The 141,119-nt window shown below is 52.4% G+C and overlaps 3 protein-coding genes across 9 annotated transcripts in view; 2 read left to right on the top strand and 1 right to left on the bottom strand.

The window, feature by feature from the left end:
- Positions 1-55,024: 55,024 nt before the first annotated feature.
- LOC140741260 (histone deacetylase 4-like) lies at positions 55,025-107,997 on the top strand. 5 transcript variants are annotated; one of them, XM_073071250.1, is made up of 23 exons: positions 55,025-55,255; positions 71,064-71,216; positions 71,900-71,984; positions 73,954-74,071; positions 78,182-78,285; positions 78,935-79,063; positions 79,624-79,703; positions 83,677-83,812; positions 84,181-84,383; positions 85,865-86,051; positions 86,876-87,006; positions 87,529-87,649; positions 88,895-88,944; positions 90,674-90,781; positions 90,967-91,022; positions 92,591-92,678; positions 93,273-93,392; positions 93,664-93,761; positions 103,257-103,375; positions 104,410-104,543; positions 106,593-106,677; positions 106,989-107,094; positions 107,461-107,997. In XM_073071250.1, the coding sequence occupies exons 2-23, from the start codon at positions 71,100-71,102 to the stop codon at positions 107,492-107,494; spliced, it is 2,409 nt and encodes an 802-aa protein (XP_072927351.1). In that variant the 5' UTR covers positions 55,025-55,255; positions 71,064-71,099; the 3' UTR covers positions 107,495-107,997. The 5 variants fall into 5 exon arrangements, with proteins under 5 accessions (XP_072927351.1, XP_072927348.1, XP_072927350.1 ...); XM_073071247.1 differs by having other exon boundaries at positions 55,027-55,255; positions 84,178-84,383; XM_073071249.1 differs by having other exon boundaries at positions 55,028-55,255; positions 83,680-83,812; positions 84,178-84,383.
- A 3,489-nt stretch (positions 107,998-111,486) lies between these two features.
- Positions 111,487-118,518, bottom strand: slc48a1b (solute carrier family 48 member 1b). Its single transcript, XM_073071253.1, has 3 exons — positions 118,259-118,518; positions 112,418-112,585; positions 111,487-112,195 (listed from the first exon to the last, which is right to left on the bottom strand). Exons 1-3 carry the CDS (start codon positions 118,386-118,388, stop codon positions 112,059-112,061), a joined length of 435 nt encoding a protein of 144 aa, XP_072927354.1. The 5' UTR covers positions 118,389-118,518; the 3' UTR covers positions 111,487-112,058.
- Positions 118,519-121,246: 2,728 nt separating this feature from the next.
- LOC140741264 (rap guanine nucleotide exchange factor 3-like) overlaps positions 121,247-141,119 on the top strand; it is an 89,060-nt gene continuing 69,187 nt past the window's right edge. The window contains exons 1-4 of one of the 3 annotated variants that reach the window (XM_073071256.1): positions 121,247-121,364; positions 135,221-135,271; positions 135,642-135,748; positions 137,806-137,927. In XM_073071256.1, the coding sequence (XP_072927357.1) occupies positions 121,341-121,364; positions 135,221-135,271; positions 135,642-135,748; positions 137,806-137,927 (304 nt within the window). In that variant the 5' untranslated portion in view covers positions 121,247-121,340. Of the gene's footprint in view, positions 121,365-129,570; positions 129,905-134,932; positions 135,022-135,220; positions 135,272-135,641; positions 135,749-137,805; positions 137,928-141,119 lie in introns of those variants that run through there. The other 2 variants (XM_073071255.1, XM_073071257.1) reach the window with 2 other exon arrangements.

A 141,119-nucleotide genomic window follows, 5' to 3' on the forward strand; every position in this document is an offset into this window, starting at 1 on the left:
GCCTTTCAACATTCTATAGGTTTCAATGAGATCCCGCTCCCCATTCTTCTAACCTCCAGGTACATTAAACACTTCTCATACATTTCATTCCCAGGATCATTCTTGTAAACTTCCTCTGGATCCTGTTCAATACCAGCACGTCCTTTCTCATCAAAACCCAAATCTCCTCAAACTCCAAATAATGTGGAGCTACTGGTGTGCTGTCTTCATGATTGCATCAATATGTTGGGCCCAGGATAGATCCTCCAAGATGTTGATGCCCGGGAACTTGAAGAGATTCTCCAGGCTAATTTCCAAGGATGAGAGGGTTCCGGAACTGAATTTTCCAAGCCACAAAGAGATCTGCATCTCTTTCACTGTGCTCACTCAAGCCAAGTTGATTCTATTGTCACAGTGAGGTACAGATACAATGAAAAACTTGCTTGTGGCAACATCACAGATGGGTAGGTACAGACAATACACAGAATATAAATTATACAGATATACATAAATTGCATATACAAGATACTGAAGAATAAAACAGTGCAAGAGAAAGACATTGGCACAGCCTCAGGAAGGCATCGTCCATCATCAGAGATCCCCACCATCCGGGCCATCCCATCTTCTCACAGCTCCCATCGGGCAGGAGGTACTGAAGCCTGAAGTCCCACATCACCAGGTTCAGGGACAGCTACTTCCCTTCAAACATTCGGTTCCTGAATGTCATGATCCGGTCCATGAAATCTGCATTCCAGTTCACGGTATGGTCCATGTTCCTTATTCCGGGTTTTCCGTTTTTTCCCAGTTTCTGTTCAGGCAGCTGATTCTCGTTTGGGCTGGCCTCATAAATAGCTTCAGGGTTCAGCCTTGGGCTGCTGGATTGTTCCTGTCTGTATCCCTTCCTGCCTGGAGCCGAGCCGCACCTCACCTCAACCACTGTCAAGTTCAACTGCCAGAGCAAGATAAGGAATGGTCTTTCGTTGTTTTGTACTGTCTCTGTGTCCTTGACTTTGCTAGGAAGGTCTGGTTGTTTGCCGCTACCTTGTGTTGACAACTGTCTGTGTCCTCGCCTTCGTTAGGTGGGTCCAGCTGTCTATGGCTACCTTGTGTTGGAAACCATCTCGTTGTATTCTGCATTCTGTGTATGAGTCCCGGCCCTACGTCCTGTACCCAAGGAGGGGTCCCAGCTCTGTTCTGTGTAATGAGTCCCAGCCCTACGTCCTGTACCCAAGAAGTGGTCCCGGCTCTGTGTTCTGTGTATGAGTCCCGGCCCTACGTCCTGTACCCAAAGGGGGTTCCCGGCACTGTGTTCTGTGTATGAGTCCCAGCCCTACGTCCTGTACCCAAGGAGGGGTCCCGGCTCTGTGTTCTGTGTATGAGTCCCGGCCCTACGTCCTGTACCCAAGGAAGGGTCCCGGCACTGTGTTCTGTGTAATGAGTCACAGCCCTACGTCCTGTACCCAAGGAGGGTTCCCGGCTCTGTTCTGTGTAATGAGTCACAGCCCTACGTCCTGTACCCAAGGAGGGGTCCCGGCTCTGTTCTGTGTAATGAGTCCCAGCCCTACGTCCTGTACCCAAGGAGGGGTCCCGGCTCTGTGTTCTGTGTATGAGTCCCAGCCCTACGTCCTGTACCCAAGGAGGGGTCCCGGCTCTGTTCTGTGTAATGAGTCCCAGCCCTACGTCCTGTACCCAAGAAGTGGTCCCGGCTCTGTGTTCTGTGTATGAGTCCCGGCCCTACGTCCTGTACCCAAAGGGGGTTCCCGGCACTGTGTTCTGTGTAATGAGTCACAGCCCTACGTCCTGTACCCAAGGAGGGGTCCCGGCTCTGTTCTGTGTAATGAGTCCCAGCCCTACGTCCTCTACCCAAGGAGGGCTCACGGCTCTGTGTTCTGTGTATGAGACCCAGCCCTAAGTCCTGTACCCAAGGGAGGGGTCCCGGCTCTGTGTTCTGTCTATGATTCCCGGCCCTACGTCCTGTACCCAAGGAGGGGTCCCGGCTCTGCGTTCTGTGTAATGAGTCCCAGCCCTACGTCCTGTACCAAGGAGGGGTCCCGGCTCTGTGTTCTGTGTAATGAGTCCCAGCCCAACGTCCTGTACCCAAGGAGGGGTCCCGGATCTGTGTTCTGTGTATGAGTCCCGGCCCTACGTCCTGTACCCAAGGAGGGTTCCCGGCTCTGTGTTCTGTGTAATGAGTCCCAGCCCTACGTCCTGTACCCAAGAAGGGTTCCCGGCTCTGTGTTCTGTGTAATGAGTCCCAGCCCTACGTCCTGTACCAAGGAGGGGTCCCGGCTCTGTGTTCTGTGTAATGAGTCCCAGCCCTACGTCCTGTACCCAAGGAGGGGTCCCGGATCTGTGTTCTGTGTATGAGTCCCAGCCCTACGTCCTGTACCCAAGGAATGGTCCCGGCTCTGTGTTCTCTGTAATGAGTCCCCGCCCTACGTCCTGTACCCAAGGAGGGATCCCGGCTCTGTGTTCTGTGTATGAGTCCCGGCTCTACGTTCTGTACCCAAGGAGGGGTCCCGGCTCTGTTCTGTGTATGATTCCTGGCCCTACGTCCTGTACCCTAGGAGGGGTCCCGGCTCTGTGTTCTGTGTAATGAGTCCCGGCCCTACGTCCTGTACCCAAGGAGGGTGTCACGGCTCTGTGTTCTGTGTAATGAGTCCCAGCCCTACGTCCTGTACCCAAGGAAGGGTCCCGGCTCTGTGTTCTGTGTAATGAGTCCCAGCCCTACGTCCTGTTCCCAAGGAGGGTCCCAGCCCTACGTCCTGTTCCCAAGGAGGGTCCCGGCCCTACGTCCTGTTCCCAAGGAGGGTCCCGGCCCTACGTCCTGTTCCCAAGGAGGGTCCCGGCCCTACGTCCTGTTCCCAAGGAGGGTCCCGGCCCTACGTCCTGTTCCCAAGGAGGGTCCCGGCCCTACGTCCTGTTCCCAAGGAGGGTCCCGGCCCTACGTCCTGTTCCCAAGGAGGGTCCCGGCCCTACGTCCTGTTCCCAAGGAGGGTCCCGGCCCTACGTCCTGTTCCCAAGGAGGGTCCCGGCCCTACGTCCTGTTCCCAAGGAGGGTCCCGGCCCTACGTCCTGTTCCCAAGGAGGGTCCCGGCCCTACGTCCTGTTCCCAAGGAGGGTCCCGGCCCTACGTCCTGTTCCCAAGGAGGGTCCCGGCCCTACGTCCTGTTCCCAAGGAGGGTCCCGGCCCTACGTCCTGTTCCCAAGGAGGGTCCCGGCCCTACGTCCTGTTCCCAAGGAGGGTCCCGGCCCTACGTCCTGTTCCCAAGGAGGGTCCCGGCCCTACGTCCTGTTCCCAAGGAGGGTCCCGGCCCTACGTCCTGTACCCAAGGAAGGGTCCCGGCTCTGCGTTCTGTGTAATGTGTCCCAGCCCTACGTCCTGTACCCAAGGAAGGGTCCCGGCTCTGCGTTCTGTGTAATGTGTCCCAGCCCTACGTCCTGTACCCAAGGAAGGGTCCCGGCTCTGCGTTCTGTGTAATGTGTCCCAGCCCTACGTCCTGTACCCAAGGACGGGTCCCGGCTCTGCGTTCTGTGTAATGAGTCCCTGCCCTACGTCCTGTACCCAAGGAGGGGTCCCGGCTCTGCGTTCTGTGTAATGAGTCCCAGCCCTACGTCCTGTACCCAAGGCGGGGTCCCGGCTCTGCGTTCTGTGTAATGAGTCCCAGCCCTACGTCCTGTACCCAAGAAGGGGTCCCGGCTCTGCGTTCTGTGTAACGAGTCCCAGCCCTACGTCCTGTACCCAAGGAGGGGTCCCGGCTCTGCGTTCTGTGTAACGAGTCCCAGCCCTACGTCCTGTACCCAAGGAGGGGTCCCGGCTCTGTGTTCTGTGTGAGTCCCAGCCCTACGTCCTGTACCCAAAGGGGGTTCCCAGCACTGTGTTCTGTGTAATGACTCACAGCCCTACGTCCTGTACCCAAGGAGGGGTACCGGCTCTGTGTTCTGTGTAATGAGTCACAGCCCTACGTCCTGTACCCAAGGAGGGGTACCGGCTCTGTGTTCTGTGTAATGAGTCACAGCCCTACGTCCTGTACCCAAGGAGGGGTACCGGCTCTGTGTTCTGTGTAATGAGTCACAGCCCTACGTCCTGTACCCAAGGAGGGGTACCGGCTCTGTGTTCTGTGTAATGAGTCACAGCCCTACGTCCTGTACCCAAGGAGGGGTCCCGGATCTCTGTTCGGTGTAACGAGTCCCAGCCCTACGTCCTGTACCCAAGGAGGGGTCCTGGCTCTGTTCTGTGTAACGAGTCCCAGCCCTACGTCCTGTACCCAAGGAGGGGTCCCGGCTCTGTGTTCTGTGTATGAGTCCCAGCCCTACGTCCTGTACCCAAGGAATGGTCCCGGCTCTGTGTTCTGTGTAATGAGTCCCCGCCCTACGTCCTGTACCCAAGGAGGGGTCCCGGCTCTGTGTTCTGTGTAACGAGTCCCAGCCCTACGTCCTGTACCCAAGGAGGGGTCCCGGCTCTGTTCTGTGTAATGAGTCCCAGCCCTACGTCCTCTACCCAAGGAGGGCTCACGGCTCTGTGTTCTGTGTGTGAGTCCCGGCCCTACGTCCTGTACCCAAGGAGGGGTCCCGGCTCTGCGTTCTGTGTAATGAGTCCCAGCCCTACGTCCTGTACCCATGGAGGGTTCCGGGATCTGTGTTCTGTGTAATGAGTCCCAGCCCTACGTCCTGTACCAAGGAGGGGTCCCGGCTCTGTGTTCTGTGTAATGAGTCCCAGCCCAACGTCCTGTACCCAAGGAGGGGTCCCGGATCTGTGTTCTGTGTATGAGTCCCGCCCCTACGTCCTGTACCCAAGAAGGGTTCCCGGCTCTGTGTTCTGTGTAATGAGTCCCAGCCCTACGTCCTGTACCAAGGAGGGGTCCCGGCTCTGTGTTCTGTGTAATGAGTCCCAGCCCAACGTCCTGTACCAAGGAGGGGTCCCGGCTCTGTGTTCTGTGTAATGAGTCCCAGCCCAACGTCCTGTACCCAAGGAGGGGTCCCGGCTCTGTGTTCTGTGTATGAGTCCCAGCCCTACGTCCTGTACCAAGGAGGGGTCCCGGCTCTGTGTTCTGTGTAATGAGTCCCAGCCCTACGTCCAGTACCCAAGAAGGGGTCCCGGATCTGTGTTCTGTGTATGAGTCCCGGCCCTACGTCCTGTACCCAAGGAGGGGTCCCGGCTCTGTGTTCTGTGTAATGAGTCCCAGCCCTACGTCCTGTACCCAATGAATGGTCCCGGCTCTGTGTTCTGTGTAATGAGTCCCCGCCCTACGTCCTGTACCCAAGGAGGGGTCCCGGCTCTGTGTTCTGTGTAACGAGTCCCAGCCCTACGTCCTGTACCCAAGGAGGGGTCCCGGCTCTGTTCTGTGTAATGAGTCCCAGCCCTACGTCCTGTACCCAAGAAGTGGTCCCGGCTCTGTGTTCTGTGTATGAGTCCCAGCCCTACGTCTTGTCCCCAAGGAGGGGTCCCGGCTCTCTGTTCTGTGTAATGAGTCCCAACCAAATGTGCTGTACCCAAGGAGGGGTCCCGGCTCTGTGTTCTGTGTGAGTCCTGGCCCTACGTCCTGTACCCAAGGAATGGTCCCGGTTCTGTGTTCTGTGTAATGAGTCTCAGCCCTACGTCCTGTACCCTAGGAGGGGTCCCGGCTCTGTGTTCTGTGTAATGAGTCCCGGCCCTACGTCCTGTACCCAAGGAGGGTGTCACGGCTCTGTGTTCTGTGTAATGAGTCCCAGCCCTACGTCCTGTACCCAAGGAAGGGTCCCGGCTCTGTGTTCTGTGTAATGAGTCCCAGCCCTACGTCCTGTACCCAAGGAGGGTCCCGGCCCTACGTCCTGTACCCAAGGAGGGTCCCGGCCCTACGTCCTGTACCCAAGGAGGGTCCCGGCCCTACGTCCTGTACCCAAGGAGGGTCCCGGCCCTACGTCCTGTACCCAAGGAGGGTCCCGGCCCTACATCCTGTACCCAAGGAGGGTCCCGGCCCTACGTCCTGTACCCAAGGAAGGGGCCCGGCTCTGTGTTCTGTCTATGATTCCCGTCCCTACGTCCTGTACCCAAGGGAGGGGTCCCGGCTCTGTGTTCTGTCTATGATTCCCGGCCCTACGTCCTGTACCCAAGGAGGGGTCCCGGCTCTGTGTTCTGTGTATGAGTCCCGGCCCTACGTCCTGTACCCAAGAAGGGTTCCCGGCTCTGTGTTCTGTGTAATGAGTCCCAGCCCTACGTCCTGTACCAAGGAGGGGTCCCGGCTCTGTGTTCTGTGTAATGAGTCCCAGCCCAACGTCCTGTACCCAAGGAGGGGTCCCGGCTCTGTGTTCTGTGTATGAGTCCCGGCCCTACGTCCTGTACCCAAGGAGGGGTCCCGGCTCTGTGTTCTCTGTAATGAGTCCCAGCCCTACGTCCTGTACCAAGGAAGGGTCCCGGCTCTGTGTTCTGTGTATGAGTCCCAGCCCTACGTCCTGTACCCAAGGAATGGTCCCGGCTCTGTGTTCTCTGTAATGAGTCCCCGCCCTACGTCCTGTACCCAAGGAGGGATCCCGGCTCTGTGTTCTGTGTATGAGTCCCGGCTCTACGTTCTGTACCCAAGGAGGGGTCCCGGCTCTGTGTTCTGTGTATGATTCCCGGCCCTACGTCCTGTACCCTAGGAGGGGTCCCGGCTCTGTGTTCTGTGTAATGAGTCCCGGCCCTACGTCCTGTACCCAAGGAGGGTGTCACGGCTCTGTGTTCTGTGTAATGAGTCCCAGCCCTACGTCCTGTACCCAAGGAAGGGTCCCGGCTCTGTGTTCTGTGTAATGAGTCCCAGCCCTACGTCCTGTTCCCAAGGAGGGTCCCGGCCCTACGTCCTGTTCCCAAGGAGGGTCCCGGCCCTACGTCCTGTTCCCAAGGAGGGTCCCGGCCCTACGTCCTGTACCCAATGAAGGGTCCCGGCTCTGCGTTCTGTGTAATGTGTCCCAGCCCTACGTCCTGTACCCAAGGAAGGGTCCCGGCTCTGCGTTCTGTGTAATGTGTCCCAGCCCTACGTCCTGTACCCAAGGAGGGGTTCTGGCTCTGCGTTCTGTGTAACGAGTCCCAGCCCTACGTCCTGTACCCAAGGAGGGGTCCCGGCTCTGTGTTCTGTGTAACGAGTCCCAGCCCTACGTCCTGTACCCAAGGAGGGGTCCCGGCTCTGTGTTCTGTGTGAGTCCCAGCCCTTCGTCCTGTACCCAAAGGGGGTTCCCGGCACTGTGTTCTGTGTAATGAGTCACAGCCCTACGTCCTGTACCCAAAGGGGGTTCCCGGCACTGTGTTCTGTGTAATGAGTCACAGCCCTACGTCCTGTACCCAAGGAGGGGTCCCGGATCTGTGTTCGGTGTAACGAGTCCCAGCCCTACGTCCTGTACCCAAGGAGGGGTCCTGGCTCTGTGTTCTGTGTAACGAGTCCCAGTCCTACGTCCTGTACCCAAGGAGGGGTCCCGGCTCTGTGTTCTGTGTAATGTGTCCCAGCCCTACGTCCTGTACCCAAGGAGGGGTTCTGGCTCTGTGTTCTGTGTAACGAGTCCCAGCCCTACGTCCTGTACCCAAGGAGGGGTCCCGGCTCTGTTCTGTGTAACGAGTCCCAGCCCTACGTCCTGTACCCAAGGAGGGGTCCCGGATCTGTGTTCTGTGTATGATTCCCGGCCCTACGTCCTGTACCCAAGGAGGGGTCCCGGCTCTGCGTTCTGTTTAATGAGTCCCAGCCCTACGTCCTGTACCCAAGGAGGGTTCCCGGCTCTGTGTTCTGTGTAATGAGTCCCAGCCCTACGTCCTGTACACAAGGAGGGGTCCCGGCTCTGTTCTGTGTAACGAGTCCCAGCCCTACGTCCTGTACCCAAGGAGGGGTCCCGGCTCTGTGTTCTGTGTGTGAGTCCCAGCCCTACGTCCTGTACCCAAGGAGGGGTCCCGGCTCTGTTCTGTGTAATGAGTCCCAGCCCTACGTCCTCTACCCAAGGAGGGCTCACGGCTCTGTGTTCTGTGTGTGAGTCCCGGCCCTACGTCCTGTACCCAAGGGAGGGGTCCCGGCTCTGTGTTCTGTCTATGATTCCCAGCCCTACGTCCTGTACCCAAGGAGGGTTCCCGGCTCTGTGTTCTGTGTAATGAGTCCCAGCCCTACGTCCTGTACCAAGGAGCGGTCCCGGCTCTGTGTTCTGTGTAATGAGTCCCAGCCCAACGTCCTGTACCCAAGGAGGGGTCCCGGATCTGTGTTCTGTGTATGAGTCCCGGCCCTACGTCCTGTACCCAAGAAGGGTTCCGGGCTCTGTGTTCTGTGTAATGAGTCCCAGCCCTACGTCCTGTACCAAGGAGGGGTCCCGGCTCTGTGTTCTGTGTAATGAGTCCCAGCCCAACGTCCTGTACCCAAGGAGGGGTCCCGGCTCTGTGTTCTGTGTATGAGTCCCGGCCCTACGTCCTGTACCCAAGGAGGGTTCCCGGCTCTGTGTTCTGTGCAATGAGTCCCAGCCCTACGTCCTGTACCCAAGAAGGGTTCCCGGCTCTGTGTTCTCTGTAATGAGTCCCAGCCCTACGTCCTGTACCAAGGAGGGGTCCCGGCTCTGTGTTCTGTGTAATGAGTCCCAGCCCTACGTCCTGTACCCAAGGAGGGGTCCCGGATCTGTGTTCTGTGTATGAGTCCCAGCCCTACGTCCTGTACCCAAGGAATGGTCCCGGCTCTGTGTTCTGTGTAATGAGTCCCCGCCCTACGTCCTGTACCCAAGGAGGGATCCCGGCTCTGTGTTCTGTGTATGAGTCCCGGCTCTACGTTCTGTACCCAAGGAGGGGTCCCGGCTCTGTGTTCTGTGTATGATTCCCGGCCCTACGTCCTGTACCCTAGGAGGGGTCCCGGCTCTGTGTTCTGTGTAATGAGTCCCGGCCCTACGTCCTGTACCCAAGGAGGGTGTCACGGCTCTGTGTTCTGTGTAATGAGTCCCAGCCCTACGTCCTGTACCCAAGGAAGGGTCCCGGCTCTGTGTTCTGTGTAATGAGTCCCAGCCCTACGTCCTGTACCCAAGGAGGGTCCCGGCCCTACGTCCTGTACCCAAGGAAGGGTCCCGGCTCTGTGTTCTGTGTAATGAGTCCCAGCCCTACGTCCTGTTCCCAAGGAGGGTCCCGGCCCTACGTCCTGTACCCAAGGAAGGGTCCCGGCTCTGCGTTCTGTGTAATGTGTCCCAGCCCTACGTCCTGTACCCAAGGACGGGTCCCGGCTCTGTGATCTGTGTAATGAGTCCCGGCCCTACGTCCTGTTCCCAAGGAGGGGTCCAGGCTCTGTGTTCTGTGTATGAGTCCCAGCCCTACGTCCTGTTCCCAAGGAAGGGTCCCGGCTCTGTGTTCTGTGTAACGAGTCCCGGCCCTACGTCCTGTTCCCAAGGAGGGTCCCAGCTCTGTGTTCTGTGTAATGAGTCCCTGCCCTACGTCCTGTACCCAAGGAGGGGTCCCGGCTCTGTGTTCTGTGTAATGAGTCCCAGCCCTACGTCCTGTACCCAAGAAGTGGTCCCGGCTCTGTGTTCTGTGTATGAGTCCCAGCCCTACGTCCTGTACCCAAGGAGGGGTCCTGGCTCTGTGTTCTGTGTAATGAGTCCCAGCCCTACATCTTGTCCCCAAGGAGGGGTCCCGGCTCTCTGTTCTGTGTAATGAGTCCCAACCAAATGTGCTGTACCCAAGGAGGGGTCCCGGCTCTGTGTTCTGTGTGAGTCCTGGCCCTACGTCCTGTACCCAAGGAATGGTCCCGGTTCTGTGTTCGGTGTAATGAGTCTCAGCCCTACGTCCTGTTCCCAAGGAGGGGTCCCGGCTTTGTGTTCTGTGTGAGTCCTGGCCCTACGTCCTGTACCCAAGGAGGGGTTCTGGCTCTGTGTTCTGTGTAACGAGTCCCAGCCCTTCGTCCTGTTCCCATGGAGGGTCCCGGCTCTGTGTTCTGTGTATGAGTCCCGGCTCTACTTCCTGTACCCTAGGAGGGGTCCCGGCTCTGTGTTCTGTGTATGAGTTCAGGCCCTACGTCCTGTACCCAAGTAGGGTTCCCGGCTCTGTGTTCTCTGTAATGAGTCCCAGCCCTACGTCCTGTACCAAGGAGGGGTCCCGGCTCTGTGTTCTGTGAAATGAGTCCCAGCCCTACGTCCTGTACCCAAGGAGGGGTCCCGGCTCTGTGTTCTGTGTAATGAGTCCCAGCCCTACGTCCTGTACCCAAGGAATGGTCCCGGCTCTGTGTTCTGTGTAATGAGTCCCCGCCCTACGTCCTGTACCCAAGGAGGGGTCCCGGCTCTGTGTTCTGTGTAACGAGTCCCAGCCCTACGTCCTGTACCCAAGGAGGGGTCCCGGCTCTGTTCTGTGTAATGAGTCCCAGCCCTACGTCCTGTACCCAAGAAGTGGTCCCGGCTCTGTGTTCTGTGTATGAGTCCCAGCCCTACGTCCTGTACCCAAGGAGGGGTCCTGGCTCTGTGTTCTGTGTAATGAGTCCCAGCCCTACGTCTTGTCCCCAAGGAGGGGTCCCGGCTCTCTGTTCTGTGTAATGAGTCCCAACCAAATGTGCTGTACCCAAGGAGGGGTCCCGGCTCTGTGTTCTGTGTGAGTCCTGGCCCTACGTCCTGTACCCAAGGAATGGTCCCGGTTCTGTGTTCTGTGTAATGAGACTCAGCCCTACGTCCTGTTCCCAAGGAGGGGTCCCGGCTTTGTGTTCTGTGTGAGTCCTGGCCCTACGTCCTGTACCCAAGGAGGGGTTCTGGCTCTGTGTTCTGTGTAACGAGTCCCAGCCCTTCGTCCTGTTCCCATGGAGGGTCCCGGCTCTGTGTTCTGTGTATGAGTCCCGGCTCTACTTCCTGTACCCTAGGAGGGGTCCCGGCTCTGTGTTCTGTGTATGAGTCCAGGCCCTACGTCCTGTACCCAAGGAGGGGTCCCGGCTCTGCATTCTGTTTAATGAGTCCCAGCCCTACGTCCTGTACCCAAGGAGGGGTCCCGGCTCTGTGTTCTGTGTAATGAGTCCCAGCCCTACGTCCTGTACCCAAGAAGGGTTCCCGGCTCTGTGTTCTCTGTAATGAGTCCCAGCCCTACGTCCTGTACCAAGGAGGGGTCCCGGCTCTGTGTTCTGTGTAATGAGTCCCAGCCCTACGTCCTGTACCCAAGGAGGGGTCCCGGATCTGTGTTCTGTGTATGAGTCCCGGCCCTACGTCCTGTACCCAAGGAGGGGTCCCGGCTCTGTGTTCTGTGTATGAGTCCCAGTCCTACGTCCTGTACCCAAGGAATGGTCCCGGCTCTGTGTTCTGTGTAATGAGTCCCCGCCCTACGTCCTGTACCCAAGGAGGGATCCCGGCTCTGTGTTCTGTGTATGAGTCCCGGCTCTACGTTCTGTACCCAAGGAGGGGTCCCGGCTCTGTGTTCTGTGTATGATTCCCGGCCCTACGTCCTGTACCCTAGGAGGGGTCCCGGCTCTGTGTTCTGTGTAATGAGTCCCAGCCCTACGTCCTGTACCCAAGGAAGGGTCCCGGCTCTGTGTTCTGTGTAATGAGTCCCAGCCCTACGTCCTGTACACAAGGAGGGTCCCGGCCCTACGTCCTGTACCCAAGGAAGGGTCCCGGCTCTGTGTTCTGTGTAATGAGTCCCAGCCCTACGTCCTGTTCCCAAGGAGGGTCCCGGCCCTACGTCCTGTACCCAAGGAAGGGTCCCGGCTCTGCGTTCTGTGTAATGTGTCCCAGCCCTACGTCCTGTACCCAAGGACGGGTCCCGGCTCTGTGATCTGTGTAATGAGTCCCGGCCCTACGTCCTGTTCCCAAGGAGGGGTCCCGGCTCTGTGTTCTGTGTAACGAGTCCCTGCCCTACGTCCTGTACCCAAGGAGGGGTCCCGGCTCTGTGTTCTGTGTAATGAGTCCCAGCCCTACGTCCTGTACCCAAGGAGGGGTTCTGGCTCTGCGTTCTGTGTAACGAGTCCCAGCCCTACGTCCTGTACCCAAGGAGGGGTCCCGGCTCTGTGTTCTGTGTAACGAGTCCCAGTCCTACGTCCTGTACCGAAGGAGGGGTCCCGGCTCTGTGTTCTGTGTAACGAGTCCCAGCCCTACGTCCTGTACCCAAGGAGGGGTCCCGGCTCTGTTCTGTGTAATGAGTCCCAGCCCTACGTCCTGTCCCCAAGAAGTGGTCCCGGCTCTGTGTTCTGTGTATGAGTCCCAGCCCTACGTCCTGTACCCAAGGAGGAGTCCCGGCTCTGTGTTCTGTGTGTGAGTCCCAGCCCTACGTCCTGTACCCAAGGAGGGGTCCCGGCTCTGTTCTGTGTAATGAGTCCCAGCCCTACGTCCTCTACCCAAGGAGGGCTCACGGCTCTGTGTTCTGTGTGTGAGTCCCGGCCCTACGTCCTGTACCCAAGGGAGGGGTCCCGGCTCTGTGTTCTGTCTATGATTCCCAGCCCTACGTCCTGTACCAAGGAGCGGTCCCGGCTCTGTGTTCTGTGTAATGAGTCCCAGCCCAACGTCCTGTACCCAAGGAGGGGTCCCGGCTCTGTGTTCTGTGTATGAGTCCCGGCCCTACGTCCTGTACCCAAGGAATGGTCCCGGCTCTGTGTTCTGTGTAATGAGTCCCCGCCCTACGTCCTGTACCCAAGGAGGGATCCCGGCTCTGTGTTCTGTGTATGAGTCCCGGCTCTACGTTCTGTACCCAAGGAGGGGTCCCGGCTCTGTGTTCTGTGTATGATTCCCGGCCCTACGTCCTGTACCCTAGGAGGGGTCCCGGCTCTGTGTTCTGTGTAATGAGTCCCGGCCCTACGTCCTGTACCCAAGGAGGGTGTCACGGCTCTGTGTTCTGTGTAATGAGTCCCAGCCCTACGTCCTGTACCCAAGGAAGGGTCCCGGCTCTGTGTTCTGTGTAATGAGTCCCAGCCCTACGTCCTGTACCCAAGGAGGGTCCCGGCCCTACGTCCTGTACCCAAGGAAGGGTCCCGGCTCTGTGTTCTGTGTAATGAGTCCCAGCCCTACGTCCTGTTCCCAAGGAGGGTCCCGGCCCTACGTCCTGTACCCAAGGAAGGGTCCCGGCTCTGCGTTCTGTGTAATGTGTCCCAGCCCTACGTCCTGTACCCAAGGACGGGTCCCGGCTCTGTGATCTGTGTAATGAGTCCCGGCCCTACGTCCTGTTCCCAAGGAGGGGTCCAGGCTCTGTGTTCTGTGTATGAGTCCCAGCCCTACGTCCTGTTCCCAAGGAAGGGTCCCGGCTCTGTGTTCTGTGTAACGAGTCCCGGCCCTACGTCCTGTTCCCAAGGAGGGTCCCAGCTCTGTGTTCTGTGTAATGAGTCCCTGCCCTACGTCCTGTACCCAAGGAGGGGTCCCGGCTCTGTGTTTGTGTAATGAGTCCCAGCCCTACGTCCTGTACCCAAGAAGTGGTCCCGGCTCTGTGTTCTGTGTATGAGTCCCAGCCCTACGTCCTGTACCCAAGGAGGGGTCCTGGCTCTGTGTTCTGTGTAATGAGTCCCAGCCCTACGTCTTGTCCCCAAGGAGGGGTCCCGGCTCTCTGTTCTGTGTAATGAGTCCCAACCAAATGTGCTGTACCCAAGGAGGGGTCCAGGCTCTGTGTTCTGTGTGAGTCCTGGCCCTACGTCCTGTACCCAAGGAATGGTCCCGGTTCTGTGTTCGGTGTAATGAGTCTCAGCCCTACGTCCTGTTCCCAAGGAGGGGTCCCGGCTTTGTGTTCTGTGTGAGTCCTGGCCCTACGTCCTGTACCCAAGGAGGGGTTCTGGCTCTGTGTTCTGTGTAACGAGTCCCAGCCCTTCGTCCTGTTCCCATGGAGGGTCCCGGCTCTGTGTTCTGTGTATGAGTCCCGGCTCTACTTCCTGTACCCTAGGAGGGGTCCCGGATCTGTGTTCTGTGTATGAGTTCAGGCCCTACGTCCTGTACCCAAGAAGGGTTCCCGGCTCTGTGTTCTCTGTAATGAGTCCCAGCCCTACGTCCTGTACCAAGGAGGGGTCCCGGCTCTGTGTTCTGTGAAATGAGTCCCAGCCCTACGTCCTGTACCCAAGGAGGGGTCCCGGCTCTGTGTTCTGTGTAATGAGTCCCAGCCCTACGTCCTGTACCCAAGGAATGGTCCCGGCTCTGTGTTCTGTGTAATGAGTCCCCGCCCTACGTCCTGTACCCAAGGAGGGGTCCCGGCTCTGTGTTCTGTGTAACGAGTCCCAGCCCTACGTCCTGTACCCAAGGAGGGGTCCCGGCTCTGTTCTGTGTAATGAGTCCCAGCCCTACGTCCTGTACCCAAGAAGTGGTCCCGGTTCTGTGTATGAGTCCCAGCCCTACGTCCTGTACCCAAGGAGGGGTCCTGGCTCTGTGTTCTGTGTAATGAGTCCCAGCCCTACGTCTTGTCCCCAAGGAGGGGTCCCGGCTCTCTGTTCTGTGTAATGAGTCCCAACCAAATGTGCTGTACCCAAGGAGGGGTCCCGGCTCTGTGTTCTGTGTGAGTCCTGGCCCTACGTCCTGTACCCAAGGAATGGTCCCGGTTCTGTGTTCTGTGTAATGAGTCTCAGCCCTACGTCCTGTTCCCAAGGAGGGGTCCCGGCTTTGTGTTCTGTGTGAGTCCTGGCCCTACGTCCTGTACCCAAGGAGGGGTTCTGGCTCTGTGTTCTGTGTAACGAGTCCCAGCCCTTCGTCCTGTTCCCATGGAGGGTCCCGGCTCTGTGTTCTGTGTATGAGTCCCGGCTCTACTTCCTGTACCCTAGGAGGGGTCCCGGCTCTGTGTTCTGTGTATGAGTCCAGGCCCTACGTCCTGTACCCAAGGAGGGGTCCCGGCTCTGCGTTCTGTTTAATGAGTCCCAGCCCTACGTCCTGTACCCAAGGAGGGGTCCCGGCTCTGTGTTCTGTGTAATGAGTCCCAGCCCTACGTCCTGTACCCAAGAAGGGTTCCCGGCTCTGTGTTCTCTGTAATGAGTCCCAGCCCTACGTCCTGTACCAAGGAGGGGTCCCGGCTCTGTGTTCTGTGTAATGAGTCCCAGCCCTACGTCCTGTACCCAAGGAGTGGTCCCGGATCTGTGTTCTGTGTATGAGTCCCGGCCCTACGTCCTGTACCCAAGGAGGGGTCCCGGCTCTGTGTTCTGTGTATGAGTCCCAGTCCTACATCCTGTACCCAAGGAATGGTCCCGGCTCTGTGTTCTGTGTAATGAGTCCCCGCCCTACGTCCTGTACCCAAGGAGGGATCCCGGCTCTGTGTTCTGTGTATGAGTCCCGGCTCTACGTTCTGTACCCAAGGAGGGGTCCCGGCTCTGTGTTCTGTGTATGATTCCCGGCCCTACGTCCTGTACCCTAGGAGGGGTCCCGGCTCTGTGTTCTGTGTAATGAGTCCCAGCCCTACGTCCTGTACCCAAGGAAGGGTCCCGGCTCTGTGTTCTGTGTAATGAGTCCCAGACCTACGTCCTGTACCCAAGGAGGGTCCCGGCCCTACGTCCTGTACCCAAGGAAGGGTCCCGGCTCTGTGTTCTGTGTAATGAGTCCCAGCCCTACGTCCTGTTCCCAAGGAGGGTCCCGGCCCTACGTCCTGTACCCAAGGAAGGGTCCCGGCTCTGCGTTCTGTGTAATGTGTCCCAGCCCTACGTCCTGTACCCAAGGACGGGTCCCGGCTCTGTGATCTGTGTAATGAGTCCCGGCCCTACGTCCTGTTCCCAAGGAGGGGTCCCGGCTCTGTGTTCTGTGTAACGAGTCCCTGCCCTACGTCCTGTACCCAAGGAGGGGTCCCGGCTCTGTGTTCTGTGTAATGAGTCCCAGCCCTACGTCCTGTACCCAAGGAGGGGTTCTGGCTCTGCGTTCTGTGTAACGAGTCCCAGCCCTACGTCCTGTACCCAAGGAGGGGTCCCGGCTCTGTGTTCTGTGTAACGAGTCCCAGTCCTACGTCCTGTACCGAAGGAGGGGTCCCGGCTCTGTGTTCTGTGTAACGAGTCCCAGCCCTACGTCCTGTACCCAAGGAGGGGTCCCGGCTCTGTTCTGTGTAATGAGTCCCAGCCCTACGTCCTGTACCCAAGGAGGGGTCCTGGCTCTGTGTTCTGTGTAATGAGTCCCAGCCCTACGTCTTGTCCCCAAGGAGGGGTCCCGGCTCTCTGTTCTGTGTAATGAGTCCCAACCAAATGTGCTGTACCCAAGGAGGGGTCCCGGCTCTGTGTTCTGTGTGAGTCCTGGCCCTACGTCCTATACCCAAGGAATTGTCCCGGTTCTGTGTTCGGTGTAATGAGTCTCAGCCCTACGTCCTGTTCCCAAGGAGGGGTCCCGGCTTTGTGTTCTGTGTGAGTCCTGGCCCTACGTCCTGTACCCAAGGAGGGGTCCCGGGTCTGTGTTCTGTGTATGAGTCCAGGCCCTACGTCCTGTACCCAAGGAGGGGTCCCGGCTCTGCGTTCTGTTTAATGAGTCCCAGCCCTACGTCCTGTACCCAAGGAGGGTTCCCGGCTCTGTGTTCTGTGTAACGAGTCCCAGCCCTACGTCCTGTACCCAAGGAGGGGTCCTGGCTCTGTTCTGTGTAACGAGTCCCAGCCCTACGTCCTGTACCCAAGGAGGGGTCCTGGCTCTGTTCTGTGTAACGAGTCCCAGCCCTACGTCCTGTACCCAAGGAGGGGTCCCGGCACTGTGTTCTGTGTATGAGTCCCAGCCCTACGTCCTGTAGCCAAGGAATGGTCCCGGCTCTGTGTTCTGTGTAATGAGTCCCCGCCCTACGTCCTGTACCCAAGGAGGGGTCCCGGCTCTGTGTTCTGTGTAACGAGTCCCAGCCCTACGTCCTGTACCCAAGGAGGGGTCCCGGCTCTGTTCTGTGTAATGAGTCCCAGCCCTACGTCCTCTACCCAAGGAGGGCTCACGGCTCTGTGTTCTGTGTGTGAGTCCCGGCCCTACGTCCTGTACCCAAGGAGGGCTCCCGGCTCTGCGTTCTGTGTAATGAGTCCCAGCCCAACGTCCTGTACCCAAGGAGGGGTCCCGGATCTGTGTTCTGTGTATGAGTCCCGGCCCTACGTCCTGTACCCAAGAAGGGTTCCCGGCTCTGTGTTCTGTGTAATGAGTCCCAGCCCTACGTCCTGTACCAAGGAGGGGTCCCGGCTCTGTGTTCTGTGTATGAGTCCCGGCCCTACGTCCTGTACCCAAGGAGGGTTCCCGGATCTGTGTTCTGTGTAATGAGTCCCAGCCCTACGTCCTGTACCAAGGAGGGGTCCCGGCTCTGTGTTCTGTGTAATGAGTCCCAGCCCTACGTCCTGTACCCAAGGAGGGGTCCCGGATCTGTGTTCTGTGTATGAGTCCCGGCCCTACGTCCTGTACCCAAGGAGGGGTCCCGGCTCTGTGTTCTGTGTATGAGTCCCAGCCCTACGTCCTGTACCCAAGGAATGGTCCCGGCTCTGTGTTCTGTGTAATGAGTCCCCGCCCTACGTCCTGTACCCAAGGAGGGGTCCCGGCTCTGTGTTCTGTGTAACGAGTCCCAGCCCTACGTCCTGTACCCAAGGAGGGGTCCCGGCTCTGTTCTGTGTAATGAGTCCCAGCCCTACGTCCTGTACCCAATAAGTGGTCCCGGCTCTGTGTTCTGTGTATGAGTCCCAGCCCTACGTCCTGTACCCAAGGAGGGGTCCTGGCTCTGTGTTCTGTGTAATGAGTCCCAGCCCTACGTCCTGTACCCAAGGAGGGGTCCTGGCTCTGTGTTCTGTGTAATGAGTCCCAGCCCTACGTCTTGTCCCCAAGGAGGGGTCCCGGCTCTCTGTTCTGTGTAATGAGTCCCAACCAAATGTGCTGTACCCAAGGAGGGGTCCCGGCTCTGTGTTCTGTGTGAGTCCTGGCCCTACGTCCTGTACCCAAGGAATGGTCCCGGTTCTGTGTTCTGTGTAATGAGTCTCAGCCCTACGTCCTGTTCCCAAGGAGGGGTCCCGGCTTTGTGTTCTGTGTGAGTCCTGGCCCTACGTCCTGTACCCAAGGAGGGGTTCTGGCTCTGCGTTCTGTGTAACGAGTCCCAGCCCTACGTCCTGTACCCAAGGAGGGGTCCCGGCTCTGTGTTCTGTGTAACGAGTCCCAGTCCTACGTCCTGTACCGAAGGAGGGGTCCCGGCTCTGTGTTCTGTGTAACGAGTCCCAGCCCTACGTCCTGTACCCAAGGAGGGGTCCCGGCTCTGTTCTGTGTAATGAGTCCCAGCCCTACGTCCTGTACCCAAGAAGTGGTCCCGGCTCTGTGTTCTGTGTATGAGTCCCAGCCCTACGTCCTGTACCCAAGGAGGGGTCCTGGCTCTGTGTTCTGTGTAATGAGTCCCAGCCCTACGTCTTGTCCCCAAGGAGGGGTCCCGGCTCTCTGTTCTGTGTAATGAGTCCCAACCAAATGTGCTGTACCCAAGGAGGGGTCCCGGCTCTGTGTTCTGTGTGAGTCCTGGCCCTACGTCCTATACCCAAGGAATTGTCCCGGTTCTGTGTTCGGTGTAATGAGTCTCAGCCCTACGTCCTGTTCCCAAGGAGGGGTCCCGGCTTTGTGTTCTGTGTGAGTCCTGGCCCTACGTCCTGTACCCAAGGAGGGGTCCCGGGTCTGTGTTCTGTGTATGAGTCCAGGCCCTACGTCCTGTACCCAAGGAGGGGTCCCGGCTCTGCGTTCTGTTTAATGAGTCCCAGCCCTACGTCCTGTACCCAAGGAGGGTTCCCGGCTCTGTGTTCTGTGTAACGAGTCCCAGCCCTACGTCCTGTACCCAAGGAGGGGTCCTGGCTCTGTTCTGTGTAACGAGTCCCAGCCCTACGTCCTGTACCCAAGGAGGGGTCCTGGCTCTGTTCTGTGTAACGAGTCCCAGCCCTACGTCCTGTACCCAAGGAGGGGTCCCGGCACTGTGTTCTGTGTATGAGTCCCAGCCCTACGTCCTGTAGCCAAGGAATGGTCCCGGCTCTGTGTTCTGTGTAATGAGTCCCCGCCCTACGTCCTGTACCCAAGGAGGGGTCCCGGCTCTGTGTTCTGTGTAACGAGTCCCAGCCCTACGTCCTGTACCCAAGGAGGGGTCCCGGCTCTGTTCTGTGTAATGAGTCCCAGCCCTACGTCCTCTACCCAAGGAGGGCTCACGGCTCTGTGTTCTGTGTGTGAGTCCCGGCCCTACGTCCTGTACCCAAGGAGGGGTCCCGGCTCTGCGTTCTGTGTAATGAGTCCCAGCCCAACGTCCTGTACCCAAGGAGGGGTCCCGGATCTGTGTTCTGTGTATGAGTCCCGGCCCTACGTCCTGTACCCAAGAAGGGTTCCCGGCTCTGTGTTCTGTGTAATGAGTCCCAGCCCTACGTCCTGTACCAAGGAGGGGTCCCGGCTCTGTGTTCTGTGTATGAGTCCCGGCCCTACGTCCTGTACCCAAGGAGGGTTCCCGGATCTGTGTTCTGTGTAATGAGTCCCAGCCCTACGTCCTGTACCCAAGAAGGGTTCCCGGCTCTGTGTTCTCTGTAATGAGTCCCAGCCCTACGTCCTGTACCAAGGAGGGGTCCCGGCTCTGTGTTCTGTGTAATGAGTCCCAGCCCTACGTCCTGTACCCAAGGAGGGGTCCCGGATCTGTGTTCTGTGTATGAGTCCCGGCCCTACGTCCTGTACCCAAGGAGGGGTCCCGGCTCTGTGTTCTGTGTATGAGTCCCAGCCCTACGTCCTGTACCCAAGGAATGGTCCCGGCTCTGTGTTCTGTGTAATGAGTCCCCGCCCTACGTCCTGTACCCAAGGAGGGGTCCCGGCTCTGTGTTCTGTGTAACGAGTCCCAGCCCTACGTCCTGTACCCAAGGAGGGGTCCCGGCTCTGTTCTGTGTAATGAGTCCCAGCCCTACGTCCTGTACCCAATAAGTGGTCCCGGCTCTGTGTTCTGTGTATGAGTCCCAGCCCTACGTCCTGTACCCAAGGAGGGGTCCTGGCTCTGTGTTCTGTGTAATGAGTCCCAGCCCTACGTCCTGTACCCAAGGAGGGGTCCTGGCTCTGTGTTCTGTGTAATGAGTCCCAGCCCTACGTCTTGTCCCCAAGGAGGGGTCCCGGCTCTCTGTTCTGTGTAATGAGTCCCAACCAAATGTGCTGTACCCAAGGAGGGGTCCCGGCTCTGTGTTCTGTGTGAGTCCTGGCCCTACGTCCTGTACCCAAGGAATGGTCCCGGTTCTGTGTTCTGTGTAATGAGTCTCAGCCCTACGTCCTGTTCCCAAGGAGGGGTCCCGGCTTTGTGTTCTGTGTGAGTCCTGGCCCTACGTCCTGTACCCAAGGAGGGGTTCTGGCTCTGAGTTCTGTGTAACGAGTCCTAGCCCTTCGTCCTGTTCCCATGGAGGGTCCCGGCTCTGTGTTCTGTGTATGAGTCCCGGCTCTACTTCCTGTACCCTAGGAGGGGTCCCGGCTCTGTGTTCTGTGTATGAGTCCAGGCCCTACGTCCTGTACCCAAGGAGGGGTCCCGGCTCTGCGTTCTGTTTAATGAGTCCCAGCCCTACGTCCTGTACCCAAGGAGGGGTCCCGGCTCTGTGTTCTGTGTAATGAGTCCCAGCCCTACGTCCTGTACCCAAGAAGGGTTCCCGGCTCTGTGTTCTCTGTAATGAGTCCCAGCCCTACGTCCTGTACCCAAGGAGGGGTCCCGGCTCTGTGTTCTGTGTAATGAGTCCCAGCCCTACGTCCTGTACCCAAGGAGGGGTCCCGGATCTGTGTTCTGTGTATGAGTCCCGGCCCTACGTCCTGTACCCAAGGAGGGGTCCCGGCTCTGTGTTCTGTGTATGAGACCCAGCCCTACGTCCTGTACCCAAGGAATGGTCCCGGCTCTGTGTTCTGTGTAATGAGTCCCCGCCCTACGTCCTGTACCCAAGGAGGGATCCCGGCTCTGTGTTCTGTGTATGAGTCCCGGCTCTACGTTCTGTACCCAAGGAGGGGTCCCGGCTCTGTGTTCTGTGTATGATTCCCGGCCCTACGTCCTGTACCCTAGGAGGGGTCCCGGCTCTGTGTTCTGTGTAATGAGTCCCAGCCCTACGTCCTGTACCCAAGGAAGGGTCCCGGCTCTGTGTTCTGTGTAATGTGTCCCAGCCCTACGTCCTGTACCCAAGGACGGGTCCCGGCTCTGTGATCTGTGTAATGAGTCCCGGCCCTACGTCCTGTTCCCAAGGAGGGGTCCCGGCTCTGTGTTCTGTGTAATGAGTCCCAGCCCTACGTCCTGTACCCAAGGAGGGGTTCTGGCTCTGCGTTCTGTGTAACGAGTCCCAGCCCTACGTCCTGTACCCAAGGAGGGGTCCCGGCTCTGTGTTCTGTGTAACGAGTCCCAGTCCTACGTCCTGTACCGAAGGAGGGGTCCCGGCTCTGTGTTCTGTGTAACGAGTCCCAGCCCTACGTCCTGTACCCAAGGAGGGGTCCCGGCTCTGTTCTGTGTAATGAGTCCCAGCCCTACGTCCTGTACCCAAGAAGTGGTCCCGGCTCTGTGTTCTGTGTATGAGTCCCAGCCCTACGTCCTGTACCCAAGGAGGGGTCCTGGCTCTGTGTTCTGTGTAATGAGTCCCAGCCCTACGTCTTGTCCCCAAGGAGGGGTCCCGGCTCTCTGTTCTGTGTAATGAGTCCCAACCAAATGTGCTGTACCCAAGGAGGGGTCCCGGCTCTGTGTTCTGTGTGAGTCCTGGCCCTACGTCCTATACCCAAGGAATTGTCCCGGTTCTGTGTTCGGTGTAATGAGTCTCAGCCCTACGTCCTGTTCCCAAGGAGGGGTCCCGGCTTTGTGTTCTGTGTGAGTCCTGGCCCTACGTCCTGTACCCAAGGAGGGGTCCCGGGTCTGTGTTCTGTGTATGAGTCCAGGCCCTACGTCCTGTACCCAAGGAGGGGTCCCGGCTCTGCGTTCTGTTTAATGAGTCCCAGCCCTACGTCCTGTACCCAAGGAGGGTTCCCGGCTCTGTGTTCTGTGTAACGAGTCCCAGCCCTACGTCCTGTACCCAAGGAGGGGTCCTGGCTCTGTTCTGTGTAACGAGTCCCAGCCCTACGTCCTGTACCCAAGGAGGGGTCCTGGCTCTGTTCTGTGTAACGAGTCCCAGCCCTACGTCCTGTACCCAAGGAGGGGTCCCGGCACTGTGTTCTGTGTATGAGTCCCAGCCCTACGTCCTGTAGCCAAGGAATGGTCCCGGCTCTGTGTTCTGTGTAATGAGTCCCCGCCCTACGTCCTGTACCCAAGGAGGGGTCCCGGCTCTGTGTTCTGTGTAACGAGTCCCAGCCCTACGTCCTGTACCCAAGGAGGGGTCCCGGCTCTGTTCTGTGTAATGAGTCCCAGCCCTACGTCCTCTACCCAAGGAGGGCTCACGGCTCTGTGTTCTGTGTGTGAGTCCCGGCCCTACGTCCTGTACCCAAGGAGGGGTCCCGGCTCTGCGTTCTGTGTAATGAGTCCCAGCCCAACGTCCTGTACCCAAGGAGGGGTCCCGGATCTGTGTTCTGTGTATGAGTCCCGGCCCTACGTCCTGTACCCAAGAAGGGTTCCCGGCTCTGTGTTCTGTGTAATGAGTCCCAGCCCTACGTCCTGTACCAAGGAGGGGTCCCGGCTCTGTGTTCTGTGTATGAGTCCCGGCCCTACGTCCTGTACCCAAGGAGGGTTCCCGGATCTGTGTTCTGTGTAATGAGTCCCAGCCCTACGTCCTGTACCCAAGAAGGGTTCCCGGCTCTGTGTTCTCTGTAATGAGTCCCAGCCCTACGTCCTGTACCAAGGAGGGGTCCCGGCTCTGTGTTCTGTGTAATGAGTCCCAGCCCTACGTCCTGTACCCAAGGAGGGGTCCCGGATCTGTGTTCTGTGTATGAGTCCCGGCCCTACGTCCTGTACCCAAGGAGGGGTCCCGGCTCTGTGTTCTGTGTATGAGTCCCAGCCCTACGTCCTGTACCCAAGGAATGGTCCCGGCTCTGTGTTCTGTGTAATGAGTCCCCGCCCTACGTCCTGTACCCAAGGAGGGGTCCCGGCTCTGTGTTCTGTGTAACGAGTCCCAGCCCTACGTCCTGTACCCAAGGAGGGGTCCCGGCTCTGTTCTGTGTAATGAGTCCCAGCCCTACGTCCTGTACCCAATAAGTGGTCCCGGCTCTGTGTTCTGTGTATGAGTCCCAGCCCTACGTCCTGTACCCAAGGAGGGGTCCTGGCTCTGTGTTCTGTGTAATGAGTCCCAGCCCTACGTCCTGTACCCAAGGAGGGGTCCTGGCTCTGTGTTCTGTGTAATGAGTCCCAGCCCTACGTCTTGTCCCCAAGGAGGGGTCCCGGCTCTCTGTTCTGTGTAATGAGTCCCAACCAAATGTGCTGTACCCAAGGAGGGGTCCCGGCTCTGTGTTCTGTGTGAGTCCTGGCCCTACGTCCTGTACCCAAGGAATGGTCCCGGTTCTGTGTTCTGTGTAATGAGTCTCAGCCCTACGTCCTGTTCCCAAGGAGGGGTCCCGGCTTTGTGTTCTGTGTGAGTCCTGGCCCTACGTCCTGTACCCAAGGAGGGGTTCTGGCTCTGAGTTCTGTGTAACGAGTCCTAGCCCTTCGTCCTGTTCCCATGGAGGGTCCCGGCTCTGTGTTCTGTGTATGAGTCCCGGCTCTACTTCCTGTACCCTAGGAGGGGTCCCGGCTCTGTGTTCTGTGTATGAGTCCAGGCCCTACGTCCTGTACCCAAGGAGGGGTCCCGGCTCTGCGTTCTGTTTAATGAGTCCCAGCCCTACGTCCTGTACCCAAGGAGGGGTCCCGGCTCTGTGTTCTGTGTAATGAGTCCCAGCCCTACGTCCTGTACCCAAGAAGGGTTCCCGGCTCTGTGTTCTCTGTAATGAGTCCCAGCCCTACGTCCTGTACCCAAGGAGGGGTCCCGGCTCTGTGTTCTGTGTAATGAGTCCCAGCCCTACGTCCTGTACCCAAGGAGGGGTCCCGGATCTGTGTTCTGTGTATGAGTCCCGGCCCTACGTCCTGTACCCAAGGAGGGGTCCCGGCTCTGTGTTCTGTGTATGAGACCCAGCCCTACGTCCTGTACCCAAGGAATGGTCCCGGCTCTGTGTTCTGTGTAATGAGTCCCCGCCCTACGTCCTGTACCCAAGGAGGGATCCCGGCTCTGTGTTCTGTGTATGAGTCCCGGCTCTACGTTCTGTACCCAAGGAGGGGTCCCGGCTCTGTGTTCTGTGTATGATTCCCGGCCCTACGTCCTGTACCCTAGGAGGGGTCCCGGCTCTGTGTTCTGTGTAATGAGTCCCAGCCCTACGTCCTGTACCCAAGGAAGGGTCCCGGCTCTGTGTTCTGTGTAATGTGTCCCAGCCCTACGTCCTGTACCCAAGGACGGGTCCCGGCTCTGTGATCTGTGTAATGAGTCCCGGCCCTACGTCCTGTTCCCAAGGAGGGGTCCCGGCTCTGTGTTCTGTGTAATGAGTCCCAGCCCTACGTCCTGTACCCAAGGAGGGGTTCTGGCTCTGCGTTCTGTGTAACGAGTCCCAGCCCTACGTCCTGTACCCAAGGAGGGGTCCCGGCTCTGTGTTCTGTGTAACGAGTCCCAGTCCTACGTCCTGTACCGAAGGAGGGGTCCCGGCTCTGTGTTCTGTGTAACGAGTCCCAGCCCTACGTCCTGTACCCAAGGAGGGGTCCCGGCTCTGTTCTGTGTAATGAGTCCCAGCCCTACGTCCTGTACCCAAGAAGTGGTCCCGGCTCTGTGTTCTGTGTATGAGTCCCAGCCCTACGTCCTGTACCCAAGGAGGGGTCCTGGCTCTGTGTTCTGTGTAATGAGTCCCAGCCCTACGTCTTGTCCCCAAGGAGGGGTCCCGGCTCTCTGTTCTGTGTAATGAGTCCCAACCAAATGTGCTGTACCCAAGGAGGGGTCCCGGCTCTGTGTTCTGTGTGAGTCCTGGCCCTACGTCCTGTACCCAAGGAATGGTCCCGGTTCTGTGTTCTGTGTAATGAGTCTCAGCCCTACGTCCTGTTCCCAAGGAGGCGTCCCGGCTTTGTGTTCTGTGTGAGTCCTGGCCCTACGTCCTGTACCCAAGGAGGGGTTCTGGCTCTGTGTTCTGTGTAACGAGTCCCAGCCCTTCGTCCTGTTCCCATGGAGGGTCCCGGCTCTGTGTTCTGTGTATGAGTCCCGGCTCTCCTTCCTGTACCCTAGGAGGTGTCCTGGCTCTGTGTTCTGTGTATGAGTCCCAGCCCTACGTCCTGTACCCAAGGAGGGCTCCCGGCTCTGCGTTCTGTGTGTGAGTCCCGGCCGTACGTCCTGTACCCAAGGAGGGCTCCCGGCTCTGCGTTCTGTGTGTGAGTCCCGGCCCTACGTCCTGTACCCAAGGAGGGCTCCCGGCTCTGTGTTCTGTGTAACGAGTCCCAGCCCTACGTCCTGTACCCAAGGAGGGGTCCCGGCTCTGTGTTCTGTGTAATGAGTCCCAGCCCTACGTCCTGTACCCAAGGCGAGGTCCCGGCTCTGTGTTCTGTGTAATGAGTCCCAGCCCTACGTCCTGTACCCAAGGCGGGGTCCCGGCTCTGTGTTCTGTGTAATGAGTCCCAGCCCTAGGTCCTGTACCCAAGGCGGGGTCCCGGCTCTGTGTTCTGTGTAATGAGTCCCAGCCCTACGTCCTGTACCCAAGGAGGGGTTCTGGCTCTGCGTTCTGTGTAACGAGTCCCAGCCCTACGTCCTGTACCCAAGGAGGGGTCCCGGCTCTGTGTTCTGTGTAACGAGTCCCAGTCCTACGTCCTGTACCCAAGGAGGGGTCCCGGCTCTGTGTTCTGTGTAACGAGTCCCAGCCCTACGTCATGTACCCAAGGAGGGGTCCCGGCTCTGTTCTGTGTAATGAGTCCCAGCCCTACGTCCTGTACCCAAGAAGTGGTCCCGGCTCTGTGTTCTGTGTATGAGTCCCAGCCCTACGTCTTGTCCCCAAGGAGGGGTCCTGGCTCTCTGTTCAGTGTAATGAGTCCCAACCAAATGTGCTGTACCCAAGGAGGGGTCCCGGCTCTGTGATCTGTGTAATGAGTCCCAGCCCTACGTCCTGTACCCAAGGAATGGTCCCGGCTCTGTGTTCTGTGTAATGAGTCTCAGCCCTGCGTCCTGTTCCCAAGGAGGGGTCCCGGCTCTGTGTTCTGTGTATGAGTCCCGGCTCTACTTCCTGTACCCAAGGAGGGGTCCCGGCTCTGTGTTCTGTGTATGAGTCCCAGCCCTACGTCCTGTACCCAAGGAGGGGTCCTGGCTTTGTGTTCTGTGTATGAGTCCCGGCCCTACGTCCTGTACCCAAGGAGGGGTCCCGGCTCTGCGTTCTGTGTAATGTGTCCCAGCCCTACGTCCTGTACCCAAGGAGGGGTCCTGGCTCTTTGTTCCGTGTATGAGTCCCAGCACTATGTCCTGTACCCAAGGAGGGGTCCTGGCTCTGTGATCCGTGTATGAGTCCCAGCCCTACTTCCTGTACCCAAGGAGTGGTCCCGGCTCTGTTCTGCGTAACGAGTCCCAGCCCTACGTCCTGTACCCAAGGAGGGGTCCCGGCTCTGTGTTCTGTGTAACGAGTCCCAGCCCTACGTCCTGTACCCAAGGAGTGGTCCCGGCTCTGTGTTCTGTGTAATGAGTCCCAGCCCTACGTCCTGTACCCAAGGAGGGGTTCTGGCTCTGCGTTCTGTGTAACGAGTCCCAGCCCTACGTCCTGTACCCAAGAAGTGGTCCCGGCTCTGTGTTCTGTGTTTGAGTCCCAGCCCTACGTCCTGTACCCAAGGAGGGGTCCCGGCTCTGTGTTCTGTGTAATGAGTCCCAGCCCTACGTCCTGTACCCAAGGAGGGGTCCCGGCTCTGTGTTCTGTGTAACGAGTCCCAGTCCTACGTCCTGTTCCCAAGGAGGGGTCCCGGCTCTGTGTTCTGTGTAACGAGTCTCAGCCCTACGTCCTGTACCCAAGGAGGGGTCCCGGCTCTGTTCTGTGTAATGAGTCCCAGCCCTACGTCCTGTACCCAAGAAGTGGTCCCGGCTCTGTGTTCTGTGTATGAGTCCCAGCCCTACGTTCTGTACCCAAGGAGGGGTCCCGGCTCTGTGTTCTGTGTGAGTCCTGGCCCTACGTCCTGTACCCAAGGAATGGTCCCGGTTCTGTGTTCTGTGTAATGAGTCTCAGCCCTACGTCCTGTTCCCAAGGAGGGGTCCCGGCTCTGTGTTCTGTGTGAGTCCTGGCCCTACGTCCTGTACCCAAGGAGGGGTTCTGGCTCTGTGTTCTGTGTAACGAGTCCCAGCCCTTCGTCCTGTTCCCATGGAGGGTCCCGGCTCTGTGTTCTGTGTATGAGTCCCAGCCCTACGTCCTGTACCCAAGGAGGGCTCCCGGCTCTGCGTTCTGTGTGTGAGTCCCGGCCCTACGTCTTGTACCCAAGGAGGGCTCCCGGCTCTGCGTTCTGTGTGTGAGTCCCAGCCCTACGTCCTGTACCCAAGGAGGGGTCCCGGCTCTGTGTTCTGTGTGTGAGTCCCGGCCCTACGTCCTGTACCCAAGGAGGGGTCCCGGCTCTGTGTTCTGTGTAATGAGTCCCAGCCCTACGTCCTGTACCCAAGGCGGGGTCCCGGCTCTGTGTTCTGTGTAATGAGTCCCAGCCCTACGTCCTGTACCCAAGGCGGGGTCCCGGCTCTGTGTTCTGTGTAATGAGTCCCAGCCCTACGTCCTGTACCCAAGGAGGGGTTCTGGCTCTGCGTTCTGTGTATGAGTCCCAGCCCTACGTCCTGTACCCAAGGAGGGGTCCCGGCTCTGTGTTCTGTGTAATGAGTCCCAGCCCTACGTCCTGTACCCAAGGCGGGGTCCCGGCTCTGTGTTCTGTGTAATGAGTCCCAGCCCTACGTCCTGTACCCAAGGAGGGGTTCTGGCTCTGTTCTGTGTAACGAGTCCCAGCCCTACGTCCTGTACCCAAGGAGTGGTCCCGGCTCTGTGTTCTGTGTAATGAGTCCCAGCCCTGCGTCCTGTACCCAAGGAGGGGTTCTGGCTCTGCGTTCTGTGTAACGAGTCCCAGCCCTACGTCCTGTACCCAAGAAGTGGTCCCGGCTCTGTGTTCTGTGTATGAGTCCCAGCCCTACGTCCTGTACCCAAGGCGGGGTCCCGGCTCTGTGTTCTGTGTAATGAGTCCCAGCCCTACGTCCTGTACCCAAGGAGGGGTTCTGGCTCTGCGTTCTGTGTAACAAGTCCCAGCCCTACGTCCTGTACCCAAGGAGGGGTCCCGGCTCTGTGTTCTGTGTAACGAGTCCCAGTCCTACGTCCTGTACCCAAGGAGGGGTCCCGGCTCTGTGTTCTGTGTAACGAGTCCCAGCCCTACGTCCTGTACCCAAGGAGGGGTCCCGGCTCTGTTCTGTGTAATGAGTCCCAGCCCTACGTCCTGTACCCAAGAAGTGGTCCCGGCTCTGTGTTCTGTGTATGAGTCCCAGCCCTACGTCTTGTCCCCAAGGAGGGGTCCTGGCTCTCTGTTCAGTGTAATGAGTCCCAACCAAATGTGCTGTACCCAAGGAGGGGTCCCGGCTCTGTGTTCTGTGTATGAGTCCCAGCCCTACGTCCTGTACCCAAGGAGGGGTCCTGGCTTTGTGTTCTGTGTATGAGTCCCGGCCCTACGTCCTGTACCCAAGGAGGGGTCCCGGCTCTGCGTTCTGTGTAATGTGTCCCAGCCCTACGTCCTGTACCCAAGGAGGGGTCCTAGCTCTTTGTTCCGTGTATGCGTCCCAGCACTACGTCCTGTTCCCAAGGAAGGGTCCCGGCTCTGTGTTCTGTGTAATGAGTCCCAGCCCTACTTCCTGTACCCAAGGAGGGGTCCCGGCTCTGTGTTCTGTGTATGATTCCCGGCCCTACGTCCTGTTCCCAAGGATGGGTCCCGGCTCTGTGTTCTGTGTAATGAGTCCCGGCCCTACGTCCTGTACCCAAGGAGGGGTCCCGGCTCTGTGTTCTGTGTATGAGTCCCGGCCCTACGTCCTGTACCCAAGGAGGGGTCCCGGCTCTGTGTTCTGTGTATGAGTCCCAGTCCTACATCCTGTACCCAAGGAATGGTCCCGGCTCTGTGTTCTGTGTAATGAGTCCCCGCCCTACGTCCTGTACCCAAGGAGGGATCCCGGCTCTGTGTTCTGTGTATGAGTCCCGGCTCTACGTTCTGTACCCAAGGAGGGGTCCCGGCTCTGTGTTCTGTGTATGATTCCCGGCCCTACGTCCTGTACCCTAGGAGGGGTCCCGGCTCTGTGTTCTGTGTAATGAGTCCCAGCCCTACGTCCTGTACCCAAGGAAGGGTCCCGGCTCTGTGTTCTGTGTAATGAGTCCCAGACTTACGTCCTGTACCCAAGGAGGGTCCCGGCCCTACGTCCTGTACCCAAGGAAGGGTCCCGGCTCTGTGTTCTGTGTAATGAGTCCCAGCCCTACGTCCTGTTCCCAAGGAGGGTCCCGGCCCTACGTCCTGTACCCAAGGAAGGGTCCCGGCTCTGCGTTCTGTGTAATGTGTCCCAGCCCTACGTCCTGTACCCAAGGACGGGTCCCGGCTCTGTGATCTGTGTAATGAGTCCCGGCCCTACGTCCTGTTCCCAAGGAGGGGTCCCGGCTCTGTGTTCTGTGTAACGAGTCCCTGCCCTACGTCCTGTACCCAAGGAGGGGTCCCGGCTCTGTGTTCTGTGTAATGAGTCCCAGCCCTACGTCCTGTACCCAAGGAGGGGTTCTGGCTCTGCGTTCTGTGTAACGAGTCCCAGCCCTACGTCCTGTACCCAAGGAGGGGTCCCGGCTCTGTGTTCTGTGTAACGAGTCCCAGTCCTACGTCCTGTACCGAAGGAGGGGTCCCGGCTCTGTGTTCTGTGTAACGAGTCCCAGCCCTACGTCCTGTACCCAAGGAGGGGTCCCGGCTCTGTTCTGTGTAATGAGTCCCAGCCCTACGTCCTGTACCCAAGAAGTGGTCCCGGCTCTGTGTTCTGTGTATGAGTCCCAGCCCTACGTCCTGTACCCAAGGAGGGGTCCTGGCTCTGTGTTCTGTGTAATGAGTCCCAGCCCTACGTCTTGTCCCCAAGGAGGGGTCCCGGCTCTCTGTTCTGTGTAATGAGTCCCAACCAAATGTGCTGTACCCAAGGAGGGGTCCCGGCTCTGTGTTCTGTGTGAGTCCTGGCCCTACGTCCTATACCCAAGGAATTGTCCCGGTTCTGTGTTCGGTGTAATGAGTCTCAGCCCTACGTCCTGTTCCCAAGGAGGGGTCCCGGCTTTGTGTTCTGTGTGAGTCCTGGCCCTACGTCCTGTACCCAAGGAGGGGTCCCGGGTCTGTGTTCTGTGTATGAGTCCAGGCCCTACGTCCTGTACCCAAGGAGGGGTCCCGGCTCTGCGTTCTGTTTAATGAGTCCCAGCCCTACGTCCTGTACCCAAGGAGGGTTCCCGGCTCTGTGTTCTGTGTAACGAGTCCCAGCCCTACGTCCTGTACCCAAGGAGGGGTCCTGGCTCTGTTCTGTGTAACGAGTCCCAGCCCTACGTCCTGTACCCAAGGAGGGGTCCTGGCTCTGTTCTGTGTAACGAGTCCCAGCCCTACGTCCTGTACCCAAGGAGGGGTCCCGGCACTGTGTTCTGTGTATGAGTCCCAGCCCTACGTCCTGTAGCCAAGGAATGGTCCCGGCTCTGTGTTCTGTGTAATGAGTCCCCGCCCTACGTCCTGTACCCAAGGAGGGGTCCCGGCTCTGTGTTCTGTGTAACGAGTCCCAGCCCTACGTCCTGTACCCAAGGAGGGGTCCCGGCTCTGTTCTGTGTAATGAGTCCCAGCCCTACGTCCTCTACCCAAGGAGGGCTCACGGCTCTGTGTTCTGTGTGTGAGTCCCGGCCCTACGTCCTGTACCCAAGGAGGGGTCCCGGCTCTGCGTTCTGTGTAATGAGTCCCAGCCCAACGTCCTGTACCCAAGGAGGGGTCCCGGATCTGTGTTCTGTGTATGAGTCCCGGCCCTACGTCCTGTACCCAAGAAGGGTTCCCGGCTCTGTGTTCTGTGTAATGAGTCCCAGCCCTACGTCCTGTACCAAGGAGGGGTCCCGGCTCTGTGTTCTGTGTAATGAGTCCCAGCCCAACGTCCTGTACCCAAGGAGGGGTCCCGGCTCTGTGTTCTGTGTATGAGTCCCGGCCCTACGTCCTGTACCCAAGGAGGGTTCCCGGATCTGTGTTCTGTGTAATGAGTCCCAGCCCTACGTCCTGTACCCAAGAAGGGTTCCCGGCTCTGTGTTCTCTGTAATGAGTCCCAGCCCTACGTCCTGTACCAAGGAGGGGTCCCGGCTCTGTGTTCTGTGTAATGAGTCCCAGCCCTACGTCCTGTACCCAAGGAGGGGTCCCGGATCTGTGTTCTGTGTATGAGACCCGGCCCTACGTCCTGTACCCAAGGAGGGGTCCCGGCTCTGTGTTCTGTGTATGAGTCCCAGCCCTACGTCCTGTACCCAAGGAATGGTCCCGGCTCTGTGTTCTGTGTAATGAGTCCCCGCCCTACGTCCTGTACCCAAGGAGGGGTCCCGGCTCTGTGTTCTGTGTAACGAGTCCCAGCCCTACGTCCTGTACCCAAGGAGGGGTCCCGGCTCTGTTCTGTGTAATGAGTCCCAGCCCTACGTCCTGTACCCAATAAGTGGTCCCGGCTCTGTGTTCTGTGTATGAGTCCCAGCCCTACGTCCTGTACCCAAGGAGGGGTCCTGGCTCTGTGTTCTGTGTAATGAGTCCCAGCCCTACGTCCTGTACCCAAGGAGGGGTCCTGGCTCTGTGTTCTGTGTACTGAGTCCCAGCCCTACGTCTTGTCCCCAAGGAGGGGTCCCGGCTCTCTGTTCTGTGTAATGAGTCCCAACCAAATGTGCTGTACCCAAGGAGGGGTCCCGGCTCTGTGTTCTGTGTGAGTCCTGGCCCTACGTCCTGTACCCAAGGAATGGTCCCGGTTCTGTGTTCTGTGTAATGAGTCTCAGCCCTACGTCCTGTTCCCAAGGAGGGGTCCCGGCTTTGTGTTCTGTGTGAGTCCTGGCCCTACGTCCTGTACCCAAGGAGGGGTTCTGGCTCTGAGTTCTGTGTAACGAGTCCTAGCCCTTCGTCCTGTTCCCATGGAGGGTCCGGCTCTGTGTTCTGTGTATGAGTCCCGGCTCTACTTCCTGTACCCTAGGAGGGGTCCCGGCTCTGTGTTCTGTGTATGAGTCCAGGCCCTACGTCCTGTACCCAAGGAGGGGTCCCGGCTCTGCGTTCTGTGTAATGAGTCCCAGCCCTACGTCCTGTACCCAAGAAGGGTTCCCGGCTCTGTGTTCTCTGTAATGAGTCCCAGCCCTACGTCCTGTACCCAAGGAGGGGTCCCGGCTCTGTGTTCTGTGTAATGAGTCCCAGCCCTACGTCCTGTACCCAAGGAGGGGTCCCGGATCTGTGTTCTGTGTATGAGTCCCGGCCCTACGTCCTGTACCCAAGGAGGGGTCCCGGCTCTGTGTTCTGTGTATGAGACCCAGCCCTACGTCCTGTACCCAAGGAATGGTCCCGGCTCTGTGTTCTGTGTAATGAGTCCCCGCCCTACGTCCTGTACCCAAGGAGGGATCCCGGCTCTGTGTTCTGTGTATGAGTCCCGGCTCTACGTTCTGTACCCAAGGAGGGGTCCCGGCTCTGTGTTCTGTGTAATGATTCCCGGCCCTACGTCCTGTTCCCAAGGAGGGGTCCCGGCTCTGTGTTCTGTGTAATGAGTCCCAGCCCTACGTCCTGTACCCAAGGAGGGGTTCTGGCTCTGCGTTCTGTGTAACGAGTCCCAGCCCTACGTCCTGTACCCAAGGAGGGGTCCCGGCTCTGTGTTCTGTGTAACGAGTCCCAGTCCTACGTCCTGTACCGAAGGAGGGGTCCCGGCTCTGTGTTCTGTGTAACGAGTCCCAGCCCTACGTCCTGTACCCAAGGAGGGGTCCCGGCTCTGTTCTGTGTAATGAGTCCCAGCCCTACGTCCTGTACCCAAGAAGTGGTCCCGGCTCTGTGTTCTGTGTATGAGTCCCAGCCCTACGTCCTGTACCCAAGGAGGGGTCCTGGCTCTGTGTTCTGTGTAATGAGTCCCAGCCCTACGTCTTGTCCCCAAGGAGGGGTCCCGGCTCTCTGTTCTGTGTAATGAGTCCCAACCAAATGTGCTGTACCCAAGGAGGGGTCCCGGCTCTGTGTTCTGTGTGAGTCCTGGCCCTACGTCCTGTACCCAAGGAATGGTCCCGGTTCTGTGTTCTGTGTAATGAGTCTCAGCCCTACGTCCTGTTCCCAAGGAGGGGTCCCGGCTTTGTGTTCTGTGTGAGTCCTGGCCCTACGTCCTGTACCCAAGGAGGGGTTCTGGCTCTGTGTTCTGTGTAACGAGTCCCAGCCCTTCGTCCTGTTCCCATGGAGGGTCCCGGCTCTGTGTTCTGTGTATGAGTCCCGGCTCTCCTTCCTGTACCCTAGGAGGTGTCCTGGCTCTGTGTTCTGTGTATGAGTCCCAGCCCTACGTCCTGTACCCAAGGAGGGCTCCCGGCTCTGCGTTCTGTGTGTGAGTCCCGGCCGTACGTCCTGTACCCAAGGAGGGCTCCCGGCTCTGCGTTCTGTGTGTGAGTCCCGGCCCTACGTCCTGTACCCAAGGAGGGCTCCCGGCTCTGTGTTCTGTGTAACGAGTCCCAGCCCTACGTCCTGTACCCAAGGAGGGGTCCCGGCTCTGTGTTCTGTGTAATGAGTCCCAGCCCTACGTCCTGTACCCAAGGCGAGGTCCCGGCTCTGTGTTCTGTGTAATGAGTCCCAGCCCTACGTCCTGTACCCAAGGCGGGGTCCCGGCTCTGTGTTCTGTGTAATGAGTCCCAGCCCTAGGTCCTGTACCCAAGGCGGGGTCCCGGCTCTGTGTTCTGTGTAATGAGTCCCAGCCCTACGTCCTGTACCCAAGGAGGGGTTCTGGCTCTGCGTTCTGTGTAACGAGTCCCAGCCCTACGTCCTGTACCCAAGGAGGGGTCCCGGCTCTGTGTTCTGTGTAACGAGTCCCAGTCCTACGTCCTGTACCCAAGGAGGGGTCCCGGCTCTGTGTTCTGTGTAACGAGTCCCAGCCCTACGTCATGTACCCAAGGAGGGGTCCCGGCTCTGTTCTGTGTAATGAGTCCCAGCCCTACGTCCTGTACCCAAGAAGTGGTCCCGGCTCTGTGTTCTGTGTATGAGTCCCAGCCCTACGTCTTGTCCCCAAGGAGGGGTCCTGGCTCTCTGTTCAGTGTAATGAGTCCCAACCAAATGTGCTGTACCCAAGGAGGGGTCCCGGCTCCGTGATCTGTGTAATGAGTCCCAGCCCTACGTCCTGTACCCAAGGAATGGTCCCGGCTCTGTGTTCTGTGTAATGAGTCTCAGCCCTGCGTCCTGTTCCCAAGGAGGGGTCCCGGCTCTGTGTTCTGTGTATGAGTCCCGGCTCTACTTCCTGTACCCAAGGAGGGGTCCCGGCTCTGTGTTCTGTGTATGAGTCCCAGCCCTACGTCCTGTACCCAAGGAGGGGTCCTGGCTTTGTGTTCTGTGTATGAGTCCCGGCCCTACGTCCTGTACCCAAGGAGGGGTCCCGGCTCTGCGTTCTGTGTAATGTGTCCCAGCCCTACGTCCTGTACCCAAGGAGGGGTCCTGGCTCTTTGTTCCGTGTATGAGTCCCAGCACTATGTCCTGTACCCAAGGAGGGGTCCTGGCTCTGTGATCCGTGTATGAGTCCCAGCCCTACTTCCTGTACCCAAGGAGTGGTCCCGGCTCTGTTCTGTGTAACGAGTCCCAGCCCTACGTCCTGTACCCAAGGAGGGGTCCCGGCTCTGTGTTCTGTGTAACGAGTCCCAGCCCTACGTCCTGTACCCAAGGAGTGGTCCCGGCTCTGTGTTCTGTGTAATGAGTCCCAGCCCTACGTCCTGTACCCAAGGAGGGGTTCTGGCTCTGCGTTCTGTGTAACGAGTCCCAGCCCTACGTCCTGTACCCAAGGAGGGGTCCCGGCTCTGTGTTCTGTGTAACGAGTCCCAGTCCTACGTCCTGTTCCCAAGGAGGGGTCCCGGCTCTGTGTTCTGTGTAATGAGTCCCAGCCCTACGTCCTGTACCCAAGAAGTGGTCCCGGCTCTGTGTTCTGTGTATGAGTCCCAGCCCTACGTTCTGTACCCAAGGAGGGGTCCCGGCTCTGTGTTCTGTGTGAGTCCTGGCCCTACGTCCTGTACCCAAGGAATGGTCCCGGTTCTGTGTTCTGTGTAATGAGTCTCAGCCCTACGTCCTGTTCCCAAGGAGGGGTCCCGGCTCTGTGTTCTGTGTGAGTCCTGGCCCTACGTCCTGTACCCAAGGAGGGGTTCTGGCTCTGTGTTCTGTGTAACGAGTCCCAGCCCTTCGTCCTGTTCCCATGGAGGGTCCCGGCTCTGTGTTCTGTGTATGAGTCCCAGCCCTACGTCCTGTACCCAAGGAGGGCTCCCGGCTCTGCGTTCTGTGTGTGAGTCCCGGCCCTACGTCTTGTACCCAAGGAGGGCTCCCGGCTCTGCGTTCTGTGTGTGAGTCCCAGCCCTACGTCCTGTACCCAAGGAGGGGTCCCGGCTCTGTGTTCTGTGTGTGAGTCCCGGCCCTACGTCCTGTACCCAAGGAGGGGTCCCGGCTCTGTGTTCTGTGTAATGAGTCCCAGCCCTACGTCCTGTACCCAAGGCGGGGTCCCGGCTCTGTGTTCTGTGTAATGAGTCCCAGCCCTACGTCCTGTACCCAAGGCGGGGTCCCGGCTCTGTGTTCTGTGTAATGAGTCCCAGCCCTACGTCCTGTACCCAAGGAGGGGTTCTGGCTCTGCGTTCTGTGTATGAGTCCCAGCCCTACGTCCTGTACCCAAGGAGGGGTCCCGGCTCTGTGTTCTGTGTAATGAGTCCCAGCCCTACGTCCTGTACCCAAGGCGGGGTCCCGGCTCTGTGTTCTGTGTAATGAGTCCCAGCCCTACGTCCTGTACCCAAGGAGGGGTTCTGGCTCTGTTCTGTGTAACGAGTCCCAGCCCTGCGTCCTGTACCCAAGGAGGGGTTCTGGCTCTGCGTTCTGTGTAACGAGTCCCAGCCCTACGTCCTGTACCCAAGAAGTGGTCCCGGCTCTGTGTTCTGTGTATGAGTCCCAGCCCTACGTCCTGTACCCAAGGCGGGGTCCCGGCTCTGTGTTCTGTGTAATGAGTCCCAGCCCTACGTCCTGTACCCAAGGAGGGGTTCTGGCTCTGCGTTCTGTGTAACGAGTCCCAGCCCTACGTCCTGTACCCAAGGAGGGGTCCCGGCTCTGTGTTCTGTGTAACGAGTCCCAGTCCTACGTCCTGTACCCAAGGAGGGGTCCCGGCTCTGTGTTCTGTGTAACGAGTCCCAGCCCTACGTCCTGTACCCAAGGAGGGGTCCCGGCTCTGTTCTGTGTAATGAGTCCCAGCCCTACGTCCTGTACCCAAGAAGTGGTCCCGGCTCTGTGTTCTGTGTATGAGTCCCAGCCCTACGTCTTGTCCCCAAGGAGGGGTCCTGGCTCTCTGTTCAGTGTAATGAGTCCCAACCAAATGTGCTGTACCCAAGGAGGGGTCCCGGCTCTGTGTTCTGTGTATGAGTCCCAGCCCTACGTCCTGTACCCAAGGAGGGGTCCTGGCTTTGTGTTCTGTGTATGAGTCCCGGCCCTACGTCCTGTACCCAAGGAGGGGTCCCGGCTCTGCGTTCTGTGTAATGTGTCCCAGCCCTACGTCCTGTACCCAAGGAGGGGTCCTAGCTCTTTGTTCCGTGTATGCGTCCCAGCACTACGTCCTGTTCCCAAGGAAGGGTCCCGGCTCTGTGTTCTGTGTAATGAGTCCCAGCCCTACTTCCTGTACCCAAGGAGGGGTCCCGGCTCTGTGTTCTGTGTATGATTCCCGGCCCTACGTCCTGTTCCCAAGGATGGGTCCCGGCTCTGTGTTCTGTGTAATGAGTCCCGGCCCTACGTCCTGTACCCAAGGAGGGGTCCTGGCTCTGTGATCCGTGTATGAGTCCCAGCCCTACTTCCTGTACCCAAAGAGTGGTCCCGGCTCTGTTCTGTGTAACGAGTCCCAGCCCTACGTCCTGTACCCAAGGAGGGGTCCTGGCTCTGTGTTCTGTGTAACGAGTCCCAGCCCTACGTCCTGTACCCAAGGAGTGGTCCAGGCTCTGTGTTCTGTGTAATGAGTCCCAGCCCTACGTCCTGTACCCAAGGAGGGGTTCTGGCTCTGCGTTCTGTGTAACGAGTCCCAGCCCTACGTCCTGTACCCAAGAAGTGGTCCCGGCTCTGTGTTCTGTGTTTGAGTCCCAGCCCTACGTCCTGTACCCAAGGAGGGGTCCTGGCTCTGTGCTCTGTGTAATGAGTACCAGCCCTACGTCCTGTACCCAAGAAGTGCTCCCGGCTCTGTGTTCTGTGTATGAGTCCCAGCCCTACGTCCTGTACCCAAGGAGGGGTCCCGGCTCTGTGTTCTGTGTAATGAGTCCCAGCCCTACGTCTTGTCCCCAAGGAGGGGTCCTGGCTCTCTGTTCTGTGTAATGAGTCCCAACCAAATGTGCTGTACCCAAGGAGGGGTCCCGGCTCTGTGTTCTGTGTGAGTCCTGGCCCTACGTCGTGTACCCAAGGAATGGTCCCGGTTCTGTGTTCTGTGTAATGAGTCTCAGCCCTACGTCCTGTTCCCAAGGAGGGGTCCCGGCTTTGTGTTCTGTGTGAGTCCTGGCCCTACGTCCTGTACCCAAGGAGGGGTTCTGGCTCTGTGTTCTGTGTAACGAGTCCCAGCCCTTCGTCCTGTTCCCATGGAGGGTCCCGGCTCTGTGTTCTGTGTATGAGTCCCGGCTCTACTTCCTGTACCCAAGGAGGGGTCCCGGCTCTGTGTTCTGTGTATGAGTCCCGGCCCTACATCCTGTGCCCAAGAAGGGGTCCTGGCTCTGTGTTCTGTGTGTGAGTCCCAGCCCTACGTCCTGTACCCAAGGAGGGCTCCCGGCTCTGCGTTCTGTGTGTGAGTCCCGGCCCTACGTCCTGTACCCAAGGAGGGCTCCCGGCTCTGTGTTCTGTGTATGATTCCCGGCCCTACGTCCTGTTCCCAAGGAGGGGTCCCGGCTCTGTGTTCTGTGTATGATTCCCGGCCCTATGTCCTGTTCCCAAGGAGGGGTCCCGGCTCTGTGTTCTGTGTATGATTCCCGGCCCTACGTCCTGTTCCCAAGGAGGGGTCCCGGCTCTGTGTTCTGTGTAATGAGTCCCAGCCCTACGTCCTGTACCCAAGGAGGGTTCCCGGCTCTGTGTTCTGTGTAAGGAGTCCCAGCCCTTCGTCCTGTACCCAAGGAGGGGTCCTGGCTCTGTTCTGTGTAACGAGTCCCAGCCCTATGTCCTGTACCTAAGGAGGGGTCCCGGCTCTGTGTTCTGTGTAACGAGTCCCAGTCCTACGTCCTGTACCCAAGGAGGGGTCCCGGCTCTGTGTTCTGTGTATGAGTCCCGGCTCTAGTTCCTGTACCCAAGGAGGGGTCCCGGCTCTGTGTTCTGTGTATGAGTCCCAGCCCTACGTCCTGTACCCAAGGAGGGGTCCTGGCTCTGTGTTCTGTGTATGAGTCCCGGCCCTACGTCCTGTACCCAAGGAGGGGTCCCGGCTCTGCGTTCTGTGTAATGTGTCCCAGCCCTACGTCCTGTACCCAAGGAGGGGTACCGGCTCTGCGTTCTGTGTAATGTGTCCCAGCCCTACTTCCTGTACCCAAGGAGGGGTCCCGGCTCTGTGTTCTGTGTATGATTCCCGGCCCTACGTCCTGTTCCCAAGGAGGGGTCCCGGCTCTGTGTTCTGTGTAATGAGTCCCAGTCCTACGTCCTGTACCCAAGGAGGGGTCCCGGCTCTGTGTTCTGTGTAATGAGTCCCAGCCCTACGTCCTGTACCCAAGGAATGGTCCCGGTTCTGTGTTCTGTGTAATGAGTCTCAGCCCTACGTCCTGTTCCCAAGGAGGGGTCCCGGCTCTGTGTTCTGTGTGAGTCCTGGCCCTACGTCCTGTACCCAAGGAGGGGTTCTGGCTCTGTGTTCTGTGTAACGAGTCCCAGCCCTACGTCCTGTTCCCATGGAGGGTCCCGGCTCTGTGTTCTGTGTATGAGTCCCGGCTCTACTTCCTGTACCCTAGGAGGGGTCCCGGCTCTGTGTTCTGTGTAATGAGTCCCAGCCCTACGTCCTGTACCCAAGGGGGGTGTCCCGGCTCTGTGTTCCATTTTCCTGTTCTCTTTCGACCAAGGTTCTGTGTTCTCGTCTTGTTGATATGCCTCCCCCAGCCCAGTGCTGGGATTCCCTCATCTTGTGCTGGGGTTCCCTTGTCCTGTCCAGGAGTCTCACGTCCTGACCTGTGCCGCTCCTCGTCCTGTAGCCACGTCTTGTCCTCGCCTGGTTCTGGAGTCCGAGCCCGAGTCAAGACCCAGGTTTTGGGTCCTTGTCCAGTCTCTGGCTTGGAGTCCAAGCCCATGCTCCCAGTCCAAGTCCTTGTTCCCTATCCTAGTCAAGTCTGAGCCCAGGCCCAGAATCCTTGTCTCGTCCAGGGCCTGTGTCATGTCCAGCGTCCCTTCTTCCCCACTTCCCTTGCTTCCTTCTCACACCTAGTCCTGTTCCTGGTATTTCAGTGTCTGTGTCTTCCTTTTGAGTCCTCTCCCAACGCCCCCCTATGATACTGAACCAACCAGCACAATCCCGATCACTGCCTCAGTACAACACTTGATACCACAACGTACTTTTTGTTCTAATTGTGACCACTTGGTACTACAGTGGACTTTTTTTTATTGTTATAAGCATGTTCTTTCTTGTAAAAGTTGTGTTAAATTTGTTTCCTTGAAAATGTTGTGTCTGATGCTCTGCAAGTACTGTAAGTCTTTCATTGCACATGTGCACACAGGGACTTGTGCAGGTGACAATACATTCAACCTTGACTTTGAAAATAAAACTTCAAGTCATGGTAGCTGTTACTAAGGGAGGCAAATGCAATGTTAGCGTTCATTTTGAGAAGTCTAGAATATAAGAGTAAGGATGTAATGCTGAGGCTTAGTAAGGGATTGGTCAGACTGTACTTGGGATATTGTGAGCAATGTGGGGCTCTGTGTCTGAGGAAGGATGTTCTGTCCCTGAGAGGGTCCAGAGGAGTTTCACCAGAATGAAAGGCTTGACGTACAAGGAGCGCTTGATGTCTCTGGGCCTGTACTCAATGGAGTTAAGAAGGACGAAAGAAGGAATCTCATTGAAACCCTCCTGGATGCTGAAAGGCCTGGAGAGAGCGGATGTGGAGAAGACGTCTCCATCAGCGAGAGGGTCCATGATCCAAGAGCACAACTTCAGAACGGACAGATGTCTCTTTGGAACTGGGACGAGGAGAAATACCTTCAGACAGAGAGTGGTGATCTGTAGGGATGGTGAGATCAGAGCTTGGGACAGAATGAGAAGGGAAGTGTGTGTGTTTTGAACATTTCCCCTTTGAAATAGAATTCCACAGCTCACTCCTGAAACTATTTTGGAAACTGGCACAACTGTTCCTGATCAACATGGGCCAAACTTCCTGTGAGAGATTCCAGGCTGGATTTCAGATGGAGGTGCGACAGAGAAAGAGGGAGGGAAAGGCATGAAGAGGAAGTGCGGGAGAGGAGATCGGCAGGGGAGTGGGTTGTGCGGCGCTGTGCTAACTCCCCAGCCCCCACCCACAGCACGGCGCTCCCTCCTCACTGTCTTCCTACAGCACGGCGCTCCCTCCTCACTGTCTTCCTACAGCACGGCGCTCCCTCCTCTGTCTTCCTACAGCACGGCGCTCCCTCCTCACTTCACACATCTGGCACTGGGTCCCTACACGAGGTGTTGTTTTGGGAGAGGTGGAGGGTGAGAGTCTGTTCTCGGCCGCAGAGGCAGGTGTGTGATGGCGAAGCGGAGAGAATGGCCACATATCAACAGCTCAATCTCTCAGTGCACAACCGCAGAGCCCGCTCACAGCCTGCAGCTCGACAGCTGCACGGGACTTCCTGACAGAGAGAGGGGGCACAGAAAAAGAGGGGGGAGGGAAAAGGAGAATAGAGAGGGCACGGAGAGAGAGGGGAGGGGACAGGGAGGAATTGCAAGAATGAGATAAAGGAATGAGGAGACATGTGGGGGAGGGGGGTTACAGATACGGGGTGGGGGGGGGGATCACAGAGCCGGGGAGGGGTGTAGTGGAGGGAGGGGGCTCAAGGAGGCAGGGAGGGGTGTAGGGGAGGGAGTGGTGTTGGGGATAGAGGGATGTAGTGGAATGGGGAGGGAATGGTGTTGGGGAGGGAGAGGGGTTCGAAGTCCCATCGACAGTTCCTGCTGGCGTGCAGATTGTTGTTTTGACTCTCCACTTCTGAGACTGAGTGTGGGAGGTGACTGTGCGGCGGGGGAAACTACAGACCCACTTCCAGAGACAAACAAAGAGAGAGTGAGAAAGGAAGGTAGAGTGCACACAACACAAAACCAGTGGTTTCATGCTTTGAATGAGACACTCTCTGGCTCCCAGCCACTGTTCTGGTGCATTTGTGGGGAATTTCCCTTTGCGGATCCAGCTCGAACACAGTCTCCCTGCTCACATTATCTTGCGGCGCTCCCTTCTGCCCTGTAGGAGAGTGGACCGTGGGAAAGGGGGAAGGAAGAGGGATACCCAAGGAAGGTGGTGGCAGGGGAGGTGAAGAGAAGAGGTGAGAGGGCCACCAGAATGGGAAATGGAAAAAGAGAGAATGGGCTGCTCTAATTGTGGTCTCGCCGATGCCTTACCGACCCTCTCTCTGCTCCACACCGAGACTCCTTCACTGCAGGGAATCTGACCCAGTTCCCTCACAGGAACAGCCATCCCCTCTATCAAGGAGTATCCCCAGGAGGTGATATCTCATCCATCCCCTCTGCCAAACCCCCATTCTCAATGTTGCTGTCAGGCAGGAGGTTCGAGACCCCTCAAGATTCAACAACTACTTCCCCACTCACATCATTGATGGTAGGCAATTTGGTGTATCATTGTGACATGTACAGTGAGAAACTTTGTTCTGCTTGCCATCCGCACAGATCAGATCATCACATCAGTACTTTGAGGTAGAACAAGGTAAAACGATAACAGAATGCAGAATAAAGTGTCACAGTTACAGAGAAAGTGCAGAGCAGGCAGACAGTATGGTGCGAGAGCCACAATGAGGTAGCTTATGAGATCAAAAGCCCACCTTATTGTACTAGGGGACCGTTCAATAGTCTGATCATAGTGGGGTAGAAGCTGTCCTCAAGCCTGGTGGTACATGCTTTCAGGTTTTTGTATCTTCTACCCATTGGGAGGGGTGAGAAAAGAGAATGTCCAGAGTCTTTCCCCTACTCCACTTTTTTATTCTGCATTCTTCCCCTCTACTTCAGTCCTGAAGAAGGGTCTCAGCCCGAAATGTCGACTGTTTATTCAGTTCCCTAGATGCTGCCTGGCCTGCTGAGTTCCTCCAGCATTTTGTCTGTGTCTGTGTCTGTGTCTGTGTCTGTGTCTGTGTCTGTGTCTGTGTCTGTGTCTGTGTCTGTGTGTGTGTGTGTGTGTGTGTGTGTGTGTGTGTGTGTGTGTGTGTGTGTGTGTGTGTGTGTGTGGCTCTGGTTTTCCGGCATCTGTGGAATCCCTTAAGTTTATGGGTTTTTGTACCTTCCGCTCGATGGGAGGGGGGAGAAGAGAGAATGTCTAGGGTGGGAGGGGTTGTTTGATAATGCTGTCTGATTTACTGAGGCAGTGAGAAGTGTAGACAGAGGCTACGGACGGGAGGCTGGTTTTCAACATGTGAAAAGCTGTGTCCACAGCTCTCTGCACTCCTGATAATTGTGGGGTGGTGCACTTTGGTAGAAGGAATAAAGGCATAGGCTGTTTGGACTTGGTGATTCCCTAAAGGTGAGTCTGTGGTGAGAAAGGCAAATGTGCATTCATCTCGAGAGGAGTAGAATATAAAAGCAAGGACCAAAAGTTCAAAATAAATTTATTGTCAAAGTACATATATGTCACCATATACAACCCTGAGATTTGCTTACTTGCAGGCGTACTCAATAAATCCAAAGATGTAATGCTAATGCTTTATAAGGCATTGGTCGAACCGCATTTGGGATTTGATGAACAGTTTTGGACCCTGTTCCTGAGGATATTTTGTGCGCCAGTTTCGAGGAGACATCGGATTGTGTACAGGAAGAGAGAGTTTAAGAGAAGAGAGTGGGGGCACATTTTGGGTGATACAGTTCCCAAGGAGACATCGGATTGCGCATGATTAGGCACTTGGCAAGAACAGATATAAAGCGGTTAGATTGAAGCATTGTTGGAGTGGGCCAGTGTTAGAGTGGGGAGTTGAGGTTTTGGCTCATTAATGCTTTGGTGAGGAGAGGTGTAGGCCGTAGGCAGATTTTCCTCATTATTTAATCTTTCTTTCTCATTATACTTTTTAAAATTGTGGATGACGACCGAGCCAGTAAATATTGAAAAGTTGGCTTGATTCATGTGCGGCCTGAGCAGTGCAGACGCGAGACTGTCTGTTCGGGAGCTGGCGTTGGATCAATCTTCGTCTGGCATCTCATCCACAGTTGTTCCAACGTGGGGGCCCTGAGTTGACATTGCCTGATGGAGACCTTGAAACACGCAAGCCTCCACACGTCAACGTGTGACAAAGACACTGAACAGCACCAATACTGGCACCCCAACACGCACCCTCCTCCCCCCCCCGCTGCCTCCATGGAGACCTGATCAACGACCCCACCTCACTCCCAGGCAGCATTGTACTTTTAAAACAGTGGGGATGCCAGATAGTGGAATTTAGAGGGATATGGGAAGGCAGGGAGACCTCTGACAAGAAGTGCATCCGGCTGCAGCTTCTAACAGACTGTGTTAAGGAGTTGGAGCTGGAACTGGATGAACTGTGGATCATTCAGGAGGCTGAGGGGTTGATCAACAGGACATAACAGGGGGATGGTTACACTCAACGTTCAGGACACAGGCAACTGGGTAACCGTCAGGAGTGGGAAAGGGGATAGTATAATGGGATATCCTATAGTATAATCCCACAGTATCCTGTGAAAGCCACAGCATGGAGTCTGGCTGTAAAAGATTCATGCATGGTTTATTGCCTCCCGGTTGCCAGGGTCACAGGGACATCTCAGGATGCTATCAGAAAGGACCTGGCAAATGTGGATTGGTTTCTGGCAAATGGGCACTTGGCAAATGGGGGGCCTTCAGAAATGAAATGTTGAGTGTACAAAGCTTGTATGTTCCTGTCAGAATAAAAGGCAAGGATGACTGATTTAGGGAACCTTGGTTTTCAAGAGATATTGAGACCCTGGTTAAGAAAGAAAAGGAGGTAAGTGGCAGGTAGGGCAGGCAGGAACAAATGAGGTACTTGAGGAGATAAGAAATGCAAGAGAACACTTAAGAAGGAAATCAGGAGGGTTAATAGAAGGCATGAGGTTGCTCCAGCAGACAAGGTGAAGGAGAATCCTAAGGAATTCTACAGATATATTAAGAGCAAAAAGATAGCAAGGGGCAAAATTGGTCCTCCATATCTCCAAAGCTGAGAGAGACAGAGGAGTTTGCTGTCCTGAGGGAAATTAGTGTGGATAAATCCACAGGGCCTGACAAGGTGTTCCCTCTGATCCTGTGGGAGACAAGTGCAGAAATTTCTGGGGCCCTAGCATAGATATTTAAAACATCCTTAGCCATGGGAGAGGTGCCGGAGGATTGGAGGATAGCCAATGTTGTTCCACTGTTGGTCTAAGAACAAGCCAGGAAATGATGTGCTGGTGAGCGTGACATCAGTAGTGTGAAAGTTATTGGAAGGTATTCTAAGGGACCAGATATGAGTATTTGGATTGACATGGACTGATTAAGGATAGTAAACATAGATTTGTGCATGGTAGGTCATGTCTAACCAATCTTGTAGAGTGTTTTCAGGGAAGTTACCAGGAAAGTGGATGAAGGCAAGGAGTGGATGTTGTCTGCATGGACTTTAACAAGGCATTTGACAAGGTCCCGTATAGCAGGCTGGTCAAGAAGGTTCAGTCACTCGGCATTCAAGGTGAGGTAGTAAACTGGATTAGACATTGGCTTCATGAGAGAAGCCAGAGAGTGGTAGTAGATGGTTTCCTCTCTGACTGGAGGCCTGTGACTAGTGGAGTGCTGCAGGGATCAGTGCCGGGTCCATTGTTGTTTGTCATCTATATCAACAATCTGGATGACAATGTGGTTAACTGGATCAGCAAATTTGCAGATGACACCAAGATTGGGGGCATAGTGGACAGCGAGGAAGGCTATCGTGGCTTGCAATGGGATCTGGACCAGCTGGAAAAATGGGCTAAAAAATGACAGACGAAATTTAATGCAGACAACTGTGAGGTGTTGCACTTTGGGGGGACCAACCAGGGTAGGACTTGCATGGTGAATGGTAGGGCACTGAGGAGTGTAGAAGAACAGAGGGATCTGGGAATACACAGACCCTTCATTCCTTGAAAGTCACAGGTAGATAGGGTCATAAAGAAAGTTTTTAGCAAATTGGCCTTCATAAGTCTAAGTACAGAGTAGAGGACATGGAATGTAATGTTGAAGTTGTATCAGAGGATTGCGTGTAGTCTTGGTCATCATTTATAGGAAAGATATAAATAAGATTGAAATACTGTAATGCAGAGATGTTGCTAAGACTTGAGGATGTGAGTTATAGGGAAAAGTTGAATAGGTTAGGACTTTATTCCCTAGATTGAGAGGAGATTTGATAGAGGTATACAAAATTGAGGGGTATAAATAGGGTAAATGCAAGTAGGCTTTTTCCACTGAGTTTGGGTGAGACTACAACTAGAGGTCATCGGTTAAGGGTGAAAGGTGAAATGTTTAAGGGGACCATGAGGGGGAGCCTCTTCACTCAGAGGATGGTGAGAGTGTGGAATGAGCTGCCAGCACAAGTGGTGTGTGTGGGTTTGATTTCAACATTTAAGGGAAGTTGAGGGGGATGGAGAGCTATGTGCCGGGTGCTGGTCGACAGGACTAGGCAGATTAATGGTTTGGCACTGACTAGATGGGCTAAAGGGCCCATTTCTGTGCTCTGTGACTCTAAGGATGACCCTTTAGAACTGGGACAAGGGTGAATCTGTGGGACTTGTTGCCGTGGAGGGCAAGTCATTGGGTGTGGTGATGGGGGAGATGGATGTGTTGTTGATCAGTGAGGAGGTTAGGGATACTGGAAAATAAATCAGCCACGAATGAACGGGGAACAGATTCAAAGTGCTGAATGGCTTATTTCTGTTCCTATGTATATCTCATGGTCTTGTGTACTTGTACATGTGACAATCAACTCAACTTTAAAACCTCTTGGGAGGTTTGGCTCATCACCGAATGCTCTAACAAACTGCTACAGATGTACTGTTGGAAGTGTCCTGACTGTTTGCATCACGGTCTGGTACGACAATTCGAACGTGCAGGAATGTAAGAAGCTGCAGAGAGTCGTGGACTCTGCCCAATACATCACGGACACATCCCTCCCCACCGTGGGTAGTATCTACAGGAGGTGCTGCCTCAAGAAGGCAACGTCCATCATCAGAGATCCCCACCATCCGGGCCATCCCATCTTCTCACAGCTCCCATCGGGCAGGAGGTACAGAAGCCTGAAGTCCCACACCACCAGGTTCAGGAACAGCTACTTCCCTTCAAACATTCGGTTCCTGAACCAACCGGCACAACCCTGATCACCACCTCAGTACAGCAACACCGTGACCAGTTTTTGTTTGGACAATAGACTTTGTTTTTGTTCTTACCATGTTCTCTCTTGTTAAAAATGTGTATAATTTCTGTTTCTTTGTGGATGTTGTGTCTCTGCCTGTGATGCTGCTGCAAGTTTTCCACTGCACCTGTACACACTGCGACTTGTACACAATGACAATAAACGCAACTCTGAATTTGACTCTCCTCAAATTTGTAATGTACTATGCTGCTGCAGAAAGAAATAGGCTAATCGTCATGGCATTTATATCATGGGCTTGCTTGTATGCCTACAACAATAAACTCAAACTTGCCTTGAGTGGCTCTACTTCGTTAGGAGTTTGAGGAGATTTGGTATGTCACCAAAGACTAGCAAACTTCTACAGATGTACGGTGGAGACCATTCTGACTGGGTGCATCACCACCTGGTGTGGAGGCTCCGATGCAGAGGGTCACAAGAGACTGCACAGGCACAAACCTCCCCAACATCGAGGGCATCTTCAAGAGACGGTGCCTCAAGAAGGCGTCATCCATCACTATAAGCTCCTTCAACATCCAGAACATACCCTCTTCTCATTACTATCATCAGGAAACCTGACGACTCAGGAACAACTTTTTCCCATGAACACTGCCTCATTTTTTCTCTTGTGCCTCTGATGATCTTGTGTACATTGAATGAGCTGGACATAGACGTCAGCCTACGCCAAGGACATCCTCCTCCCGACGACGGACACATCACCCTGTGGAGATGTTGCAGTTTGGGACGATAAACCGGGATAGGACTTACACAGTGAATGGCGGGGCTCTGAGGTGTGTGGTAGAACAAAGACTTGCTAGGGTAGTGGATAGCGTCATGCTTTACAGCACCAAAGATCAAAAGATCACAGGTTCAATTCTCGCTGCTGCCTGTAAGGAGTTTGTACATTCTCCACGTGACAGCGTGGGTTTCCTCTGGGTGCTCTGGTTTCCTCCCACAATCCAAAGGTGCGGGCTGGCCTCAGCACGTTTGCCAGTTGTTGACGCAAACGATACATTTCATTGCATGTTTCGAGGTTTCGACATACATCTGACAAGTAGAGATAATCCTTAACTTGTCGTCTTTAAAAAATCAGAATCGGGTTCATTATCACCGACATGGGTTGTGAAACTTGTGTTTTTGTGCCAGCAGTACATTACAAGACATAAAAATTCCTATAGATTACAGTAGGAAATAAAAAATAGTGCAAAAAGAGAGCAAAATGTCAGTGATAATAAAGCTTCTGATTTACATGCACTAGGTGACCTCTACTGCAGAGGGAAGGGGAAGGGGGAGGGACGGAGGCAAAAGGGGAGGAGGGGAGGAAGTTGTCACGTGCGAGTCAGAGACAGTGAGTGTCTTCTCCTCGCTGCCAGTGTTGAGTCTGTTCCTGTCACCCCTCCCCGGACTCACAGCCCCCTTCAGCTTTGCCTCAGCCGGTGAGTCTCTCCCTTCCCTCCTTCGCGCATCCCGTGACCCCCTCCACCTCATTCCCTCTTCAGCTTCGAGGACCAGGGAGTCCAAATGTCACTCTGCAGGAGGAAGAGGTGAAGAAAGAGCGGTGTGGGAGAGAGGGGAAGGAGGGAGAAGGAGGTAGGAGAGAAAAGGCAGGGAGCAGTGTGGGAGGGACTGAGGATGGAGGGAGGAAGGGGGTGAAAAGGTTGTGGGAAAGGAGGGAGAATGGAAGGGGTAAGGTGGATGGATGGAGGGTGAGGAGGGGTGGAGAGGGGTTTTGATGGAGTGAATGGGCAAACATACACACACACACAATTACACACAGAAGCACACATGTGCACAAAACACACTCTCGCATAGCCTGCACACTCAATTCTTGGAGAGGACCTGTGCACTGAAACACACACACACGCGAAGCTGCAGATGTCCACCATTCCTACTGGCCAACTGCACATGCTAAGGTGGGGGATCAGAATCAGTCTCTTACCCCCCCCCCACCACCAAGTGAGATGGAGCCCGGGGGTGGGGGGAAATGCGTTGAGAAGGGGTGGTTGTTGGGGAACAGCAGCTGGTGGTTGAGAAACTCCAGCAAGGAAAAGTTCGAGTGCAATAAGAAGTTTCAGAAGTTGGCAGGAAAGTTCCCCAGTGATTGCTGGGTGGGAGGGGAGGGGGGAACGGGGAATTTTAACCGTTTGTGAGGGGGCAGGACTCGGCCCACAGAGGAAGCACGGAAAGGCTGTGTCACAGAGCACAGGCTCCTGAACACACACATACTTTGTCCAACCCAGCACTCACATCTCCCCCTCCTCTCTCTCTTAGCCTCCCTTTCTCTCTATTTGTTCCCCTCTATTTCCATTGCCCTCTTTCTCTCCCTGTCCAGTCTTTGTCCCCTTTCTATTTCCCTCACTCGCTCTTTCTCTCTCTAACCCTCTTCCTTTCACCTTTTCCCTTCTTCTCCTTGTTCCACTCCCTCTCTCTCTGTCCCAATTTTTCTCACTCTATCTGAGCCTCAGCCTCTCTCATGCTTTACACCTCTGTATCTTCCTCTGTCTCTCTCCCCACTCTCTCTGTCACCCCTCACTCTGCCTCTCCCTCTCCCCAACCCTGTACTCTATCTCTTACACTCTCTCCCTCTCTCTGTCACTTTCTCTACTTCTCTCTCTCTCTCTGTCTGTCTCTTTCTCTGTCCCTCTCTCTCTCTCTCTCTCCCTCTCTCTCTCCCTATAAAATTCTCATGATCTCTCCCAGTTTTGCTCTATGACATCAAGTCAAAGTCGAACTGGAGTTTACTGTCACCTGTACAAGTCGCTATGTGCACAGGTGCAATGAAAAACTTACTTTCAGCAGCATTACTGGCACACTCACGAGGAAATGTAAATTATATGCAAGTTTACAGAGTAAGATAAGGATGAAGAAACAAAGTCTATTGCACTGTAAACTGGTCCCTGTGTTTCTGTACTAAGCAAGTGATGAGGGTTAGTTCCAGAAATGAATGGTTAAAGAGAAGTAGCTGTTCCTGGACCTGCTGGTGAGAGTAATCAGGGGAATATTAACTATGGGGGAGATATTGATGGGAATATTATCTGTGGGGGAAATATCGGTGGGAATATTATCTGTGGGGGAGATATCGGTTGGAATATTATCTGTGGGGGAAGTATTGGTGGGGAAGATATCGGTTGGAATATTATCTGTGGGGGAGATATTGATGGTAATATCTGTGGGGAAGATATCAGTTGGAATATTATCTGTTGGGGAAATATCAGTGGGAATATTACCTGTGGGGGAAGATATCGGTGGGGATATTATCAATGTGGGAGATATCGGTGAGGGTATTATCTGTGGGGGAGATATCGGTGGGAATATAATCTGTTGGGGAAATATCAGTGGGAATATTACCTGTGGGGGAAGATATTGGTGGGAATATTACCTGTGGGGGAGATATCGGTGGGGATATTATCAATGTGGGAGATATCGGTGAGGGTATTATCTGTGGGGGAGATATCGGTGGGAATATAATCTGTTGGGGAGGTATCGTTGGGAATATTACCAATGGGGAGATATCAGTGGGAATATTATCTGTGGTGGAAGATATTAGTGGGAATATTATCTGTGGGGAAGATATTGGTGGGAATATTACCTGTTGGGGAGATATCGATGAGAATATTATCTGTGTGAATATTATCCGTGGGGGAGATATCAGTGGGAATATTATCCATGGGGGAAATATCAGTTGGAATATTATCTGTTGGGGAAATATCAGTGGGAATATTACCTGTGGGGGAAGATATCGGTGGGGATATTATCAATGTGGGCGATATCGGTGAGGGTATTATCTGTGGGGGAGATATCGGTGGGAATATAATCTGTTGGGGAAATATCAGTGGGAATATTACCTGTGGGGGAAGATATTGGTGGGAATATTACCTGTGGGGGAGATATCGGTGGGGATATTATCAATGTGGGAGATATCGGTGAGGGTATTATCTGTGGGGGAGATATCGGTGGGAATATAATCTGTTGGGGAGGTATCGTTGGGAATATTACCAATGGGGAGATATCAGTGGGAATATTATCTGTGGCGGAAGATATTGGTGGGAATATTATCTGTGGGGAAGATATTGGTGGGAATATTACCTGTTGGGGAGATATCGATGAGAATATTATCTGTGGGGGAAAATATTGGTTGGAATATTATCTGTGGGGGAGATATCGGTTGGAATATTATCTGTGGGGAAGTTATTGGTGGGAATATTATCTGTGGGGGAGATATCATTGGGAATATTACCAGTGGGGGGAGATATCGGTGGGAATATTATCTCTGGGGGAGATATCGGTTAGAATATTATCTGTGGGGGAGATATCGTTAGGAATATTATCTGTGTGAATAATATCCATGGGGGAGATATCAGTGGGAATATTATCTGTGGGGGAGATATCGATAGCGATATTATCTGTGGGGGAGATATGGTTGGAATATTAACTGTTGGGGAAATATCAATGAGAATATTATCTGTGGGGGAAGATATCGGTGAGAATATTATCTGTGGGGGAGATATCAGTGGGAATATTATCTGTGGGGTAGATATCGGTGGGAATATTATCTGTGGGGGAAGATATTGGTGGGAATATTACCTGTGGGGAGATATCGGTGGGAATATTATCTGTGGGGGGAGATATCGGTGGGAATATTATCTGTGGGGAAGTTATTGGTGGGAATATTATTTGTGGGGGAAGATATTGGTGGGAATATTAATTGTTGGGGAAATATCAATGAGAATATTATCTGTGGGGGAAGATATCGGTGAGAATATTATCTGTGGGGGAGATATCAGTGGGAATATTATCTGTGGGGTAGATATCGGTGGGAATATTATCTGTGGGGGAGATATCGGTGGGAATATTATCTGTGGGGGAGATATCGGTGGGAATATTATCTGTGGGGGAGATATCGGTGGGAATATTATCTGTGGGGGGAGATATCGGTGGGAATATTATCTCTGGGGGAGATATCGGTTGGAATATTATCTGTGGGGAAGTTATTGGTGGGAATATTATCTGTGGGGGAGATATCATTGGGAATATTATCTGTGTGAATATTATCCGTGGGGGAGATATCAGTGGGAATATTATCCATGGGGGAGATATCGGTAGGGATATTATCTGTGGGGGAGATACGGTTGGAATATTACCTGTTGGGGAAATATCAATGAGAATATTATCTGTGGGGGAGATATCGGTGGGAATATTATCTGTGGGGGAGATATCAGTGGGAATATTATCTGTGGGGAAGTTATTTGTGGGGGAAGATATTGGTTGGAATATTACCAGTGGGGGGAGATATCGGTGGGAATATTATCTCTGGGGGAGATATCGGTGGGAATATTATCTCTGGGGGAGATATCGGTTGGAATATTATCTGTGGGGAAGTTATTGGTGGGAATATTATCTGTGGGGGAGATATCATTGGGAATATTATCTGTGTGAATATTATCCGTGGGGGAGATATCAGTGGGAATATTATCCATGGGGGAGATATCGGTAGGGATATTATCTGTGGGGGAGATACGGTTGGAATATTACCTGTTGGGGAAATATCAATGAGAATATTATCTGTGGGGGAGATATCAGTGGGAATATTATCTGTGGGGAAGTTATTGGTGGGAATATTATTTGTGGGGGAAGATATTGGTTGGAATATTACCAGTGTGGGGAGATATCGGTGGGAATATTATCTGTGGGGTAGATATCGGTGGGAATATTACCTGTGGGGGAGATATCAGTGGGAATATTATCTGTGGGGAAGTTATTGGTGGGAATATTATTTGTGGGGGAAGATATTGGTTGGAATATTACCAGTGGGGGGAGATATCAGTGGGAATATTACCTGTGGGTGAGATATCGGTGGGGATATTATCTGTGCGGGGAGATATCGGTGGGAATATTACCTGTGGGGGGAGATATTGGTGGGAATATTATCTGTGGGGGAGATATCAGTTGGAATATTACCAGTGGGGGGAGATATCAGTGGGAATATTACCTGTGGGTGAGATATCGGTGGGAATATTATCTGTGCGGGGAGATATCGGTGGGAATATTACCTGTGGGGGGAGATATTGGTGGGAATATTATCTGTGGGGGAGATATGGTTGGAATATTACCTGTGGGGGGAGATATTGGTGGGAATATTATCTGTGCGGGGAGATATTGGTTGGAATATTATCTGTGCGGGGAGATATCGGTGGGAATATTACCTGTGGGGGGAGATATTGGTGGGAATATTATCTGTGGGGGAGATATCAGTTGGAATATTACCAGTGGGGGGAGATATCAGTGGGAATATTACCTGTGGGTGAGATATCGGTGGGAATATTATCTGTGCGGGGAGATATCGGTGGGAATATTACCTGTGGGGGGAGATATTGGTGGGAATATTATCTGTGGGGGAGATATGGTTGGAATATTACCTGTGGGGGGAGATATTGGTGGGAATATTATCTGTGCGGGGAGATATCGGTGGGAATATTACCTGTGGGGGGAGATATTGGTGGGAATATTATCTGTGGGGGAAGATATTGGTTGGAATATTACCTGTTGGGGAAATATCAATGAGAATATTATCTGCGGGGGAAGATTTCGGTGAGAATATTATCTGTGGGGGATATATCAGTGGGAACATTATCTGTGGGGAAGTTATTGGTGGGAATATTATTTGTGGGAGAGACATTTTTGGAATATTACCTGTGGGGGAGATATCGGTGGAAATATTATCTGTGGGGGAGATATCAGTGGGAATATTATCTGTTGAGGAGATATCGGTGATAATATTGGAAGATATCAGTGGGGAGATATCGGTCGGAATATTATCTGTGGGGAAGATATCGGTGGGAATATTACCTGTTGGGGAGATATTGATGAGAATATTATCTGTGGGGGAAGATATCGGTGGGAATATTATCTGTGGGGGAGATATCAGTGGGAATATTATCTGTAGGGAAGTTATTGGTGGGAATATTATTTGTGGGAGAGACATGTTTGGAATATTATCTGTGGGGATGATATTGGTGGGAATATTATCTGTGGGGATGATATCGGTGGGAGTGATTTTCAGATATGTAGTCAATTGTAACTATTTTGATTGCTGGTGTTGTTCAGCTTTGGACCGAGTTGGGTATGCATCTGTTATGGTGAAGCGTTGGGTATTAATCTCGAAGGTATTTATTCTCCCTCGTTGACATCTCTCCTAATTCTTAATTGTGCTGCCTCATGTTTAGGAACCCCAAGTATTCATCAATTGGCTTGACAACTGCGCTGCTTGCTTTTTTGTCTTGTGTTATCCCCCAACCCCGCCTCTTCAGACAGTAATCGAACGGTTAATGATCCATGTTTTCCTTCCTGTTCTCTGAAAATAATATGCTCTGTGTTAACCCCGTGTTAAATCTCACCGCCGGCTGCACGCTTACATCCGGCCACAGCGCCGTTCTATTTTGGGGACAGGGTTCGATCAGTTTCAAGGTTTGAACGGACCTCACTCTCTCACTTTCCCTTTCTGACCTTCTCTCCTGGCTCTCTGTTCCACCTTTTCCCTGCCGCCTTGCCCCTGTCCTTTTCTTCCCCTTTCTTTGAACCCTCTCTCTCTCCCTCAGCCTTACTACCTCCATTTATACTGCTCCTTCCCCCTCTCCCGTCCTCCTTCTGCATTTTCCCATCTCTTGTCTCCTCTTTCTCTCCCCTGCCCCCCTCTCACTCTCTCCTCTTCCCACCAGCCTCCCTCCCTCCTTCTCTCACCGACTCTCTGCCTGATCTCTTCCTTTCTGTTTCCTCACTCCCTCTCCTTTCTCCCTTCAGCTCTCCTTCCTTCTACCCCTTTTACTGCCATCCTTTCTCCTCTCTCCTTCCTTCCCCTTCCATCTGCCTCCCTCTCTCCCTTTCTCATCCATAGAATCCCTTCTAGCCCCTCCACCCTCATCTCGCTCCTTCCTCTCCCTTCCCTCACTGTCTCCTCTCCCTCACCCACTCCATCCCCTGCTCCCTCTCTTCCCCACCCCCCTTTCCTCCCCTCTTCCCCACCCCCTTTCCTCCCCTCTTCCCCACCCCCTTTCCTCCCCTCTTCCCCACCCCCTTTCCTCCCCTCTTCCCCACCCCCTTTCCTCCCCTCTTCCCCACCCCCTTTCCTCCCCTCTTCCCCACCCCCTTTCCTCCCCTCTTCCCCACCCCCTTTCCTCCCCTCTTCCCCACCCCCTTCCCTCCCCTCCATCCCCTCCCTTCCACCCCTCCCCTCCACCCCTCCCCTCCAACCCACACTTTCCCATTCACTCTTACCTCCCTAACCCTATCCCTCCTGCTCTTCCTTTCCTCTCCATCCTGTTCCTCCCCACCCTCCCCTTTATTGCTAACTCCCTCCCACACCCTCAAGCCTTCCCCCCTCCTTTCCCTCCACCTCCCTCAAACTTCCTTCACCCTCCATCCTCCCCATCAACCTTCATAATCCATACTATATCCTCCTCCATTTCGCCCTCCCTCCTCTCCTATTTCCCCCACCTCCCTCTCCATTCCCCGTCCCTGATCCCCCCTCTCTTCCCTTACTCCTTCCTACCCCTCTCCCTCCCCATATCTTCCCTCTCTCCACACTCCTTCTGCACCCATTCCCTTCTTCGTCTCCCCTTTCCTCCGTACCACAGACACAGACCGCTGAGGCCTCCGCCTCTCGGTTCGCTCTTCCTGCTGCTGAGCTGTTGTCTGACCCGCCCACCTCCCTCACCTCCGGCCCCTCTAGCGAGCCCGTCGCCCCGCCGGCAGCCGCTGCAAGGGCGGTGGGAGCGGCGCCGGCAGCCCGGGCTCCGATATCCGTGGTAGGGGCGTGGGGTAAGTCCCAGCGGAGAGGGGTGTCCGTTCCGGCTCCCATTGTCCCCCGATCATACCTTGTGCTCTAAACACCGTCCCAGGGACAGAGAGTGGTGAGGGGGAGAGGAGAGGGTAGAAGGTAACGGGAGCGGGGGAAGGAGGGTGGGGGAGGGGGGTGGGAACGGGAGGGGAGGGTGGGGGCGAGGAGATGGGTGGTGGTTGACAGAGGGGAGGAAGGCTGGGGGAATGGGAGGGGGAGGGGAGAGATGAGAGAGAAGGTGGAAGGGGAGGGAGAGTGAGAGTGGAAAGGGTGAGAGAAGGGGAGAGGTGATGGAGGGACAGAAGTGGGGAAGAGAGAGGAGGGGATGGGAGACAGGAGGAAGCGAGAGATTGGATGGTGTAGGGCAAGGGAGAAGGAGAGAGTCTCTCTTTTGTCACTTCAAATGTGGCAAGATCAAAGTTTTAAACAGCAGTAGGGCACTCCCTCAGAGGGAGAGTATTGGGGAAGAGACAGAAGGACAGGAAGAGAGTGGGATTGAGGGAGGGAATGTCCTCAAAGAAACTCCCCTCTCCCTCCCGCTCTCTTTCAATCTATCCAATCCTCCCTCTACCTTTTCCTCTGTCCCTTCCTCCCTCCCTTCCCTCTTACCTCCCCTTCCTTCTCTCCTCCCATTCACCTAGCCTTCCTCCCCTCTCTCACCCACCCTCCCTCTCCTTGACCCCACCTTTCCCTCCCATTCCTATCCCCATCCCCCACCCTCTCTCCCCTTCCCCCACTCTCCTTCCTCTGCTCTCCACTCCCCTTACCATCTACCCTCTCCTCTCCCAGCTATATAAAACTTTGATCTGGCCACATTTGAAGTATTGTGTGCAGTTTTGGTCTCCCCCTCTCCCATTACAGGAAGGGTGTGGAGACTTTGGAGACGGTGCAAAGGAAGTCTACAGGATGCTGCCTGGATTAAAGTTGTAAACAGAGGCTGGACAAACTTGGGTTGTTTCTCTGGAATGGCGGAGACCAGATAGAGCTTCTATTTTGAGGCTATGCCATCTAGCCCTAGACTCTTCCACTATTGGAAACATCCTCTCAATGTCTACTCCATCTAGTCCTTTCAGTATTTGGTTTGTTTCAGTGAGATTCCCCATCAAACATTCTTCATACATTAACCATTTTGTTCACAGGATCGTTCTCGTAAAGCTTTGTTAGGCCCTCTCTAATGGCATCACATTCTTCCTCAGATAGGGGACCCAAAACTGCTAATAATATTCCAAGTGAGGCCTCACCAGTGCTTTATAAAGTCTCAACATTACATTATATTCTAGTCCTCTTGTACAAAAATGCTAACATTGCATTTGCCTTCCTTATCACCAACTCAACCTGCAAATTAATCTTTAGGGAATCTTACACAAGGACTCCCAAGTCCCTTTCCACCTTGGATTTCTGAATTTTCTCCTTGTTTAGAAAATAGTCTACATCTTTATTCCTACTAACAAACTGCACGACCACACACTTCCCGACACTGTATTCCATCTGCCACTTCTTTGCCCTTTCTCCCAATCTAACTCCTTCTGCAGACTCACTGCTTCCTCAACACTACCTACCCCTTCATCTATCTTTGTATCGTCCACAAACTTGGCCACAAATCCATCAATTCGATCATCTAGATCATTGGCATACAATGTGAAAAGAAGAGGTCCCAACAACAACCCCTGGGGAACACCTCTAGTCTCTGGCAGCCAATCAGAAAAGGCTCCCTTTATTCCCACTCTTTGCCTTCTGCCAATCAGCCAATGTTCTATCGATGCTAGAATCTTTCCTGTAATACCATGGGCTCTTAACTTATTAAGCAGCCTTACGGGCATCACCTTGTCAAAGGTCTTCTGAAAATTCAGGTAAATTGGATGCCAAAATGGGCAGGAAGTGGAGATTGTTCAGGACTGGCCTGTACAAGAACTTCAGAAGATTGGGATCCATGGTTACTTGGCCGTTTGGATTCAGAATCAGTTTCTCCCTCGAAAACAGAAGGTGGTGTTACTTTGGCTGGAGGTCTGTGACTAGTGGGGCCTCTGCTGTTTGAAATATATGGAAATGACTTGGATGGAAATTTAGATACTCAAGAGATTCTGCAGATGTTGAAAATCTTGAGTAACACACACAAAATGCTGGAGGGACTCGGCAGGTCAGTGGTGCCACAGAATTCCTCCAGCATTTTGTGTGTGTGTTGTTCCAGATGAAAACTTAAATAGGTAGGTTAGTAAGTTTGGAGTTGGTGCAAAGATTTGTGATGTGGATATTGTAGAAGGTTGCCAAAGGATACAGCTGGATATAGACCAGTTACAGGTGGGGCAGCGGAATGGCAGATGGAGTTTAATTGGGGTAAGTGTGAGGTATTGCACTTTGGGAGGTCAAATGTAAAGAGACAGGACACAGTTGATGTACAAGGGATCTAGAGGTTCATGTCCCTAGATTTAAACTTATTTATTATTAATCACGTGTACATTGAAACATACAGTGAAATGTGTCCTTGGCATTGACACAATCTGAGGACGTGCTGGGGGCAGCCCACAAGTGTCACCACACATAACCCCTGGAAGTGGCTGCACAACTTGACAGGGTGGTAAGGAAAGAAAATGGCATTCTTTTCTTTATTAGTTGAGGCACTGAGTTCTAGAACCCAAGAGATTCTGCAGATGCAGGAAATCCAAAGCAACACACACAAAATTCTGGAGGAACTCAGCAGGTCAGGCAGCATCTATGGGGAGAAAAGTACAGTTGACGTTTCGGGCTGAGGCCCTTCTTCAGGACTGGAAAGGAATAGACAAGATGCCAGAATAAAAAGGTGGGGAGGAGAAGGAGGTAGCTAGAAGGTGATAGGTGAAGCCAAGTGGGCGGGGAAAGTAAAGGGCTGGAGAGGAAGGAATCCGTTTGGAGAGGAGAGTGGACTATGGAAGAAAGGAAAGGAGGGGCACCAGGGGGAGGTGATGGGCAGATGAGAAGAGATGAGAGGCCAGAGTGGGGAATAGAGGGGAGGGGGGAGGGAATTTTTTTTACCAGAAGTTCAAGAAATCAGAGTTCATGCCATCAGGTTGGAGGCTACCCAGACGGAATATGAGGTGTTGTTCCTCCGACCTGAGTGTGGCCTCCTTTTGCCATGGACCAACATGTTAGAATGGGAATGAGAATCAAGAGTCGGGAGACTTTTGCCCAGATTAAACTCCCATCTGCCATTTCTCTGCCCATAACTGTAACTGGATTATATCCCGCTGAATCCTTTGCAGCTTTATAAAACTTTGTTCAGGCTGTATTTGGAGTATCGCATTCAGTTGTATTTGCCCCCATTACAGGAAGGATGTGAGGGTGCAGGAGAGGTTCACCAGGATTCAAGATTCTAGATTGTTTAATGTCATTTCTAGTACACTAGTGAAAAGGAGAATGAAATAATTGTTATTCCGAATCCGATGCAGCACAAACAAAACACACACACACACACAAAAGATAAAGAACACAATAATTTAAAAAAACACAATTAATATAAATACATAAGATAGTTTTTATACACAGATCGATTGTGTGTCCATAAAGTGACGCTGGGCACAGGAGTGTCTGTGCGTAAGGTGACTCTGACAGGAAACGATAAGGTAGTGGTGGTTGGGGGTTGTGGAGGGGTGGGTTAGTGGTTGGAGGTGTTGATCAGTTTTTGAGTCTGGTGGTCCTGGTGTGGACAGACAGTTTGTAAGCAGAGTGGGTAGGATCCTTTATGGTCCTGGTGTGGATGCTATGTAGCCGCCTCCCTGACGGGAGTGGGACAGACAGTCCGTGAGCAGAGTGGGTGAGATCCCTAGTGATGTTACTGGCCCTTTCCCGGCACCTTTCTGTATACACGTCCTTGACGGTGGGTCGGCTGGTGCCGGTGACACTTGGGCAGTTTTGTCTACCCGCTGTAGAGCCGCCTTGCCCACTGCAGTGCCGTTTCCGTACCGTGCAGTGATACAGCTTGTCAGGATGCTCTGAAATGAGCATCTGTAGAGCGATGTGAATATGGATGTACAGACTCTTCAGAAAGCAGATGAACTTTCCTGACTGTGTTCTGGGACATTGAGAGGTTGTGTCAGATGTGCACTCCCAGGAGTTTGAACCTGCTCACAATTTCCCCGGCTGTGCCGCTGATGTAAAGAGGTGTGACTTCTCCCGGAATCGATAGACATCTCCTTTGTCTTGTTGACATTGAGAAAGAGGTTGTTCACCTGGCACCAGGACTTGAGTTCTTCAACCTCCTCTCTGTAGGCCATCTCATCGTTGTTGGTGATGAGCCCCACCATTGTCACGTCATTGGCAAAGCTTGACAATGTGATCACTCGGGTGTTTGGCCGAGCGGTCGTGTATGATCAGCACGCGGCCCTGGGAGGCAGCTGTGTTGAGGATGATGGGGAGGGAGGAGCGATTGTATATCCTGACAACCTGAGGTCTGTTGGTTAGGAAGTCCAACACCCAGTTGCCCAGTGGTGTATTTAGACCGGGGAGTAGGAGTTTGTTCACTAAGGTCTGTGGGACAGTAGTGTTGAACACTGAACTGAAATCCAGAAACAGCATTCTGACATAAAAATGCTTTGTTTTCTAGGTGTGTCAGGGCCAGGTGCATGATAGATGCATCTGTCGTAGAGTGGTTCTGTCAGTGAGCATATTGTGAGCGTCCAATGTGGCAGGACTGGAGGGTTTGATGTGTGCCATTACCCAGCCGTTCAAAGCACTTCATGGTGATTGGGGTCACTGCCACCGGGCAGTAGTTGTTTAGTTCTGAAGGTGTAGAGTTCTCTGGTACAGGACTGCAGCCTGGATAAGTGAAGTGTTGAGGATGCCCGTGCAGATGTCAGTGAGCTGGTGTGCACGGTCCCTGGGATGTTGTCCGACCCAGCCACCTTATGGGGGTTGACTCTCATGTCCTTCTCACATCTGCTGCTGTTACAGACAGTCGCTGCTCACCTGGGAGGGGGGGTAGCTTTCATGGCCTCCGTTGTGTTGCATGCCTCGAAACGTGCATCAAAGTTGTAGAGAGTGTCTGGGAGGGAGGTGTCGCTGGTACAATTGACGCTGTTTTGCCTTGCCTAGCCTGTAATGCCCTTGATATGCCGCTACATAAGCTGTCAGCAGGTGTTCTTGAATTATTTTTGTCTTTGCCTTCTTGATGCCTAAGATATGTGTCTACTCAGTCTGTGCCTCTCATAATCTAAAGTTTGAAATGTCTAGCACCAGAGGCGAGAGGGGTTCAGCTCAAATTAGATATGTGGGGCAAGTTTTTTTTACACAGAGTGCTGGATTCCTGCCGGGGTGGTGGTGGAGGCAGACACAATAGAGGATGTTTGAGAGGCTCTTAGACAGACAACGGATACACAGGGAATGGAGGGATACAGACATTGTTCAGGCAGAAGGGATCAGTTTAATTGTGTTCAGCACAGACATTTTAGGAAAAGGGCTTGTTACGATTCTGTGTTCCTTTGTGACAAGGGGACAAAGACAGAGCCAGACTCGGGTTTATTCTCACTGATGACGGGACGGTGTGGAGGGAGTGTGTGGGCTGATGGGATTCTTCCCATGCTGTACTGTTCTGTGTTCAATTGGAAATGGAATTGGTTTATTACTGTCACACGTACTAAGATACAGTGAAAGTCCTGTCTTCCATACTATTCACACAGATCAGATCATCACACAGTGCATTGAGGTAGAACAAGGTAAAGCAATAACAGAATGCAGAATAGAGTGTCACAGTCACAGAGAGAGTGCAGTGCAGGCGGACAATAAGGTGCGAGGGTCACAACAAGGTAGATTGTGAGGTCAGGAAACCATCTAATCGTACTAGGAAACCATCCAATAGTCTGATCATAGTGGGGTAGAAGCTGTCCTTGAGCCTGGTGGATCGTGCTTTCAGGCTTTTGTATCTTCTGCCCGACGGGAGAGGGGAGAATGTCTGGGGTGGGTGGGGTCTTTGATTATTCTGTCTGTTTTACTGAGACAGTGGGAAGTGTAGACAGTCCATGGAGGGGAGGCTGGTTTCCTAATGTGCTGAGCCGTGTCCGCACCTCTCCCCAGTTCCTTGTGGTCACAGGCAGAGCATTAGCCATACCAAGCCATGTTCTATCCAGATAGGATGATATCTGTGGTGCATTGGTTAAATATCTAATTAAACTAATCCTGTTGACATACACAGTATCTAAGAGCCTCTTAAATGCCTCCACCACCACTCCTGGCAGCATATTCCGGCACCCATAACTCTCTATGTATAAACTTGCCCTGCACATCGTCTTTGAACTTTACCTCTCTCACCTTAAATCTATTCTCTCTGGGATAAGACAATTCGACCTTGGGAGTGGAAGATTCCATCTGTCTAACTATAGATTTTAAGAACCTCGCTCAGGCCTCCCCTCAGCCTCTGCCGCTCCGGAGAAAACAATCCAGGCAGCATCCGGCTGAACCCTCCAAAGCCTTGACATCCTTCGATAATGGGGAGACCAGAATTGAATGCAATACTCCAGACATGGCCTTTATAAAACAAGCATTGCAGTCCAGATGATTGGCCAATGCACAGGCAAATACCTTATAAGCTGTGCTCAGGAGAGAGACAGGATGCCAGGTTGTCATGAGATGGAGATCTCCCCAAAATGGAACTGCGTTAAGGGAAGGGGCCGAGGGAGATTCACTCTGTGTCTGACCCTGTGAGTGTGTGATGGGACGGTGTGGAGGGAAATTCACTCTGTGTCTGACCCTGGGAGTGTGTGATGGGACAGTGTGGAGGGAGATTCACTCTGTGTCTGATCCCGGGAGTGTGTGATGGGACAGTGTGGAGGGAGATTTTTTCTGTGTCTGACCCTGGGATTGTGTGATGAGACAGTGTGGAGGGAGATTCACTCTATAACTGACCCTGGGAGTGTGTGATGGGACAGTGTGGAGGGAGATTCACTCTATAACTGACCCTGGGAGTGTGTGATGGGACAGTGTGGAGGGAGATTCACTCTGTGTCTGACCCTGGAAGTGTGTGATGGGACAGTGTGGAGGGAGCTTCACTCTGTGTCTGACCCCGGGAGTGTGTGATGGGACGGTGTGGAGGGAGATTCACTCTGTGTCTGACCCTGGGACTGTGTGATGGGAGAGTGTGGAGGGAGATTCACTCTGTGTCTGACCCTGGGATTGTGTGATGAGACAGTGTGGAGGGAGATTCACTCTATAACTGACCCTGCGAGTATGATGGGATGGTGTGGAGGGAGATTCACTCTGTGTCTGACCTCATGAGTGTGTGATGGGACAGTGTGGAGGGAGATTCACTCTATAACTGACCCTGGGAGTGTGTGATGGGACAGTGTGGAGGGAGATTCACTCTATAACTGACCCTGGGAGTGTGTGATGGGATGGTGTGGAGGGAGATTCACTCTTTGTCTGACCTCATGAGTGTGTGATGGGACAGTGTGGAGGGAGCTTCACTCTGTGTCTGATCCTGGGATTGTGTGATGAGACAGTGTGGAGGGAGATTCACTGTATAACTGACCCTGGGAGTGTGTGATGGGATGGTGTGGAGGGAGATTCACTCTGTGTCTGACCTCATGAGTGTGTGATGGGACAGTGTGGAGGGAGCTTCACTCTGTGTCTGATCCTGGGAGTGTGTGATGGGATGGTGTGGAGGGAGCTTCACTCTGTGTCTGACCCTGGGAGTGTGTGATGGGACAGTGTGGAGGGAGCTTCACTCTGTGTCTGACCCTGGGAGTGTGTGATGGGACAGTGTGGAGGGAGATTCACTCCATAACTGACCCTGGGAGTGTGTGATGGGACACTGTGGAGGGAGATTCACTGTATAACTGACCCTGGGAGTATGATGGGATGGTGTGGAGGGAGATTCACTCTGTGTCTGACCTCATGAGTGTGTGATGGGACAGTGTGGAGGGAGATTCACTCTATAACTGACCCTGGGAGTGTGTGATGGGACAGTTTGGAGGGAGATTCACTCTATAACTGACACTGGGAGTGTGTGATGGGATGGTGTGGAGGGAGATTCACTCTTTGTCTGACCTCATGAGTGTGTGATGGGACAGTGTGGAGGGAGCTTCACTCTGTGTCTGATCCTGGGATTGTGTGATGAGACAGTGTGGAGGGAGATTCACTGTATAACTGACCCTGGGAGTGTGTGATGGGATGGTGTGGAGGGAGATTCACTCTGTGTCTGACCTCATGAGTGTGTGATGGGACAGTGTGGAGGGAGCTTCACTCTGTGTCTGATCCTGGGAGTGTGTGATGGGATGGTGTGGAGGGAGCTTCACTCTGTGTCTGACCCTGGGAGTGTGTGATGGGACAGCGTGGAGGGAGCTTCACTCTGTGTCTGACCCTGGGAGTGTGTGATGGGACAGTGTGGAGGGAGATTCACTCCATAACTGACCCTGGGAGTGTGTGATGGGACAGTGTGGAGGGAGATTCACTCTGTGTCTGACCCCTGGGAGTGTGTGATGGGATAGTGTGGAGGGAGATTCACTCTGTGTCTGACCCCTGGGAGTGTGTGATGGGACAGTGTGGAGGGAGATTCACTCTGTGTCTGATCCCGGGAGTGTGTGATGGGACAGTGTGGAGGGAGATTCACTCTCTGTCTGACCCTGGGATTGTGTGATGGGACGGTGTTGAGGGAGATTCACTCTCTGTCTGACCCAAGGAGTGTGTGATGGGACAGTGTGGAGGGAGATTCACTCTGTGTCTGACCATGGGAGTGTGTGATGGGACAGCGTGGAGGGAGATTCACTCTGTGTCTGACACTGGGAGTGTCTGATGGGACGGTGTGGAGGGAGATTCACTCTGTGTCTGACCCCGGGAGTGTGTGATGGGACAGTGTGGAAGGAGATTCACTCTGTGTCTGACCCTAGGAGTGTATGATGGGACAGTATGGAGGGAGATTCACTCTGTGTCTGACCCCGGGATTGTGTGATGGGACGGTGTGGAGGGAGATTCACTCTGTGTCTCACCCTGGGATTGTGTGATGGGACAGTGTGGAGGGAGATTCACTCTGTGTCTGACCATGGGAGTGTGTGATGGGACAGCGTGGAGGGAGATTCACTCTGTGTCTGACCCCTGGGAGTGTGTGATGGGACGGTGTGGAGGGAGATTCACTCTGTGTCTCACCCTGGGAGTGTGTGATGGGACAGTGTGGAGGGAGATTCACTCTGTGTCTCACCCTTGGAGTGTGTGATGGGACAGTGTGGAGGGAGATTCACTCTGTGTCTGACCATGGGAGTGTGTGATGGGACAGCGTGGAGGGAGATTCACTCTGTGTCTGATCCCGGGAGTGTGTGATGGGACAGTGTGGAGGGAGATTCACTCTGTGTCTGACCCCTGGGAGTGTGTGATGGGACGGTGTGGAGGGAGATTCACTCTGTGTCTCACCCTGGGAGTGTGTGATGGGATAGTGTGGAGGGAGATTCACTCTGTGTCTGACCCTGGGAGTGTGTGATGGGACAGTGTGGAGGGAGATTCACTCTGTGTCTGATCCTGGGAGTGTGTGATGGGATAGTGTGGAGGGAGATTCACTCTGTGTCTGACCCTGGGAGTGTGTGATGGGACAGCGTGGAGGGAGATTCACTCTGTGTCTCACCCTAGGAGTGTGTGATGGGACAGTGTGGAGGGAGATTCACTCTGTGTCTGACCATGGGAGTGTGTGATGGGACAGCGTGGAGGGAGATTCACTCTGTGTCTGACCCCTGGGAGTGTGTGATGGGACGGTGTGGAGGGAGATTCACTCTGTGTCTGACCCCTGGGAGTGTGTGATGGGATAGTGTGGAGGGAGATTCACTCTGTGTCTGACCCCTGGGAGTGTGTGATGGGACAGTGTGGAGGGAGATTCACTCTGTGTCTGATCCCGGGAGTGTGTGATGGGACAGTGTGGAGGGAGATTCACTCTCTGTCTGACCCTGGGATTGTGTGATGGGACGGTGTTGAGGGAGATTCACTCTCTGTCTGACCCAAGGAGTGTGTGATGGGACAGTGTGGAGGGAGATTCACTCTGTGTCTGACCATGGGAGTGTGTGATGGGACAGCGTGGAGGGAGATTCACTCTGTGTCTGACACTGGGAGTGTCTGATGGGACGGTGTGGAGGGAGATTCACTCTGTGTCTCACCCTGGGATTGTGTGATGGGACAGTGTGGAGGGAGATTCACTCTGTGTCTGACCATGGGAGTGTGTGATGGGACAGCGTGGAGGGAGATTCACTCTGTGTCTGACCCCTGGGAGTGTGTGATGGGACGGTGTGGAGGGAGATTCACTCTGTGTCTCACCCTGGGAGTGTGTGATGGGACAGTGTGGAGGGAGATTCACTCTGTGTCTCACCCTTGGAGTGTGTGATGGGACAGTGTGGAGGGAGATTCACTCTGTGTCTGACCATGGGAGTGTGTGATGGGACAGCGTGGAGGGAGATACACTCTGTGTCTGATCCCGGGAGTGTGTGATGGGACAGTGTGGAGGGAGATTCACTCTGTGTCTGACCCCTGGGAGTGTGTGATGGGACGGTGTGGAGGGAGATTCACTCTGTGTCTCACCCTGGGAGTGTGTGATGGGATAGTGTGGAGGGAGATTCACTCTGTGTCTGACCCTGGGAGTGTGTGATGGGACAGTGTGGAGGGAGATTCACTCTGTGTCTGATCCCTGGGAGTGTGTGATGGGACAGCGTGGAGGGAGATTCACTCTGTGTCTGACCATGGGAGTGTGTGATGGGATAGTGTGGAGGGAGATTCACTCTGTGTCTGATCCTGGGAGTGTGTGATGGGATAGTGTGGAGGGAGATTCACTCTGTGTCTGACCCTGGGAGTGTGTGATGGGACAGCGTGGAGGGAGATTCACTCTGTGTCTCACCCTAGGAGTGTGTGATGGGACAGTGTGGAGGGAGATTCACTCTGTGTCTGACCATGGGAGTGTGTGATGGGACAGCGTGGAGGGAGATTCACTCTGTGTCTGACCCCTGGGAGTGTGTGATGGGACGGTGTGGAGGGAGATTCACTCTGTGTCTGACCCCTGGGAGTGTGTGATGGGATAGTGTGGAGGGAGATTCACTCTGTGTCTGACCCCTGGGAGTGTGTGATGGGACAGTGTGGAGGGAGATTCACTCTGTGTCTGATCCCGGGAGTGTGTGATGGGACAGTGTGGAGGGAGATTCACTCTGTGTCTGACCCTGGGAGTGTGTGATGGGACAGTGTGGAGGGAGATTCACTCTGTGTCTGACCCTGGGAGTGTGTGATGGGACAGTGTGGAGGGAGATTCACTCTGTGTCTGATCCCGGGAGTGTGTGATGGGACAGTGTGGAGGGAGATTCTTTCTGTATCTGACTCTGGGATTGTGTGATGAGACAGTGTGGAGGGAGATTCACTCTATAACTGACCCTGGGTGTGTGTGATGGGACAGTGTGGAGGGAGATTCACTCTCTGTCTGACTCTGGGAGTGTGTGATGGGACGGTGTGGAGGGAGATTCACTCTGTGTCTGACCCTGGGAATGTGTGATGGGACAGTGTGGAGGGAGCTTCACTCTGTGTCTGACCCTGGGAGTGTGTGATGGGAGAGTGTGGAGGGAGATTCACTCTGTGTCTGACACTGGGATTGTGTGATGAGACAGTGTGGAGGGAGATTCACTCTATAACTGACCCTGGGAGTGTGTGATGGGACAGTGTGGAGGGAGATTCACTCTATAACTGACCCTGGGAGTGTGTGATGGGACAGAGTGGAGGGAGCTTCACTCTATAACTGACCCTGGGAGTGTGTGATGGGACAGTGTGGAGGGAGATTCACTCTGTGTCTGATCCTGGGAGTGTGCGATGGGACAGTGTGGAGGGAGATTCACTGTGTCTGACCCTGGGATTGTGTGATGGGACGGTGTGGAGGGAGATTCACTCTGTGTCTGACCCTGGGAGTGTGTGATGGGATGGTGTGGAGGGAGATTCACTCTGTGTCTGACCTCATGAGTGTGTGATGGGACAGTGTGGAGGGAGCTTCACTCTGTGTCTGACCCTGGGGTTGTGTGATGGGACGGTGTTGAGGGAGATTCACTCTCTGTCTGACCCAAGGAGTGTGTGATGGGACGGTGGAGGGAGTTTCACTCTGTGTCTGACCCCGGGAGTGTGTGATGGGATGGTGTGGAGGGAGATTCACTCTATAACTGACCCTGGGAGTGTGTGATGGGACAATGTGGAGGGAGATTCACTCTATAACTGACCCTGGGAGTGTGTGATGGGACAATGTGGAGGGAGATTCACTCTATAACTGACCCTGGGAGTGTGTGATGGGATGGTGTGGAGGGAGCTTCACTCTGTGTCTGACCCTGGGAGTGTGTGATGGGACAGTGTGGAGGGAGCTTCACTCTGTGTCTGACCCTGGGAGTGTGTGATGGGACCGTGTGGAGGGAGATTCACTCTATAACTGACCCTGGGAGTGTGTGATGGGATGGTGTGGAGGGAGATTCACTCTGTGTCTGACCTCATGAGTGTGTGATGGGACAGTGTGGAGGGAGCTTCACTCTGTGTCTGACGCTGGGAGTGTGTGATGGGATGGGGTGGAGGGAGATTTACTCTTTGTCTGACCCTGGGATTGTGTGATGGGACGGTGTTGAGGGAGATTCACTCTCTGTCTGACCCAAGGAGTGTGTGATGGGACGGTGTGGAGGGAGCTTTACTCTGTGTCTGACCCTGGGAGTGTGTGATGGGACAGTGTGGAGGGAGATTCACTCTGTGTCTGACCCTGGGATTGTGTGATGAGACAGTGTGGAGGGAGCTTCACTCTGTATCTGATCCTGGGAGTGTGTGATGGGACAGTGTGGAGGGAGCTTCACTCTGTGTCTGACCCTGGGAGTGTGTGATGGGATGGGGTGGAGGGAGATTCACTCTGTGTCTGACACCGGGAGTGTGTGATGGGATGTTGTGGAGGGAGATTCCCTCTGTGTCTGACCCTGGGAGTGTGCGATGGGACAGTGTGGAGGGAGATTCACTCTGTGTCTGACCCTGGGATTGTGTGATCGGACGGTGTGGAGGGAGATTCACTCTGTGTCTGACCCTGGGAGTGTGTGATGGGAAGTTGTGGAGGGAGATTCACTCTGTGTCTGACCCTGGGAGTGTGTGATGGGATGGTGTGGAGGGAGCTTCACTCTGTGTCTGATCCTGGGAGTGTGTGATGGGATGGTGTGGAGGGAGATTCACTCTGTGTTTGACACTGGGAGTGTATGATGGGACAGTGTGGAGGGAGCTTCACTCTGTGTCTGACCCTGGGAGTGTGTGATGGGACGGTGTGGAGGGAGATTCACTCTGTGTCTGACCCTGGGAGTGTGCGATGGGACAGTGTGGAGGGAGCTTCACTCTGTGTCTGATCCTGGAAGTATGTGATGAGACAGTGTGGAGGGAGATTCACTCTGTGTCTGACCCTGGGAGTGTGTGATGGGATGGGGTGAAGGGAGATTCACTTTGTGTCTGACCCTGGGAGTGTGTGATGGGACAGTGTGGAGGGAGATTCACTCTGTGTCTGACCCCGGGAGTGTGTGATGGGACGGTGTGGAGGGAGATTCACTCTCTGTCTGACCCAAGGAGTGTGTGATGGGACGGTGTGGAGGGAGCTTTACTCTGTGTCTGACCCTGGGAGTGTGTGATGGGACAGTGTGGAGGGAGATTCACTCTGTGTCTGACCCTGGGATTGTGTGATGAGACAGTGTGGAGGGAGCTTCACTCTGTGTCTGATCCTGGGAGTGTGTGATGGGACGGTGTGGAGGGAGATTCACTCTGTGTCTGACCCTGGGAGTGTGCGATGGGACAGTGTGGAGGGAGCTTCACTCTGTGTCTGATCCTGGAAGTATGTGATGAGACAGTGTGGAGGGAGATTCACTCTGTGTCTGACCCTGGGAGTGTGTGATGGGATGGGGTGAAGGGAGATTCACTTTGTGTCTGACCCTGGGAGTGTGTGATGGGACGGTGTGGAGGGAGATTTACTCTGTGTCTGACCCCGGGAGTGTGTGATGGGACGGTGTGGAGGGAGTTTCACTCTGTGTCTGACCCCGGGAGTGTGTGATGGGATGGTGTGGAGGGAGCTTCACTCTGTGTCTGATCCTGGAAGTATGTGATGAGACAGTGTGGAGGGAGATTCACTCTGTGTCTGACCCTGGGAGTGTGTGATGGGATGTTGTGGAGGGAGATTCACTCTGTGTCTGACCCCGGGAGTGTGTGATGGGATGGTGTGGAGGGAGATTCACTCTGTTTCTGACCCTGGGTGTGTGTAATGGGACAGTGTGGAGGGAGCTTCACTCTGTGTCTGACCCTGGGAGTATGTGATGGGACAGTGCAGAGGGAGATTCACTCTGTGTTTGTACGCTGCCTGTTTGCTGTGCCCTATGTGTGTATGTACTCTGATTGTGTGTGTGTTCTGACTTCCTTGAACAGGAAGTCTATGTTCCTGCTGCAATTTTAAGTCCGTTTTCAGAAACTGGCTAATCCGGTTATTTGGTTGACATGTTCAGCTTAGTTTAGTTGTTGATTGTGAAATCTCAAACCCTTGTGCCAAAATCTATATTTAGCTCAGCGGAAATGAAATATGAAATCTGCTTTATTACCTCATGACGGAGCAAAGGGCTGTAGTTACTCTCACTCTCACATAGTGACATTCACACATACAAAGAACAGGGAACATTACAGAACAGGTCTAGGCTCTTCGACCCACGCTATCTGTTTCAAATACAGTTCCGAATTAAAATAAATCTTTTCTGCCTCCACAATGTCCTTACCTCTTCGTTCCCTGCACATCCACATTTCTGGCTAAGAGCCTCTTAAACACCTCAGTCATATCTCCCTCTCCCACCACCCCAGGCGGCATATTCCAGGCACCCACCACCCTCAGTGAAGGGAACAAAACATCTCCTTTGGACTTACTCTCCCCCATGTTTAACACATGCCCTCTGGTATTGGACAGTTCGACCCTGGAGGGAACCTCTCATGACCTTATAAATCTCTATCAGGTACATCTATAAACCGCAGCGTCCATCACTCCAGAGAAAACAGCCCAAGTTTGTCCAGCCTCTCCTTGTAGCCAATGCATCAATTGCTCTGTACGTGAGCACAAGAACCTGCAAAGTTGTGGACACAGCTCAGCACATCACAGAAGCCAGCCTCCCCTCCACGGACTCTATCTACACTTCTCACTGCCTCAGTAAAGAAGCCAGCATCATCAAATACCCACCCACCCCGGACGTTCTCTCTCCTCCCCCCATCAGACTTGAGGGCAGCTTCTACCCTGCTGTTATCAGACTATTGAATGGTCCTTTAGTAAGCTGAGATGGACTCTTGACCTCACAATCTACCGTGTTATGACCTTGCACCTTATTGTCTGCCTGCTCTGTACTTTCTCTGAGACTGTGACACTTTATTCTGCATTCTGTTATTGCTTTACCTTGTTCTATCTCAATGCACTGTGTGATGATCTGATCTGTGTGAAGAGTGTGCAAGACAAATTTTTCACTTCGCCTCAGTAAGTGTGACAGTAGTAAACCAATTGTAATTCCTCTAATCCAGGAAGCATACTGGTGAATCTTTTCCGAAGCTCCCACCTTGCGCTCTTAATCTGTCTTTGCAGCCTTGCACACTCGCTCTCAAATATTTTGCTCTCCAAAAGAGAGTTTGAAAGAAAGAGTGAGGGGGCAGGAATGGGGGGAGGGGAAGAGGATGAGAATGGAGTGGGGGTGGATTGAGGGAGGGAAGGAGGGAAAGGACGTTTGCTGTTCCTGGGAGGGAACAGATGAGCTGAAGAGCCTTGGTAATAGGCTTCCCTCCTTGACCCACTGCTCTCATCATCAGGATCACTAACCACACTCGAGCGTCTGGTGCACAAGGATGGACCTGCGGATTGATCAGTTGTATGGGAATGGGGGTGAGCAGTCCCCCCACCGTCCGGAGACAGTTATCACCCCCCACCCCCTCTACATGCCGCTCCCAAAACAACAGATACAGGTCAGTGGAATCCCATGATATGCTTGCCTGTACCTCCCCTCCCTGTGTATGTATGTGTCTCTGCATCTCCCTCTGTTTGGATTTTCCTTCCCTCTATAACCCCACCCTCCTACCCCTGTACCTCTGCATCCACACTTGCATGTACCTACCGACCCTCCTCCACCCACCTCTATCTTCCCTCCGTCCTCTGCCTGTACTTCAGCACCCTACCGAAATCTTCCCACCCTCCCTCATCTACCTGCACCTCTCTCTGTACCTGTGCATTTTGTCTCTGCCTCTACCTTTGTACCCTCCCCCGTCTGTGCCTCCCCTCCCTCCTTCACCTGCACCTCCTCACCCTGTCACTGGCAGTGTCTCCATACCATCCTTCGCCTGTGCCTCCCCCTCCTCCCTCCACCTGAGCCTACACTCCCTCCTCTGCCTGTACCTCCGCTTGTTCCTCTGCACCCTCGCTCCGTCTGCACCTGCCCTCACTCAGCCTGTGAATGCCTCTGCCTGTTCCCCACTGCAACCTACCACTTCTTTGCCTGTACCTCACCTTTACCTGTACCTTCCCTCTGTCTGTCAATCCACCTGTAATGAACTCCTCCTGCACTCCCACCGCCTTCTCGTCACTCTCTCCCTCTCCCCCACCTCCCTCATTCCCCTCCTCGCTGACGGGTCTCTCACTCTCTCTGTTCCAGGGCCCGGACATGAGATGTGACCAACAGGGGGGCTCATCCCATGGGAAACCCCGACAGTTACGGAACAAGGACCAAGGGAAGCAAAGTAAGAGGGAGTGGTAGTGGGGCAGGGCAGGGAGGGAGGGGAGGGGAGGGTGGAGGAAGTGGGAGGGAGAAGAGAAAGGGAGAGTAAGAGTGTGGGGGGAGAGAGGATGAGAGAGGGCGAAAGGTAGGGGGGAACAGGGAGGGAGAGAGGAGTAAGAGAAGGTAGAGGCAAGACTGGGAGGGAAAGAATGTCAGGGCAGCGAGGAAAGAGGGAGGGGAGAAGTGGGATGGAGTGAGAGAGGTGTAGGGAAGGGAGTGGCTTACAGAGACAGGAAGGGGTGTAGGTGACAGAGATGTGGTGTAGGAAAGGGTTACAGAAGATATGCATCTCTCTGGTTCCGTCGGCTGAGAGGGGAAATTTCACTATTGACTTGAAACATTCCCTTCTCTGCAAAATTTTTAAATCAGTCCCACTTCCCTGGTCCAAAAATAAATTAAACCATCAAGGCACAGGCATTGCCCCTTCTCCTTGCTGCCCCTGGGAAGAAAGATACCAACTGTCCACTGTATAGATGCCTCTCATAATCTTATAAACCTCTCTCAGTTCTCCCCTCAGCCTTCGCTGCTCCAGAGAAAACAGCCCAAGTTTGTCCAACCTTTCCATATAGCTCATGCCCTCTAATCCTGGCAGCATCCTGGTGAACCTCTTCAGTAAAGCCTCTTCAAAGCCCCCACACCCTTCCTGTAATGGGGCGACCAGAACTGTACTCAATACTCCAGATATGGCCTGAGCAGAGTTTTATAGACCTGCAACATAACTTCCTGACTCTACAGCCCGATAGCGTGTTCTACGCACCTGTTACTCTCTATAAAAAAAAAACAAATTCTGACTTTCCCCCTATACTTTCCTTCAATCACCTTAAAGTTATGTCCTTTTGTATCAGCCATTTCTACTCAATCTATGTCTCTTATCATCTTACACACCTTTATCAAGTCACCTCTCATCCTCCTTCGATCCAGAGAGAAAATCCTTAGCTCACTCAGCCTATTCTCATAAGACATGCTGTCTAGTCTAGGCAGCATCCTCGTGAATCTCATGTGCATCCTCTCTGACATTCTTCCTATAATGAAGTGACCAGAACTGAACACAATACTTTGAGTGTGGTCTAATCAGGGTTTTATTGAGCTACAACATTACCTTGTGGCTCTTGAACTCAGTCCCCCGACTAATGAAGCACACTACACGCCTCCTTAACAACCCTATCAACTTGCATGGTAATTTTGAGGGATCTAGGGATGTGAACTCCCAAGATCCCTCTGTCCCTCCACACTGCGAAAAGTCCTGCCATTAATGCTGAACTTCACTCTTCACATTTTTCCAGGTTGAACTCCATCTGCCACTTCTCAGCCCAGCTCTGCATCCTGTCAATGCCCCATTGTAACCTAAGATAATCTTCTACAACTCCATCAACCTTCATGTCATCTGCACTTCCCTATCCAAGTCATTTATACAAGTCTCAAAGAGCAGAGGTCTTGGAACAGATTCCAGTGGAGCACCAACCTCCAGGCCAAAAATGCTTAAGCTACAACCACCCTCTGCCTTCTGTGGGCAAACCAATTGTGAATTCACACAGCCAGGTTTCCCTGGATCCCATGCCTCCTGACATTCTGAATGAGCTTGTAGTGTACAGTGCCAGTGATCGGGGTTCAATTCATGCCGCTGTCTGTAAGGAGTTTGTATGCTCTGTGAGTTTGTGACCTTGTAGGTTTCCTCTGGGTCTCTGTATTCCTTGTGCATTCCAAAGTCATATGGGTTAGGATTAAGTTGTGGGCATGCTGTTGGGGCCGAAAAAATGTGGGGACGCCTGCGAGCTGCCCCCAGCGCATCCTCAGGACTCTGGTCGTTGACGCAAATCAGACATTTCACTGTGATTCGATGTTAAATTAGTTTTATCTGAGAACTGGGCGGAAGGGGTGGGGGATAAAAACCCCGGCTGAGTGAAGGACGCTCCTCTTGTTGTTGCCCACAGGTACGGGGGCAAGCACTGCGGTGAAACAGAGGCTCCAGGAGTTCGTGTTGAAGAAGCAGGAGGCAGCACTGAAGAACACAGTCCTGCTGACGGCGACACAGAGCAGCGTCACATACAGGTGAGGTCAATCGCCCAGTGTACGCAAGAGGACTGGGGCAGTACATTTCTTTGGGGCCCTCTCTGGGCAGGCAGACATCTCAAAAGTACGGGGGTCTGAAGATGCACACACAACATTTAAGGACCAGTTCTATTTTGCTTTCTTTTTGCACTATCTATCTATTGATTTATTATAATATACTCTTCTTGGAATTTATAGTAATTTTTAATATATTGCATTGTAGTGCTGCCGCAAACCAAGAAATTTCATGACGTATGTCAATGATAAACCTGATTTTGAATTAGATTTCTTATCACTGACTCTTACGATGTGATATTTTTGTTTTGTGGCAGCAGTTCAGTGCAAATATATTAAAAGTACTATAAATTATTGTAACACTTACCCAACAGGCTGGTATATGTCTAGGGGAAAAAGAGATCCAGCCACACACCAACCCCACCTCCCGTACACGCAGGTGCTGTGAGAATCGAGTTTATGCCTCGCGCCCGCCAACAGTATCAAACCCACAACAAATACCGATATGAAATACACTTTAAAGAGTTTACTAAAATTAAAAGAGTATTAGGCAATACAATATATATGTATACAAGGAAAGAAAAAAACAAAAGGCGCCAACTTATCAAAGTTCAGTCAGTGTAGTGCACATCGTAGGAGCTCAATCAACGAATCATCCGACAGCCACGTCGTCACCCCTGGGACCACACGGTGGTCTTACGAGCCGTCTAGCGCCAGTCGCGGTGGTCCTACGAGCCGTCCAGCGCCCGTCCACCTTCCTCGTCCGTCCCTCCTGCCGACTCCCTTCACCCCCAAGCCCGCACAACCCCTCCCCAAGTTCCCAGCCTCACAAAACACAATAACATTCCCCATTGATTAACAAATGAATACAATTACCATATCAGCCATTCTAAAGCGAAACAACAGCAAGAGAAACTTTTAACAGACAAAGAAGCATTCCTACTCGTAACAAACCAAAGAAGCCCTTTTTAGTAACATGCACAGGACATTGTACATTCTCTCCCCACCAGCAAATGTTATGCCCTCATGGCATTACTAGAGTTCCCCAAAGCTTCTTGCAACACACAAAACCCCACCCAGGTGCAGAAAGCAGTGACATAACTACCTAGAGCAGTAGACATCACACTGGCACGGGGTCCTACCAGCCCATCTGGAATAGAGGCGTGGGCACCCGGTGGTCCCCTGGCTGATCTCTGGGAACGTGTTCCTCCAGAGGCTCCAGTCCGTTCCCTCACTGAGCCTCTCCTAAGTTTCCCGACACCTCCCCCTTCTTAGTCGCAGGGGGGCTTGTCCTCCGCGGAACTCCTGGTCTCTCACAATCCCACCTAAAGTGTCCCTCCTCTCCACAGCTATAGCACACCCTCGGCCGCCCACAGTCCCGCCTGAAATGCCCCTCTTTCCCACAGTTAAAGCACACGCTGCCTGCCGCCCCTCCTCTCCCAGGACGACTCCCACTCCCAACCCACGGCACTGGTCGCCCCTGAGAGTGGGTACCTCCCCTGTCCCTCCCCTCCAGAGGGGATTCTGTACCCCTCGGTGGGTTGTCATTCCTCCACCCAGCCACCACTTCCTGTATCGCTGAGGATCGCTCCCGTAGGCCCGCGCCCCTTTTCCGCCCCAACGCTCTCTCTTCCTCCCGCACCTCTCTAATCAGTTGCCCGAACGATGGAGGAGGGCCTTTCCTATAAGCCTGCCGAATAGTCCACGCCACCTTGTCCTCCTCCAGAGAGCCACTGAATAACTGACTCATCCTCACGCTAGCCACGTCAGGCGCCTTCACTACCCCCCGGCGCCGCAGCCCCGAGAGCATCCCCTCCATCCTAAATATGTACTCGGAGAGCTTTTCCCCTCTCCATTGTTCCAGGCGTTGGAACTCTGCTAAAAGCAGCCAGGGTTCCCCTGACAACCCAAACGCTCCCTCCAAAACTTCTATACATTCCTCCACTGAGGCCCCAGACTTTTCAGCTTTCCACTCCCAAACTGTTTTGGCTGCTAAACCCCTCAAACTTCCCACCAATCGCTGCCTCTTCTCCTCCTCCGAGCCTGGCCACTCCCCTAACATCAAGGATGTATGCTCGATCCAGGTCTCATAGTCCACCTCCCCGTCTAGAGTAGGCTTGGCTCCGGAGGGCACCCCCAGCTTCAGCCGTGGCCTCTTGGCCATTCCCACCAGGGAGTTAAGTGCGGCTGCCAGCTCCGAGGCTTCCCCTCTACCTGGGGGGGCGGGGCCTAGTCACGACTCCCTCCTCCCTTTGCTAGTGCCTGCCACCTCTCCGAGGTTTTCCTCTAGCTCTAGCTCCTCCTCCGGTGTCTCCTCATCCTCATCCTCAGAGACGGTGTGGAGCCCCCACAGCCCCTCCTCCCCCGGTACACTGACCGTCGCCGGCAGTTCCAACGTCCTGACGTCAGCACTCGTACTAACCAACACCCAGCTAGACTCCATCTCTTTACCACACCGTCTAGCTACCAATTCTACCTGCCCCATACCCTTCACCAAACTTAACCCCTGCACTAACGCGTCTCCTGAAACTCGAAAATCCACTCCGCTCACTACGCATGCGTACTGTACCGGTACACGTTCAAATCCGCACCAGTGAACAATTTTATCTCACTCCATCCTCGCTCACTACCTGCGCGATTCCACAGCCCCCTGACAATCCAATCCCGGATGAGCCCCCACAAATGTAACACTTACCCAACAGGCTGGTATATGTCTAGGGGAAAAAGAGATCCAGCCACACACCAACCCACCTCCCATACACGCAGGTGCTGTGAGAATCGCGTTTATGCCTCGCGCCCGCCAACAGTATCAAACCCACAACAAATACCGATATGAAATACACTTTAAAGAGTTTACTAAAATTAAAAGAGTATTAGGCAACACAATATATATATATATACAAGAAAAAAAAAGGCGCCAACTTATCAAAGTTCAGTCAGTTTAGTGCACTCGGTGGAGCTCAATCAATGAATCATCCGACAGCCACGTCGTCACCCCGGGACCACCGGGCAAATCTCTCCCCACCACTGAGCACATTTACATGGAGCGCTGGCACAAGAAAGCAGCATCCATCATCAAGGGCCCCCACCATCCAGGCCATGTTCTGTTCTCACTGCTGCCATCGGGGCAGGAGATACAGGAGCCTTAGGTCCCACACCACCAGGTTCAGGAACAGTTATAACCCTACAACCGTCAAGCTCCTGAATTGGTGTGGATAACTTCACTCACCACAACTCTGAACTGATTCCACAACAAACAGCTCACTGATTCAAAGACTCTTCGACTCATGTTCTCAGTATTATTGATTTACTATTTTTCCTTTTTTATTTGAACAATTTGTCTTCTTTCGCACTTTGGTTATTTGTCAGTATTTGTTTATGTAAAGTTTTTCATAAATTCTATTGTATTTCTTTATTTTTCTGTAAATGCCTGCAGGTAAATGGATCTCAAGCTAGTATTGGTAACATATATATATTTTGATAATAAATTTACTTTGAAACTTTGATGAGATGGACTCTTGACCTCACAATCTACCTTGTGGCCTTGCACCTTATTGTCTGCCTGCACTGCACTTTCTCTGTGACGCTTCATTCTGCATTCAACATACTGATGTGGTTAAATGATCTGTATGGGTGGCATGCAAACGAAGTTTTTCTCTGTAGCTCGGTATGTGTGACAATAATAAACCAATTTACCCTCTCTCTCTTCCCCTTCACCTCTCTCTCCTTCCCCCACACTCTCCCCCTCCCCTCTCACCCTTCCCCTCTCCCTCTATTCCCACTCTGCTCCTCTCTCCCCATTCTCTTCTCCACTCCCCTTTAATCCCCTCTCTCTGTGGTCCCTCTTTCCTCCAATTTCCTTCAACTCCCTCTCTCTCCACCATTCTCCTCCCCCTCCTCCCCCCCCACTGCCTCTCTCCATACTCCCTTCCTCTCCACTATCTCCCCTCCCTTCCACTCCCTTTCTTCCCCCCTCCTTCTCATCTCCTCCTCACTATCCCCTCCTCCCAAGCCCACCCTGGGGGATGGGTCCGCATTGACACGTCTAACCTTCACCCACCATCCCCGTGTCTTGCATCTCCCCCACCCTCACAGCCGTGAGATTCGGCCACCAGCCCAGGGATTGCATCAGGCACCCCCGCTCGGTCAGGGAACGTGGAGTGGAGACCCAGAGCAAGAGTTCCCACTGCGAAAGACAGGTCAGTGATCCCAACCCTACCCATTTTTCCACACTCCGCTTCCCCTCCCCAATCCCCATCTCCTCAGCCTTCATCCCTCACACAGCCTCCCCGTTCCACCTCCCTTGTCCCCCCTCCACACCTCCCCACTCAACCCCCTGAACCCAAACCCCTGCAGTCTCCCCACCCCAACCTTTACGAGGAACATCCAAGGGAGAGGAAGGGAGTGGCTAATCTGAGGGACGAGGGTGGGGAGAGAGACATCAGTCTCAGATCTTTGTGTGATGGTTTCCTTACAGGAACTGTTCTGTTGCTCCCTCTGTCCATCTCTATCACCTTCTGTCTGTCTCTGTCTTTCCCTCGGATGTCTCTCCCTCCTCACTCACCCCATCTCTCACTCCCCACTTTCTTTCTGTCTTCTCTGACCTCTCGCTCCCTGCATCCTCTCTCTGCTGTCTCTTTCTCATCTCTCTCTCACATTATCTCTCCGCTCTGTCTCTTTCTCTGTATTTCTCCAGCTCTCTCTCCCTCTTTCTAATAATCTCTCTTCTCTTTTCCTCTCCCTTCCTCCCCTCTCTCAGCCACACTCTCTCTCCTCCCTTGGTCTCTTACCTCCTTCTTACCAACCCCTCCCCCAATCACTGACAGCTTCCGGAACATTCTCTTTCAGCCTCGGAGCCCAACCTGAAGGTGCGGCTGAAGCTGAGGTCTCGGGGGTCCGAGCGAAGGAACAGCCCCCTCCTCTGTCGCAAGGACAGCGCTCCTGCAGGGCTCGGGGGCAGGAGCAGAGACGCCCTGGGTGAGGGGGAGGAGAGATGGGGGGGAGAGGAGAGAGCGGGAGGGGGATTGGGTGTTGAGAGGGGGAAGGTGGAGAAGGGAGGCAGGGAGAGAGGTGAGTAGAAAGGGGGTGAAGGTGGGAGAGATAGGGAGGGGTGAAGAGGGGAGGGGCATGAGTGAGGGGTAGGGGCAGTGAGATGGGCAGAGTGGGGAATGAGGGGAGGAGAGGTAAGGGAGAGAGAAGGAAGATGGGGGAGAGGGAAAGGGGACAGTGGGAGGGAGGATGAGCAGAAGAGGGGAGGAAGGAGAGGTGCAGAGGGTGGAGAGGGGGAGAGTGGAGTGGGGGTGAGGGTGGGAAGGGAGTGAGAGTGTGTGTCTGTGCTTGTGGTGTGTGTGTGAGTATGAGTGAATGTGTGTCTGAGTATGTACGAGGTGTCTGCCCGTGTGTGTGAGTGTGTACATGTGTGCATGAGTGTGTGTGCTTGTGCGTGAGAGAGTGTGTGTATCTGTGTGTTTGTGTATACCCCACCTCCTCTCATTATTTCTCACTTAGACTCTCGCTCGCTCCCTCCCTCCCTGGAGCAGATACATCTTACAGCGCCAGTAGACCAACCCTGAAATCAAACTCTCCACAGGACACTGGTCACACCCCAGCACCAGAGGTAGGTCCCTCAGCACCATGTACCATGAACAACTACTCTACTTGTGTTGCCACCCGCAGGGAGCGAAGGACTTGGACACCAAAATCCCTTTGTATTTCCAATGCCGTTAAGGGTCCTGTCCCTTTAATTTCGAATACAGAACATAAAGCAGCCAGCATAATTAAAGACCCTTACCTACCCTGAACATTCTCTCTTCTCACAACCCTCCCTTTGGGTAGAAGATACAAAAACCTGAAAGCATGATCCACCAGGCTTGAGGACAGCTTCTACCCCAGTATGATCAGACTATTGAACAGTCCCCTAGTACAATAAGATGGACTGTTGATCTCACAATCTACTTCATCATGGCCCTCACACCTTATTGTCTGCCTGCTCTGCTCTGTACTTTCTCTGTAACTGTGACATTTTATTCTGCATTCTGTTATTGTTTTACCTTGTTCTACCTCCGTGATGATCTGATCTGTGTGAACAGTATGTAAGACAAGCTTTTCACTGTATCTCAGTACATGTGACAATAATAAACCAATTCCAACTCCAATGGAACACAGAACAGTACAGCATGGGAACAGGCCCTTCAGGCCACAGTGTTGTGCTGAACTAGTTAAACTAGTAACTAAATGCCTAACTAAACTAACGCCTTCCACCTATATTTTTCCACCCATATCTGTACCTGATCTATTTCCCGCTGTATTCTTTGGCAATCTACCCTGTCTACAGTACCACTGTGTGTCATCTGCAAACTCACTAACCCACCCACCTACATTTTCATCCAGGTCATTTATATACATCACAAACAGCAGAGGTCCCAGTACAGATCCCTACGGAACACCACTAATCACAGACCTCCAGCTAGAATAAGTCCTTCAACCATTAGCCTCCGTCTTCTATTGGCAAGCCAGTTCTGAATCCAGGGTGCGATGCAATTCCTTGCTTGTGTGAAGATCACAGTGTAAACAGCATTCATGGTAATGATAACTGCAACACTAAATGACCGCATAGGTTGAGAGTGCAGTGAAGAAGGTAAATGGCATGCTTGCCCTTATTAGTCAAGACAGTGAGTCCAAGGGTCGGGAAATTACTTTGTGGCTGGATAAATCTCTGATCAGGCCGCATCTGAAGTATTGCATTCAGTTCTGATCATCATAGGAAGGGTGTGGGGGCTTTGGAGAGAGTACGGAAGAGGTTTACCAGGATGCTGCCTGGATTAGAGGGCATGAGCTATGAAGAGAGTTTGGACAAACTTCAGTTGTTTTCTCTGGAGCGGCGGAGGCTGAGGGGAGACCTGATCGATGCTTATAAAATTATGAGGGCATAGATAGAGAGCTGGTGTCTTTCTTCCACTGGGTCAAAATGTGTAATACTATAGGGCATACATTTAAGGTGAAAGGGGGTAAATTTAAAGGAGATATGCAGGGCAAGTTATTTTTAAACAGTGCTGGAATATCGTGTGTGGTTTTGGTTGCCTTTGGTTGAAGCTGGAAAGAGTGCAGACGAGATTCACAAGGACGTTGTCAGGAGTCAAGGGACTGAGTCACGGTGAGAGGTTGAACTGGTTGTGTCTTTATTCCTTGGAGCATAGGAGACTGAGGGGTGAACTTATGGAGGTGCATAAAACCATGAGGGGCACTGATAGAGTGAGTGTGCTCAGTCTTTTCCCCCAGGGTTGGGGAATCAAGAACCAGGGGGCACAGGTTCAAGATGAGAGGGGCATGACTTAATAAGGGCCTGAAGGGCAACTTTGTCATCCAGAAGCAGGTACATTAATGACATTTAAAAGATTCTTGGACAGGTACTTGGATAGGAAAGAGTTAGTGGGATATGCGGGTAAATGGGACTTGGTTTGGCATGGATGGGTTGAAGAGCCTGTTTCTGTGCTGTGTGACTCTGTCACCCCTTTTACCTGCCAGCTCTTGGCCAACCCTTCTTCCCCTTACCTCTTTACGCTGGCTATCCACTACTCCTTTAGACTTGATGAAAGGTCTCAACTGTCCGTCTCAGTCCACAGACCCAATGACAGGACATCAGAGACACAACATACACAAGGAAAACATAAATTACTCACAATTTTTATAATAAAGAATTAGAACAAAAACCAAGTCCATTGTAGTGCAGAGTGGTCACGGTGTTGCTGTACTGAGGTGGTGATCAGGGTTGTGCCGGTTGGTTCAGGAACCGAATGTTTGAAGGGAAGTAGCTGTTCCTGAACCTGGTGATGTGGGACTTCAGGCTTCTGTACCTCCTGCCCGATGGGAGCTGTGAGAAGATGGGATGGCCCGGATGGTGGGGATCTCTGATGATGGACGTTGCCTTCTTGAGGCAGCACCTCCTGTAGACACTGCCGATGGTGGGGAGGGATGTGTCCGTAATATATTAGACAGAGTCCACGACTCTCTGCAGCTTCTTACATTCCTGCACGTTCGAATTGCAGTATCAGACCGTTATGAAATCAGTCAGGACAACTCCAACAGTATATCTGTAGCAGTTTGTTAGTGTGTTTGGTGACAAGTCAAACCTCTTTACCCCCTAAGAAAGTAATGACACTTTTGCCTTTCAGTGAAGTCTCCTGTTTCTCCACTGTGATGTCCCCCCCACCACCAGCATCTCACCTTTCTCCACTCCACAGATCAACCATATGCTGTTGCAGGAGGATTCTCTCATCTCCCTGTCCCTCCTGTCTACTCTGCCCTGCCCAACATTTCCCAGGGGGGCTGCCTACAGAGCCTAGGTCCAAAGTGAGTGCTGGCAGCAGAGGTTGGGGAACACCCAATCTCCCTGAGAGGGTGGGGCTGGGTAAGCGGTTCACAATATCGGGGGGCTATGAAGGGTCTAAGTTGAGGGTTGTCCCATGCTCTGTGGGCTTAGGGTTTTGAGGTTAAAAGGGTTGCTGGAGCACAATTAGGCCATTTAGCCCATTAAGTCAGCCCTGCCATTTCATCATGGCTGATTTATTAAACCCCATTCTCCTGCCTTCTCCTTGTAACCTTTGATGCCCTTATTAATCAAGAACCTATCAACCTCCACTTTAAATATACCCAGTCACTTGGCATCCATGATCATCTGTAGCAATTAACTCCACAGAAATTCCTCTTCATCTCTGTTCTTAAGGGATGTCCCTCTATTCTGTGGCTGTGTCCTCCCGTCCAGGACTCACCCACTATAGGAAACACCTTCTCCACGTCCAGCTCTATCTAGACTTTCAATATTCAATAGGTAATGAAATCCTCCCTCATTCTTCTAAATTCCAGTGAGTACAGGCCCAGAGCCATCAAATACTCCTCATATGTTAACCATTTCATTCCCAGGATCAATTTCACAAACCTCCTCTGGACCCTCTCAATACCAACACATTCTTTCTTAGATACGGGGCCCAAACTGCTCACAATACTCCAAGTGTGGTCTGCTTTATAAAGCCTCAGCATTACATCCTTACTCATATTTTAACCCTCTTGAAATGAACGCTAACATTATATTTGCCTTCCTCACCACCGACTCAATCTGCAAGTTAACCTTTAGGGAATCTGGCGTGAGGACTCCCAAGTCCCTGAGTTCACTCCATTTATTTCTTCTACCAAAGTGCACGACCACACACTTCCCGACATTATATTCCATCTGCCACTTCTTTACCCATTCTCCTTCTGCAGACTCCCTGCTTCCTCAACACCATCTGCCCCTTCACCTATCCTTGATTTTTGGAGTTGAGGGGATCCTGGATTGAATCCTCAGCTTCAGGGGATCAGATCCCAGAGTTTCTGGGATGAATCCCCTCAGTTTTGGGGAAACACCCTCCCAGTGGGATGGGGGTGGGGGGGTTGAATATGGGAGTGTATCTGTTGTGCTGTTTGGAAACGAGCATTCACCTCCCATCTTTTGTCTCCCTATTCCCCTACCCTTCTCTCTCCCTCCTCTCTCTCCCAACTCTCCTCTTCCCTCTCCCCTCATTCTCTCACACCTCTCTTCCCCCCCAACCCCCAAGAAGCCGGTTGGTCAGACTGAGGGGGCAAAGTTGCTGGGGTTCCCGAGTCCAGTCACCCCTGTCCCCTTCCACCCGTTCCACCTGCACCGTCTCCCCTTCCTGGAGTCGGCTCTCACCCACCGTGTTTTGCTGCCTGGTGAGTGGGGAGGGGTGGCAGAGGGGTTGGTGGGTGCGGTGATGGGAGGGGAGGAGGGTGTGTGGAGGAAAGTGGAGATATTGGGGTAGGGAAGGAGAGCAGAGGGGTGGGGGAAGGGGTTACAGAGATGGGGGTTAAGGTGGGGTTGGGGGAGAAGGTGTTCACATGTGGGGAGAGGGAGGGGGAAGAAGGGAGGGCTTGGGGGACAGTGGAGGGCAAAGCGAAGGGAGTGAACTGGTGGGGTAGTGGAGGGGCTGAGGGATCAGAAAGGGAGGAGCAGGAATTCCCAGGGCCGGGGTGTGTACGTCTGATGAAGTCCCCAGCATGAACACTGCGCTAACCCTCTTCCCCTCCTGGCCCCGCAGCAGTAGCGGGGCTGCCTCCCCCCTACGGGGTGGTGCCAAGCATGGCGCCGTTGGTCCACGGCCAACCCCGGACTCACCGGCCGCTGGGACGGACACAGTCTGCCCCCCTGCCCCGGGACCCCAGGGCTGCTCAGCAGCAGCTGCACCAACAGAGGCAGCACCGGCAGTTCCTGCAGCAGCTGAGGGAGCACACTCAACTGAGCCAGGTGAGTGAGCGCAACAGGCGACCGCGAACTCCTGTGTCCACCGGTGATGCTCGGGGGGTGGAGAGCTTCGAGTTCCTAGGAGTGAACATCACCAACTGCCCATCCTGGTCCAACCACGTAGGCATCACAGCCAAGAAGCTCGCCAATGTCTCTAATTCCTCAGGAGGGCAAAGAAATTCAACACATCCCCATCGGCCCTCACCATTTTTTATTGATGCACCTTAGAAAGCATCCTGTCTGGATGCACAACGGTTTGGTGTGACAACCACTCTGCCTGTGACCGGTAGAAACCAGGGAGAGCTGTGGGCACAGCTCAGCACATCACAGAAACCAGCCTCCCCTCCATGGACTCTGTCTACACTTCTCACTGTCTCAGTGAAGCAGCCCGAATAATCAAAGACTCCGCCCACCCCAGACGTTCTCTCTTCTCAGGCACCTCTCCACTGTACCCCACTGTAATCAGACCATTGAACAGTCCCCTAGTATGATGCCTTATTATGATCTTGCACCAAATTGTCTACCTGCACTGGACTTTCTGTGTAGCTATTACACTTTATTCTGCATTCTGTTATTGTTTTACCTTGTTCTACCTCGATACACTGTGTAATGATCTGATCTGAATGAACAGTGTGCAAGGCATGTTTTCATTGTATCTCGGAACATGTGACAATAATAAACCAATTCCAATACCCCACTCACACCGCCACCTCCACCCCCCCTGAACTCCTGCCCTTAGCTGATGAGAAAACACAGCTGCAGCCTGGGGACAGACAGCATGGAGTGGGAGATGAGACGGAAGCCAAGAGTCAAACCCCAGGTCAGACACAGAGTGAATCTCACTCCACACTGTCCCATCACACACTCCCAGGGTCAGACACAGAGTGAATCTCCCTCCATACTGTCCCATCATACACTCCTAGGGTCAGACACAGAGTGAAGCTCCCTCCACACTGTCCCATCACACACTCCCGGGGTCAGACACAGAGTGAATCTCCCTCCACACTGTCCCATCACACACTCCCAGGGTCAGACACAGAGTGAATCTCCCTCCACACTGTCCCATCACACACTCCCAGGGTCAGACACAGTGAATTTACCTCCACACTGTCCCATCACACTCTCCCAGGGTCAGACAGAGAGTGAATCTCCCTCCACACTGTCCCATCACACACTCCCAGGGTCAGACACAGAGTGAATCTCCCTCCACAATGTACCATCACACACTCCCAGGGTCAGACACAGAGTGAATCTCCCTCCACACTGTCCCATCACACACTCCCGGTGTCAGACACAGAGTGAATCTCCCTCCACACCATCCCATCACACACTCCCTGGGTCAGACACAGAGGGAATCTCCCTCCACACTGTCCCCATCAGACATTCCTAGGGTCAGACATAGAGCTAAGCTCCCTCCTCTTTGTTATATGAACTCGTTTCACCTTGTTTATCAGAATGAGAATGTGTTGTCTCCTGTTCTGTAGCGCCTTCTTCTCCGTGATCAGTCTCGGACTTTGGATTCTATTGGGATGCAGGCGGAAAGCCTGGGCTTCAGATGCCCAGGTGTGGGGCACCGACCACTTTCCAGAGCTCAATCTTCACCCGCCTCAACCTCAATACCTACCCCTACTCCTACCCCTGAAGCCGTGGCACAGTCTACTTGTAGCACAGGTGAGGGAATTGAAGGAGGAATGTAAGGGAAAAGGGTGGGGGAAGAAGGCTTGGAGGGTGATAGCTGGGGAGGAAATGGAGGAGGGGAAGGAAGGTGTGAAGGAGGAGGGAGGGGTAAGGGTCAAGGTAAGACCAGGAGAGGAAGTAGTGAGGGAAGGAAGTGGAGGGGCAGAGATGGGGAGGAAGTGTTGGTGGGAGGCTCAGGGGATGAAGAAGGTAAGAGTGAGGGAGAGGAGAGGAGGGAGATATCAAGGTAGGTGGAAGTGAGGAAGGGAGGGAGGAAGAGGGGAAGTGCTGTAGGAATGCAGAGTAAGAGAAGGGTAAGGGATGAAGAAGGAGCAGGAGAAGTGGTAATAAGGGAGGGGTAAGAGTGAGGCAGAGGAGATGGAGGAAAATTTGGAAGGAGACCAATGAGATGGAGGAAGATTGGGTGTGGGAAGGGAGGAGGAGGAAGAGGGAAAGGATGGCAAGGAAGGGGAGAGGAGGGAGCAAATGAGTGAGGGGTTCAGTTGTGGGAGGGAAGAGAAGAAGTGAGTTGGAGGTGAAAATGGAAAGTGAGTGAAGAGATGGAGGGAGATTATGCTGTGGAAGGGGATGAGGGAGGAGAGAGGTGGGAAATGAGGAGGGTGAGAGGAGGGTGGGGAAGGGAGGAGGAGGGAGAGTGGGAGAAAAGGAGGGGAGTCACGGAACCAGTTGAAAGGAGAGAAGGGAGGACAGTCTGGGACAGAGGGATGAAGAGACGGAAGGAAGGAGGGACAGGTGGAGCAAGAGGTGTACAGGGTGACACTAACCTTATAATCCCCCCAACTTCTCCCAACTCCCAGGCCTGGTGTATGAGCCCCTGATGCTGAAACACCAGTGTCCATGCGGTGGGGGGCAGCATCCAGAACATCCCGGCCGGATCCAGAGCATCTGGTCCCGACTCCAGGAGACTGGCCTGAGAAGCCAGTGTCAGGTAGGGAAGGAGGGAAGGGTGAGGAGAGGGGAGGAAGTTGAGGGGAAGGAGACAGGTAAAGCAGAGGAGAGGGGAATAGGGGAGGGGGGGGAATGGGAGGAAGGGTAATGAGGGAGAGAGAGGAGGAAGGAGGGAGGTGAGGGGGAGGGAGAGAGGGAACAAGGAGAGAGCAAAGGAAGAGATGACAAAGGGGAACGAGGGGGTGTAGGGCGGGGAGGAAGTTGGGTGTGAGTTGAGGGAACGAGCGAGTGAGGGAGGAACAGGATGAGGCGCTGGTGGGAAGGGGGAGTGGGGGTGGGACAGGGAGGGTGAAGGAGGGAGTAAGGATGGGAGAGGATGGGGCTGGGGAGAGTCAGTGTGCATTTGGAATGGAAAAGGAAGGTTTGAGATATTCCTAACCACTGCTGTCATTCCCTCCCACCTGTCGACCCTCGCACTCTCCTTCCCTTCACTCCATCTCTCCACATGACCCACTCAAACCCCTCCACCCTTCCCACCCATGCTCTGCCCTTCCTGGGACAGGTGGTCCGAGGAAGGAAGGCCACCCTGGAGGAGCTGCAGACAGTCCACACAGAGACCCATGTATTCGCATTTGGAACCAGCCCCCTCAGTCGGCTGAAGGAGGACCACAGGAAATTCATGGGTAACCACTGTCTCTGGCAGATGCCGCCTCATACTCAGTTGGGCAGCAAAGTAGAGAGGGTGGATGTGCTGGTTTGGCGTTGGTAGAGGGGGTATAGGAGGGCAGATACAAAAATTGGGAGGGGAGTGTGAATGACCTCTCCTACCACATTACCTCTCCACCGTCTACAGGTCAGGAGTGTGATGGAACACTCCCCACTTGCCTGGGTGGAGTTAGTCCATGCACTCCACATCCACCACATTACCTCTCCACCGTCTACAGGTCAGGAGTGTGATGGAACACTCCCCACTTGCCCAGGTGGAGTTAGTCCATGTACTCCACATCCACCACATTACCTCTCCACTGTCTACAGGTCAGGAGTGTGATGGAACCCTCTCCACTTGCCCGGGTGGAGTTAGTCCATGCACTCCACATCCACCACATTACCTCTCCACCGTCTACAGGTCAGGAGTGTGATGGAACACTCCCCACTTGCCCGGGGGAGTTCAAGATTATGTTCATCATTGTGGTCGCATAAACAGCACAGTACATTACAAACATAAATTACATAAACTTAAATTGTCAAAAACTAAAGAAAAGACTAAAGATAACACTTTCGGGCGGTACAGTAGCGCAGCAGTTAGCATAACTGTTATAGCATTATCAGCCCAGTTTCAACTCCTATCGCTGCCTTTAAGAAGTTTTTATTTTTTCCTCGGGACTCTGTGGGCTTCCTCCTGGTGCTCCGGTTTCCTCCCATATTTTCAAGACATGCAGGTTAGTCAGTTATTTGGTGACATGGGTGTAATTGGTTGGCGTGGGTTTGTTGTATCTCTAAATATAACAACAGCAATACAAGTTCAAGGAAATCAATTTCACAGTAGTGTTTGGGATTTTCACGTGGGCTCAAGAACTTGGTGGCAGTGGGGAAGAAGCTTGTTGAACCTTGAGGCTCCTGTACCTCCAGCGTCCAGAAGGGGGCGTAGCCCAAATGGTGAAGGTCTATGAGGATGGGCACCTGCTTCTTGAGACCCTGCCTCCTGAGGATGTCTGTGATGTTGGGGAGGTTTGTGCCTGTGATGGAGCTGACTGGGTCTACAACCCTCTGCAGCCTCTTGTGATCCTCTGCATTGGAGACTCCACACCAGACGGTGATGCACCCAGTCAGAATGCTCTCCACTGTACAGCTGTAGGAGTTGGTCAGAGTCTGTAATGACATGCCAAATATTTCTCTCCACTCTCTTCATCTTTCTCTCTGTCCTCCAGGAATACGCTCACAGCCAACTCTAATGATGTTACCATGTGGCGGTTTTGGAGTAAGTATATCACTCAGAGTTTTGGGATACTGAGACCCATCTGCCCATCTATTCCTGCCTGCCTCGATGTTGGCCCGACACCTCTCTCCATCTGTGACCTCCTTCCCTCTCCTACATCACTCCCCATCTCTGTGACCTACTCCCTCCCCTACACCCGTCCCCATCTGTGACCCCCTTCCCCTCCCCATCTCTGTGACCCCCTTCCCTCTCCTACACCCCTCCCCATCTCTGTGACCCCTCCCTCCCCTACACCACTCCCCATCTCTGTGACCCCCTCCCTCCCCTACACCCATCCCCATCTCTGTGACCCCCTCCCTCCCCTACACCCATCCCCATCTGTGTGACCCCCTCCCTCCCCTACACCCATCCCCATCTCTGTGACCCCCTTCCCTCTCCTACACCCCTCCCCATCTCTGTGACCCCCTTCCCTCTCCTACACCCCTCCCCATCTCTGTGACCCCTCCCTCCCCTACACCACTCCCCATCTCTGTGACCCCCTCCCTCCCCTACACCCATCCCCATCTGTGTGACTCGCTCCCTCAACCTACACACCTCCCTGTTTATGTTGTATTTACCTCCTCTTTGTCCTGGGGTTCACAAGTAAAAGACGTGGAGATGTCGGCCTTGTCAGCAGTGGTTAGCATCAGAGGGACTGAGGGATTTGGGTCCAAGCTGACCCAAGTAGAGACGGTGTTAAAGAAGGCATATGGTATGTTTGCCTTCAGCGCTGAGTTCAAGAATTGGGAAGTCATGTTGCAACTGTATAAGACATTAGTATTGTGTGCAGTTCTGGTCACCCTATTACAGGAAGGGTGTGGAGGCTTTGGAGAGGGAGCAGAGGAGATTTGCCAGGATGCTGCCTGGATTAGAGGGCATGAGCTACAAGGAGAGGCTGGACAAACTTGAGCTGTTTTCTCTGGAGCAGCAGAGGCTTGAGGGGAGGCCTGATCGAGGTTTATAAAATTATGAGAAGCATCGATTGAGTAGACAGTTGGTATCCTTATACGTCCAGAGCCGAAATGTCTAATAACAGGAGAATGCATTAAGGTGAGAGGGGGCAAGTTTAAAGGAGATGTGAGGGGGATTTTTTTTTAACACAGAGAATCTGGTGTCTGGAATGTGCCATCTGGGGTGGTGGTGGAGGTAGATATAATAAGAGGCATTTAAAAGGCTCTTAGACAGACACATTGATATGCAGGGAATGGAGGGATGTAGACATAAGGGATTGGTTGAGTTTGGTGTTCAATACTTCATTTAATTATTCCAGCATATCATGATGTTCTCAAACCCGTGAACACTACCTCACTATTCCTTATTTTGTTTTACTAATTTTTTATTTCAGAATCAGGTTTATCATCAGACATATGATAGGATGTTTGCTGTTTTGTGGGAGCAGTACAGTGCAAGGACATAAAATCACTATAAATTGCAAACATAAATCGTGCAAGAAGAGGAATATTGAATTAGTGTTCATGGGTTCATTCTGTTCAGAAATCTGATGGTGGAGGGGAAGAAGCTGTTCCTAAAATGTAGAATCTGTGTCTTCAGGCTCTGTACCTTCTCCCTGATGGGATATGGACATTGTGTAGACAGAAGGGATTGGCTTAATTTGGCATAATGGTCAGTACAGGTATTGTGGGACGAAGTACCTTTTCCTTTGCTGTAGTTTTCTGTGTTCTACAAGGAGCTGAGTCCATGTTGTAAACTCTGTCATGTTGACCACTCCCAGGTAGACAGGGACAGCGTGTGGAATGAGGCACACTCATCAAATGCTGCCAGAATGGCGGTGGGATGTGTCATCGAGCTGGCTCTCAGAGTGGCGAGGGGCGATCTCCAGGTAACACATGTCGATGTTCCAGTTCCATGGGAGTGCAGACGGTGGGAGTAAGTGGGGAAGGGTGGATCATTTTGGGAGTGCGGAGGGTGGAAACAGGAAGGGATGGGACTGTTGCGACCCGGGTTGTGTTGGGTTTCAGTATTTTGTGCTCCGGTGCTCCCCTAACCTCACCTTTCCCCTTCCAGAACGGGTTTGCTGTTGTCCGACCTCCGGGACATCACGCTGAACAGTCAGCCGCCATGTGAGTTTACCTTGACTTGGAGATAGGTGTTAATTCATTCTCTTTCTCACCCTGTCTCTCCCTATCCCTATCTCTTTCTCCCACTGTCTGTCACCCTTACAAACACCAAGGTGCAATGAAATTCCCTGCGCATCTGAAGCTCATGGTGTACCTGGTAGTGAGAAATATGAGTGCAGTACCACAGAAAGGTGCCAAGCATCACAGTTGGTTGGTCCACGCTTATCCTGCCTTGGTATTGCTGCCAACATGATCAAAGACCCAACATTCTATCTTCTTCCCGCTGCCATTGGGCAGAAGATACAAAACCTCCAAGCACGTACCTCCAGGCTCAAGGACACCTTCTATCCCACTGTTATCAGACCATTAAATAGCTCCCTCACATGATAACATGGAACTCTTGAACTCCTAATCTCCTCATTCTGGCCCTTCAACTCTATTGTCTGCCTGCTCTGCACTTTCTCTGTGACTGTGACACTTTATTCTGCATTCTGTTATTGTTTTACCTTGTTCTACCACAATACACTGTGTAATGATCTGATCTGTATGAACAATGTGCAAGACAAGTTTTTCACTGTATCTCAGTACATGTGACAGGAATAAATCAATTCCAATTTCAGTAAAGTCCTATCCTGACCACATCCTTCTAAATCTCTGTTCTCTTTGCAGTTTTATGGCATCTTGCCTTTAGCAGGACAACCAAAACTGAACACAATACCCCAGGTGTAACCTCACCATCATCTTATACCACTGTAACATTGCGTCCCAACTCCTGTACTCAGTACCATGACTAATAAAGGCCAACATGCCAAATGCCTTCTTCACCACCCTGTCTACCTGTCACACCACCTTCAATAAACCATTTAGCTGTAGCCAAGGCACCAATGGACACGATCAGAAAAGGCTGCAGTAGGTTATAGACTCAGCCAGCTCCATTATCAGCACTAATCTCCCCACTATTAAGGGCATATTCAAAAGGCAATGTCTGAAGCATTGTCTATCGTTAAGGACCCTGACCATCCAGTCCATGTGGCCTTCTCATGAGCCTGAACACTCAGCTTCGATGTTTTAGGAAGAACATATTCACCTCTGCCACCAGATTTCTGACTGGTCCATGAACCTGTGAACACTACCGTCACTATCTTGCTCTCTTTTGCAATATTCATTTTTCCATATTTCTTATTGTAATGTATAGCAGTTTATGTATTGCACTGTACTGCTGCTGCAAAAACAATCAATTTCATGCTGCATATCAGTGATAATGAGCTTGATTACGATTCTCTGTTCCACAACACTCCCCTCTCATTTACCGGTCTCTCTGTGTACCTGTACCCAGAGCTCCCTCTGTTCTACAACACTCCCCTGTTATTTACCAGTCTCTCTGTCTACCTGTACCTCCAGCACCCTCTGTTATCTAGCTTCCCCTGGGCCCCACTGTACACTGTGAAAGTTTACATGTCCTCCCTGTGAAATTCGCTTTCTGCAGTTTCCTGAAGTTGTCTACAGGGAGGTGGAGGTGGGACATGTGAATTTTGAGGATGTCTCACTGACCTCACTTCTATGTCCCACAGGGGTTTCTGTTTCTTTAATTCAGTAGCCATCGCTGCCAAACAGCTCCAGCTGAAGATGAACATGCGCAAGATTCTCATCGTAGACTGGGTAAGTGATTTAGGTCGCATCAGCTTCGCTGTGGTTGGACCTCACCCCTTCCTTTTCGCCCCCACCGTCTCCACCATGCACCACAGAAAGCATCCTTTTGGGTGCATCACTGCTTGGTCCAGCAACTGCTCTGCCCGTGACCGCGGAGAGTTGTGGACACGGCTCAGCATATGACAGAAACCAGCCTCCCCTCCGTGCACTCTGTCTACACTTCTCACTGCCTCAGTAAAACAGGCAACATAATCGAAGACCCCACCCACTCCAGACCTTCTCCCTCCTGCCCCCTCCCATCGGGCAGAAGATACAAAAACTTGAAAGCACGTTACCAGGCTCAAGGACAACTTCTATCTGCTGTTATCAGACTCGAACTGTCCCCTAGTACAAAAAGATGGACTCTTGACCCCACAACCTACCTTGTCATGGCCCTTATTGTCTATCTGCGCCACCTACAGTCATTGCGCTTGAATCCTATATCTCTTTTGGTATCTTTCTGTGCACAATCAGCGTACTGGGAGATGCACATGGGGGTGGCCAGCAGGGTTAACTTAGCCAATTAGGATGTGATAGGTGATGGGATCTTTCTTTGCTTCCCAGGATGTCCATCATGGAAATGGAACTCAACAGGTCTTCTACACAGATCCCAGTGTCCTCTACATCTCCCTCCATCGCCATGATGATGGTAACTTCTTCCCAGGAAGTGGGGCATCGGATGAGGTGAGGTCAGCCAGGTTGATGCACCGTGTAGGTACAGGGAGATCCCAAGCAGTGCTCCCATTGGGTAACGTGGTCAAAGTTGGGACTCTTGGTATCTCCAAGGTCTCTTCAAGTGTGTGATAGGATGGTGTGGGAGGAGCTTCACTCTGTGCCTGACCCCAGGAGGGTGTTTGGGATCATGTGGAGGTGGTTTCACTTCTGTTGTCCACTATGGGTTTTAACCCCTTTTACACCTGCCCCTTGGTAAAGAACTGCCCTCATTCCCGCACAGGTTGGCAGTGGGCCCGGTGCGGGCTTTAATGTGAACATTGCATGGACCAAGAGTCTGGACCCTCCCATTGGTGATGCCGAGTATCTCGCTGCCTTCAGGTGAGTGATCCCCATTTCACGCGCCCGGCATGCAGGGCAGAACTGGCAATGGGGTCCATGGAAAACTCATGGAGAGAATACATGATGTGGTGTGTGACTGGAAGGTTGAAAAGGAGCCGTCCCTATAACGGGTGGGTTCTGTTGGGTAACCTGGAGGAAGTTTGGTTTTCAGGGAAAGCTGGAATTGGAATTGGTTTATTACTGTCACCCGTACTGAGATACAGTGAAAAGCTTGTCTTGCATACTGTTCCTACAGATCAGATCATTACACAGTGTATCGAGATAGAACAAGATAAAACAATAACAGGATACAGAATAAAGCACAGACAGACAAAGAGATGCAAGATCACAAAGTAATAAGATTGTGAGGTCAAGAGCGTAATTTAAGGTACTAAGGAACCATTTAATAGTCTGATAACAGCGGGGTTAGAAGCTGTCTTGAGCCTGATAATACGTGCTTTCAGGCTTTTGTACCTTTTGCCCGATGGGAGGTAGGAGAAGAGGGTAAGTCCAGGGCGGGTGGGGTCTTTGATTCTGCTGGCTGCTTTACTGTGGCAGTGAGAAGTGTTAGACAGAGGCTGGTTTCTGTGATGTGCTGAGCTGTGTCCACAACGGGCAGAGCAGTTGCCTTACCAAGCCATGATGCATCTGGATAGGATACTTTCTGTGGTGTATCAGTTAAAATCGGTCAAGGTCCATGAATTTCTTTAGGCTCCTGAGGAAGCAGAGGTACTCAGAATCAGGATCAGGTTTAGAGTAACTGGCATACGTTATGAATTTTGTTGTTTTGCGGTAGCAGTACAGTGCTATACATAATTTAAATTAAAAATATAAATTACAATAAGTAGTATATATAACAAAATTAAATAAGTAGTGCAAAGAGGGAAATAGTGAATTGATGTTCATTGTCCATTCAGAAATCTGATAGCAGGGGGGAGGAAGCTGTTCCTGAAAAGTTGACTGCTGTACCTCCTTGACAGTAGCAATGAGAAGAGGGCATGTCCTGGGTGATGGGGTCCTTAATGATGGATGCCACCTTTTTTGGGGCATCACCTTTTGAAGGTGTCCTCGATACTGGGGAGGCTAGTGCCTATGTTGGAGCTGGCTGAGTTTACAACTTTCTGCAGCTTTTTCTGATCCTATGCAGTGATCTCTCCATACCAGACGGTGATGCAACCGGTTAGAATGCTTTCCATGGTACATCTGTAGAGATTTGCAAAATTCTTTGGTAACATACCAAGTTTCCTCAAATTCATGATGAAATATAGCCACTGTCATGTCTTTTTTGTAATTGCATCAATATGTTGGGCCCAGGATAGATCCTCAGAGATGTTGACATCGAGGAGCTTGAAACTGCTCACTCTTTCCACTGCTGATCCCTGGATGAGGATTGGTGTATGTTCCCTCGACTTACCCTTCCTGAAGTCCAAGGTTGTTATGACACCAACTCAACCAGCTGATCTGTCTCTCCCCTGTATGCCTCCTTATTACCATCTGAGATTCTGCCATCAATCGTGGTGTCATCGGCAAACTTATAGATGGTGTTTGAGCTGTGCCAAGCCACACAGTCGTGGGTGTATGGAGAGTAGAGCAGTGAGCTAAGCACATATCCTTGAGGTGACCAGTGTTGATTGTCAGACGTTATTCCTGATCCGCACTGACTGTGATCTCCCAATGAGGAAATCAAGGATCTGGTTGCAGAGGGAGGTACAGACACCCATGTTTTGGAGCTTGTTGATCAGATGGGGTTATGATTGTGTTGCATACTGAGTTGTAATCAGTAAACAGCAGCATGACATAGCTGTTGCTAATGTCCAGGTGATCCAAGTTTGAGTGAAGAGCCAGAGAGGTTGCTTCTGCTGTAGATCTATTGTAGCGATAGGCAAATTGCAGTGGGTCCAGGTCCTTGCTTAGGCAGGAGTTGACTCCCGCCATGACCAGCCTTTTAGAGCACTTCATCACAATAGATGTGAGTGCCACTGGGTGATATTTGATGAGGAAGCTCACCCTGCTCTTCTTGGATTGTTGTCCTTTTGAAGTAGGTGCAAAACTCCGCAGCAAGAGATTGAAGATGTCCTTGAACACTCCCACCAGTTGGTTGACACAAGTTTTCAGTGCCCTACCAGGTACACCAACATGGTCTGATGCTTTGCAAGGGTTCACCCTCTTGAAAGATGGTCTGACATCCACTTCTGAGACAGAGATCACAGAGTCACCAGAGACTGCAGGGATTCTCGCAGGTGTAGTTTTATTCTTCCTGTCAAAGTGGGTGCATAAAAGGAATTGAGCTCATCTGGGAGTGAAGTTTCACTTTGTAGGATGTAATGGCCTGTAAACCCTGCCAGAGCTGATGTGCATCCAATTCCGTCTGTAACTCAATTGGAATTTTTTTCATTCTTAAAATAGTCTTCAATTGGTTGTACCTGGACTTCTTGTATAGTTCTGGATCACCAGTCTTGAATAACACAGATCTAGCCCTCAGCGGACTATGAATCTCCTAGTTCATTCATGGCTTTTGGTTTGGGTGTGTTCGGTATGTTCTCAAAGGCACACACTCATCCACACAGGTCTTGATTAAGCTAGTGATAACTGTGGCAAATTAATTCACACTCGGAAGATGAATCCCTGAATATTGTCTAGTCCACCGATTCAAAGTTGTCCTGTGAGTGCTCCTCTGCCTCCCTCAACCATACCCTCTTGCTCACCACTGGTGTTGTGGTATTTAGTCAGTGGTCCCCAACCACCAGGCCGTGAGGAAACTATATGATTTGTTGATATGAAACGATATGAGTCAGCTGCACCTTTCCTCATTCCGTCACGCCCACTGTTGAACTTGAACGCACGCGAGGTCATCAGTCGCCTAAATGCAGTGATACCCTTGCGCCGGGGATCACTGGTTGGCCTCTGGTAACCGGCCACCTCACACGCCCGGCGAGAAGTGCCGTTGCTACTGGCCTGGAGCGCAGACAGATGGGCGTCACCTCTAAACCTGTTTACCACACCGAATGCTCGTGGGGAACCCGGTGCTAAGATATTCACAGATGACCTAATTTGGGCTCAGGGTTTCATAAGTAGCAGAGCAGCTACCTTGCTGCGATCTACTGAAAGTCATCCCTCGAGTCAAACTTTTGTCGGCTGATAGATCCTACCTACCTACAAGGGGGGTGGGCACGCCCTGTCACACTCCTTGCTCGGTCGGTTGCTCTCTCTGGACTGCGACCTCCGGCCCTTACCTTGTCCTCTCACTGGTGTGTTGCAATAATTTTATATGTTCATACGAGGAAAATACGTGCTGTGTGTTTAATATTAAATTCGTTAGATAAACCCTTTTAGAAACGAAATTGAGTGTATTAGCCACTTATAAGTGACTTATAGTTGACTTATCACCTATATTCCAGTCGTGATTAACACCCCTCTCCCCCACCCAGTCGGCCGGTCCACAAGAATATTGTCAATATTAAACCGGTCCACGGTGCAAAAAAGGTTGGTGACCCCTGGCCTATAAACCAGGAGAAGTACAGCCAGGTGATTGGACTTTGCAAAGTGTGAGTTTGGGATGGCACGGTCAGCATTCTTGATGGTGGTATAACAGTGGTCAAGTGTTTTGGCTCCGCTGGTTCCACAGATGATATGTTAGTGGTAGTTGTGTCATCGCTGATAATAACTAAAATAACTGGGCCCAGAACAAATGTACTCTTGCAAGTCAAACATATTTTATTTTACCTATGCACAAAAAGAACAACGTGGCTCCAGTCACTCAAACTATTCTGAAGCCAGGATTGGTTTATCAGTTAAAGATATTGACCATTTGGCAAATTGTGCATGTTTGAATTCCTTATATTCCTTTGAATTATAAGATCAATTGCCATTCGCAAAAGAGCTGCTAAAAGCCCATCAAAACTTTATGCTGACAACTGCTGACACTTTGAAGTTAGTAAAGACATTATATGCTCGAATCATGCAGTGCTAATTTGGTATCATTAGCCAATTTCTCTGGCAGTGCTGAAGCCAGGTTAACGCTTTCACGAGCCAGTCTGGCAGGTTCCCAGAAGAGGAACGCTAACAATCCAGGAACACTCAGCCTCCATCGTACTTCGTTGTGAGCCCCACACAGTGTCATGTAGAGAGACAGTAGGCAGATGGTAGTCCATGGTACTGCAGTGGCAAGGCACTGGCTGGTATTCAAGAGGTGTCACTTGGTGTAGGCTTCGTTGAAACAGTGCTTGGGGAAGGCAGGGGTACAGTGTCTAGTTCATTTTCAGACTCTGGTGCTAATTGTTTCATTTCAAACACTGAGGTGCTTTTATACTTTGTTCTTTCAGTGTCTTTTCCTTCTTTAACTTTTGCTCACATTTTCAGCTTTTTTACAGGATTCATCTAACGGTTTTTGCATTTCACATCTACATTGAAAAATCACAGGCCACCCTAGTCTTCTCATATTTTCCATTCTCTGACAACACATCTGCAGGCACTCATTCATTCCATTTCCAGACATACAACATACTTCTTAAATAGACTTGATGTTTCTGGTACATACAAGCATGCTAGCGGAGTGCTTTAGAGGTCATGGACAGTGGACTTTCACGCCACCATTTTCTCTCTCTCTCTCTCTCTCTCTCTCTCCCTCTCCCTCTCCCTCTCCCTCTCCCTCTCCCTCTCCCTCTCCCTCTCCCTCTCCCTCTCCCTCTCCCTCTCCCTCTCCCTCTCCCTCTCCCTCTCCCTCTCCCTCTCCCTCTCCCTCTCCCTCCCTCTCCCTCTCCTTTTTTTAACCACAGACTTACCAAATTTTCCTGTGTCTCATGTGGGACACGACCCAGACCACAGTAACTCGGTGCAGGTCCCAACCTGGACCATGGCAACCATTTTTTTTTGAACACTGCAGCTTTCCTGTCGGTGACTAACTTGTTGGCGTACCTTGACTACTCTGCACAGGAGGAAATTTATGTTCCATTAGCAGACACAGTCGCTTGCTCAGATAGGTGCAGCCTAGAATTTAGGACTGATCAGCAACCACAGCTGAATTTAACAAAGTCAAGGGCTAGTCTCAGTGAACCTCCAACTAACTGCTGTCAGCGATAATAACTGGGCCCACAACACACACCTTCTTATGACTCAAACATGTTTTTATTTTACTTGTGCACAAGGACAACAGCATGGTCCCTGTCAGCCAAGCTGTTCTGAAACCGACAGAAAACTGCTATTTTTATACAGAATTGTTTTTATGAGTTACAGATATTGACCATCTAGTAAATTGTATATGTTTGAATTCCTTATTTACAAGATCAAGCACTATTCACAATAGAGATGTTCTCGATATTTGTTTATTTATTATTATAACTTTTTCTTTTTGTATTTGTACAGTTTGTTGTCTTCTGTTGAATGCCCAAGTTGGTGTGGTCTTTCATTGACTCTGTTGTGGTTATTATTTTATGGATTTATTGAGTATGCCCACAAGAAAATGAATCTCAGGATTGTATATGGTGACATATATGTACTTTGATAATAAATTTACTTTGAACTTTGAGATGTTAAAAGTCAATCAAAACTTCAAGCTGACACTTTGAAGTTAGTAAAGGCAATTGTTCCTTCATTTGTTGGGTGTATTTCACATCCTTCCGTTATTCCTGTCTTGTGTCTCTCCGTCACCCCCTACTGTGTAACTGAAAGTTATGTTCTTCTAGGCTGATTACACACTGTGACAGCTATTCACACTTGTCTGTTTGCAATGGTCAAGGTTGGCACTGGTGGTCTCACTTCAAAGGTCTCCCTTGTCTGGGTTTGACTACCCACCTGGATGTTGTCCTTAACCCTCGTCTTACCACAACTTCTATAGTTGTTGAGAGACTTAGAAACATTGAAAACCTACAGCACAATACAGGCCCTTCGGCCCACAATGCTGTGCCGAATATGTACTTACCTTAGAAATTACCTAGGGTTACCCATAGCCCTCTATTTTTCTAAGCTCCATATACCTATCCAGGAGACTCTTAAAAGATCCTATTGTATCTGCCTCCACCACTGTCATCGGCAGCCTATTCCACACACTCACCACTCTCTGCGTTTTTAAAAAAAAAACTTACCCCGACATCTCCTCTGTACCTACTTCCAAACACCTTAAAACTGTGCCCTCTCGTACTAGCCATTTCAGCCCTGGGAAAAAGCTTCTGACTATCCACATGATCAATGCCTCTCATCATTTTATACACCTCTAGCAGGTCACCTCTCATCCTCCATCGCTCCAAGGAGAAAAGGCCGAGTTCGCTCAGCCTATTCTCATAAGGCATGCTCCCCAATCCAGGCAACATTCTTGTAAATCTCCTCTGCACTCTTTCTATAGTTTCCACATCCTTCCTGTAGTGAGGCGACCAGAACTGAGCACAGTACTCCAAGTGGGGTCTGACCAGGGTCCTATATAGCAGCAACATTACCTCTCGGCTCCTAAACTCAACCCCATGATTGATGAAGGCCAATACACCGTATGCCTTCTTAACCACAGAGTCAACCTGCGCGGCTGCTTTGAGCATCCTATGGACTGGGACCCCAAGATCCCTCTGATCCTCCACACTGCCAAGAGTCTTACCATTAATACTATATTCTGCCATCATATTTGACCTACCAAAATTAACCACCTCACACTTATCTGGGTTGAACTCCATCTGCCACTTCTCAGCCCAGTTTTGCATCCTATCAATGTCCCGCTGTAACCACTGACAGCCCTCCACACTATCCACAACACCCCCAACCTTTGTGTCATCAGCAAATTTACTAACCCATCCCTCCACTTCCTCATCCAGGTCATTTATAAAAATCACAGAGTAGGGGTTCCAGAACAGATCCCTGAGGCACACCACTGGTCACCGACCTCCATGCAGAATATGACCCGTTTACAACCACTCTTTGCCTTCTGTGGGCAAGCCAATTCTGGATCCACAAAGCAAAGTCCCCTTGGATCCCATGCCTTCTTACTTTCTCAATAAGCCTTGCACAGGGTACCTTATCAAATGCCTTGCTGAAATCCATATACACTACATCTACTGCTCTTCCTTCATCAATATGTTTAGTCACATCCTCAAAAAATTCAGTCAGGCTCATAAGGCACGAATTGCCTTTGACAAAGCCATGCTGACTATGCCTCTCCAAATGTTCATAAATCCTGCCTCTCAGGATTTTCTCCATCAACTTACCAACCAGTGAAGTAAGACTCACTGGTCTATAATTTCCTGGGCTATCTCTACTCCTTTTCTTGAATAAGGGAACAACATCTGCAACCCTCCAATCCTCCGGCACCTCTCCCATCCCCATTGATGATGCAAAGATCATCGCCAGAGGCTCAGCAATCTCCTCCCTCACTTCCCGCAGTAGCCTGGGGTATATCTCGTCCAGTCCCAGTGACTTATCCAACTTGATGCTTTCCAAAAGCTCCAGTGTTCAGTTTTATTTTCCAGAAACTGTACATTCATCAGCAGGATAGTCACGAGTGGGGGTCTAAAGTCTCTGCATTTCAATTGTACCTGTAGACCAGCTTATTTTCCGTGCCTGCATTCACAACCTGCATCTGCTGTCCGGGGTCTGCCGATTTTGAGTATCAAGTTGTTTAAATGTCTTAAATCGATGCTGCTTACTGAAGTCCCAGTGGCTGTAACTGTGAATTTCAGCTGTAGCTGTCCTAAGTGGGAATATTTGATGATTCCCATTGGAGATGGCAGCACACTCAATGTGGTGGCCACTCTGGGTCCAATCAAGGATGTATTTATTTGTCTTTTTTACAATTGCAAGTCACTGCTGGATACTAAGGACATCAATTACTGCAGGACTATCCCATCAGCGTGTTGCTCGATAGCAACGGAGCTGGTCTTACTGTGTACTACTGTTGTGTAGTCTCCTGGACCCATTATGTACTGTTGGACGGTGTTTGGGCCTAAAAAGGTGTGAGTGACTGTCCTGGACATCTTTTTTGTTATCACAAGACTTTGTTAGACATTGGTAATATAGAGCACTACAAGTCCAATTCACTGGTTCATTGGCGAGACCGACTGCAGGGGAGTTACATTGACTTGGTTCTGGCAATGACATGGCCTAGGCCACAAGGTTGTCGATGACAGCTGCCCAAGGGAGGAGACACTGAGGTAGTGTGGGAGAGAGCAGAGGCCTCTGTGGGTGCACAGCTATCTGTTCTGGGTTGTGGCTGGCCCCTCATGTCGGTGCTGCCCTCTGGTGTTCACTCAGTGGAAGAACAAGCTGGACACTCAAGGCACTTGGGGTATATATTTTTTTCTTTGTGGCTGTATGTTTTTCTCAAATCATGACTGTATGTGCTATGTGCAGTGTGCTGTTGGTAATGTATTTTACACCTTGGACCTGGAGGAACGTTGTTTCATTTGGCTGCATTCATGTATGGGTGAATGACAATTAAACTTGAACTTGAACTGTCAAGTTGTTTCTCGATCAGAGGTCGGTATTGCAAACTATGATGTTTGTAACCTACGCCAATGTCTTGGATGAGAATGTACAAGTCATGATTAGAAAGTTTGTAGACGTCACTAAAAGAGTGTTGTAAGCAGTGAATATGGTCATTGGGGGGGTCTCAATCACCTGAGTAAATAGGCAGAGGAATGGCAAATGGAGTTTGATTCAGAAAGTGTGAGGTGTTGAATTTTGGGAAGACAAATGACTTCCCCAGTGAATGCAGGGCCCTGGGGAGTAATGTAGAACAGAGGAACCTTGGGGTACAAATGCACAGCTGACTGAGTGGCATCGCAGATAGACAGGGTGGTAAAGAAGGCTTTTGGCGTGCTGGCTTTCATCAGTCAGGGCACAGAGTACTGAGTTGGGGTGTTATGTTGCAGTTGGTGGGGCCACACTGGGAGAATTGTGGTCAGATTTGGTCGCCCTGCGACAGGAAAGATATCATTAAGCTGTAAAGAGTGCAGAGGAGATTTACAAAGATGTTGCCTGGAGTCCAGGGACTGAAAGGGGTTGGGCAAGTTGGGGCTTTATTCTTTGGAGTGTAGGAGACTGAAGGGCAACTTTGTATAAAATCTTGAGGGGCATAGATAGGGTGAATGCACACTGTCTTTTTCCCAGGGTTGGTGAATCAAGAACCAGAAGTCACAGGTTTAAAGTGAGAGGGGAAAGATGTAATAGGGACCTGAGGGGCAATGTCTTCACCCAGCGGGTGGTCTGTACATGGAACGAGCTGCCAGAGGCAGGGACATTAACAACATTTAACAGGCACTTGGACAGGTACATGGATAGAAAGGGTTTAGAGGGATATGGGTCAAACGTGGGGAAATGGGACTGGCTTGGATGGAACAAATTAGGCTGAAAACATGCAGCGTGACTCTAATACTCAAGATGGGCACCCCTTTATTCTGAAACTTTGTCCCCTAGATCTGGATTCTTTTGAGACAGAAAGGGGTCTGTCCTGTTGGGTGTGTGGACACAGGGAGGAAACGGGAGCTGCTTTGCTTATTTCTGTCCCCTATTACTCTACAGGACAGTGGTGATGCCAATTGCCAAGGAATTTGATCCAGATATGGTCCTGGTCTCCTCAGGATTCGATGCTGTTGAGGGACATCCCCCTCAACTTGGAGGATACAATGTGTCAGCCAAATGTAAGGTTTATGTTCCCCCATATCCCAAACCCAATCCCAGGACAGACAGCTGCCCTCATTGACAGATGTTGGGACAGTGCTCCCGGTGTGGGTCTGACCCAGGGATAGGGAGATAGGAACTGTGCACGATGCTCCCGGTGTGGGTCTGACCCAGGGATAGGGAGACGGGAACTGTGCACGGTGCTCCCGGTGTGGGTCTGACCCAGGGATAGTGAGATGGGAACTGTGCACCATGTTCCCGGTGTGGGTCTGACCCAGGGATAGTGAGATGGGAACTGTGCACCATGTTCCCGGTGTGGGTCTGACCCAGGGATAGGGAGACGGGAACTGTGCACGGTGCTCCCGGTGTGGGTCTGACCCAGGGATAGGGAGACGGGAACTGTGCACGGTGCTCCTGGTGTGGGTCTGACCCAGGGATAGGGAGATGGGAACTGTGCTCGGTGCTCCCGGTGTGGGTCTGACCCAGGGATAGGGAGACGGGAACTGTACACGGCGCTCCCAGTGCAGGACTGACCCAGGGATATGGAGACGGGAACTGTGCATGGTGCTCCCGGTGTGAGTCTGACCCAGGGATAGGGAGACGGGAACTGTACACGGCGCTCCCAGTGCGGGACTGACCCAGGGATATGGAGACGGGAACTGTGCACGGTGATCCCGTTGTGGGACTGACCCAGGGATAGGGAGACGGGAACTGTGCATGGTGCTCCTGGTGTGAGTCTGATCCAGGGATAGGGAGACGGGAACTGTGCACGGTTCTCCCGATGTGGGCCTGACCCAGGGATAGGGAGACGGGAACTGTACACGGCGCTCCCAGTGCGGGACTGACCCAGGGATATGGAGACAGGAACTGTGCATGGTGCTCCCGGTGTGAGTCTGACCCAGGGATAGGGAGACGGGAACTGTGCTCGGTGCTCCCGGTGTGGGTCTGACCCAGGGATAGAGAGACATGAACTGTGCTTGGTGCTCCCAGTGTGGGTCTGACCCATGGAAATGGAGATGGGAACTGATGCTCTTTCCTCCCTCCCTCCTTCCAGGTTTTGGTTACCTCACAAGGCAGCTGATGTCCCTTGCTGGTGGAAAAATCGTCATGGCTTTGGAGGGTGGTCACAGTCTCACCGCCATCTGTGATGCAGCCGAGGCCTGTGTATCTGCTTTGCTGGGCAAGGAGGTAACAGGGGTGGATTGTGGTTGAGGGGAACCTTGACCTGTTCAGAAAGTGGGGCAAGGAGAGGGTAATGGCTTTCAACACAGACAAACATGGGGGGGGGGGGTGGGGGGGAATGCATTTTGGAAAGTGTGGGACTTGTACTTTGAACAGTGGGCTAGGTTGATTCCAGAGATGAGGGGGTTAACCTATGAAGAGATATTGAGTCGCCTCAGATGGAGGAGAATGAGAACAGGTTTTATAGAAACAGATAAATATTGAAAAGGATGTAGGCAAAAGACAGGTTACTGTAGACCAGTTAGCTTAACATCTGTAGCTAGGAAAATGCTTGAAGCTATCATTAGGGAGGAACTATTAAGACACCTGGACAGAAGTAGTTGTATACTTTGATTTCCAAAAGGTGTGTGATAAGGTGTCACATAAAAGACCGTAAGACATGAGCAAATTAAGTCCATTTGTCCCATTTAGTCTGTTCTGCCATTTGATTGTGGCTAATTTATTTTCCTTCTCAACCCCATTCTTGTGCCTTATCCACTAACCTTTGATGCCCTCGCTAATTAAGAACCTATCAACCTCCACCATAAATATATCCAATGACGTGGTCTCTACAACCACCTGTGGCAATGAATTCTACAGATTGACCACTTTCTGGCTGAAGAAATTCCTCCTCATCTCCGTTCTGAAGGGACATCCTTGTATTCTGAAGTCGTGCCCCTCTGATCTGAGATTCCCTCACTATAGGAAACATCCTCTCAACATCCACTCTATCTAGTCATTTCAATATTCAATAGGTTTTAAAGAGACCCCCTCCCATTCACCTAACCTCCAACTAAGATAGGACGAGAGCTATCAAATGCTGTTTTCCTGTTATAGGAAAGACACGGTTAAGCTGGAAAGCGTGCAGAGGAGATCTATGGGGGATATTGGCAGGTCTAGAGGGCCTGATTTATAGGGAGAGGTCGTCCAGTCTAGGTCTTTGTTCCTAGAGGTAAATGAAGGACAACCTTATAGATGTGTTGATAATTATGAGAGGCATGGACAAGGTGGATGATAATAGTTTATGGGAGTCCAGAAACTAGGGGCCATAGGTTTAGCATGAGAGGGGATAGATATAAAAGTAATATATACTGAGGGGCAACTTCTTCACACAGTGGGTGGTGAGCATATGGAACGTGCTGCCAGATGAAGTGGTTGAGGCAGGTACAACAGTGTCATTTAAGAAGCACTTGGACAGGTACAAGGGGAGGGGATTGGAGGGATATGGGCTGAACACAGGAAATTGGGATTAGCTGGAAGGGCACAGTGATTACCATTGGCTGGTTAGGCCGAAGGACCTGTATCCATGTTGTACTGTTCTGTGGTATACTGAAAGCAGTTTTCAGGTAGCTGGAGGGTGGGATGCTGCCAGCAGTATTGGTTTACTAGTGTCAGCTGTACCATGATGGGGTGTCATCCAGAAATATGGTCCCACTAAGACTATAGGATGTGTTGTGCCTGGAGAGTGTCCGAAGGAGGTTTACAATAATTATCCCAGGAATAAAAGGGTTTATGTATGAAAAACGTTTGCTGTCTCTGGGTCTGTACTCAATGGAGCTAGGAAGGATGAGGGAAGGGTGAATCTCATCTAAACCTCCCGGATACTGAAAGACCTAGAGAGAGTAGATGTGGAGAGGACATCTCCATCAGTGGGAGAGTCCAGGTTCTGCAGACATTCCAAAGGGGTGTCCCTTGGAATTAAGGCACACCGCTTTGGAACTGGGATAAGGAGGAATTTCTTCAGCCAGAAGGTGGTGAAATTGTGGGATTCGTTGCCACAGGGGTGTGTTGAAGGCAGAGATGGATGGGTTTCTGATCAGTGAAACTGTTTAAGGGTTACGGGGAATGGTTTAAAGAAAAAAAATCAGCCATGGGGGAGCATACTCAGTGGTAATTCAGCTCCTGTATCGTAAAGTCAGGGAAAGTTGTGGTGGAGAGAGTTGGGAGGCAGGAAGCCTGGGACGGAGGGACAACTGTCTTGGCCATTCCCCTGAAGACCTGTCCGTCCTTCCCTAGATGGACCCCCTCCCCGAACATCTCCTCCACCAGAAGCCCAACTGGAACGGTGTGGCCTCCCTGGAGAGAGTGCTACATGCTCAGGGTGAGTGTCTGTGGGTGCGAGGTGGGTGGGAGAGGGAGGGTAAGTACAGGGGACAGGGGGAGATTGAAGAAGGGAGGGGGAGAGATGTGGTGAGAAGAGGTGTGAAAGCAGAAAAGGTGGAGGGGTGGAGAAAGGGGAGAGCTGGAGATGGGGAGGGGGGAGTGTGGGAAGGGGCAGGGGAATATGATGGTGTCGGGGATGAGGGTGAGACTCAAAGGGGTGGGTTTGAGGGAAGGGCCACATGCAAAGGGGTAGTATGTCCTTGTCCCCATCCTACACCCTCCCCTCTGACCCTCTGTTCTGGCCCACAGGTCCATACTGGAAGTGCACCCAGCGCCTGGGTCATGTCCTGGGCGGGGAAACGGAGGAGAGCAAGACGGTGCTGGCCCTGGCCTCACTCTCAGTCGGCCTGAAGGGGTGAGTCCGGGGGGGTAGTGATGAAAGGGGATGGGGAGTCCGTGGAGGGAGTGGGGTGGGAGAGGAGTGGAGGAGGGAAGGGTTGTGGAGGGAAAGGAATAGCAGAGGGGTGTGCAGAAGGGTAAAGAGAGAAAGAAAGCTGTGAGAGGAATAGAGGAAAAGAAGGGAGGGATCAGCAAGAGAAGATTACAGAATGGAGGGGGTGAGAGATGGAGAGGGGAGAGACAGGACCTGTGGGAGGGCATTGAGTTTGGGTAAGGTGTTGATCTTTGCCCTGCTGTCTTGATCACCAATTCTGCTGGACATTAATGCCTCTCTCCTCCCTACCTCTCTCTCCCTTTTCCCTCCAATCCTCCCAATCTCCAGACATGAACCCATGGAGCACCAGACTCTGGCCTGACTTCGGGCTTCGCAAAGTGTGGTGGAGTGGGGCTGGCATTTCAGGAGACAGAAAAGGGATCTTACAGAGAATATGTGGGAGGGGGGAGACATTTCTGAGGGATCCAGTGGCCTTCTCCATATGTCCATCTGAAATCGTGTTCCTTCTCTCCTGTCCTGTCCAGTTCACACCATTCTGCATTCTCCCCATCCCCTCCACCAGGGGAAATCTTATCACCAACTTCCTCAGAACCTGATGTATCTACCAAGATCACTTCTCACTCCTGCAAGCCCCATTGAGCTGGATCTGAGAAAGTGGGAATTCCCAATGCTCCGGGGAATTCCTACAACACGGTCTTCAGGGGAAACTGAGAAATCTGCAGGATGGAGCACAGATCTTCACTTGTGGAAAAGTCCATGTGACCATCAGTGGACCACAGAACAGCTACCTTTGTTAGTCAGAACTGATATTTATAGCTCTCTTTTTTACCTGCTCTTTGACAGTATTAAAATATTTGGACAATATCCTGGATGATGTGTTCATTGGCTTTCAACATCCAAAAGAGATTGTGGCTCCACTATCAATGAGCTGGTGAATCTCCCTCCACACCCTCCCATGACACATTTCCAGGGTCAGACACAGAGTGAATCTCCCTCCACACTGTCCCATCACACACTCCCGGGATCAGACACAGAGTGAATCTTCCTCCACACTGTCCCATCACACACTCCCGGGGTCAGAGACAGAGTGAATCTCCCTCCACACCATCCCATCACACACTCCCAGGGTCAGACACAGAGTGAATCTCACTCCACACTGTCCCATCACACAATCCCAGGGTCAGACACAGAGTGAATCTCCCTCCACACTGTCCCATCACACACTCCCAGGGTCAGACACAGAGTGAATCTCCCTCCACACTGTCCCATCACACACTCCCAGGGTCAGACACAGAGTGAAGCTCCCTCCACACTATCCCATCACACACTCCCAGGGTCAGACACAGAGTGAATCTCCCTCCACACTGTCCCATCACACACTCCTGGCATCAGAAGGAGAACTGTGCATGGTTCCCATTTCCCTGTTCTTGGGTCAGACCCACACCGGGAATACTGTTCACATTTCTGTCATCTCCCCCAGATACAAATGTCAAAGCAATACTGGACAGGACTTTAAAACATTTTGTGCACTGACTAACCAAGAACCTATCAACCTCCGGCTTAACCCAATGACATGTGGGAATGAATTCCACAGGTTCACCACCCTCTGGTTAAAGAAACTGCTCCTCAGCTCCGTTCTTCCAGTATCTGATTAATGGTCTGCTGCCATTCACATATTTGGCTCATTAGGCAATTGCTGACTAACTTCTGCAAACATCCCTGCGCAACATCGTTAAATGGTTGTTCAGTCTGTTCATATGTTCACATGTATTTAAATTTGCTCACGTGACCATTCTGCTAATTGTTGCTCGTGACTGTTTGCACTATTGTCTTGTAAATTGTTGGTTGTTCTTGTGTTGTTTGTTATGGTATTGTCCTGTGTTTTATGCTTGGCATCAAACCACAATCAATTTTGATATGTTTCACATACTGGCAACAAAAGTGATTTTGATCCTGATAAACCTTAAAAAATGCCAGACTAATAATCCAGATTCAAGATTCAAATTTATTTATCACATGTACATTGAAACATACAGTGAAATGTGTCATTTGTGTTAACAACCAACTGCAGCTGCCCGCAAGTGTCACCGCGCAATGCCTGAGAGAACAAACCAAGCCCCATTCCTTCCACGCACGTACAGTCCTCCAGGATGCACAGAATCAGGCTCGACATCCAAAGTTCTGATTCGGCCCTCATGCCTCAATCCTCGGTGTCAATTGCAAGACCCACTGATCAAAGGCCTCAATCTCCAGACTCACCTATGATGTGACCCCAAACATTTGGCCTCAAACTCTGGTCTCAGCGATTCACGAACAGAGGGGATTATCAGACCTCATTCCTCCTACCCACATGTAACTCTGACTCTAACCCACTGACAAATTGCTGAACCTGGGGGGACCACCAGCAATGCCCCCCCCCCCGCCCACACTAGACTGCCAGTCTAATATCCAATGACAGATGTCCCACATCGGTGGCGCTAGACTTTGAATGCAGAGTGGAGGTTTAAATTTCAGCCTGATCTCTAATTCCCAACTCCACAAAATTCTTCCATGTGTATTCTTATAAATTGACACAATCAAGTCATTGGAACTCACACCACCAAATGGGATCAGAAATTTGAGAACATTTTCAAGTTACTAATTGCATAATAAAACTCAAAGCACCACACATTAACGTACCAAACCCAATGAATAACATATGAAATTTTACTTAAATAATGCACTGGGTACAGGTAAACCCTATTTACATTTTATAATAATTCTGCAGAAACATTGTTGCATTCTGAACAGAACAGGTATTATGGTATGGTAATATATATAGCCAATTATATAGAACGATATGCCTTCAGTTAGTTGTATTTGTGGAAAATCATGTTGGTTAGATGTAAACAAGAAATTCTGCATATGCTGGAAATCTAGAGTAACACACATTGTAGTAACCAAGGAATTTCTTCTCTCTCTCTCACCCTCTACTGACCCTTTCCAGCTGTCATTTTCTCCCTTTTCTCCATCTCTCCTCTCCTTTTCTCCTCTCTCCATTTCTCTTCCTTCTCCTTCCTCACTCCATCCTGCCCTCGCTCACCCTGTCCCTCTTTCCATCACTGCCTCTCCCTCTCTTTCACAGTAGATACCTTTTGGAAACATGAGAGAGGCAAACAGAGAAAGACAGACAGACAGATAATGAGGATATGTATAGATACAAACACACATATATGAAAGAGAGAGAGGGAGACAGGTATTAGGGAGGTTAAGGGGGAGACTGAATGGGGACATTGGAAATCACCGGGTGTTGGGGAGGTTAAGGGGGACACTGAATGGGGACGTTGGAAATCACCAGGTGTTGGGGAGGTTAAGGGGGAAGACTGAATGGGGACGTTGGAAATCACCGGGTGTTGGGGGAGGTTAAGGGGGAGACTGAATGGGGACGTTGGAAATCACCGGGTGTTGGGGAGGTTAAGGGGGACACTGAATGGGGACGTTGGAAATCACCGGGTGTTGGGGAGGTTAAGGGGGAAGACTGAATGGGGACGTTGGAAATCACCGGGTGTTGGGGGAGGTTAAGGGGGACACTGAATGGGGACGTTGGAAATCACCGGGTGTTGGGGAGGTTAAGGGGGACACTGAATGGGGACGTTGGAAATCACCGGGTGTTGGGGAGGTTAAGGGGGAGACTGAATGGGGACGTTGGAAATCACCGGGTGTTGGGGAGGTTAAGGGGGAGACTGAATGGGGACGTTGGAAATCACCGGGTGTTGGGGGAGGTTAAGGGGGACACTGAATGGGGACGTTGGAAATCACCGGGTGTTGGGGAGGTTAAGGGGGAGACTGAATGGGGACGTTGGAAATCACCGGGTGTTGGGGAGGTTAAGGGGGACACTGAATGGGGACGTTGGAAATCACCGGGTGTTGGGGAGGTTAAGGGGGACACTGAATGGGGACGTTGGAAATCACCGGGTGTTGGGGAGGTTAAGGGGGACACTGAATGGGGACGTTGGAAATCACCGGGTATTGGGGAGGTTAAGGGGGACACTGAATGGGGACGTTGGAGATCACCGGGTGTTGGGGAGGTTAAGGGGGACACTGAATGGGGACGTTGGAAATCACCGGGTGTTGGGGAGGTTAAGGGGGACACTGAATGGGGACGTTGGAAATCACCGGGTGTTGGGGAGGTTAAGGGGGAGACTGAATGGGGACGTTGGAAATCACCGGGTGCTGGGGAGGTTAAGGGGGAGACTGAATGGGGACGTTGGAAATCACCGGGTGTTGGGGAGGTTAAGGGGGAGACCGAATGGGGACGTTGGAAATCACCGGGTGTTGGGGAGGTTAAGGGGGACACTGAATGGGGACGTTGGAAATCACCGGGTATTGGGGAGGTTAAGGGGGACACTGAATGGGGACATTGGAAATCACCGGGTGTTGGGGAGGTTAAGGGGGAGACTGAATGGGGACATTGGAAATCACCGGGTGTTGGGGGAGGTGATGGAGATGGGGTAAAGAGAAAAAGGGATGGGGAGGAGAGGGGCTGGAGAGAGTGGGCGAGATAGAGGGAGAAAAGAGAGAAGGAGGGAATGGGGAGAGAGAGATGGGTGAATAGGAAGATAGAAACATGAAGAAAGAGACACACTGAATTGAGGAAGAGTGGTCTGATCAAGAAGGAAATAATGAAAGAGGGAGAGAGGGGGATTGAGAAAGGGGGTGAGAGATACAAAAGTAGAGGGAGAAAATCATGGAAGAAGGAAAGGACGGAGAGTGAGATGGAATGAGAAGGAGCGGTGGGTGTGAGAAGGAAAAGAAAGGAGTGTAGCGTACCCCTCCTCCTCACAGTGGACAACAACCCTCATCGTCCCAACACAGACAGAGGCTAAACATGACCCCCACCCCTCCAAATGATCCAGACAACAGAAAGATCCCACAGGGGAGGGGGCTCAGAAGTCACTGAGGATGCGAATGTCGGCGAACTCTCGGCTGTATCGGTGGGCGTAGAAGGAGAGGATTGACGCCCACTTCAGGGTCATCACACACCACACACAGGTCAGGTAGTGACTGCAGGGATCCAGGATACCTGGGGATGATGGGTAAGGAGGGAAGGAGGGGGAGAGAGGGGGAATGTCTCAATACACAGTCATCAATCCATCAACCCACCCCTCCCCCCACCCAGAATCACCTACACACCTTCTCACCCCTCCCTTGCTCTCATGCGTGCTCCCTCCCTCACGCTTCCTCGCCCTCACACATTCTCACCTTCGTACATAGCCCCCCCCCCCTCCCTCCTCCAACTACTCACTCTCCTTCCGAGAGATCGCCAGAGACAGGAAGGCGATGAATCCTGCCACGGCCAGCAGTCCGAAGAACACGCCCACGGCCAGGAAGCCTGTCAGGCCTTTCAACCAGGTCCTCCACATGTCCTGGGCGTACATCACGTGCGTGACCAAGCTCCAGATAGCCAGGACTCCTGAGAGGGTTTTGGGGGATGGTGGAGGGCAGAGAAAGACCCAAGATGTGATGAGGCAAACAGTGGATAAGATACAGTTGCAGAATACACCCATCCGACTCCCTGCTCGATTGCTGCTGACTTCCCTTGACCCATTCCTCCCACTTCACTGAGCACAAACCCCTCTGTCTCTGCCTTCAACTCACCCAATGCCTTACCATCTACCCAATCTCTTGCAGTCACCCTATAACTCTGAGCTCCTCACCAATCAAGAAAATAATCTACACCTTTATTCTTTCTACCAAAGTGCATCATTCCCCAAATAGTGACCCTCACCAATTTTTATCGATGTACCACAGAAACCATCCTGTCTGGATCACAGCTTGGTACGGCAACTGTTCTGCCCGTGACCGCAAGAAACTGCAGAGTTGTGCGCACAGCGCTGCACATCACAGAAACCAGCCTCCCCTCCATGGACTCTGTCTACACGTCTCACTGTCTCAATGAAGCAGCCAGAATAATCAAAGACCCCACCCACCCCAGATATTCTCTCTTCTCCCCTCCCATTGGACAGAAGATACAAAAGTCTGAAAGCACGTTCCACCAGGGTCAAGGACTATTGAAGGGTTCCCTGGTACAAAAAGCTGGCTGGATTCTTGACCTCACCATCTGCCTCGTTGTGGCCCTTACATGTTATGGTCTGCCAGCACTTCACTATCTGTAACTGTGACACTCGGAGTACTGTAGACAGTTTTGGCCACCATGCTGTTGGAAAGATGTTATTAAACTAGAAAGAGTTTAAGATTTACCAGGATGTCGTCTAGACTTAGGATCCTGACGTACAGGAGAGGTTGCACAGAATAGGATATTTGTGGGATTGCTCTAATGAAAGAAAGTTACAGAAAACATGAAAGGGGGATACTGATTGGCTGGAAATAGGGGCTGAGGATTGGTAAATGGATTTCAATCCTGATAAATGGGAGATCAAACCAGGGTAAAGGATTATAGAGTGGATGGCAGGACCCTGGCAGTGTCATGGTACAGAGGGATCTAGGAGTACAAGTGCATCATTCACTGAAAGCAACATCACAGGCAGGCAGGCAGACAGAGTGCTGCAGAAGGTGTGTGACATGCTGGACTTCATCAGTCAGGGCACTGAGTACAGGAGTTGGGAAGTTGTGTTGCAGTTATAAGTGAGGCCACACGTGGAGAATTGTGTACAGTTTGAGTCACCCTGTCATAGGAAAGATGTCACGCAACTAAAAGGATTGCACAAAAGATTTACCAGGATGTTGCCTCGACCTGGGGGTCTGAGTTACAAGGAGTCATTAAAGGGGACCGGGGGATGAGTTTGCCCATACAGAGCAAGGTGATATGTGGAATGGATTGGTGGAATCACAGAGCACATCCAGTCTCTCCCCACAACACCCTGGTGAGTCGACTCAGGGCCACTCCAATGCAGTCACATACACTGTAGTGTGGTGACTTTAAGGTTGAGTCTGACCCAGAGATAGGGAGATGGGAACTGTGCACGGTGCTCCCGGTGTGGGTCTGACCCAGGGATAGGGAGACGGGAACTGTGCACGGAGCTCCTGGTGTGGGTCTGACCCAGAGATAGGGAGACGGGAACTGTGCTCGGTGCTCCTGTTGTGGGTCTGACTCAGGGATAGAGAGATGTGTACTGTGCTAAATGGGCTGGAATTAAATGCCAGAACAGAGCTGACCGGTTTTATCTACTCCCACTCCGTGCCCTTTGCTGACACAGCCAATCGTTGAGTGATCCTCTCTGTCTCGCTTCAGCATTCGATTGCATATGTTCTTTATGCATTGGAGTGTATTGTTGCTCACAGGAGTGGAGTGTCCAGGACTGCATTGGTGCCTCTCAAGGAGAACTTGCAGCAGATTCATAGAGGGATTTGTTTACTGAGTCAGTGTGGGCGTAAGTCAGGAACAGGATGGGAACAATCATGCTGTTGGGAGTATTCCACAGACTCCCCAAAAGCAACAAGAGACACTGAGGAACAGATCCAGAAGTAGACTTTGGAAAGGTGCAAAAATAAGAGTGTTGGTCCTCAATATTTATTGGGCACCTCCTTAGTGCAAAAGGTTTAGATGAGGCAGAATTCGTTAGGTGTGTCCAGGAAGGATTCCTGACTCAAAATGTATAAAGGCCAACTATAAGAGAGGCCATTCTGGATCTCATACTAGGCTATTAGGATGCTATTGAGCAGGAACTTGGGAGCGTAAATTGGGAACAGATGTAAACGAAATGCATAAGGAAATGTAGAGGTTGTTTAGGGAACATTTGCATGGGTTTCTGGGTGGGTTTGTCCCTTTGAGGTAGGGAAAGGATGTTAGGGTGAAGGAACCATGTGGAACATCTAGTCAAGAGAAAGAGAGATGCTTACTTAAGGTTTAGGAAGCAAGGATCAGACAAGGCTCTAGAGAGTTACAAGGTAGCCAGGCAGGAGCTGAAAAACTGGACTCAGGAGATTTAGAAGGAAGCACGAGAAGGCCTTGGTGAGTAGGATTAAGGAAAACCCTAAGGCATTCTACACGTATGTGAAGAACAGGAGGATGACCAGAGTGAGGGTAGGACTGATCTGGGATAGCAGAGGAACTGTGTGCCTGGAATCGGAGAAGGTCAGGGAAGTCTTTACTAAATATTTTGCTTCAGTATTTATTCACCAGTGAGAGGGACCTTGACTTTTGTGAAGACAGTGTAAAGCAGGCTGATATGTTGGAACATGTTGATACCAAAAAAAAGGATGCGTTTGAAAAATATTAGGATAGATAAGTCCCCAGGGCCAGACGGGATATATCCCAGGTTACTACAGAAAGGGATTGCTGCACCTTTGGTGATGATCTTTGTATCTTCACTTGCCACAGTAGTACCAGTTGATTGGAGGGTGGCAAATATTCTGCTTTTGAATCTGGTTTAGAGAGTATGGATTATGATCAGAGAATAAGGGAGCTAGGGCTTTACTCTCTGGAGAGAAGGAGGATGAGAGGAGACATGATAGAGGTATACAAGATATTAAGAGGAATAGATAGAGTGGACAGCCAGCACCTCTTCCCCAGGGCACCACTGCTCAATACAAGAGGACATGGCTTTAAGGTAAGGGGTGGAAAGTTCAAGGGGGATATTAGAGGAAGGTTTTTCACTCAGAGAGTGGTTGGTGCGTGGAATGCACTGCCTGAGTCAGTGGTGGAGGCAGACACACTAGTGAAGTTTAAGAGACTACTAGACAGGTATATGGAGCAATTTAAGGTGGGGGGGGGGGGTTATATGGGAGGCAGGGTTTAAGGGTCAACACAACATTGTGGGCCGAAGGGCCTGTACTGTGCTGTACTATTCTATGTCTATGTCTAATCTAGTAATTATAGACCGGTGAGTCTTACTTCAATAGTGGGTAAATTATTGGAGAAGATCCTTGGAGACAGGATTTACAAGCATTAAGCATGTGTGAGCAGAGTCTGATTAGGGATAGTCAGCATGGCTTTATGAGGTGCAGCTTGTACCTCACAGGCCTGATCGAATTCGAAGCTCTGACAAAGCACATTGATGAAGGAGGAACAGTGGATGTGGTGAAGAATGGTTTTTAGAAAGGCGTTTGATAAGGTTTCCCATGGTAGTCTTATTCAGAAAGTCAGGAGGCATGGGATCCAGAGAAACTTGACTGTGGATTGGATTCACAATTGGTTTGCCCACAGAACACAGAGGGTAGTTATAGATGGAGTGTATTACACCTGGAGGCCGGAGGCCGAAGACCAGTGGTGTTCCACAGGGACCTGTTCTGGGATCCCTGATCTTTGTGATTTTTACAAATGACTTGGATGAGGAAGTGGAAGTGTGGGTTAGTAAGTTTGCAGATGACAGGAAGTTTGTTGGTTTTGCGGATAGTGTGGAGGGTTGTCAAGGATTACAATAGGACATTCATTGATAGGATGCAGGGCTGGGCTGAGAAGTGGCAGATGAAGTTCACCCAGAAAAGTGTGAAGTGATTCACTTTGGAAGGGCAACCTGAAAGGCAGAATACAGGGTTACTGGCGGGATTCTGAGCCGTGTGTAGGAACAGACGGATCTTGGGGTCCATGTCCAGAGATCACTCAAAGGTACTGCACGCGTTCATAAGGTGATGGTGTGTTGGCCTTCGTTAGGAGATAGAGTTCAAGCCGTGAAGTAATGTTGCAGCTCCATAAAACTCGGGTTAGACCACATTTGTGTTCATCTCATTGTAGGAAGGATGTGGAAGCTTTAGAGAGAGTGAAGAGGAGATTTAACAGGGTGCTGTCTGGATGAGAGAGCATGACTTATGAGAATAGGTTAAGTGAGCTAGGGCCTTTCTCTTTGGAGTGAGGGAGGATGAGAGATGATAGAGATGTACAAGATTATAAGAGGCAGAGATCAACTGAACAACCAGAGTCTTTTTTTTTCCTCAGGGCAGGAAAGGCTAATTCAAGGAAACAAGGAGCATAATTTTAAGGTGATTGGAGTTAAGTGTAGGGGGGATGTCGGAGGTAGGTTTTTAACAGAGAGAGTGGTGAGTGTGAGGAATGCCTGTTGGGGTGGTGGTAGAGGCAGATATATTAGAGGTTGATGGTGTTGAAGGTTATCGTAGGTTAGTACAGGACATTGACAGGATGCATAGCTGGGGTGAAGGAATTCAACCTGAAAAATTGTGACTGAGTTCAAGAGCCACTACATAATGTTACAGCTCTATAATACTCTGGTGAGTCAACACAGAGTATTTTGTTCATTTCTGGTCCCCTCATTACAGTAAGGATGTGGAAGCTTTAGAATCAATTTAGAGATTAATTTACCAGGATGCTGCTTGAACTAGCGAGCATATCTTATGAGGATAGACTGAGTGAACTAGGGTTTTTCTCTTGGGAGTGAGGGAGCATGAGAGCTGACTTGATAGAGGTGTACAAGATGATAAGAGGCAGAGATGGAGCGGATAGCCAGAGACTTTTTCTCAGGATGGAAGTAACTAATACAAGAGGGCATAACTTTATAGTGATTGGATGAAAGTATAAGGGAATATCAGAGACAAGTTTTTTTGTACACAAAGTACCGTTCTATGTCCTAGCACATCTACGTACACCACTGCGACCGTTTCCCATGTGTGCTGCTCCACTTCACTATAGAGACAACCTGCACTGCATTGGTGCCATTCATGCATCACTAGGCATCTGGTGACAATGTCGCATGTGTCAGTATTGCATTTGATCACACCCTGCAGCCCTGTGCCTAGACCCACGATGGTGTGTGTAGGTCCCTGGATGTATTATACTGCCTGGTGCATCACCAATGTTGCACTGGTGCTCATGAGTATATAACATTGTACACCACCACACTGCATTCACTAACCCCAGGAATCGCAGTACTCTGCCCCACAAGGTGTGCATGGGTCCCCTGACAGACACGATTACATTAGTGCCACCGTAACATCACTGGCATTGCACGTCAGAGTGTTGCTTTCGATCACTCCATGCATCGCTGTACTCCGCTCCACCGCGGCGTGCATGGATCCTCCGGAGAGCCCCGGCTGCACTGCTGCCTCTCGCGCATCACTGACGCTGCATCCGGCGAAATGACACCGGCTGATGGTCCGCTGCGCCGTGCCCTATACCCGCGCTCTCTAACCGGCTGCAGTGGAGCAACGGGCGCAGGCGGCAGCATTCCCTCACCTGACAGGCCCCCGAAGGCGGCGGTAGCCGGCTGCCTGAAGGCGATGCTCCAGCAGAAGAAAGCGGACAGGCCAAACACCGAACCCACGGCGGCATAGGCCACCTTTCGCCACAACCTGCCGGGCGCCATACAAGCGGTGGAAGGGGATAGTGTGGTGGTAAATAAAACAACCTCCCGCACCCACCCCTGAGGGCGGCTATAAATCCCGCCTCCTGCAACCAGCAGTGCAAAAACAAGGCGTCCCAGGGAGGGAAGGCAGGAAATTCGAGCGGCAGCGCCCCCTGGCAGGGCGGGAGGGATCATTGCAACGTCTACGTGGACTTGGATCCGCGGCGCCACCATGCAGAAAGTGCAGGGCTGGGAGGACCCGAATCGCAGCGCCATCTAATCTAATAGGAGAGGGCAATGGATAATGAAAGAAAGGGAAGCAGGGGCACCGGGGGGAGAGAGAAATGGTGAGGGGACCAGAATGGGGGAAAACAGGGGAAAAAAAGACAGGGACAGTTACCAAAATTGACATTCATGCCATTAGATTGGAGGCTACCCAGATGGAATATAAGGTCCAGCCTGAGTTTCGCTTCTTCTGGGCAGTAGGTATAAGTGGGAGGATCTGCGTCCACTGCCTCACCTTGCTAGGATAGAGGACTCATTGCAAAGGGGTGGGAGGATGTGGGTCTGAAGCATTCTCTTGCTGGGATGGAAGGCTCATTGCAAGGGCCTTCAAAAGGCAGCATCCGTCATTAAGGACTACCATCAAGGGGGAGGCACAAAAGCTTAAAACCGCACACTCAACGTTTCAGAACAGCTTCTTCCCCACCGCCATCAGATTTCAGAATGGGCAATGAACCCGTACACTATCTCACTTTTTTCCCTTTTTTTGCTTTCTTTTTGCACAATGTATTTAATCTTTATATACATATTTCTTATTCATAGTTTTATTATCTACTGCAATGTACTGTTTCTGCAAAACAACATATATACATATGCATATATGTATTTCACAACATATGCTAGTGATATTAAACATGTCCACAGCGTCCCCTCGCCTGGTGGAGTGAAGGTGCTCAGCCAAATGTTCCCTTAATCTACGTGGAGTTTCTCTGATGTAGAGCAGGCTGACAAAGGGTTTTGGCCTGATATGTGGAATGTTTAATTTCACTCTATACATGCTGCTTGACCTGCTGAGTTCCTCCAGTATTTTGGTGTATTGCTCATGGCAACCTGGGTCAGCAGACTGGGGGGGGGGGGGGGTCATTGGGAGGACCTAGGTCTGCAGAAGTACAATAAGCATAGGGTCTGGATGGACCTGCGTCGGTCAGTAGGGCATACTGCAATAGCTGGGAGGACCTGAGTCCGCAGCGCCACCTTGGACGGGAGGGATTATTGAAGTGTGGGAAGATCTGGGTCCACAATGCCTTCACAGCCTACGGGAGGACTCGTGGCAACATCTCAAAGGCCCAGGCGATAATGTCGCCTTCCACCCCTATAGGCTGGGAGGTGTAAGTATGGACCGGGAGGACCGGGCGACAGTGTCGCCCCACGCCCGCAGGCTGAGAGATGTAAGGTATCCCAGGGTCAGTGGTGGGGGAGAAACCACAGTGGCGTTCATCGCCTCTCGGACGGCACGGACATCCAGGAAGGAGGGGAGGTACAGTTCGATTGGCCCTTCAGCCCAACCAGTCCATGCTCAACATCCAAGCTAGTCCTATCTGCGGCATTTGGCCTGTAGAGTACCTGTCCAAGTGTCTTTTAAATATTGTTAATGTACCACTTCCTCTGGCAGCTCATTCCATATACGAAACACCCTCTGGGTGAAGAATTCACCCTTCAGGTTGCTATTAAATCTTTCCCTTCTCACCTTTAAATCTGTGCCTCCTAGTTCTTCATTCCACAACCTTGGGAAAAGAAGTGTGTGTATTCACCCTATTTGTGCCCCCTCATGGTTTTACACACCTTTAAAAAATCACCCCTCAGTTTCCTGTACTCCAAAGAAGAAAATCACAACCTGTTCAATCTCTCCCTCAATCGTCAGCTCCAAAACCATCTATAAATTTAACGGTTGTAAGCAGTCTTAGATGCTGACGTGGAGGTGTACAGGACTGAGATAGATTGAGTGGTGTCACAACAACCTCACACCCAGTGTCAACAAGACCAAGGAATTGATTGTGGACATCAATAAGGGGAATTTGGGAGAACACACAGAGGTCCTGATTGAGGAGTCAGCAGTGAGCAGTTTCAAGTTCCTGGGTGTCAACATCTCTGAGGATCTATCCTGGGCCCAACACAAAGAAGGCACACCAGTGCTGTACTTCGTTAGGAGTTTGAGAAGATTGGGTATGTCACCAAAGACTCTTAGCAAATTTATACAGATGTAAGGGGGAGACTGGTTGCATCACCGCCTGGTGTGGAGGCTCCAATGCACAGGATCGCAGAAGGTTGTAAACTCAGCCAGCTACATCATGGGAACAACCCTCCCCACCGTCGAGGGCGTCTCAAGACAGTGGCACCCATCACTGAGGACCCTCACCATTTGGGACATGCCTTCTTCTTGGTACTACCATCAGGGAGGAGGTACAGGAGCCTGAAGACACACACTCAGTGTTTCAAGAACAGCTCCTTTCCCTCCGCCTTCAGACTTCTGAATGGTTCATGAACCCACGAACACGACTTCAGTATTCCTCATTTGCACAGTTTCTGTAATTGATAGAAATTTTATTTCTCTACTCTGCACTGTGATAATAAACTTAATTCTGATTCTATAACTCAATCCCTAAAGTCTTGACAACATCCTCATAGAGTGGCAGGCAGAGGCAATGCGGACCAAAGGGCATTCTCCTATGTAATACTGTGCCCTGTGACTCACAGCTTCCCCTGAGAGGGCTAAAGCAGTGGGACGTGAAAGGTACAGACAAGAGCAGGAAGGATGTGGGTTGAGAAGCGTTGCACGACAAAATCAAATTCTACACAAACCCCAACAATGTAACGGGGGGGTTTCTACACAATTTCCGGTGAAAGGCAGATGCTGTCCGATCAATAAAACACCAGCAGGCGAATGCGATATAACCTGGGAGAATCGGAAAAATGGCTTCCACCTTGGATTCAGAGGTACGTGCTCACAGTCTGAATCTCCTTCCACACCGTCCCATCACACCACACCGTGGTGAGACACAGTATAGACTCCTTACTGTCCCATCACACACTCCCGAGGTCAGACACAGACTGAAGCTCCCTCCACACCGTCCCATCACACACTCCTGGGGTCAGACACAGAGTGAATCTCCCTCCACACTGTCCCATGACACACTCCCGGGTTCAGACACAGAGTGAATCTCCCTCCACACTGTCCCATCACACACTCCCGGGGTCAGACACAGAGTGAATCTCCCTCCACACTGTCCCATGACACACTCCCGGGTTCAGACACAGAGTCAATCTCCCTACACACTGTCCCATCACACACTCCCGGTGTCAGACACAGAGTGAATCTCCCTCCACACTGTCCCATTACACATTCCCAGGGTCAGACACAGAGTGAATCTCCCTCCACACTGTCCCATCACACACTCCCGGGGTCAGACACAGAGTGAATCTCCCTCCACACAGTCCCATCTCACACTCCCAGGGTCAGACACAGAGTGAATCTCCCTCCACACTGTCCCATCACACACTCCCGGGGTCAGACACAGAGTGAATCTCCCTCCACACCATCCCATCACACACTCCCGGGGTCAGACACAGAGTGAAGCTCCCTCCACACTGTCCCATCCCACACTCCAGGGTTCAGACACAGAGTGAATCTCCCTCCACACTGTCCCATCACACACTCCCAGGGTCAGACACAGAATGACCCTCCACACCGTCCCATCTCACACTCCCAGGGTCAGACACAGAGTGAATCTCCCTCCACACTGTCCCATCACACACTCCCGGGGTCAGACACAGAGTGAATTTCCTTCCACACTGTCCCATCACACACTCCCAGGGTCAGACACAGAGTGAATCTCCCTCCACACTGTCCCATCACTCACTCCCGGGATCAGACACAGAGTGAATCTCCCTCCACACTGTCCCATCACTCACTCCCGGGATCAGACACAGAGTGAATCTCCCTCCACACTGTCCCATCACACACTCCCGGGGTCAGACACAGAGTGAATCTCCCTCCACACCATCCCATCACACACTCCCGGGGTCAGACACAGAGTGAAGCTCCCTCCACACTGTCCCATCCCACACTCCAGGGTTCAGACACAGAGTGAATCTCCCTCCACACTGTCCCATCACACACTCCCAGGGTCAGACACAGAATGACCCTCCACACCGTCCCATCTCACACTCCCAGGGTCAGACACAGAGTGAATCTCCCTCCACACTGTCCCATCACACACTCCCGGGGTCAGACACAGAGTGAATTTCCTTCCACACTGTCCCATCACACACTCCCAGGGTCAGACACAGAGTGAATCTCCCTCCACACTGTCCCATCACTCACTCCCGGGATCAGACACAGAGTGAATCTCCCTCCACACTGTCCCATCACTCACTCCCGGGATCAGACACAGAGTGAATCTCCCTCCACACTGTCCCATCACAGGCTCCCGGGGTCAGACACAGAGTGAATCTCCCTCCACACTGTCCCATCACACACTCCCAGGGTCAGACACAGAGTGAATCTCCCTCTACACTGTCCCATCACACACTCCCGGGGTCAGACACAGAGTGAACCTCCCTCCACACTGTCCCATCACACACTCCCGGGGTCAGACACAGAGTGAATTTCCTTCCACACTGTCCCATCACACACTCCCAGGGTCAGACACAGAGTGAATCTCCCTCCACACTGTCCCATCACACACTCCCGGGGTCAGACACAGAGTGAATCTCCCTCCACACCGTCCCATCACACACTCCCGGCAGTCTGGTATACAGGAAGATTCTCTGTCTCTTTTTGTGACTCACTGGGGATGGTGACAGATGTTTTGCCACGACACAGTTTGGTGACCGTCTCACCCAAACTCAAGGCAAATTCCAGTTTCCGGGAGTTTTTTATTGCACTTTATGAACCTCCCTGATCGATGAGCAGGTGCTCTGTAATTCCTGTGGAACTTTAAACCCTGGGAGGGAGGAGGGAGAGGGGGAGAGTTTTAGATAGTGGAAAGAGGTGGGTGAGGGAGAGAGGAGGGGGGAAGAAAGAGGAAGGGAGAGTGGATAAGGGGTAAAAGAAGCGAGAAGGAAAGGGGCATGCAGGAAAGTAGAGGGAGAAAGTGAGAGGGTGGGCATACAGCGATTGAAAGATAGAAAGAAGAGTGCGTGCGAAATAGAGGGAGGATTGAGGGAGATAAGGTCAAGTTAATCTGTAGTGTGAGGAGAGAGTCAGTGAGATGGAAACCGCAGACTTCCTGTTAAACTAATTGTGGCCACTGCACTGATGTTCATCGTAGAGGCCTGTGAGACACAAGTCCTCATACAGAGAGAGACCAGCACTGGGGGTTGGGGTGTGTAAATTCTCTCCTGGGACTCCATTTCCTGGAGGTATGGTGAGGAGGGAGCACCACGCTGTTGGAGGGGCATTGAGGAGGGAGTGCAGTGCTGTAGGTGAGGCAGTGAGGGAACAGTACAGAAAAGGAACAGGCCCTCACCAAAATGTTGTGCCAAACTAATTAAATCTAGTAATTAAATGCCTAATCCTTTCTGCCTACCCAATGTCTACATCCATCCATTCTTTGTACATTCACATGGCTAAGAGTCTCTTAAACATCCTCTGTTGTATCTCCATTCCTTGCAGTACATTCCGGGCACCCTGTGTAAAGAAAAAAGGAACTTGCCCCATACACCTCCTTTGAATTTACCCCCTCTTACCTTAAATGTGTGCTCTGTGGTGTTAGATATTTCCACTCTGGGTAGAAAGATACCAGTTGTCATTTGATATCTGTACCTGTCATAATCTGAGAAACCTCTGTCAGGTCTCCCCTCTGTACCTCTAAATAAATAAATAGAGCAGAAAGACCAAAATAATTAGATAGTGTTCATGACCTATTCAGAAATCTAATGGTGGAGATGAAGAAGCAGTATCTAAAATGCTGAGTGTGTGTCTTCAGGTTCCTGTACCTTCTCCCGGTGGTAGTAATGAGAAGAGGGCATGTCCTGGACAGTGAGGGTCCCTGTTGATGGATGCCGCCTTCTTGAGACCCTGCCTCCTGAGGATGTCCTCGATGTTGGGGAGGTTTGTGCCTGTGATGGAGCTGACTGGGTCTACAACCCTCTGCAGCCTCTTGTGATCCTCTGCATTGGAGACTCCACACCAGACGGTGATGCACCCAGTCAGAATGCTCTCCACTGTACAGCTGTGGAAATTTGCAGTACTTTTTGGTGATGTATCAAAACTTCTCAAACTCCAAATGAAGTACAGCTGCTGCCACGCCTTCTTTGTAACTGCATCACTATGTTGGGCCCAGGTTAGATTTTCAGAGATGTTGTCACCCAGGAATTTGAAACTGCTCACCCTTTCCACTGCTGATCCCTCAATGAGGACTGGTGTGTGTTCCCTCAACTTCCCGTTCCTGAAGCCCACAATCAATTCCTTGGTTTTACTAATGTTGAGTGCAAGGTTGTACTCAACCAGCTGATCTATCTTGCTCCTGTATGCCTCCTCCGCACCATCTGAGATCCTGCCAGCAATAGTGGTGTCACTGCTGACTTTATAGAGGGTGTTCGAGCTGCACAGCTTTCCACTGCTGAACTCAGGATTTCCCTCTCTCCCAGAGACGTTCCATTACAGGGAAGCACATTGGTGGGAGCAGAGGGATGAGAGATGCTGAGACAAGATTAGGTTGTGGACCTTGTGGGTGAACAAGAAAGGCTTGCTCCCCCTCCTTCTCCTACCGATACCTGGGAGGAGGTTGGTTTGTGAGATCCTGCTGTGTGTGTGGGATTTAGTATTGGTATTGTTTTATTATTGTCACATGTACCGAGATACATTGAAAAGCTTGTCTTACACACTGTTCACACAGATCAGATCATTACGCAGTGCTTTGAGGTAGAACAAGGTAAAACAATAACAGAATGCAGAATAAAGTGTCACAGTTACAGAGAAAGTGTAGTGCAGGCAGACAATAAGGTGCGAGGGCCATGATGAGGTAGATTGTGAGGTCAAGAGTCCATCTTATTGTACTAGGGGACTGTTCAATAGTCTGATAACAACAGGATAAAGCTGTCCTTGAGGCTGGTGGATCGTGCTTTCAGGTTTTTGTATCTTCTGCCCAATGGGAGGGGAGAGAATAAACAATCCACTCCGATGCATTTCGACTGATAGTCAGGGACTTCAATCAGGCTTGTTTGAAGAAATCTCTGCCCAATTATCATCAGCATATAAACTGCAGCATCAGTGTTCCCAATTGGATTTGATGGGGTCTTTTAAGAGACATCTAGATAGGTACATGGAGCTTAGAAAAATAGAGGGCTATGGACAACCCTAGGTCATTTCTAAGGTAAGTACATGTTTGGCACAGCATTGTGGGCCGAAGGGCCTGTATTGTGCTGTAGTTTTCTATGTTTCTAACACACTCAATCACTGCTATACTATGATAAGGAATACCTACCGTTCCATCCCAGACCACATTTTGGGAAGTGTAATCACTTCTCCTACCTGTATACAGGCAGAGGCTAAAGAGCAAAGCTCCAGAGAGTAGGACAACAAAGAGGTGGTGGCAGGAGGCAGAGGGGGGCTGTGTTCAAGGACTCATCAGAGGATCTGAATGGATACACCATGGTTGTAACAGACTTTGATTAAAACAGTTGTAGATGAGTGTGCCACCACAAAATCATTCAGAGTCTTCCCTGGATGAACCATGAGATCCACAATCTGCTGAGAGCCAGATCAATGGCATTCAGATCTGTCAACCAAGAATGTTACAAGAGGTCTCAGTATAATTGTGGAAAGCCATTTCTTGGGTGAAGTGGTAATTCCGGACTAAACTTGAATCAACAAGGGATGCTTGACAGCCGTGGCAGGGCTTGAATACCATCACCTTCTACAAAGTTAAATCAAGCGACAGAGGAGACAGCAGGGCTTTGCTCCCAGAGGAGCTCAATGTCTTCCATGGAGGAGCCTTCACGAGCTCCCACATCCCCTGACGATCCTGTGATTTCAGTCTCTGAAGCTGGCGTGCGAGCAGTGTTCAGGAGGGTGAACCCATGAAAACCATCCAAACCGGATGGGGTACCTGGCAAAATACTAAAGACCTGTTCTGATCACCTGCCTAGAGTGTTCACTGAGATCTTTAACCTCTTGCTTCTGCAGACTGTGGTACCCACCTGCTTCAAGCAGGCTTTGATTACACCGGTGCCCAAGAAGAGCGTGGTGAGCTGCCTCAATCACTTACATCCGCAGTGATGAAGTGCTTTGAGAGGTTGCTGATGAAACATATTAACTCCTGCCTGACTTAGATCCACTCCAATTTGCCTACCAGGGCAATAGGTCCACAGCGGATGCCATCTCATTGGCTCTTCACTCAACCCTGGAACACCTGGACAGAAAAGATGCATACATCAGGATGCTCTATATCGACTACAGCTCAACATTCAGTACCGTCATCCCCTCAAATCTGATCAGTAAGCTTAAGACCTGGGCCTCAATACCCCTTTATGCAACTGGATCCTCGATTTCCTCACTTGCAGACCTCAGTCAGTTTAGATTGGCAACAACATCTCTTCCACAATCTCCATCAGCACAAGATTGTGTGCTTCGCCCCCTGCTCTACTCGCTTTACACTCACTGTGTGGCTAAGCACAGCTCCAATGCCATATTTAAGTTTGCTGATGTCACCACTGTTGTCGTCTCAATCAAAGGTGGTGACAAATCAGCATTCAGGAGGGAGACTGAAAATCTGGCTGAGTGTTGTCATGACAGCAACCTCGCTCTCAATGTCAGCAAAACCAAGGAGCTGATTATTGACTCTATGGGGAGGAAACCAGAGGTCCGTGATCCAGTCCTCATCGGGGGATCAGAGGTGGAGAGGGTCAACAACTTTAAATTCCTCAGTGTTATCATTTCAGAGGACCCGTCCTGTGTAATTACAAAGAAAACATGGCAACACTTCTACTTCCTTAGAAGTTTGTGAAGACATGGCATGACATCTAAAACTTTGACAAACTTCTATAGATGTTGACTGGTTGCATTACAGGCTAGTATGGAAACATCAATGCCCTTGAATTAAAAATCCCACAAAAGGTAGTGGATACGGCTCAGTCCATCACAGGTAAAGCCCTCCCCACCATTAATCATCAAAGATCCCCACCACCCAGGACATGCTCTCTTCTTCACTGCTGCCATCAGGAAGGAGGTACAGGAGCCTCAGGACTCACACCACCAGGTTCAGGAACAGTTATTATCCCTCAGACATCAGGCTCTTGAACCAAAGGGGATAACCTCACTCAACTTCACTCACTCCAGCACTGAAATGTTCCTATAACCAATGAACTCGCTTTCAAGGACCCTTCATCTCATTCTCGATATCTATTGCTTATTTATTTATTATTATTATTTCTTTTTCTCTTCTTTTGTATTTGCACAGTTTGTTGTCATTTGCACATTAGTTATTTGTCCATCCTGTTGGGTGCAGTTTTTCATTGATTCTGTTGTGTTTCTTGGATTTACTGAGCATGCTCACAAGAAAATGAATCTCAGGGTTGTATATAGTGACATATCTGTACTTTTGGTAATAAATTTACTTTGAACTTTGAGAAGAGGGAATGTCTGAGATGATTGCCTGCTTTACTGAGGCAGCAAGAAGTGCAGACAGAGTCCATGGAGGAGGGGCTGGTTTCCGTGATGTACTGAGCTGTGTCCACAACGGGCAGAGTAGTTGCTGTACCAAGCCATGTGGTATCCAGACAGAATGGTGCATTTGTAAAAATTGGTAAGGATCAATGGGAATATGCTGAATTTCTTTAGTCTCCCAAGGAAGTAGAGGTAGGTGATAGTAATCTAGTTGGACCAGGACAGGCTATTGGTGATGTTCACTCCTAGGAACTTGAAGCTCTCAACTCTCTCAACCTCAGCACTGTTGATGCAGACAGGAGAATGTGCACCACCCCACTCCTCCCTTCCTGAAGTCAATGACCAGCTCTTTTGCTTTGTTGACATTGAGGAGGAGAGAGAGATAGAGGGAGATAGAGATGAGAGAGAGGAGAGGGAGACAGGCAAAGGTGAAGAGCAGGCAGATGGTGAGAAAGTGAGTCAATGAGAAAGGAACACAAATGCAGAGAGGGAGAAGTGAAGGAGAGAGTGCCAAATGAGAGAGGGAGAGAGATATGGGGGGGGGGAGAGAGAGAGTCATAGGAAGATAGGAGGGAGGAGAGAAAAGTACAAGAGAGAGATGGAGAGATAGATAGAGAGAGAATAGCAGAAGCAGAGCATGGAACAAAGGTAAAAAAATAGAGACTAAAGGACTGAGAGAGAAAGACAGAGACAGAGAGAGGGAGGGAGAAAGGAACAGAGAAACAGTGAGAGAGAGGGGGGAGGGAGGGAGAAAGGAACAGAGAGTAAAGCAGGCAGTGACAGACACAGAGACAGAGGGGGGAGGGAGAAAGGAACAGAGAGAAAGAGGCTGATAAAGATGGAGAGAGGGGGTGGCAAAGGGATGAGAGAGACAGAGAAGAAGAAAAGAATGAGAGAGAAAAAATGAAAGCGGCAGAGAGAGAAAGAGAGAGCAGGAGAGAAAGAGGAGGTGAATTCATGGACTATTCAGAAATCTGATGGCGGATGAGACAAGACAGAGAGAGAGAGAGAGAGGCAGAGAGGCGGGGAAAGGGATGGCTCCACTTTGTTCCATGGTGGAGACCCACAGTCTGAGAGATGGGGTCTTCTTGATGGAAGGTGGAGTAGAGGGGGTTCAGGTGACAGGTGGAGGAGGGAAGAGGAGGGGAGGGAGGTGAGTGAGTGAGTATCCAACCCAACGTTCATGGGTCAGATCTGGGATTCCCTCACTACCCCCTCTCTCCCTCCCCTTTCTCTCCATTTTCACTCTCTCCCATTATCTCTTCCTTGTCCCCCTCCCCCTCTCTCTGTTTATTTCGCTCTCTCTGTGATCTCTCTCTCCCTCTCTCTCTCCTTCCCACCCTCCCCCTCTCTCTCCTTTTCACTCACTCCCATTGTCTCTTCCCTGTACACTCTCTCTCTCTCTCTCTCTCTCTCGCTCTCGCTCTCGCTCTCTCTCTCGCACACACACACACACACACACACACACACACGCGTTCCTTCCCCGCCCTCCCTCAAGGAACTCTCCAAATATTTACTCAGCCGGGACATGCAAGGTGAAGCCTGTCCTGCCGTGTCACCTCAGCTGGAGAGGAGCGGGCAATGAACGAGCTGTCGAACTAGGAGACCAGGAATCAGCGAGGGACGAAGCCTCAGACGTGGGTGATGGGAGATTTGTTCCCAGAGGAATGACAGGAGTTTCCCGGACGTGCTGGAACTGGGTGCCGAGAAAGAGAAAGAGAGAGAGAGAGAGGGAGAGAGAAGCTACCGGCAGGAAACCAGGAGCATCATGTGAAGGATCCAGGGAGAAATGGAGATTCCCTGGGCTCAGAAGTACAGTCTCCAAACCTCGAGGGGCTCCATTGCCACTGTTCAAGGATTAAGATGGGTAGATGGTTGATTGATCACAGCAGGCAAACCTGCATCTCTCCTCTCTTTCTTTTTCACCCTCTCCATCTGTCCCTCAGTCTCTCACTGTCTCACTCAGCTTTTGCCTACTATTTCCCTCTTTAGCTCCTTACCCTCCTTCTCTCCCCCTCTCATTCCTCATTCTCTACCCCTTTCTCCCCTTCTCTCTGCCCCCTCTTGCCTCCTCTATCTCCCACTCTCTGTTCCCCCTCTCCATTCCCATACCACTCCCTCTCTGACCCCTATATCATCCTCTCTATCCCCTTCTATCCCCCTCTCTACATCCCTCTCTATACCCTCTCTATTTTTGCCTCTCCCCATGTCACCTCCTCTCTTCATCTCGCTCTCTCACCCCTCTACCCCTCTCTCTTCCCCCTCTCTCTAATCCCCCACTCTTCCTCTCTTTTCCCACTCTTTTTTCTCACCGTTTTCCCACCCTCTTTCCCCTCTTCCCCTCTCTCCCTTTCCCCTTCTCTTTACCTCCTTCTTTTAACCCTCTCTCTTTGTCCCTCTCTTTAACCCCCTTCTTTACCCCTCTCTTCCCCTTTCCCCTCTCTTTAACCCCCCCCCCTTTATCTCCCTCTCTTCCCCACTCCATCCCTCCCACAGCACAGTGCTTCCTTCCTACTGCTCCCCCAGCCTGCATCATCTGCAGTTTGTGGACGATACAAAGACAGGTGGCAGGGCAGGTAGTGTTAAGGAAGCAGCGAGTCTGGGAGAATGGGTAAAGAAGTGGCAGACGGAATATAGTACAGAGAAGTATGTGGTCATGCACTTTGGTAGAAGGACTATTTTCTAAAGGGGGAGTGAATTCAGAAATGGTAGGTGTAAAGGGACTGCAGATTCCCTAAAGGTTAACTTGCAGGTTAAGTCAATGGTAAGGAAAGCAAATGCAATGTTAGCATTCATTTCCAGAGGATTAAAATATAAAAGAAAAGATGTAATGCTGAGGCTTTTTAAGGCATTGGTCGGACTGCATTTGGAGTACCTCTGAAATCCCCCTTAAACTTTCCTCCAATCACCTTAAAATTATGTCCCCTCATATTAGCCATTTCTGCCCTGGGATAAAGTCTCTGGTTGTCCGCTCTATCTATGCCTCTTATCATGTTGTACACCTCTATCACATCACCTCTCATCCTCCTTTGCTCCAAAGAGAAAAACCCTAACTCGCTCAACCTTTCCTCACAAGTCATGCTCTCTAATCCAGCATTCTTGTAAATCTCCTCTGCACCCTCTCGAAAGTTTCCACATCCTTCCTGTAATGAGGCGACCAGAACTGAATACAATACTCCAAGTGTCGTCTAACTACGGTTTTATGGAGCTGCAACTTGGTGGCTCTTGAGCTCATTTCCCAGACTAATGAGGGCCACACACCATACGTGATCCAAACAACCCTATTCGCTTGACCTGCTGCCCCTTCAAATGCTCAAACAGGGGCAGCGGTGCAGATTATCGTCACCTGTACAAGACGCAGTGTGCACAGGTGCCATGAAAAACTTGCAGCAGCAGAGTATCAGAAATAACATTCACAACAAAAGCACTTCAAAATCCGCATAATCTTACCAGAATGAACACAGTTAGAGCACAAAGTCCAGTGTAGTGGAAACTGGTCACAGTGTTGCTGTACTCAGGTGGTGATGAGGATAGTGCTGGTTGGTTAAAGATGCAAATGGCTGAAGAAAAGTAGCTGTTCGTGCACCAGGAGGTGTTGGACTTCAGCCTTCTGTACCTTAATGATTTGTGCTGGCATGCCCTGGGTGGTGGGAATCTTTAATGCAGAATGTGGTAGGGATGGCTGTACTTGTGAAGTATTGATGCTGGAAGTATGTGATGGGACGGTGTGGAGGGAGATTCACTGTGTGTGTGACTCTGGGAGTGTGTGATGGGATGGTGTGGAGGGAGATTCACTCTGTGTCCGACCTTGGGAGTGTGTGATGGGATGATGTGGAGGGAGATTCACTCTGTGTCCGACCTTGGGAGCGTGTGATGGGACAGTGTGGAGGGAGATTCACACTGTGTCTGACCCTGGGAGTGTGTGATGGGACGATGTGGAGGGAGATTCACTCTGTGTCTGACCCTGGGAGTGTGTGATGGGACGATGTGGAGGGAGATTCACTCTGTGTCTGACCCTGGGAGTGTGTGATGGGATGATGTGGAGGGAGATTCACACTGTGTCTGACCCTGGGAGTGTGTGATGGGATGATGTGGAGGGAGATTCACACTGTGTCTGACCCTGGGAGTGTGTGATGGGACAGTGTGGAGGGAGATTCCCTCTGTGCCTGTCCCTGGGAGAGTGTGATGGGACAGTGTGGAGGGAGTTTCACTCTGTGTCTGACCCCGGGAGTGTGTGATGGGACGGTGTGGAGGGAGATTCACTCTGTGTCTGACCCCGGGAGTGTGTGATGGGACTGTGTGGAGGGAGATTCACTCTGTGTCTGACCCTGGGAGTGTGTGATGGGATGGTGTGGAGGGAGATTCCCTCTGTGTCTGACCCTGGGAGTGTGTGATGGGATGGTGTGGAGGGAGATTCCCTCTGTGTCTGACCCCGGGAGTGTGTGATGGGACAGTGTGGAGGGAGATTCACTCTTTGTCTGACCCCGGGAGTGTGTGATGGGACGGTGTGGAGGGAGACTCACTCTGTGTCTGACCCCGGGAGTGTGTGATGGGACAGTGTGGAGGGAGATTCACTCTGTCTGCCCCTGGGAATGTGTGATGGGACGGTGTGGAGGGAGATTCACTCTGTGTCTGACCCCGGGAGTGTGTGATGGGATGGTGTGGAGGGAGATTCACTCTGTGTCTGACCCCGGGAGTGTGTGATGGGACAGTGTGGAGGGAGATTCACTCTGTGTCTGACCCTGGGAGTGTATGCAAAGTCCTGATCTGCCTCTTTGCATTCTAATCTTTCTGTCATAACTTCAGTCAACTTCACTTACCCGATTATTGAAATGTTTCCACAACTTATGGACTCTTTATTTCATGTTCTCGATGTTTATTGCTTATTTTTGTTTGTTATTGCACGGCTTGTTTTATTTTGCACATTGGTGCAGTCTTTCATTGATTTTATTGTTGTTGTTGTCTTTCTGCTGTGTATTTGTTGAGTATGCCTGCAAGAAAGTGTATCTCAGGGTGTATATGGTGACATATCTGGACTTTGGTAATGATTTTTCTGTGAAATTTGACCTTTGTTCCATGCAAATGTCTCTGAACTCCTGCATAATACCATTAAGTCTGAGCTGGTGTGTTGAGAGATTATCTTTGTAAACTGGTACCTGTCTGGACTCGATGAGACCAATGTGTGTGTGTCTGTATCAAGGCTATTGTTGGCCAGTGTATACTGTGACGTGCATGAGCCAGTTTGCAGCAGAGCTTCCCCTGTTTATTCACCAGATGGCTTTGATTAAGGTCTCTGTCACTGGGAACTGATATGGGTGTTGTTCCTCTGGATTCTGCAGATATCTCTGGTTGTAATCACTGGGTGAGGGTAGGCAAGTCGCCTTTGAAAGCATCATGTCCTCCTGCTTTTTTCCCTCTCCCTCTCCCACTCTCTCTCCCCCTCCCTCTCTTTCTCCCTCTCTCTTTCTGTTTCCATCTTTCTCTGTCTCTCTCTCTCTTAAATCTCCCCTCTTAAACACAAGGAAATCTGCAGATGCTGGAAATTCAAACAACACACACAAAATGCTGGTGGAACACAGCAGGCCAGGTAGCATCTATAGGGAGAAGCACAGTCGACGTTTCGGGCCAAGACCCTTCGTCTCCCCTCTTATCTTGTACTTGTGCTCTCTAGCATTGGATTCCCCAATGCTGAGGACCATCCACTTTATCCATGCATCTCTGAGTTCATCTCTCATTCTTCTACACTCCAAGGAATAAAGATCTAGCCTGGCCATCCTCTCCCGATAATTCTGGTCCAGTAGATCTGTTCTGCACCCTAAATGCCTTTCCTAAAACAGGATGACCAAACTGTTCCCAACACTCCAAGTGTGGCCTCACCAACTACTTACACGACTACAACCTGACGTCCTTATTCCTAAACTCAGTGCCCTGACTGATGAAGGCCAGTGTGCTAAACACCTTCTTCACCTCTCTGTCTACTTCCATGGCCAGTTTCAGTGAGCTGTGTATTTGTACTCCAAAGTCCCTGTGTTCCACAACACTCGTCAGTGCCCTGCCATTTACTCTATATGTCTGAATGTCCAAAATCCATTATCGCACACTTAGCCAAGTTGAAGTCCTTTTGCCATTCCTCAGCCCGTCTCCCTAAATGATCAAGGCCGCATTGTAACCTGTTTCACTATCAACAAAACCCTCATTTAGTATCATCAATCAGCAAACTTGCTATTCACATCCAGATTCCCAATACTGATCCCTGGATCACCCCACCAGTCACAGGAGTGTGTGAGTGTGTCTTCTGTCTGAGTCAGTTTTTTAATGTGTGTGTGTGTGTGTGTGGTGTGTGTGTGTGTGCATGTGTGGTGTGTGCGTGTGCGTGTGTGGTGTGTGCGTGTGTGGTGTGTGTGTGTGTGTGAGTGTGTGTGGTGTGTGTGTGTGTGAGTGTGTGTGTGTGTGTGTGAGTGTGTGTGGTGTGTGTGTGTGTGAGTGTGTGTGTGTGTGTGTGTGTGTGCGTGTGTGTGTGTGTGGTGTGTGTGTGTGCGTGTGTGTGTGTGTGCGTGTGTGTGTGTGTGGTGTGTGTGTGTGTGTGTGTGTGTATGGTGTGTGTGTGTGTGAGTGTGTGTGGTGTGTGTGTGTGTGTGTGTGTGTGTATGGTGTGTGTGTGTGTGAGTGTGTGTGGTGTGTGTGTGTGTGTGTCTGCGTGTGTGTGTGTCTGACGTAGCTCCCAGACCGGTTTTGTCAGTGACGTCGAGAAGGTTATTGGTAACAGCCACAAATGGTACAACCTTGCCTGGAGGCTGGGACTCACAGGAAGGTCAGGTTTCTGGGGCGGGAATGTTAGGGAGGAGTGGTTGAATGGAGAGCAGTCATTCTCCCCCTCCCCCCGATGGAATGTCTGTTAACGTACACAGCAGTGGGGGGGGGGGGGGGAGAGAAGGGGGAATATGTAGAGCCTGAAGATCACCAAGCTCCCAGAGTCTGAGATGAGTCAGTGCAGAGGGAAAAACCCTCCCCCTCCTCCTTCTCTCTACCCCTCTCTCCACCTCCTCTGCCCCTCTCACTCCCTCTTCTCTTTCCCCCTGCCCCCTCTCTCCCCCTCATTCAACCTCTCTCTCTCTCTCACCCCTCTCTTCCCCTGCCCCCTCTCACACATAAACAAAGTAACTACCTCTGTCTCCTCTTCCAGAGTCCATTCCTAGAGCATTCCCTGCCACAAGACCATGGATCGATGCAGGAGGTGAGTGTGTGAGGTCAGGAATCAGGAACAACCCCCCGCTTGTCTGGAAGCTGGGAGGGTGGGAGCTGAGGTTTAACTGGGAAGGGGAGTAGTGTGCAGATACCCCCGGGAATGGGAATGGACTCCCAGAAACACCCAGGAATGGGGAGGTTGTCCCAGATACGCCCCGGATTGGGAGGGTGTCCTGGATACCCGCAGGAATGGGGAAGGTGTCTCGGATACTCCCAGGAAAGATTTGGGAGTTCCAGATACAGTTGAGAATGGGGGGTCAGAGGTCCAAATGCCTCCTGAAATTGAGGATTCGGGATGTAGATATCCCTCGGGGATGTGTCTGTGCTATATTCATCTCTCTTCTCCCCTCTCCCCACAGGACATGAGGGGGAAGGTGACCCAGGCTGGTTTCCTGCTCCAAGCCCATCTCCTGTCAGTGAACCCAGAGCTGATGCGCGACCGGAGACTGCACCTCAAATCCCTGCGGTAGGTGGGGTTTGTGTGGGATGCGGGGAGGGGCTGGGGTTGTTGGGTGGGCAGGGTCGATGGGGCTTCAGGGATCAGGGTGAGTGCAGGTGGATGGTGGAGGAATTAGGTCAGTCAGGGAGGGGTTGAGGGTGAGAGGTCAGGAGTGGCAGGGATGGGGAGAGCTTAGCGGTTGAAGGGGTGAAGAGTCTCTGGGAGAGGTCACAGAGAGAGTGCGATAGAGATTCCACCAGACCCATCCCTGAGACAGAGGAGGTTGCCCTGTGGGGAGAGATCAAGCAGACTGGGTCCTGAACTCTCTGGTGTTCGGGAGAATGAGAGGAGATCTCATTGGAGGGGAGAGGGACAGGGAAAAAGTTTCTTTTTACAACCATGAGTTCCGGTCTCAGAATGAGGGGACAGACTTTCTACACCAGAAAGGAGAGTAAAATGAATGTTTGGAACTATCTCCCCCGGAGCTCGATGAGGGTGAATTAGCGATGGAAGAAACAGAGGGAGGTGGAGGCAGAGTGGGGAGAGTGACGCTGAGTGGGGGGTTGTGTTGGGGAGATCAGTCGGGAGTTCCAGAGCTCAGGGACCCGGGCAGCTGAAGGTTTGGAATTGGTTTATTATTGTCACGTGTACCGAGGTGAGATGAAAATCTTGTCTTACATACTGTTCATACCGATCAGATCATCACACAGTGCATTGAGGTAGAACAAGGTAAAACAATAACAGAATGCAGAATAAAGTGTCACAGTTACAGAGAAAGTGCAGTGCTGGTAAACAACAGAGAGGTCTGGGACAGTTCCAGATCTTGGGGACCCGGGCACATTTTTAGCACAAGGAGCGTAGGTTTTAAGGATACTTTTGTCCCAGTATTTATTTTCTAATTCCTGCACAGATGAAGTATTTTTAATAGGGCAATTTGTTTTTAGAATTCTATTTGACTTAAATTCTTGTACAAAGCTCCCCAGTATCTCTCATTACATTAACAAAAGCCCATTATCTTAATGGATACGCTGAAAGAAATAGACTTTTGTCGCCACCATTTATATTCAACAAAATGTTTGTTTTAATGTTTGTGTAAATTTTGAAAAAATGTTGACTGACCTGATTAGTTCTTTGTGTATTATGAAAGTAGGATTTAATGCTAAAACTAAATTTGTTAGTCTTTTGCTAATAACATTTTCACCGTTTGAACAGTTTTCCACATTTTATTATGAGGCATTGACAGGGCTCTAAAATGCAATCCTGGTTCATGTAACGTGCTTCAGTCTATGAGCAAGGATACGTATACAAAGGATTTGCTGAGATTTTCCATCTATTTATATTTTGGCTGCTTTAGTTTGTGCTTCTTTTCCCAACCCCCTCACTCCCCAATGCTTTCAGCTGGCTACTAAGATGTAGCAAACATACTCTATTTAATTTTTAAAGGAGGTCATATAACAACGCACGTGTAATTTTTTACGTGACTCCCTTCTCCACTCGTTCCTCTCCACTAACCTCCCACCTAGCACTTGTCCCTGCATATTGTGAGACAAGTGCTACCCCTGCCCGTTCACCTCCTCCTGCACCGCAAACAGTCCTTTCAGATGAGTTGACACTACACCTGCGAGTCCATCAGGGTTATCTACTGTATCCGGAGCTCCCTGTGCAGACTCCTCTACATCGGTGAGATCAGACATAGCTTGGGGGACTGCTGCTCTGCACGCCACAACATGCTGAATTTCCCAGTGGCCGCCATTTCAATTTGACTTCCCTTTTCCATTCGAACATCTATGGCCACAATGAGGCCAAACGCAGTGGAAGAGCAACACCAATTCCGTCTGGTTCGTCTCCAATCTGACAGCATCAACACCAATTTCTCTAACTTCCGGAGATTTCTCCCCCTCCAACTTCTCTCTTTTCCCTTTCCCCATTCTGACTCTCATCTCACCCCATATCTTCTCCTCACCTACCCATCACCTCTCTCCATTGCTCCTGCTCCCATGGGTCCACTGTCTCCTCCTATCAGATTCCTCCTTCTTCAGAGAGAGAGCGATGTAGCGACTGACATTCCTGTCTCTGATCTGCAGGCAGTGTTGTTCAGGACGGGAGATGGTCGACAGTTTACTACAGAACAACCCCCCGGTGCGCTGCAGGACCCAGGCAGTTGGCGTGTGGCAACTGCTCATGGAGGAAGGGTTGGTGCAATCTGGTGAGCTTTACATTACGTCATCATCTTCTCCCGCAGCACGGCGCTCCCTCCTCACCGCCCCTCCCACAGCACGGCGCTCCCTCCTCACCGCCCCTCCCACAGCACGGCGCTCCCTCCTCACCGTCCCTCCCACAGCATGGCACTCCCTCCTCACCGCCCCTCCCACAGCACGGCACTCCCTCCTCACCGCCCCTCCCACAGCACGGCACTCCCTCCTCACCGCCCCTCCCACAGCACGGCTCTCCCTCCTCACCACCCCTCCCACAGCACGGCTCTCCCTCCTCACTGCCGCTCCCACAGCACGGCTAATCCTCCTCACCGACCCTCCCACAACACGGCGCCCCCTCCTCACCGTCCCTCCCACAGCACGGTGCCCCCTCCTCACCGTCCCTCCCACAGCACGGCGCCCCCTCCTCACCGTCCCTCCCACAGCACGGTGCCCCCTCCTCACCACCCCTCCCACAGCGAGGCGATCCCTCATCACCGTCCCTCCCACAGCACGGTGCCCCCTCCTCACCGCCCCTCCCACAGCGGGGCGCTCCCTCCTCACCGACCCTCCCACAGCGCGGCGATCCCTCCTCACCGCCCCTCCCACAGCACGGCACTCCCTCCTCACCGCCCCTCCCACAGCACGGCGCCCCTTCCTCACCGCCCCTCCCACAGCGAGGCGATCCCTCATCACCGTCCCTCCCACAGCACGGTGCCCCCTCCTCACCGCCCCTCCCACAGCGGGGCGCTCCCTCCTCACCGACCCTCCCACAGAGCGGCGATCCCTCCTCACCGCCCCTCCCACAGCACGGCACTCCCTCCTCACCGCCCCTCCCACAGCGCGGCGATCCCTCCTCACCGCCCCTCCCACAGCGCGGCGATCCCTCCTCACCGACCCTCCCACAGCGGGGTGCTCCCTCCTCACCGCCCCTCCCACAGCATGGCTCTCCTTCCTCACCGTCCCTCCCACAACGGGGTGCTCCCTCCTCACCGTCCCTCCCACAACACGGCACTCCCTCCTCACCGCCCCTCCCACAGCACGGTGTCCCCTCCTCACCGTCCCTCCCACAGCGGGGCGCTCCCTCCTCACCGTCCCTCCCACAGCACGGCTCTCCCTCCTCACCGCCCCTCCCACAGCACGGCGCACCCTCCTCACCTCCCCTTCCACAGCACGGCGCTCCCTCCTCACCGCCCCTCCCACAGCACGGCGCTCCCTCCTCACCTCCCCTTCCACAGCACGGCTCTCCCTCCTCACCGCCCGTCCCACAGCACGGCGCACCCTCCTCACCTCCCCTTCCACAGCACGGCGCTCCCTCCTCACCGTCCCTCCCACAGCACGGCGCTCCCTCCTCACCGCCCGTCCCACAGCACGGCGCTCCCTCCTCACCGCCCCTCCCACAACACGGTGCCCCTTCCTCACCGCCCCTCCCACAGCACGGCACTCCCTCCTCACCGCCCCTCCCACAACACGGTGCCCCTTCCTCACCGCCCCTCCCACAGCACGGCACTCCCTCCTCACCGCCCCTCCTCACCGCCCCTCCCACAGCACGGCGCTCCCTCCTCACCGCCCCTCCCACAACACGGTGCCCCTTCCTCACCGCCCCTCCCACAGCACGGCGCCCCCTCCTCACCGCCCCTCCCACAGCGAGGCGATCCCTCATCACCGTCCCTCCCACAGCACGGTGCCCCCTCCTCACCGCCCCTCCCACAGCGGGGCGCTCCCTCCTCACCGACCCTCCCACAGCGCGGCGATCCCTCCTCACCGCCCCTCCCACAGCACGGCACTCCCTCCTCACCGCCCCTCCCACAGCACGGCGCCCCCCTCCTCACCGCCCCTCCCACAGCGAGGCGATCCCTCATCACCGTCCCTCCCACAGCACGGTGCCCCCTCCTCACCGCCCCTCCCACAGCGGGGCGCTCCCTCCTCACCGACCCTCCCACAGCGCGGCGATCCCTCCTCACCGCCCCTCCCACAGCACGGCACTCCCTCCTCACCGCCCCTCCCACAGCGCGGCGATCACTCCTCACCGCCCCTCCCACAGCACGGTGCCCCCTCCTCACCGTCCCTCCCACAACGGGGTGCTCCCTCCTCACCGTCCCTCCCACAACGGGGTGCTCCCTCCTCACCGCCCCTCCCACAGCACGGCGCACCCTCCTCACCGCCCCTCCCACAGCACGGTGCCCCCTCCTCTCCGCCCCTCCCACAGCACGGCGCATCCTCCTCACCGTCCCTCCCACAACACGGCACTCCCTCCTCACCGCCCCTCCCACAGCACGGTGTCCCCTCCTCACCGTCCCTCCCACAGCGGGGCGCTCCCTCCTCACCGTCCCTCCCACAGCACGGCTCTCCCTCCTCACCGCCCCTCCCACAGCACGGCGCACCCTCCTCACCTCCCCTTCCACAGCACGGCGCTCCCTCCTCACCGCCCCTCCCACAGCACGGCGCTCCCTCCTCACCTCCCCTTCCACAGCACGGCGCTCCCTCCTCACCGCCCCTCCCACAGCGGGGTGCTCCCTCCTCACCGCCCCTCCTCACCGCCCCTCCTCACCGCCCCTCCCACAGCACGGCGCTCCCTCCTCACCGCCCCTCCCACAACACGGTGCCCCTTCCTCACCGCCCCTCCCACAGCACGGCACTCCCTCCTCACCGCCCCTCCCACAGCACGGCGCCCCCCTCCTCACCGCCCCTCCCACAGCACGGCGCTCCCTCGTCACCACCCCTCCCACAGCGGGGCGCCCCCTCCTCACCGTCCCTCCCACAGCACGGCGTTCCCTCCTCACCGCCCCTCCCACAGCACGGCGCATCCTCCTCACCGCCCCTCCCACAGCGCGGCGCTCCCTCCTCACCGCCCCTCCCACAGCGCGGCGATCCCTCCTCACCGCCCCTCCCACAGCGGGGTGCTCCCTCCTCACCGCCCCTCCTCACCGCCCCTCCCACAGCACGGCACTCCCTCCTCACCGTCCCTCCCACAGCACGGTGCACCCTCCTCACCGTCCCCCCTACAGCACGGCGCTCCCTCCTCACCGCCCCTCCCACAGCGGGGCGCCCCTCCTCACCGCCCCTCCCACAGCACGGCGCCCCCTCCTCACCGACCCTCCCACAGCACGGCGCACCCTCCTCACCGTCCCTCCCACAGAGTGGCACTCCTTTCCCTACTCAGTGCTCCCTCCTCACCACCCCTCCATTCTCTGCACATCCATGTG

Source organism: Hemitrygon akajei, chromosome 18, assembly GCF_048418815.1.
Source record: "Hemitrygon akajei chromosome 18, sHemAka1.3, whole genome shotgun sequence".
Classification (NCBI taxonomy): domain Eukaryota; kingdom Metazoa; phylum Chordata; class Chondrichthyes; order Myliobatiformes; family Dasyatidae; genus Hemitrygon; species Hemitrygon akajei.

Excerpts from the sequence above, each read along its gene's own strand:
- LOC140741260 (XM_073071247.1), top strand. The coding sequence starts at position 71,100 with ATGGACCTGCGGATTGATCAGTTGTATGGGAATGGGGGTGAGCAGTCC. Across the intron at positions 91,023-92,590 it reads GCTGAACAGTCAGCCGCCAT|GGGTTTCTGTTTCTTTAATT; the intron begins GTGAGTTTACCT and ends TATGTCCCACAG. Across the intron at positions 93,393-93,663 it reads GAAGTGGGGCATCGGATGAG|GTTGGCAGTGGGCCCGGTGC; the intron begins GTGAGGTCAGCC and ends ATTCCCGCACAG.
- slc48a1b (XM_073071253.1), bottom strand. The coding sequence starts at position 118,388 with ATGGCGCCCGGCAGGTTGTGGCGAAAGGTGGCCTATGCCGCCGTGGGT. Across the intron at positions 112,586-118,258 it reads CGCCTTCGGGGGCCTGTCAG|GAGTCCTGGCTATCTGGAGC; the intron begins GTGAGGGAATGC and ends AAACCCTCTCAG. Across the intron at positions 112,196-112,417 it reads GGCGATCTCTCGGAAGGAGA|GTATCCTGGATCCCTGCAGT; the intron begins GTGAGTAGTTGG and ends CATCATCCCCAG.